A 142,110-nucleotide genomic window follows, 5' to 3' on the forward strand; every position below is an offset into this window, starting at 1 on the left:
GCGGAGTTTATCTGCAAAAACAAGCGTGCAGCTAAATCATGGAACTCACAAATCTATTTGTATCTAGGGCTGTTGCGATCGTAATTTTGATTTTTATTGCTCTATTTGATTTTTCCAAATAATTTCAATGTTCATCTAAACACAAAAAACCCTGTAGCCTTCCTTCCTCCTAAAATAAACCTCTCGCATATTGCTCATACTTCATTTAAAACAAACGTGAAATATAAAAGGCGTATCTTTTAGTGTTATTTTTGTACTTTAAAACACATCTATGTAACAAACCTTTTTTTTCATAATTCTTACTGCTATTTTCTCCACAAACATATGTATTTCACCTTCTAGTATTCTGGATCGAATATTTTCTGTTCAATTTTGGTACTTGAATTTGCCACAAAAAGGGATGCTGTACTTAGGTAGCTCTTTGGGGGAAAAAATTATTTACTTTGGTTTTTAAGTTTCTTTTCTTTCTTTGAACTTTAACACATGGCGTTTACAAACTGTATAAATACGTGCCACCAAACTGTAACCAAAAAAGAAAAAAAAATACAAAAAGTGGAATGGTTGCTGTAGAATATAGAATTAACTATAGACCAGAACTGGACAGAAGGAGCTGGATGGAAAGAAAATAGTAATTTTATTGTAAATTATTTACGTCTGAAGTTTCTAGGCAACTAGTCGAAAAAATAATGAATGAATTGAGCGCTGAGCCCTTGCTACTAACTTTTGTTCTGAATGTTTTGGATATTTGGATGTTTTGTATTTATGTGGTGAGAGTGAAATATATTATATCTATATGATGATGGAATTAGGTGTATTTTCGTCTTATATTTGTAGCACCCAAATTGCCTTCATTTATACATGCACTGTGGGGGTGTGTGTGTGCGTGTGGGGGTGTGTGTGTGACAACACACAGCTATACAGGAACCTCTAAATACACCTGCACAGCTTGTGTGCACAAATACAGATATTTATAGGTGTTTTCTGAACAGCTCTTGCTTTCATTCTCATTGGCAGCTCAGTCCTGAGGGTTTTTACTGGGTAGCCAGTGCAGGGCAGAACCCCTGGTTTCCAGAGTCCCCCCAAGTGCCCTGGGCTCCCCAGGCCAAGACACCTGGGCACCGTAGCAACCTGCTCTCCCCACACCTTTGCCCTGCCCACGGGTCCCTGGTGTGGCCACCACTGCGTCCCAGCCAGGGCAGATGCACTGCTCCAGATCAGGAGGGAAGGATGCAGTGGTGATGCTGATTTGGTTGGGTTTTTTATGAAGTGTGTAGAAATTATCTGGGGAAGGGCAACCCGGGTGAAGGAGGGGTTCACAGGTAACATTTGGAGAGGTGACATTGAAACTGATGGTCAAGACTGGAAAACTTCAAGGGGAGGGAAAAACGTTGTTAAAAAGAAAAGCGCTGAATGTGATGAAAGCCTGGAGGGAGAGGGTAGTTTTCAATTTCTGCCTTGCCTGGACTGCACAGCAGCTCCCACAGCCCCAGAAAAAGGGGAGCCCTGGCCTGGGCTGCCTTTGCCAAGGAGGGAATTATCCCCACTGAAACCCTCCCTGGGCTCCCCTGCCAAAGGTGGTGCTGAGCAGTGTGATGAATTTACCCTGTCTTGCAGGACCTTCCTGCAGTTGAGATGGAGCCACTTCAGTGCCCAAATCTGCTGTTGCATTGTGAGCCATGGGAACAGCAGCACAAATACGTTCTGAGAGAGCTCTCTTAGGTGTCCTCATCTAAAAAGAGGATTTCCCTGCTACTCTAACCAGAAACTGCAGGAGCATCCCTGTCCCCTCACACAGGTGCCATGAGGCTCTTTTTCCCTGGCTGCTGGCCTCATCTGCAGATTCAGAGTTGGAGCTGTGGTCAGTGTAAGCTCTTTGCTCCTCTTGCAAGGCAGTTTAAGCCAGCATCAGGCTAAATTGCTGACACAATAGCAGAAGTCCTTATTTTACAGCTTTGCAGCCCCCAGTATACATGTGAAGAGCTAGACATTTTTATTCTTATTACTATTATTATTAATTATTTCTAAATATTTAAAAGAAATAAAAAGAGATGTGCCTTGAAGTGTGAAGGAGTCTTGTCTAAGCATTCAGGTAAAAATGAATACTGCAGGAATTTTTTTTATTTTTTATCTCCTTCAAATTCTACCTGTCCCACACCTGTATCAGAGGCTTGTTCTGGGCTGGGGTCAGAGCAAAAGCCAGAGGCTCTCCAGTCCCATTCAGGGCTATCACAGTCCTGTTTCAGTCTCTGCTTGTGACTCAGGCCAAAAACCTTGGAGCCCCACAGGGAGGGAGGCAATTTGTCATTTCCTTTGAAATTTTCAGCATTTCAAAAGCATGGGGTTCCTGAGAGCCAAACCACCCTTCTTTCTACACAACAGACTAAAATATATTCATCTGCATTTCTGTATGAAAGGAGGGAATACCACGTGTGTCATTGCATAGGACAAGTTAAAAGTCATTCAGACACACACCTACATATACAGTGAGTCTGAACATAAAACCTGGTTTGTTTTTGGTTTGGTTGGTTTGGTGGGGGTTTGTTTGTTTGTTTGTTTGTTTTCCATCTACACCAAAGCTGTTCTGAAGCTGTGTGCTGCCCAGATACACTGCTTGCTTGTTTGCACTGAAATGCTGAGTTTCATCCTACTGGAGCGATGGACACAAACCACCTTCATGAAGCCCTTTCCTGCTGAAAGGTTTTGCTGCATTTCATGCTGTATTTTTATTCGTGGTCATCACTGGGGCATTAGAGCTCAAACAGAGAAATATTTGACTTATGCAGAGGGAGCATGTGTGAGTGTGAGGGGCAGGAATATTTAGTAGGAAAGCAAATAAACCAAGCATAAATCTATATCTGGCATGAATTTTTAAAGGAAATCACAAAAGGATTTCTGTGGCAGGCAGACTCCCCCAAACCTTCCCGTAGCAGCAGTTAGACATAGGACTTAGAGTGAGCAAGGATTTAAAAAGATGGAGTGCAGCTTGGGTTATTTAAATTGCTCATCTAAGCTCAAGGAATATTTTTGCAGGTATACATGGACAATTTCTCTCTTCCTGTGGCTCTCAGGAAAGCAGAAATCCCAAGATTAGGTCCAGAGCACCCAGGGAAAACACAAAACAATGTTAACCAGGTACACATAGGGAAAAGAGGAAGCAGTCTATTTAGAGGACTTTTTCAAAAGCATTTGCCCACCCACTTAACATAGACCCTGCTTTATTTGCTGCTCCTCCATATCCCTCATGCCAGGGATTAGTGCAGCCTCTGACCACTTTGTCTCCATTTGCAATCCTGTCATCAGCCCAAGATACATGACCCTGTGACATGTAAAAAAGCACACGAGGTCTCTGATCAACTTCAGAGTATTTAATTTCTTTTAAGGAAAGAAAAACACTTCTAAAGAATAACTCTTGAACAGAATCAAGTCACAGCCACCAGTAAGTGTTTAACAAAATTACCAGGGAAGCTAAAATGAAATCAATCGATGTGATGCTGTCTATGCAACAGTCACAATATAAACTGTGACCCTGGACCAGAGCTGTAGCCAAAGTGCTGGCTAGAAGGGGCTGACATGAAACATTTCTCACTCAGGTGTAAGAACTCTCTCTGTCGAGCACTTTACTCCCCATCTTTCTGATTCTAATAATTGCTGAGCAACTTAAGCACACTATTTATTATCTGTCTGTATGTAGTTGTTAGTGTTCATGCTGTTGTTCATCTCTGTGTAAGTGACTGATTCTAGTTTGTATATTAAGTCTTAAACTTTTCTAGTGGAGTGAGTTTTCCACAGTCAATCACACACAGAAGAAAAATTATTATGTTTTGTATGTTTTCTACTTTTTTAAACATTAATAGTCCCAAGTTCTGTCATAAGAAGAAACAGATGTTCCCACCTTATGCAACCACATCCTTTTTAATTATTTTACCATGTTACCTTTTCTTTGTCTCCTTTCTACACGAACAATCAAAATAATTTTAACTTATTTTCATACAGTTCTTGCAAACTGTATGTAATATAACTGTTTGCCAAGAGGTGCTGCATTTTTTTTCTTATTCTCAATGTGGAAAAAAATAAAGTAATAAATTCCCAGAGCTTTTTTCTCCCCTTCAGCTGTCTGCAACCCATTCTGTTTGATCTCCCTGCTGTGACCAAGAATGAAAACATCACACAAGTGTAAGGACTTGCCCAGAACACAAACCTTTACTTGGCACTTGGTGTCATTGCCAATGCAAGAAAACTGAATCACAGGCCTCATCTGATGAGACACCACAGCCTGGGCAAATAAATTGTTTTTTTATGTTTCAGCTGAAGCAGAAATCCAAGGAACCAGATGTAGCAGAGGGCAAGTAAAACAGTTCAATCCACACAAGGCAGGTCCACAAAGTTTGTCACAGAACCAGGCACATCTACCTGGTAGAAGCCACTTCTTACAGCTCTCACAAATGACTGCTTTGGCTGCTTAAATGAACACCATCAAAGGTATGGGCAAAAGCAGGGATTGATATGAATGTGTGGAAATGCACCTTGACAGAGCTTGATGGCAAGGTTCATTCTACTATTTACTACACAGGTTAAAGCATAAAAAGGAAGATCAAATTAGAAGCAATTTGAAATTATTTTTATGGAATTTGGGAATGCAAAAGCAGGTAAAGGAAAGGTGTAAGGATATGGATGCAAAGATAAAGGTGCAAAAGGGTTTAGCAGCACTTAATCATTGAATTCTTTAACATTTACAAAGTGATTCAGTAGGGCTCACTGCAATTATAACAGTGACTTAACCATAGATTTGAAATTGTAACATTTCATACCATAATCAATTCACAGGCACACAGGTAAAATCATGTGTACACCTATTTCTATGGGTGAAAAGGTACCTATCAAACCTATTCCCCTCAGGTGCAGTGAAATACTCACACCAAATCCCTTTGCATTTCCCCACAGGCCAGGGTGTCACTTTGAGGAATGTAGAGATGGGGGTGGGGGGTTGATGGGGAATCAGCCTCAGCCTTTTTGTCAGAGACAGTTCCTTGAGTATCACAAACCTGGCTTGGGAGCTTTGAGAGCTGCCCCAGTCAGAGGGAGGTGCAGGTGCAGCTGCTGCAGTCCAGGATAACTCAAAGGGTCTCACCTAGGACCACCATTTATGGGGTCACAAGATGATTGACTTTGGCCATCAGTAAATTTCCCTAACCCAAGTCAATAACTACTGGTTTTTTTTTGTAGTTTTCCAGAGTGCTGTAACAATGGTACCCTTCCACCCAGGCTACAATTCACAGTGGTGCCCCTCCACTCAGGCCACTGTTCAGGTCAGTGGTTTGCCAAGGTTACAAAGGAGAATTGCTGATCCTTTGTTTCACTTTGTTTGGGAAGCTGATGTTTCTGGTACTTTTCACCTCTACCATGCAAGAGCTCCTGGTACAACCAGGTCTTATGGCTGAATTGGTGTGATCAAGGGAGACTTCACCACTCAGCTGATTCCATCAAGGTTTATCAGGATCTTCTGAGATCACAGAGCAGGCCCAAGGATGAGGAGGATGGCAGAGGCACCACCACAACAATCCAGAAACACGTCATCAAAGGCGCATGAAAAACAGTCTGTGAGATGGTGGAAAACCACAGAGAGACTGGTTTTCAAATTTTGTCCCAAAAATAAAAAAAGATGAATGCTCACATGAATTTAACTCTTTCCTAAGGTTGGTATCCTTTACATATTAGAAGATTTTCTATTAGTCTAGCTGGACAGGGATCAATCCAGCGAAAAATTTGCTTGGGGGACCTCACGGACTTCTTGTTCTTTTAAATTCCCTTCTGCAGATTGTTTTGTTTTGTTTTGCTTTGTTTTCTCTTATTTTAGGAGACAAAAAGTAGGAAGAAACTCATTCTGGCAACCAATAAGTTGGCAAGTCATAAGCTGTGGCTCCAGGGATTCAGATTGGATATTGGGAAGACAGCCAGTGAGGACACAAAAGAGAAAAAAAGGTAACTGAGGTCACACCTGGCTACAAAAATGCTGTTAGAGAGAGAAGCAAGTGAAGGACAAGCTTGTGTGTGTACAGAAACATGGCAGGATGTCCTTGTGGTTTAATTAAAAAGCCATGAAAATTAGGAAGAAAATTAAGAAGACCAATTCTCATTTTTGCCAGAATTTGTCTGATTCTGAGAGCACTGTTAGTCATTGGTCAGTGAGTTTCTATTTATTCTTCCTCCAAAATGGGGATGCTGATGCTCATATAAACCTATTCAGAAGGAGGTATGTGTGTATACTTGTACTGAAATAAAGTTAAGGCAAAATTGTGATCAAAAATTTAACAGCCATCATAGTCGACTCCAATTCAATGTTTGCAGTTATTGCCTCTTGTTAGCCCTGGTCTTTATTTATTTATTTATTTTCTTGCCTGGTCTCTAATTTAAACCTCTGAAGGGTATATACCACTAGATGTTCATCATCTCCTTGAGGCCTTTAAATAATTTCATAAACCAAATCCTAAATGGAAATTAGAAATAGGCAGGAGAATGAAGTGTCTGTTGCCATAAAGAGCTAAGGAGGGATAAATAGGCAATCCAAGGCATCCTGAGTGCATGCTCCAAGATAATCTCTATATTTCTCTGGACACAGCATTGTGAACATCCTCAAGATCAGCTGATTACTGAGGTGAATTAGCAAATAAGAGCCCATTACATCAGGTGTTGAGGAGGACTTTAATTGTGCCCAGGCTCCAAATAGGAAACTTTATACCATGTCACAGCTGTTAATACAGCAGAGCCTTATGGAAACAGTCTTGAATTACTGGCCCCATGGAGTGAAACATTTTGAATGGAAGGGATTATGCTTATTATTTCTTAGTGAATCGTGTTTTCTTAGATATTTTTACCATCATTATTATTATTTACCTAGTTAATTGATACATATATATGCTTAACCATGTTTTCATGTATATTTAATACTTTCTTCCACTGGTGTAATTTGCATGTGGTCATAGGGAAAATAACATGAGATACATTAAATAGTTGCCCTTTGTTAAGGTTAAGATCCTAAGAAACTTGGTGAGTTTGCTTCTCGTCCTCTTGCCAAGTGTCCTGCTGCCTTTACCTGATGAAATCAGATCCTTTGTCATGTAGAGTTTAAATGGTAATTTGCGAGAAGATGATCACCATAGAGGCCTTCAGTCTTCGTATAGGCCATTTGTGTTCAGAACAAATTTTCGCTTTTATCAGAAGAGTCAAGCGGGGGAAAACCCAGAGGAACTGATTTAACTTTTATGCATGGAATTTGTCTGTTGCACAGGGAAAGCACCAGACTGGTAAGTTGCATTTCCAATTTATCTGTAAGTCTGTATTTCATTACAGATTTGAGCTCCTGAAGTTTCTAAGTAGAAATGTGTCAGCCTGACTTAGTGCTCCTCAGGGAAATGCCTCATACTCTGTGCACAGACTTCATAGAAGCAAGGGCTAAGTTCTGCATATGAAAGAAGAAATGGCCACCTAATCATGTAGTGAAGAACTCTTCTATGAAACATCTCAAGTGTCTTAGAAGTATGTTCAATGCTGAGAACAAATATGTGAAGGTTATTTGAGAAGAGTGGATAAATGGGGAAAAGATGAAAAATCAATAGTATTTATTATGAAACACAGTTATAAAAAAGGAACCATGTAAAGAAGAAATATTTTCACTCTGTTGGAAGATGTTCAAATCCAGCTGCCCAGAATATGTCTAGGAGTTTTGAGCATGTATTTTATGGTTTTTTTATGGGCTCTGTGGCCAGTAAGTATTTTCTGTGATCAGATGGTGTTACTGTCTCAAAACTTCTTCATAAGCCAAACCTTGCATCCCTCTGGATATAATTAATGTGAAACATAGTGTGTGAGCTTTATTTCTATATTTTTATCCAGTTAAGGCAATTATTTATTGCCTTAACTTGTACAGTTAAGGCAATTCTAATGTTCTAGCTAAATTTCGGCATGCTGGTTTTGGACAATCAAACACATGAATCAAAGAGGAAAAATATAATGCAAAATTCCAGAGCACCAGCTCAGCCAAAGAGGGAGGCAAAAAAAAAATTGCAGGCAAATGGTCTTTTTCTGCAAGAGTGCCCCAAGCACCAGTGATGCTACAAAAAAGAATTAACAGAAATACCAATATACTTCCTAGCACCCCTTAACTGCTCACGTTCAGAGAGGAACCTGATCCCGATGCAGGAGCCAGGTGAGCTGATTTGGGACCTCCCCTCGTCTCCACAGTGTGCCCGATGAAGGCAGAGCCTTTTTCTTTGGGCAGGGCCGAGAGCTGGGGCTTTCCCCGCGGTGCCGGGGCCGCTCAGCACCGCGGACAGCGGCGGCGGGCCGGGGATGGAGAGCCCGGCAGGGCTCGGGGAAAAGGGCTCTGGGACCCGCAGGGAATCGTTGCCATCCCTGCAGAGCAGCTCTGCCACCAGCACTGGCGTAGGAAGGAGTTTGAATGAAAAAATCTGAACGTCTCACAAAATTCGTCCGTAATTTTAAGGCAGGTCTTGGAAAAAAAAAACAAAATGACGGGTCAGGGATGAGGCGCCATGTCGTGATTTTATTTATTTTTTAATAATTATTTTTATCTATTTTTTTTTAAATCAGGAAAGAGAATTCAGGAAAAGCAAAATTGTTCCAAATGAAAGACTTTGTTGCTGCCGCTCCCTCTTGACAGCACAGTGCACATCTTCATTTGGCAGGTGTGCCTACTCCGTTCAGCCCTACAACTTTAACCACAGAGAGATCTTCTTCCTGCGATCTTTGTACGCTGAGCATGATGCCACACGGTAGGAAATACCCTGTGGGCAGCTGGGGTCCGATGTCCCAGCTGTCCCCCAGCCAGCTCACTGGTGGTGTGGGGTGAGGAGCAGAAAAGGCCTTGATTCTGTACAAGCACTGCTCAGCAGTAACAAAAACATTCCTGAACTACAAACACTGTTTGCATCACACACCCAAAACAAAGGCTCACAGCAGCTACTGTGAAGAAAACTGAGTCTACCGCAGCCAAAATCAGCACACCATGTTTCATAACCTCCATAGCATCCAAATGTACATGCAACACAATTTTGTCTTGTCAGTTGACAGGAGCAAGATCATTTCCTTGACATCACTTAAACAATGTTTCTAAGATCTAGGTGATCAGGATCCTTATTTAAAATCATTAAATGCTCTTTCCAGAGTTATGGTTGCATGTCTGGGAAACTTCTATGAGAAAATACAGCATTACAGAAATTCAGTGGGTACAGAATGTGCAGACCTTGGTTGCTAATCAGAGACCTCCGGTTCTACCACTTTGTTCATTTGCTTTCCTTTTCTGTTCTGCTCCCACTCTTATTTAGTTTATGCTGTAAGATTTGCAGGTAGAAATTCTCCCCTGCTGTGCATTTGCATAATTAGGCCAGTCAATAAGCACTTCTTTCATATGAATAACAATAATAAACAGCTTTTTCAGTTCTTAAGAATACAATAAACGGTGGAAAGTCTACAGCCACAAGTTTAAACCTTTAAAGAACTGTAATGCTAGTTTATATTAGACTCAAGATAAATGATAATTTTGTACCTGATCATTTGTTTTCACAGTTTAGAGGGCAGACATACCCCTCTCTAGATGCTAATGGGAGTACATTAGTGTTATAAAATATTCCTGCTAATACCTGTGGAACTATATATTGAAAAAAAAATTCCAGAGTTCACCTATCTGAGAGCTTCCAAGAAGTTTAATATCTGGCTGTATGTAAACACAAGTATGTTTCTACTAAAAACAACCTTTGAAACAGCCTGCACTCCATGGACAATTTATGTGGACATGCAGATAGAACAGAAAAAATTCAGTGGCAGAGAAGATTTTGCAAGCTAAAACAGCCAGTATCCAACAGAAGAGTAAGTCCAGGAAAAAAAACTTTGGTGTAAAGCTGAATCTTTTTTGTTTTGTTGCTCTGAAATTTATTGCATAATATTTAAAGGAAGAGACTAATCTAAACATCCAGATCAGGGGTTTTATGACATTTTCATAAAGAACTATCAGGTGTTTTATTGCAACTTCTTGATGTGTAAAAATCAAGAGGTGACAAGCACCAGAAAAAGAAAAACCAATTCAATTTATGTAAAATAAATATGTCTGCATCATAATAACAGGAAAAGGGACATTCATATTTTCAAGGTGTGCTTTGGTGGGTGGTAGTATTGTGGGGATTGCCCAAATGTGTATGGGTTAGTTTTGAGTCTATTAACTCTTGGTAGTCTGGGATTGGAGATGAATCAAAAATATGTTTTGCAACCATGCCAGCAGGCAACATTTTCAATCTTGATTAATTCAAGAGTTAATCTACTGGTAAACTTCTGCAGTAATTTTCTAGAACTGGTGATTTTTTGCACCACAAAACAGTGCAGGACTTGAATTCAGGTTTTTCCACAGCTAGAACCGTGTACGATTGTTAATTAATGTAACGCTACTTGGTCTGTGCTGTTATGTAAGGAATATTCATCTTTATGTACATAGTGTGCTTTGAGAGAGGGAAAGGGAGCAGCACAGGCAGTACTGTGTTCTCATGAGTTGTCTTGCAAACAGCCATGATGAAAGGACTCAACAGTAGTATTTTCTAAAATTATAGGGAAATAAGAGATGCCCTTAACTTCAAGGAAACAACTTACCAGCCTTACATGACCACCTGTGTTGTTATGGGGAGAGTAAATTTTTAAAAAGAGAAGATTCAAAATCTTTCAGTGGAGAACTTCTACCCTGTATCACAGAGATGCATTAGAGAAGGCTGAAGACAAAGCAAAGGATTTTGAAGCCTTCAAGTACAAGATACCTTTTAGTCAGTACTTAATATTGGAGCATGATTCCACAGCCCTATTTTCCACAAATTCTTGCTGACTGTATTTGGCAGCATAAGGCCTTTGGGGTCAGGGTGCTCACTTTACAGTTTTGCCCTTGGAGTCTCAGAAGTAAGGAAGCATTTCAAACCTTGAGCTTCAGAAAGAATTTAAGAAATGCACAAGAGAGCCAACTTTTAAATGAACTGGAAAGATTTTATGAGGACAGAAGATCAACAAGTGACCAGGACTCCAACTGTGAAAGAAAATGTGAGAAACAAGCACCTCTTCTAGTGTGAAATTGGTCTAATTCTTGGGGCCTTTAGAGTGGCAGTATCAAACAACTGGCCAATATTGTGTACACTTTCTGCCATCCACATGGCATCAACTCCATTACCACACTCTGTGAAGCAGTCCAATTTGCCCCAGGTTTCTTTGACCCTTTATTTCCAAGTGGAGATGGAGATTTTTTCCCCCTCACCCAGAGCTGAATGTGTCTTTCTTAATGCAACTGGAAGCCAGTCTTAGCATGTACCTCAGTGCTGCACACAAGCAACAGCAGAAAAAAACCTCATCCAGCCAGGAGCTGAATGAAGTGGGGTTGCAGGTGCACCTGCCCTTAAAAGGGGTTGAAAAGAGAGGTGAGGACAGACATTTTATTAGTGTTGGTAGAGATACAGCAAGGGGCAATTATTTTAGATATACCGAATAATTTTTTTACAATGAGAATTGTCAAACAGCAGCACAGGTTGCCCACGGGGTTGGTAGATGCCCTGTCCCTGGAAACATTCAAGGCTAGGTTAGATGAGGCTTTGAGCAACCTGGTCCAATGGAAAGTGTTCCTACTTATTCCAAGGGGTTTGGACTAGATGGCCTTTAAAGAGCCTTTCCAACCCAAACCAGTCTGTGATTCTAAGACTGTTGGTGCATTGGTGAGCAGGTAACTGCAGCTGTATCTTGAAAGAGGCACCTAGCTCAACAAAGCTCCCAGCAAGCTGCTAAGTTGCTGATCACCAATATGGGGCTCACAAAAGGGGTGAAAGTGAAGGCTGGCACACCGTTTTGGATATTTAGACATCAGATGTATTTACTGGTTTTCATTTAGAACACCTGACAATGCATTTTTGAGAGGTTTCTAGGTGTGATTAACGAAACAAATTGGAATTTTCTGAAACCCAGACGTGAATGGTGCTTCACAGATCTACGTTTTCACCCTGCCCTGCTTTGCACTATCACCTGGAGGAACAGCTGTCACTGGGTCTGCTTGCTGGATCTGCCAGTGCTCCCAGTCTGTGCTTGTGTTGTTAAGAATTCAAATAAATCTAATACTGCAAGATACCTTGATAGTGAAAAACGCAGTCTATAGAATAACTCCTCCTGGCTCCTTCTAGTGCAGCAGCTGCTTTTACTGCTTCACTGGCAGCATGCAATGGGAGCACTTTGAGGTGTGTGTGAGTGACTGTGTCTCTCTCTGGTGGGCAAGGCAGGTAACACTGCTCCTCAGTAAACAGAGACACAGATCTGTTAAATCACTTCTCTGATGCTCTTGCCCTTGCCTACCAATTCTTATCAGATCCCAGTCCATAAAGCAATATCGATCATCTTTCTAAAGGGTGGAATTTCCACAATGATATTGTTGAAGGAAGGAGGAATATTTTTTCAAGAGGGATTTCAGGGAAAATAACCCTCCAAGGAGCATTCATTTTCAAATCAGTAATGCACAAGTATGGCTAACTCACAAAACAGCAGCCAGTTATATACACAGATTTCAATGAGGCTTTTAGGAGAAACAATGGGGCTGGTTTTAAGGGTGGATGGCCTGTTGAAGTGCATTTCTCTGAACAGATACAATGCTGTAGTGCTGAATGGATTCAATAGTGCTGTCTCAAACACAGCCAGGAGTGTCTGGAAGTGGGTGGAGGTAGAAAGAGCTAGTGGGACTCTTCTTGTGGTTGACTCAGGCTGCCTCCTCCAACCCTTTCTTTGCCCTGGCAGGGGCCACAGTTTCCTTCCCCTTTCCCTCTGTGACAAGTGTCCTTCTCTGCATGAACAATCTCCATGTGGAAATAATAGAATGAAAATTTTTTAAATGTAGGCTTAAAAAATTCAGGCATAACTTTGTCTGAACAAGATGTCTGGGTTGCAGAAGACTCTCCTAAGGGAAGTGAGTAATATCTTGGTACCTTGGCTGTTTGAAACTGGGAAGGGAAAATACATACACAGATAGAATATAATGTAGGAATCAATCCTGCCTTGGCCTCTGTAAGGAAAACAAGTGACCTTAATGATCTATTCTCTCTCTAGAGCACTCACAGAGAAAGCCGTGCTCGCTCCAATTCAGCTGTGTGCCCAGCACATAACACAATGGACCTCACTCCTCGGGAAGCTCTAAGTGCCACTGAAATAAAAATAAACAAGTCCTGCACAAGATGGTGAGGGCACCAGCAGCCTACAAAAAGCAGCTCTTGGGGGCCATATGAAGGCTTGGAGTGGGGGGTTGTGCCGTAGGAGCATTTACGTAAGGAAATTCACTTCCCTTGTTGAAAGATACACTTCAATTCAAAATATATGCCTCCTTTTTTGCCATTATAAATTTCATATGCACACTCCTATACGTGTCAAAATAAGAGCACAATGACTGCAAGCTTATGGGTGACACCACTGAACAATGCCATAAACTGCAAGACATGAGGCAGAAATATATAAATAGCTGCAGGCCATGATCTGCTCTCAACTGTTTATGTGCTGCTCCATTAATACTAATAGGAGTTAAGTGTGCAGAATAAAGTGACAGCTATCTCCCCTCAGCTCTGCCAACCGTTCTCAAGGTCCAGCCAGCACTTCTTGGTGCTGTACTGCCACTGTCCATCTGCTCTAACACCATGTAGGGTGTTCATAAGATTCCTACCTCCAGTCTCACTGTGAACTGGTGTGACATGAAAGCAACAACAACAGTAATAGTACAATCTTGGTGTGCTCATACTTTTCGCAAGGTAGTAATACTTTGACAGAGCTTTGAAACTGAATATGGTGCTAAAAAACAAGTGGATTTGGGTGCTCTGAAAAATGTCCTTGAAATTTTTCAGCTGAGAAAACCTCAGACAATACAGACATAGGACTACCAAGGTAGTATCATGTCCCAGCCATCTCATGGTTTTGGGGTTTTCTGGGGGGAATGGTAATATTGTTTTTCTTTTTTGGTGACATTGTCCATTACTTCTCTGGGTTCTGAGAAGGAAATTACAAACCCTGCAGGAACAGTCTTGGGAGAGTCTGCTCCCGAGGCAGCAAAAGAAATGAAAATGATCTATTGAACTGGATATCACTCCAGGAGAGATCACTCTCTCCTCACCAAATTTCTAGAAGGCAGGCAGCTAAAATACTCCCAGTGGCATAGAGATGATGTTCAGCTAACCTCTCCTTCTAGTTACTTCTCTGTTCCTAGTCCACATTTTCCAAACAATTTTCCAATGTGTGTTGAAATAAATTTTTAAATAGGGCTCGCCTAAACTTCACTTCAGCCTCCGCTGCTGGCAGCAGGAAGTTTCTGTCAACTTCAGATGCATGGAATCAGGCCAACTGCAAGAAGTTACCACCATGTGAACCACTTGAAGCTTTTATTCCTCCTCAGGTTGAAACACATGAGAGTGTGTTCCCACATGCAGAAAAAGGTATCCTTTGCTCTGTCTGATCCACCTTAGAACAGACCACATTTGGGTATTTTGCACACTGGGGTATTCTTGCTCTGCTGCAATTAGCAATGCAAGCTCAGAGCTGAAGTAGTGTGGGATGGAGGTTGTCCTGCTGCTCACTTTGCTGGTGGTACGCTTTGCTAGCCCCAGCTCAGTCCCATACCATCACTTGCCACCTTACAGAGACTAGATTTTTATGCAAAAGCAAGCAGAAGCACTCATGGGCTTGGGACACCGTGCAGACTACCACCCTTTGAAGGGTTCTCAGGGACCTCAGAGGAGAGAGATGCTGAGACAAGGCATTTACTGCTAAGTGAATACTAAAGTCAGACCTGCAAGGTAGATTTGCTTCTAATCCACAATTTAAAGGGAGTGATTTCTCTCTCTAGACCCTACTGTGCTGCCCACTGTGCAAGCTGGGTACTTGGGCTTGGCTCTGAAAGCAGAACTCGAAGCTTACTGTGCCTTTTGAAAGAAAATATCTTAAGGCCTCTTTTATCTCTTTATTAATAGGTTTTGACTAATCCTCTATTCATTGATGTCCATTATAAGATTATACAGCTAAAATTAAGTTAGTGCGTACAGTATGTCTACAATGAATTCAATAATTGTGTGTTTCCAAGGAAAAAAAAAATTGTTCAATAATTATGGCTGAGATCAGCAACTGGCATCACAGTCTTTGTTGACTGACAAATATGCTGAAATGTGACAGCATTTCTTTGCCTGCACAAGTTAAACCCCCAGTCAAGGTGGTTGTGCTCTCTTGGAAGAAAGACTGAGAAGTGAGTAGCTTGCACCGGGTGCAAACATGCATTTTGAGGAGGGATCAAAAGCCCCAAGCTGGCACCAGTGATAAGTATGTTGTCAGGAGCTATGCCCAGAGAAGAGATGTATTAGCAGTTTTATTCAAGGTTTATTTCTATCAATAGGATTTGATAGATGGCAGTAGCTCAGGAAGGCCAAGTGGTCCAGGGTACTGCTGCTTTTTTATGAGGAAGTACATTTAGATGATGCTGAGTTAGTTACTTTAGTTTCTTTTGTGAATAAACAGGGTCCATTATCAGGCTTGGCTGATACAGAAGTCTTCCATGCTTAAGACATGAGAAGATGAAAACAGCATGCCTGGTGCATTCTTCCTGACTGATCATTCCACAGGTAGGTAAAACCTGGTTACAAGTGCTCATACGAGGAGCTTCCAGGAAAGGCAAAAGTTCAGCATAAAAAATTGGCAGCTAAGTACAAAAAGGAAGTTAATTTTTCCAAAAAAGGTCAGTGCATTATACTTCATCTAGTTGCATGCCTGTGCTGGGCAGGTAAATTTTAAGAGCTTTAAAGGACTGTTTATAACTAAAATGACTTTTTGGTTTTAAAATCTCTCCTCTGTTTTCACAAGTTTTCCAAAGGTATTCCCTGCTCCTGACTGGCTGTCCTGCTCTTTTGCTGCTTATAAAGCAAATCTCTCAGGGGTTGGTTTATCGAAACACAGGACCCCATCTGCAGCCCCTACTCAAGCAAAACTCATATTGGCTCACCCACACTTCATAGTACAAAAGTCTGCAGAACCTGGCCTTCCCTCACAGCCAGAGTAACACACCTCATTAAATGGGAATCACTGAAGGAGCTGCTCCAAAGAAGCCAACAATGAGAAGATCTATCCTTCTGTGTTTATAGGAAGTGAAACCCTGCCCTCTTCAAAGCCAGGGACATAATTGACTTTGACGTACAGAACCAGAAATTTCTCATTTTAAATAGACTTGATATGATCTCTGCAGATGCCTAGAAGAGCTGCATGACTATCACAAATGATTTCCCTCTCTGAATATGATATATTGAGCAGACTCATGCCACTCACATTATCTGTGTTTCTTCACAAATCAAATCTTCCCATTTTATGTCCCTGGTATATATATATCAGATCTGAATAGGTCTGGATTTTATTTTCTGTTCCTCCTTTTATCCTTGCATTTAGAATAGACATTGATAACTCCCAGATCAAAGGATGACTTTGGGACAGTGCTTCCAGACTTCAGGCTGGGGATTCTGATTAAACACCATCTACATTTTTCATAGTTACATTCTGCTACACAATATTTTGCTTTAATTCTGGATTTTTTTTTTATTTGTCAACACAGGGGATGCAGAGCACCACAAGCTGGCTAAAGAGCACCTTAAAGAGAGAAATTTCCCTTGGAATAGTAGGGAAGGGCATTCCTGGGGGATTCTGTCGCCTCCTAAGCCCATACAGCCTCCGAGCAGTCAGAGAGCTGCCTATAGCCCAGGGAAGAGCAAACAAGGAAGGAGAGAATGGATCAAACCAGGCAGATCACTGCTAGGGCAGGTCTGGGGTCCTGCTCTGCATGGCCTGGAGGATATTTCCTTTTCACTCAATTCCTCTGTGAGGGTGAGATCTGCCTCATCCAAAGATCAATGCTTTTCTGTGGATGGATTTTACACTTTCTGAATAAAAAAAAACAAACCAAACAAACAAAAAACAAAACCACAAAAACAAACAAACACAAACCAAACCAAACAAACAAAAACGCCCCCCCCCCCCCAGAAAACCAGAAAAACCTCCCAGAACCAACAGTAAATGATAAATTGTAAAATAAAATAAAGTTCTTTAAATAAGAACTATTTTGAGGCCTGTATTTTAGGAATATAGGGAACGAGACATTGTGTTCAGTAACAAGACTGCCTGGACTCAGCATTTAACCCCTGTCACCGTGCTGGTGCTGGCAGTGCCTTGAGACAGCCTGCCAAGGTAAGGCTGCACAATTACTGCAGCTTAACTTTTATAGCCATAAAGTGTCAGATGGTGATTTGTGCTTCCAGGATTGCTCTAAATATTCTTTATTCTTGTCCTACCGCTCCAAAATCTGGAGCAATTCAAAGCATTGCAGGTAGCTGGAGATCCTGGTTTTCTTCCTTATGATTGCACTGACTCAAAGAGATGTTGTTGCACTGTGTTTAACAGTAAAGTTGAACACTAAATCCCTTGCTACCTGCAGTATCTGCAGTGACATTCATGCAATAGCCATTCTACACAGCAGATCGACTTGAGAAAAAGAAAGGCAAATACTTCCTTTCCTATACCCATGAAGGGAAAGAGAGATAAAGTCCTTTTATTTTGTTACTGGCTATAAAACGGCCCAGCCTTCACATTAACACACAGAGACAGAGCAGAGAGGGATAAACACAAGTCATGTGTGTGTCTGTTTGTGGAAAAGGGGGAGTAACAGAAAAAACAACCAGGAAAAAATCCATTATGAAAATATTTTACATTCTGTCAGCTTTTGCCTTTGTCAGGGAAGAAGTAAAAAGGCAGGAGAGCATGATATTAAGATGCCACTACCCAATAATTTCTTGATAATTGCCCTTCAAGAGCAAATGACAATGAAATGAGTAAGGTAGAGCTTTCACCCACTCTATCCTGATTTAGGCAGTATGCTTTGGTACACACTTCCTTTGAGTAAACAGTACCTATAGTTATACAGGATCTATTCTCCCATTGATGTGCCAGGGATTTATGTAGGTGAGCCCCATTAATGTTAATGGAAGTTATGTGTGTAATTCCCCTTTTTCAGCAATGAGAGAATAGACCTTTATGTTTCTAAGGTAATTACAGCCTTAGCTCTGGCTAGGCTGTTCTCCCCACCCTCCCCCCTTTGATAACTTCCTTGCTTCCCTCCCCAGCATTGACTCTGGGAGAAAAAAAAGGGATAAATTCCTCCATTCAGAAAGGAAAATTGGAGAAATAGCTGAAAGGTGAAACAAATGTAACTAGATCCACTCATTGTGTGAAGGAAATGCAAATACAGGAAGCCAATCCACATCCGCTACCTTTGCTGTGCTTTTGGGGACAGATGTAGATTGATTTTCCTTAAATTGTGTATTCACTGGGTATTCACTCTTTTCTAGGCATGTAGGTTATTTAGAGAGCTAGGGTGGGTTTTTTGGTGCTTCATTGTTAAGCAGCTTTAGAGAAACTACACATTTTGATACCGCCAGACTTTTGCAGAAAAAGGTAAAGTGAATAAGGTAAGGTAAAGTGAGATTTTTGGAGAAGGAATTAACTGATTCACAAAACTGCTGCCATAATCTCAATCTGAGCTGGGGGATGGTGTATCCTATGTGAGAGGTTAAATATTCTGGAGTTTTGTAAGACCTCCTTTAGGAGGTTTCTTGGCCCTGGGTTCAAGGCCAGCATGTTTCAGAGTGCGTGCTGTAGGGTCAAACACCACCAACACCCCTCCAAGATTTTAAACATTATGTTCACGTTCTGCTCCTGATTGTGCAATAGATTATCTCTGAAAGCCATGTGCCAGCTTTTGTGTTAAACTTCCTCATTTCTAGAACACAGATACCAGTGTTTTCCATTTGGAATAGGACGGTAGAAGTTTATCTCGATACACCCAGAGTGTGCAGAGAACACCTGCAATATTTAATTGCTTAATCTTTCTAGGCGTATCTGACAATAAAATCATGGCAGCAGTATTCTGCATCCTTCTGAGAAGATCAGGTTAGCTTTGCAGCCCCGCTGCCTCTGTTTTGACCCCTGCCATTGCTCTCCAAAGCTGGCACAAGGCCCCTCACAGGGATGGGGGCACTGGGGGTCTCTGGTACCTGGCTGGGGCTGGGGGAGGACCCTGGGGGAGGCTCTGTGCTGGCTGATTCTCTGGCTGCTGCTCCTGGTGTGCCTTTCTTCCCCCAGCACAGCAGCTGGCATCACGCACAGCACGGCCCCTCCCTCCCAGCCTTTGCTGCTTGCTGACACTCACAAAAAGAGGAACAAGGACATTTGTTGCACCCTGGAAATGTGCTGCCCTCCCCAGCTCTATTCTGCAATGCCAGAGAGATGTTTAGAGTGAGCAGCATCCTTTGAGTGCTGATGTAAACAGGTGTGAGTACGGTCGTGATTTCCACCAAGGCCCCTCAAAAAGCCTCCGATGTAAATCCAAAAAGCAAAAACTTCAACTTTAGAAATTCCTGGAAGCTACGCAGCAGACAGCTCCAAGTTTTGTGGGTGCATTGCAAGGAATGCCACTGCATGCTCTCAGTCCTTTTTAATTTTTTTTTTCCTTTTGTTTAAATTTTTTGCTCTGTACTTTTTTCCCCAGCTGCTACACAATTCAAGGGGGACACACGGGTGCCCATCAGGATCAGGCCCTCATTTAGGAATCCTTCTATTTTACTAATCTCCTGCAAGAAAAGGATTTGTATACTCTTGTGGTTCTCTGCCACCTGGCAGGGATCACAGAAAATATCCAACAGTTTCTTACAGGCTCACCCAGAGTTTAATACCCCTCCTGCCACATCAGGAAAAGAAAGGAGGAGTGGGTGGAAACTTTTTCAAAGTATCAAATCAGTCAAAATTCTGATTTATTTTCTTAAAAGCTTGGTGGAGATTAACCCCTGTGACATTTACAACACTGGATTACAACATTAACTGGATTGAAATACCACTAGAGCTGTAAATGTGAGGGGGAGTGGAGGGAAATGACTGGAATGGGGAGAAAGAAAAGTTTGACATATTCACCATACACTCACCTCCCAAAAGAAGAAGGAGTGGTTTTCAGAGGCTGCTTCTCTCCCTGTTATTTTTTTTAAAGTGCAGGAATACTGAGGGGAAAGTGCAGATCCACACACACCAGCAGCAGATCATAAGCAAGGCTTCATCTGAAAGCTTTCTCTGAGCAGCCCAGTGAAAAACAAGAAACATTTGGTGCTCTGGAGGAGTTACTTTTCAATCCCCTTGAAAATAAATACTATTTTTTTACATTTTTAATGATCTGCTGTGGTTTCCAGAGACAGCCCTTGCTCTGAGGTAAGGTTTGTCTTCTGCTCTGACCCTGTGCAGTGCCAGGGAAGCTTGCAGAGCTGGGGGACACACAGTGGGGTTTGCAGCAGGATTTTTTGGGTTAGTTTGTCCAGTCTCTTCTGCTGCATCAGTTCAGGCAACTTCATGATTGTTCAATAATGAAGATTTACATGGATGACCCTGAAACAAGCCCTGCTCATCTTACTCATGTGAATAATCAGCTCAGTTCAGGAGACAGAGCATGATTCACCTGCAGATGACTCACAGACTGAGGTCTAGCTCTATAGAACTGATTCTGATTTTTTTCATTAAAATTCGGACATGCCATCTTTTATTCAGACATGCCACCTTTTCAACCAGCAGGTGCTCTGTGCTTGCTGGGCAGCTCCTCAAGCACATCTTAGGGGCTGCACATGGAAACGCTCACCCAAACCCTGTCTCCCTGCATCCCTTTGAGTTTTCCTGCCTTTGCTTCATTGCAAAGAAGTTATTTGAAACAGAAATAAACCCATGAAACACACAAAATTATTAAAATACAACTGTATACTTTAAAAAGACATTCTGGGAAAAGGAATGTTAACCAGCCTTTTTACTCTGCACTGAAGTTTTAACATTTCCCTTCATTTAACTTTTTAGCGTCTGAGAAAATTTCTTTTTGCTTGATCATCTACATTTTCATCCATTTTAAGGTACTTTTGTGGTCCCACGTTGTCCCTCAGATATGCCTTACCATAACATTTTTAAGCAGCTGATCCAGAAAAAGCCATGCTAGAGACAGAGTAATTTTAGCACGATGAGAGCAGTGAATCAGGCACTAAAATCAAAAAAGCACCTTGAGATAACCAAACAAGATTAAATTCTGATAGCTACACTTTCTTAATTCGACATTAAAATATACTTATATTTTTATATGAGTCTGGAAAATGCAAACAATGTTATTTGCAAGCTTTAGATGCCCAGAAGTACTTTAGGAGATGAGCAGGAGAATGCAGCACTTTTTGCTGTTCTCTCCAAATAGATACTGCACATTTCTTAGGCGCTTTGTGTTCTGGGGGTTGGTTTGTTTGTTTTACAGTAATTGTGCAAGAATCATGTCTTTGTCTTACCTCCCAACTCTAACCATGGGCCCCTGTTCTTTGAGCAGAAAATCTCTGCTGGTTAAGGAATCTAACATTTTATATGCCTTTTTTTCTCCCCCCTTGTACTGCAAAAGCTCATATTAAAGTACATCTGAGTAGTTGTTCTTTGGTGAAAGAATTGCTACTGTAGCTTCTTTTCTGTGTACATTGGTGTGCTATGGAAGCTTTTATTACCGGGTTTCTGCATTCAACACCTTGAAACACTTCCATGAAAAGAGTCTCCTAAGTGTTTTGTCCTTGCCTAGAGCAGTGTCTAATGAAAAATAATCATTATGAGCAAATTCAGGTTGAAAATATACCAAATATATCCTACTCAAAAACTTGCATTCATCAATATTATAATAATATAACTGTATATCTCTCTACTTTATCAGGCTGTGGGAGGCAAACTCCTTTGACCTATGAAGTTGATCTGTGAACTGTGTCAAAAAATTCAAAACCTCACGGTTGAGGTTTGTGCATTCTATTAGCATAATTTACCACCCAAGCTGTAAATGTACATTTTGCACAATGGCGTGCTGAACAGATAGCATTTTACAACTTTCTAAGGGAGAGTGTTTATATCTAACATTTCTTGTGTACATTTGATTATAAGTTTGCCATAATAGCTGCCTTTTTTCCCTTTTCCCTTCCTCCCCCTCTGCCCCTGCCCCTGCCCTGGTTGCTCTGTAAGTACCTAATAAAAAATGTCCTCGCTCCTTCAGGTCCTGGATGCTTATTTGTGCCACATAATGGGCCAGCAGAATCCATAGGGAAACTAACTTTGGTCTGGATTTACCCAGCTGCTCCTGAGGAGGACAGAAATAGAGATGTCAGACCCTTGGCTTGCATTTGGGTTCCTTCGGCTCTCTGAAACAGAGTTCGGGCATTGGAAACAACAAAACGGAAGAAAGATCCAAACCTGAAGCTGAAATATAAGAAGATCTTGGCCTTTTTTTTTTTTCTTTTTGGATGTGTGTGTGTAAAGGGTGTTTGTAGAGCTTACTTCATGGCTACTAAAGCTTTGTATGACCAATTCAGAATCAGCAAGATGATGTGTGCCATCCCCCCCTCTGCCGTAACCCCTCTGGCTACACCCTCCCCTCCCTTCCCCTCCCCTCGCTTTTTCTCTCTCTCTTTTTTTTTTTTTTTTTTTTAATTCCTGAAATTAAAATGTGTTGGAATGCTCAGTGCTGCTTTTCACTCTCTTTTCAATGGGCCCTTTAGTTTTTCACACCAAGGTGTCCTTTGGGGTGCCAGGTCAGGCTACCAAAACAGCTTCTAGGAGGGGATTAGGACCAATTAACATCTTTGTACACAAAAGCCACTGGCAGCTGAACAGGCGGCCTGGTGGCCTGCTCGGGAGCTGCATTTTAAATAGGGGCCTTCTGTACTTGAGCTCAAGTGGGAAGAGGCGGAGAAAGTTTTTATTTATAATTGAAAATGCTGCTCCTAGATAAAGTGTAATGAAAGGCAGAGTGGTGTTCAAAAGTATCTAACAAATACCATTTGAATATTGGCCTTTACTGTATGATTTCCATCAAGGATAGCATAACAATATAGTCATTTCTCCTACATATTGAGATGAAGTGATTTTTCTTGTAGACGAAAACAGCTTCATCCACACATAGCGTTGCCCCTTCTGGTTTTCATTTTGTGTTTTAAATTCAGCTTTACATTGAAGATGCCTGGTAGAATAGCTACTCAGGAGTGATACATTTCCATAAATCTGTTTTTGAAGGGAATTCTGCCCTTCCTTTACCTGATCCACCAAAGCTCGAGTCCATGGAAGAAAAAAAAAAAAAAGAGAAGAGAGAGAATTTAAGTATATGCATCAGGATGGAGGGGGAGGGAGTTCTACAGTGTTTCATATGAGTAAATTTGCATTTATAATCCTTGGGTTTGCGCAAAGAAGGAAAAAATAAAGAGCTCCAAGTCTGAAGTGCTGAATTCAGCTGAGTCAGACCCTTGGCAAAGGTAATGGCCTTAGCAACTTGGCCCCGGGTGCTTTGCACCTGACTTAATATCTTTACTTCTGCTCTGCTTTGTTTTCAGTGCATATCACTTCTAAATCATCACTGCCGCAATCTGATCAGGCATTAAAGCAAAGGGAAAGGGAAAGAAATATATGGTGTGAGAATTACTATGGCACGAAACCTAGCAATTTACAAGGGCTTGTAAGTGGGAGTTGCGTGAACTCGCAGCGATGCCATAGCGCTTGTAATAAAACTGATTTCTGTGTTTCGAGGATGAGCTGCTTTCAAACACAATATTTCTAATCACTGCATAAGCATTCCTCCTCCCACTTTCATAACAGTAATAACACGACAGTTTTGTGCACTTTTATCACTCGGATAGAAAAGTAATTTCTAGGAGTTTTCTAACTGTGTGTACGGTAGGGGAAAGACTCATGACAGGAAATAACAGCACAAATGTAGTAAGTTCACCAGGCAAGCAGTCACTGACATCCTGATTGAAATTATTTCAAATGAAGGAATGGTAAGGTGGAAGGATGGTGCACAGAAGCTTTAGAGAGGCTTGCAACTGTCTGGCAGAAAGTAAATCAAAGGGAGATGAGAACTTCAGTCAGCCCATGCTGGCTTGGCTGCACTGCTGCACATGAAGGATGCAGTCTGCTAGAACAGCACTGGAGTAGTCACTTGCCAGTTTTTATTCACATCTTTTTGGTAAGCAACAAAAATATGGATTTCTCTCCGTGCTGACGTGAATAGAAAACCCTAATCACGATCATTTTCAGCCTCCTGGTTTATACAAATAAAGAGAGATTCCACTTAGCGCGACGTTCTGCAGCAAACATTAATACACTCGCTATGTGTGGCTTTGCTCCTTCCTACCCCCTCTTTAGTTTCAGATACTGTATTGTATTTCTTCCGACATGTTGATTCTACCTAATGTTAAATGGTAATTGGCAGTAGTATAGGTGGGGAGAGAAACATTGTTATATTTTGTTCATTTTTCACACTTCAGCAGTTATTCCTTTCTCTCCACGGCTGTACGCTTATTAGTGTATGAAATGCAGGTGTGTGGGAAATGGCAAGCACACATTGACAGGTTATTTTGTTGGCCACTGCCTAATTAGTAGCATAGTGGATGCACCCTGCTAAGCTTTAGTGTGGTGCAGTAGAGCTGGTCTGTTCTAATTTCCTCACAGCTTTGATATTCAGCAAGAGATTGACGGTTAGCACAAAGAGCCAAAGCGCGACGGAGGCCTGCAGAAACAATGGCCCTTCTTGCTTGTAGACACCACAGATGTGAGAGAAAGCTGACTAAAAACAATTGGCCGACACTGTCTAATTGTCTCCAATGTCAGCATCATTAATGTTTTCCCATGTAAAAAGTAAAAGGCCAAGGTTGTATCCTCCCTTTATTTTGAGTCACATGATTATGTAACTTACTGAGATTCAGATTAAGTGTTAATTGTATTTGTGCAATAAAGAAACTGAAGCTACCTTGAATTTAATGAATATGTACTTAATTAATTTTGACAGCCTTTATCTTTATTACCTATTGAATAATCACAATCAGAATTAATAACATTTATAGGCAATTAAAATTACAGCCTATTTAATGATAATATATGTTTACATCTTTTGCTGAGATACAAATTATGAATACTTATTAGCAAAGAAGTTGTTTCCCTGCCAGGAGGGTTTCTTGTCTGTGTTAACAGCAACAAACAACAATAATCAGTTCAATGTGTAATAGTGCCTTTCACATCAGACAATCTCCCAAAGCACTGCACAAGGGCACATGAGAAAAGACTTCATGGAATTTAAAGGTAATCACTAAATGGCAAAAATTGTAGTGTGCCTGGAACAAATGCTTCAAAATTACATGCAATAAGGCAAGGCCATCAACGTTTGAGCAGTTTCAAAGCTTTATTTTCTCACAGAAAAAAATAATGAGAATAAAAAGGGTCCATTGAGGATGCAACATTAAACTCCTTGCTGACCCAGTAATACTAGACCAAAGATTCAGCAGCTACAAGACAGAATATCTCCATTGGTACCAGCATGGCTAGAAGCCTTTTGGCCCTGAGGTCTTACCTAGAAATCCTAATTCCCTGGTACTACAGAAGATGCACAGACACAGCTCTGATTCTACCAGTGCCCACAAGAGTAGGCAGCTTGATATGAAATAGAATAAATCATACAAATAAAGATGCTTTGGAACAGTGAGGCCTCTCTGCCACTGTCCAGGACTAGTAGGGGGTTTTTGCAAAATCCAAAGAAAATGGAAATTGACTGTCCAAAGAAGGAAGGAGGTTCAGGCCTGGTGTTTGACAGATATAACTCAAACCACCAAATGCACCAGAGAGAAGCCAAGTGGCGCATGTGCCCACAGAGGTGCTGCACACACCTGCACACACATGCTCACTGTATCAGTCTGCACAAGCCAGTTTATTCTTTGGATGTTTGTTTTCTTAACGCCTCTCCCTTGTCTTTGTCCCACCACACACCCAAGGTCCTCAGAGAGGTGCACAACTTTTCACCGCATACTGGGACTTTGCACAGCCCAGCTTGGGAGAGAACTGGGTCTGCTGCCCATGACCCATGAGAAACAAGCAGCTACCTCCCCAGGCATCAACACATGGCAATGTGATAAGTCTCTGTGAAGCCCCATGAAGGATTCAAAAGATGCCTGTCCAGACTCTCGTGCTCAGAATGAGATTTGCTTCACTTTTCCAATCTGCCACCCCTCAAATCCCAGCTTGATTTTGCAGGGAGAAGCTTCTTTCTCACTTCTGGCCCCAAATCATCAGGCACAGCCACTTGAAAAACCTGTGTCAGCAAAGTAATACTGAGTGCCTAAAATCTCAGTGCAGGAGAGAGCAGGGGGCTGGGTGACACCCATGTCTCATTCCCACTGCCCAGCACATTGGCTAGTTTACATTAATTACAAAAAAACAGACTTAACCAAAGCAAATAAAACCCCCGAAACATCAAACTGTCAAGATGCAAAATAGCCCTTTGTGTTATTTCATGTGTTTTGAAAGTTAAAGAGAAGCCCTAAAAATGCAATTATTTTTGTCTCAAGCCACAGTGTACCTAAGAAACACCAAGGGCCACCTCCAGGGTAGTGCAAATATGGCCCATCAAGATAACCTAGCCCTGAGCAGCAAGGTTATAAGCCAGGCTGAGACTTTTGACCCTGGGGACAATGATTTATTCCTGGACTTCCTTTGTTTTTCAGCATAGATTCAGCCTTTGTAACACCTTCTGAATGGTCAACCATTAGAAACCAGCACTGACTTCAAGGTAAGATTCTGCCAACACCCTTCTTGCATAGGGAGACAAATAACCAGTTACTGCTGGGCAGTGACAGAACAAGTAAACAATACATCACTTTATAATAGCTACTGCGCATGAAATCATTATGTGATATTATAAAATCAATCTCTATGCATTATGTTATTTGTTAAGCTGTGAAGTGCACAAACAATAGTTTCACAACACTGTTCGCCTGTTGCATTCTCTTTATTCCAGTGCAAGATCCACCTCTTAAAGCTCATAATTCATCAACTTTATTACACTTAAGGGCATTAATCAGGCAAAAGAAGTGAAACATTCATCCTTTATGCAGCTGTGTGCTCTTACAGCATCTTTCTTTGTAAAAAAAAAAAAAGCGTAGTTGGTTGTATTTAAGATAATTGAGAGCTCAAAGCCAGGTCCCTTCAATCTAGGGTTGAACATTAACCTTTTCTGCACTTCAAAGCAGATGCCAGGGGCTGTGCTACTCACAGGGCTACTCAGAAAGTGCAAACCAGGAGCAGATGCTGCCTGTATCAGAAAGTGACCAGCGAGTCCAGGGTGTGTTTTGACTTCTGATGGAATGACAGCCAAAGGTGGGACCACCTTGGGGATGGTTCTACAACTGATTATATTCAGGGATTTGGGGTTTTTACTCATTATAAAGGTGCTGGAGTTCAGTCCTAGCTAGGCAGTTAATTTTCAATTACTGGCTGCATGGTGCTTTTCTCTACGTACACAACAGTGTAATAATGTACTGCAGGGTGAGCGTGCCTGAAAGCAAACAGGGTGACCAGAGGAGCTGAGACCATGCCCCTGCATCTGCAAATGAACACAAGACTCCCAATAAATGGATAAGTTTGTTGTAGTTGGAGCTACAGAGATGAGAACTGGAACTTGTCATACAACTGGTCCATGTGGAGGGATGTGTCTTGCTGACCAGCCATGGGACATCCCCAGTGTTCCCTGTGCAGCACAGCAAACACGGGTTAAGCAAGGCTTGCAGCACAGATGCACTCCTTAAAGCACAGCAGTGAGCACCACCTTACTGAGGAGAGCTGCCCAGTATTACTAACCCAGACACAACATTGGTTTTTGCTGCATAAGACATTCCAATTATCCTTTTCCCAGATGCCACCTACCTCAGAAGCCAGGATTCCTTTAATTGTGGTTTACATCAAAAAAATATGAGGTATCAGCTTGGTTTTCCTCAATTCTTCTACTGGCAAAGGATAAACTCCAGGACTTTGCAACATCCAGGGCATTTTCTATTCCCTGACATGGCAGAGTAAGCAGTGTACTACTGAATGACTTGTTTGAAGTGAAATTATGCGTTTATAAACTGCCCTTGCATTCCTCAGAAACATTCAGTGGCTGTACAACACACCCTGCTATAGCCATACCTGACAACAAAATGACAGGGGGTGAGGAAAAAATGTGGTCATAAAAAATCACAGGTTTTGTCTCAAATGTACATCTACAGGGAAAAGGTGCCTTTTAGTGCAGGACATTTTGAAGAAGCAGCATCTTCACCATCTGCTTTGGGAGGCTCTGATCTCTAGATGTTGCCACAGGATACAGCGACTAGGAGCTTCTACACCAATTAAATCCTAAAGTTCTCCTTAAAAACCATTGGGGTCTTTGCGATGTACAGATTATACCACATTTCCTACCAAAAGAATAAACTTTAAGCTATGTTTCAAAACCCAGTCCTCCACAAGTACTCCCCTTACCTGTTTTCAGTGCCTATTTTATCTTTCGATTCCGTTTTCACCTGAATGCATTTTGTTTAACTTCATAAAAGGAAGTTTCAATAAATGGCCCTGTTTCATCCATTGCTATGGTACCCATCGGGGAGATCGATAAATGAAGCAAATCCTAGCAGAAATAAGGAGGACAAGGAAAAAAATGTAGATGAGTTTTGCAGTTTCATTCACTCAGATAACAGTAGTCTGCAGTAATGTATGCAAGAACAACAGTATCGACTTGTAATCCATTATGAACCAAGGTGTTAGCTTTGCTGCACGGTATTGCTTTCATTTTTTAAGATTTCCCAGTGGCTTTTAGTACTTTACATCTTCATTAAGGATTTCAAAAGCAAGGATCGTTGCTCACATTTGAAATACTTTCCTGGTGCTGTGATGAAGCACAGCCACTTGCTAATGGATTTCTGAATGCCATTTTCATTATAATTTTTTTATAAGACCCCTCTCTTCCTCTATTATTACATTTGCTTTTGTAAAATGGTTGAGACTGCTCATCATATACTTTAGATCCTTTAAATATTGTTCCTGTTTACCATCATGGGAGACAGTTGGTATTTTATTCATATAAGAATAAAGCCATATTCCAGTTTGTATTTGGCAGCTAAGTGAGTTTATGCAGAACTTACATTTATCCCTGGGATGGGTTAGGCCATCCTTCAGTATGAATCAGTAATGCAGTTAACTTTAAACTATATTCAGGTAATATTGGTGGAGTCAATGCAGTCTTCATATTTGTAAGTGTCCAGGGTTCCATAATTCCATAACAGTAAAGTTGGCTGCATGGGATAAATGGTATTTAGGACAACTGAAGTATTGAGAACCTCTCTGTGGTCTGTCTATGAGTGAAGGGAGGATGGAGCACTGCAGTGTCCCTGCCCACCTAGAGACACACCTGCTAAGAGGTGGCTCCTGCTCCTATCTGTGAGTTGCTAAGACACAGCTGTCTTAGTTAAGGCATTTCTGGGACATTCCCTGTCCCCAGGTAGGAAGATCTCCCACCCAAACATCCCTGTGGGTTTACGGACATAAAGATGCTCTTTACTTAAACAATCAGACCACAAACCTGATTCCAGTCCAGCAAGACTCCACCAGCCCAAAAGCCTCTGCTGGTGCTGTTTTGCTCCAACCCATTTAGGCAGCCCTGAAGCTCAGGGCTGGGAGCCCAAACCTCCCTGATCCACACAATGGCCAGGAGCTGTGAGCAACCCCTCCACTACTGCTGGCCCTGTTTGATTTCTTGGTGGCTCCTCCAAGGTGTCCACTAACCACTTGAAAACACAGTGTTAGATTCTCTCCTGACCGACTTCAAAACAAAGTGAGAAGGCAATTGAGTTGGTGATAATACCAGTATTTCAACAGCAGGTCCTCTGTCACTGTCCTTTACTGCACTCATCTCTCTTGATTTAATTCCATGGGAGGTACGACCTGACTTTTGTTCCTCGGATACAGTTCTCCAAGTTTATGCCAATAGAGATGCACTTTAATAAGAATAATCTAAAATGAGTCTGGCTCCCAGCTGCCCAGGACACTGAGCAAACTTATGAAGAATGACTGCTGTATATATCAGTAATGTTAAGATACAGAGGTTTATTACAGAGCTTTTGCAATATTTTTTCACAAGTGTTTTTCAGTCATTTCTGCCCCAGTATGCCAAGCTGACTTTGAGGCTCAGGATTTGCTCCAATGGGTAGAAGTCAAGGAAAGAAAAGCATTTCTTGAGATTGATGAGTGTTATATTCTGCCTTAATGCATCTTTTAGCTGACCTGTCAGAAATATTTCAGACCTATATATCCTGAAAATCTTTCAGTTCATCTGTGATATTTGTGCTGATAGCTTTCCTCTCGTGGACCAATGATAACAATGCTTTATAGAACTCCTGCATAGTTAAAAGCAGATGCTACCCTTATGAGGGTGATGAATCCCACACGTTGAATGTGCCAAAGCAAGGACAAAAGGGCCAGAGTCATGAGCTCAAGGTCTGTTGACAGGCAAAAGGAAATGGAAAAAACAGCAACAGAGGCAGTCTAATGACAGCACTGATATTGCTTCCTTTATACCAGTCTCTGCATTATCTACTGAAGCTGACTAGGTTTTTGTGGGGGATTAGGTGGAGAGGTTTAGCACATATGGAGGCTGCTAAAGTTTCTCTAGCAGGTAGGATGATGAGCACAGGGCTCAGCTAGAGTTGGTCAGGTGCTACTGCAGTGCAAACAGACTGAATACAACCCTGAGCAATTCCAGGTGTGTAATCCCATTGCTCCAAAGAGTGGAGCAATAAATTCCCTTTATGAGCAGAGGGAAACTGGAACTGAAGGGACCTGGAAAATACCTGACCAGTGCAATGTTTTCCATTGGCTGAGCAGCTGAAAGGAATGAAAAGGGCAGAAAGGCAGGGGGAGAGAAAGTACACATCACAAAGTTGATCTTCTATGCTAAATACTGCCCACCTCATTGAACTTTCATTCCCTCTGGGATTTCACCTAACCTTTTGTTTGTTTGATATTTCCCCTGCTACACCCTTTTTTATACATTTCAGTCCAACTTGCATTACTTATCATTTGCACACACCTTGAACTTGCTGATGCTCCACTGAGACAGCTGGCCTCCTCCCACACCTCAGAGATGTGAAATCAGAGAAAGCAATTGGTATTTTGAAGATATTTCCTCCTGAGCTCATGATGGGAGGATGGTTTTCTGTTGTTTGACAAAATCCAGTTGGTTCTTAACCTGGAACTCAAGTCTAAGACATATTTCAGAAGTATTACTGAGATACTAAGAGACAAGAGAAAAAGACAGTAGAAATAGCAGAGTTATAAAATTTATATTTACTGAAAGTGTGGCTGGCTTTCAGTAGCTCTGGATACACAGGAATGTGTTCTGGTGAGACTGCATAAGAGAGGAAATTGAAATTCAAACTGTTCACCTTCAGGTTGCCAACTCAGACTGGGTCAAGATTTATTTGTTGATAAAATAAATCTAGCTTCTAGGAAGAGATAGAAAGGTATTAGCATCTGTCAGCACTGGTAAAATGTATTAATGACTTGTGAGTGGAACTCACAAGTAGAGTGTTTTTTGACTGCACTCTGTTGTTCTTCAGAAGAAAGAATGGAGACTAAATCACCATTGGTGCTTGCCAAGGAGTTTATCAGATCTGGATGGGTCTGGCACTCATTACTGACTCTGACGCTTGCACCAGAGCCAGGACTGGAGATCTCATAGACCCGCAGTGCCAGCTCTCCCCAGACGGGCAGCAACTCTCACTTCTGCAAGCTGCCTTCATTTTCAGACACTTTCTACCAATGGATTTGGTCAGAGGATCATAGTTCCATAAAATAGAGCCAGATTCCTTTATAGAACTAAAATAGTTATTCATAAATGATAGGGCAGAACAGGCTGCTTAGACAAGCTTGGCAAGCTGAACTGTCTCCCACGCAAAACACAATTGCCTGTGTTTTTCACTAACCACACCAGAATGCCTTCCTTACCAGATTAATAAGCACTAGTTAAACAGACACCATTCTGAGGCACCGTAGGAAGCAAAAATGTAAAAGCACTTTTTTGCCAAGCATTTGTTCCAAAAGAAATCTGCTATTCAATACAGACTGCCTGGTTTTGGCTCTTCTGATGTCTCTGGAGTGGCTTGGAGGCCTGTGGATGTGTTTGGTGGAAGGGAGGGTGGTTTCTTCAAATGCTGCTGTGGTTGTAGGTCAGTTCATTTAGGGTGAGGACCCAGAGCCAGGTTGGAAGTGTGTTGGTGTGACATTTTTGCTACAAAGCCATTCTATACCTATTTCAACAGCTAGTCAGGAAATGTCTTGATGGTGTTGCATAAACCGTAGGGATGAATCTCGTCTCACATGAGCAGTGCTATAGACATGGAAGACTTGATTCCAATGCCAGTACAGTGAAATGGCTCAGTACCTTCCCCTCTCTGGAGGGGATGCAGCTGCTTGGACTTGTAGCTGTAATCCTGTCCTGAGACAGGAATGCATGTTACAGCAGCCTGGCCTAATAGAGGGGTTAGTGCCCCCTTCACAGCATTCCCTTTTCCTTCCTTCATCCTGCACCTGCAGCTGTAAATTCCTGCTCCAGCAAAGAATTGTCAAGATTAGAACCTTTGTTTAAGGCACACATGCCCAAATCTTTTCTTTGGAAAGTTGAGCACCTGACAGGTCATGTTCAAAAGGGTAGTTGTTTTGGATTTGTCTCATCACCTAGAGGTATTTCCTAATTTACAGCATATAAAAACCTAGGGAGGGGAGAGACAGGAGGAAGCTTCCCCTTAACATGAGTGACCATTTAGGATGAATTTTCCAGAGCCCATGTCTGGGTTGCTCTGACTCAGGTAGGGCTCTCCAGGATGCCCCTACCCCATCTCCCCCAGTGTTCTGCCTTGTCAAAACCAAACTGTGTGGCCAAGAAGTCTCCCAGTCACCACAGGGATGCCTGGCTTGGTTTTCAGAGCTGCCACAAGGTGGTGAGGTGCTACAGCTTCCCAACCAAGCAGCAATAATTTGTTTTGGCTTAGCTTTGATTATTTTTTCCCTAAGGAACCAAAAATTAGTGGCAGTGTAACCACTGAAACAAACCCAAAATTTGGTTTTACTCAGAAACTTGCCACTGAATGCTTTAGTTCACATCATTGTATCTTTGGCAACTCTATAAACAAAAGTAAACCTCATAAAGACATGTATGTGACACAGCTTCACAGTTAGTCTAACAACTTTTACAGTAGGTACAGAAGTGTTTTGATTCTCATGCATATGTATATAAATAAAAGGTCTGAATCTTTGTAGAGAGTGTCCAAAAATTAGTTTATTGGAGGTTTTGGGGTTTTTTAATTGCTCTATGGCTCTCTAATTGAGGACAGTCTTCCCTAAAGACAAGTTTACATACACCACCCATGAGCCCAATCTTTTACAGTGCCTGAAGCCTTTGGCATTATGTATGAGATCGTTCACTGAATGGTTTAAAAACTGTTTTGTGTCAGTTTTCAGTGGCACTTAGCATCAGTCCATCCCATTGGTATCAACACCTCAGGATTGAGGCCTCAAATGAAAATAACTAAGGAAAGAAACACTTTCTCTTCAGTTTCCTTATTTGAAGTGTAAAATTTTTAAGATCAAAGCCAACCTATTCTGTGTGAACTCCTCTACAGTATTCTGGCTCAGGAATGCAAAAGCAGGATTATAATTTTATTTTTTTCAAGTATCTTCGCTGGATTTCTGCACATCTCCTGCAAGTGGCTTTTACTGCAGAACAGTCTGATCTCTTCTCCGGCACCTTTTCTCTAAAGCTTCATCAAGTGCTGCCATTCACATCCTGGATTGATTCAGAACTTTGCCTGTGGAGGTGTGGGAGTGGCAGGAGAGGCATCCTCAGGGAAAGTCAGGTCTCTAGCCACCCTGGTGGCCTGTGTGACACCCAGTACACAGTGAAACACACAGGCTCAGAAATACTGCTTGGGTCACATTCTGCGTACGCATTTTCTCTAAGATAGCCTGATAAGATTTTATAAGGTAAGATCTTATCAGGAGATGCTTGGTATAGCCAATGCAAATTACATACTCATCTTCTTGCAGCAACAAAAGGAGAAAACAACAGAATCAACAGAATAAGGGATTGGGCGTTTACTTTGTCTTCTAGTGCAAAGTGTAAGTGGCTACCATAGCAATGTGAAGCAGATTTTAATATTTCTTGTCGTTTAGGAGATAATCAACAACGGCAAACACTGCTACTTCACAAGTAAGGCAGTGTGGAGAGCTGATGAAAGCAGGAGTTGGAGATACCTTAGGTGATGACAGTGGAAAAGCCTGATGTAAACATCCAGCCAGACGCTCCAAATCACTTGAGCCTTACTTAGGGAAGAGCTCCTCAGTCCCTGCAGTACAGCGATGTGGCTCAGAGGCCAGAGCTGCAAGTTTGAATGAGGAAGGAAAGTCAAAAATACCCAGCACAAATCAGACCACAAGCCTCTCATTCAGGGCTCCTCAGCTGAATGCGAGTGTCAGGGAACAACACAAGATGGCTCTGCTGAAGGCTGCAGTGGCACTGCCACGTTATCCACATGAACTGCTTGCAGAATTTCTTGTCTCTTTTCCACCTTTTATCCTTGGGAATAGTGTTCTTAATGAATCTTTTCTTTTATAAATGTTCATCATTATCTAAATTGCTTTTTGTCTTTCAGTTATCACTGCCTCTTCTTGTAGGCGGTGTTCATATGAACTTCTTCCAGGGAGAGAAAAATGATGAGTAACCCTTTGTTTGCCTTTCCATCTTCTCTTGATTTTAATAAGACATGAAAGGCAAAAATCTGAGACATCTGTTGTTTCTTTCAGCCATTTCCACAGAGACATTAGATAGCATTTCAAGCACTCAACTGACAAAACAAGTCACCTTGTGAGAACACTCTGATTTATTAGATTGTTTCATTGCACTAGTTTTGTACAATGTAGGAAATAACTTTCTTCTCTGAGACTCCCTCCATTTTTTTTTTTTTGCATAAAGGCAGTATTTTCACATAGGTTTTAGGGTATTTTATTATACTATTTGTATATTTATTATATACAAGTAATGATATTCTTGATATTTGGAATGTGAAGGAAGTCAGTTAAAAGTAATGCAATTAAGCCAGCACATAACTGACTGGTCAGACTCAGAGATGCAGCTAATGCCTGATTTGTCATCTACTTTAATTAAGAAACCTTAATGTAGAAAAATAATACAAAAAACAAAAACACTGGCAGAGTGAGAATAGAGAAGGCACACTGGAGTGTCCTGTTGACCAAAAGGCTCCGTGGGAGCAATCCCTTGTGGGTACACTGCACTCCATTTTCACTGTCTGTGATTCTTGGTTTCAAACTCTGGTAAAACTTGCAGCTTTTTCAAAGGCCATTTAATGCTGAGAAGCCATAGGGCAAACCCCAGCTCCAGCTGACCCATGGCTCAGCCTCACACAAATATAGTCCTGCATAGGCTCCAAGAGCAGGGAGTTCTCTTAAATTTTAACATTTTGGGCCAAGTTTAGTACCAGTAAAACTCCACTGCGAGCAGTTTTTTATCCTTCCTGAGCGGGCCTTTGTAAGCTTCTCAGACTTTTTAATTCAAGATTCATTAAATAATTTCTTTATCTGTTTATAGCACAGCCAGAAGCAGAGCTGTAGGAACCAGCCTGTGGCACTATAAATCAGCAAAATCAAGTGTTGCAAAGGATGTATTTCTCTGCTACCTGATGATGTGCAGTCGGGCAAGTGGCAGAAAGCCTGTGTGATATTTTTATGGAAATAAATTTGCTTACTCCTTTTGGTCCCTTTACTTTTGCATCGTTGAAGGACTTCCAGAAATTCTGGTTTAAGCTGGTGAGAATCTTTATGGCAACTTTGAGGTTTGTCCCTAAGTTCTTACAAAGAGCCCAATTTTCTGCTGATAGAGTTCCACAGCACACAATAACACCATGGTGATTTTTATCAGCAAAATACCTGGCATAATTATCTTAGTGTAGTAACTGTGGTCAAGTGGTGTAATGTAATCCAACACCAGCTAAAGAATGCATGTGACAGCTTTGTTTTGCAAGAAGGGACTAGAAAGGCCTGTTGGAAGGAGAGCCCAAATGCCTTTTAATTCAGGGAACTAGCATCTGACCCTAATTATGTGGAAAAATGGAGGTAGTACAAGCACCAAAAAAGGGACAAGTCTGCAACAGGAACAAAAGCATCAACTGCTGCTGAGCTGTATGCAAAGTTCAACTGAGAGGGAGAGAGAGACAGACAAAGTGGCTCCAGTTGCACATAAATACTAGATGGAAAGTGTGTTGAGGAAGCAGGGCAATGGGTTATTTATCATAAGCCACAAAATTGCTTAATAAAAGTGAGATGACTTGCCCTTTCTGTAGAAATTAATTATGACGGCAACTTTGCAGAGCAGCATAATAAATAGACAGTGGCAAAATAACAGTGGCATTGAATTCAAAAGCTATGCGTAATGAATGGTCTACTAAGATGCTTATGATCAGTACCAAAAGACCTTGATTGTTGTATAGCAACATATTTAAGTTCCTAACTAACAGATTTTATTATTTACTTTGACATGCTGTTAGTTGTTTATCAAAGAATAAAGTATGAAATAGCACTGCAAGCTCCAGGAGTAAGTTACCAAGGAATAAGTTTTTACATTCGGTGTCACTTCCATCAGCTTGCAGTGTGCTGTTTCCCTAAGATTTCTCCCATCATAAACATCTGTACACACCAAAATCAGATTATGTCCATGTCTCACCATGAAATTATGAGCACAGAGATATTTGATCCTATATGGCTAAGGTGTTTTTCCTTTTTCTTTTTTTTTTTTTAATAGGTCATCCCTTCCTCCTAGGGAAAACTAAAAGACTTTTTTGCTATTGTCATTTGCCATCACATAACACCTAGTTGTTTAAAGATTCTTATACAACCTCTGTTCTTTGCTCTGGCAGCCCAGTTATCCAAATTGCTGCAGAATAAAGAACCCCAGCAGAGCACATAAAAGCCACTGCAACAACAGCCTCCCCAGTGATACTGGTGAAACAGGGTCCCCTAATTCAGGAAAGGGGTCTGGAAAGTGACTCAATTTCTAACTCTCCAAAAGTGTTGTATTTATCTTTGACAGACTGGAAGCATGGGAGATCTCACTAGTGAGCTATTTGTTATCTCTAAATATGTGTCCTTGCAGGCGCTGGCAGACATTCATACCTTGGTGGGAGAAATACACAACCTGTCTGTTCTTGAAGATAAAGGAGGCAACCATTTCAACCAAAGTATATGAAGTGAGCATCCATAAAGTACAATGAACTGCTAGGAAGAGTGAGTAGATTTAATTTGCCTAGTTATATTTTACAGTTGCAAATTTAATATATCCAGTATTATCAATTATGGTACAATTACAGCATTTAAAAATGCCATGATAAATACTTCATCTTCCTCTGATTTATCCCCCAATCAGTTTGTGCCTTTTTTGCTGTGCAGAGAGACAGACATGTTTGCCATCCTAGATGGAGATGACTAGCAAAGATCATGTTAGTGTCACTAATCAAATGGTTAAAGTTTTTCAAATGAATCTGTATTATCTGAGGGTTTTTTATCTTTAATCATACTAATACTCCGGTTTGAATGTGTGCTGATTAGTTAGTTTCCATCCTAGGGAGACAAGAAGTGCTTATATTTACCCTGATATATTATGCCGGTCATTATTCAGCACTGATTGGTTTGATGGAAAAATATACATTACCTCAGCAAGACAAGCTGCTTAGTCTTATTCATCGTGTTAATTAGATGCTCAAACAGCCATTGCCATTTCTTTTTTTTTTTCAGTTTGTTGATAGTTGTTTATCTGTGCAGTGATTATGTAGTTTATTTTATCTTGTCCCCCCACTTCTCATAAAATCTGTCTGCTCTGAAAGTAGCAAACATATGGCTGTAGCCATGCCCTGAGGATATGCTCAGCCTGCAGTCACAGCTCTTTCCACCAGGTAGCTCTCCTCAACAGGAGGGTGATGAATCCTCACGAGTCAATTCAGGCTTTGCAGGGACTGATGGATTGCACTGCTTCCTAAGGGAATGCCTTTCTCTCCCAGCCAGAGGGGTCCTCTGCTCTCTTCCTTGCTCTTTGCTGTTGGAGATGCTGGGAGTTCATTTATGTAAGGTAAGGCTGCCTTGGTACCCATTAAAAGGTCTGAGTAAGTTTATCCCAAAATGAGGAATGGGACTATGCACATTATAGATTAATTAATAGATAGATAGACAGATAGATAGATAGATTGATAGACAGATAGATAGATAGATAGACAGATAGACAGATAGATAGATAGAAGATAACTACCAAATCAAATTCCTGACTATTGTACCTATTTGATAGGGTACTAAATTCTTTACTTCTGTATGCCCAGTTATGAGTGTTGTTATGCTAAATAGCTAATTAACGAGAAAAAAAAAAATCTAAGGATTTATAGATAAAGTTCACGCTTTACTGTTTCTAGGTGGTCCCAGGACAAAATTGTTCATACACATGGTAATTGTTTCAGATTTTATTATTTGAAATTTCAAAATTCAAAAATTCTAATTCTATTATTATTATTATTATTATTCAAAAATTCTATTATTCTATTAATTATTCTATTATTATTAAATTCTGTGAATTCCTACATCTTCACTCTAGATCCCGTGAATTTAGGAGTTATGTGACTAATCACTGCAACCAGTGATCCAGTTTGCCATTCTGTGATATTTTCAGCTTGCCAAGTCCATCATCTGACTACTCATCAAAGTCCTATCCAAGAGGTGAACCATGAAAAAAGTTGAAAAAATTATATGTAAGCAGGTATATATATAGCCTGAGTTATACACACACGTTGGGAACTGATCATTTGCACCAGGTTCAAGCATTGGACAGAATAACAGGAGGTGTCCCACATCTCACTAAGATCTATCCCAAAGTAAGACAAAGTTAGAACTTCCAGTACTATTTTCTTTCTTTCTTTTTTCCCCCCTGTAATTATCCTACTTTATATGATTGATGGCTACTGTGTAATTGAGAATATCAGACAGATTTCTCATCCACTGCAGCTGTGAGTTGGTGACATCTAGAAGGTATGATGAGTTTATCAGAATTTGGGCCTCCCGAAAGACTTCAGTTAGAAATAAAGTTTTCAGCTATCTCTTAACTTAGAAAAATATTAGCAACAATTGGTTATTATTATTATTATTACTACTATAATAAAAACAAATAATACTATTGCAGTGACAGCTATCCTATTCTTGCAACCAACATGATCTGAAATAAGGAGATCCTTGTTCTAAATGCCGACTTTTCAAGGCATTGTGACTGGATGTGAATGTAAGTGAATAAAAACAAAAATTATGAAGACCTAATGTAGAAACTATGAAAGTGAATTCTTTTGATGTGGACATATTACTTTAACTTGAATAAATAAATAAAATAATGGAAGAATTGACTTGCTGTCTTTGAAGATATCAAAGGGATTTTATGCTCTGCTCTGGCTGCATACAACAGACAGAACATTGTTGGGGGATGAAAATGTCCGGTGCCTTGGCACCGTGAAGGGATAAGCAACCCTACAATGACTCTTTTGCAAATCCTGCTATTACACTGCATAAAGGAAATTGGTTTGGAAATGAAAGGGAATGATATCGGCAGTGGGAAGAGGGACTTGGAATGAGACCTGTGGCTGAAGGGAAGCCAACAAGGCAGCTCAAGAAAGGACACTAAAGAGTAAAACACTGGCAAAACTGCTCTGACTTAAAGTGGGGACCATTCAACACCAAGGTCATCCCAGAACTCCAAGGACCTAAACAGGACTTCTGTGTTTCTACAAATGGAGGCATTTATTGATGTGTGGTTTTATTTGTAGCTTTTACGTTCAGTTTCTGGTTACAGACACAGATTTTAGTTGATTCTCTTCCACTAGGCTGAAAACCCCTCAAGTATTGAAATTGCCATAACCAAGTAATTTGTTTCCTTTTTGCTCAATTCAAAAGATGAAAGATTTGAGGTCTCTTGTTGCAAAGCACTCTCCTCAAACCTTATGCCTTTTTTTTTCTCTTGTGCTTTCTCTGCAAAATTTTTGTACCATTTTTTTAAGAAATGGATACAGAAAATATATTTTGGTCTTGTCAATATTATAGAAGAAACTTTTTGCTCTGCTGTCAGCATACCCCCATTCTTTTGCTGCAGCACCTTACTGACAGCACTTACATAATTACTTGCACTTTTCCTCCCACTTCCTCTACAGAGCCTTCGTTTTCCAAGGTCATTTCCCATTCTTTGCATAAGGCTAGGAGCTCGAATTCATAACTTTGCATTTGATACAGTTAAAGGTGTTTTGTGCTGACTAGTCCAAAATAAGCTGACTTGAACTTGCCTCCTTTGCCTTACATGGAGCATACCATTCTTCTGAGACATCAGCACAGCTCATGTGGTTGTTATGGCTTCTTTCCAGAATGCTACACGTATCATTAACCACCTGTAGGACAGAAAGGGCTGTAAAGCATCAATATAGAGTCTCTTCATGTTTTAGGGGTTTGCTAGGTAAAAATTGGAAAAGTAGAGAATACTGTAGGGGAGGAAGGAGGCAAGAGGACTGAGCAACTGTTTGTAGTAGGGTCTCTTTCCTTTCACGCTCTGGTATTTCTAACGAATATTGCCACATCCGTGTGTTCTGACCTGCCTGCCCCAGAGTGTTTGCCAAAGAAGGAGGGAGGGAGGGAGGTGTCTGAACTGTACCTTTGCCCATGCTAGTCCAGAGATAGCTGCTGCTCAGCTGACTGCTGCTGGAGCTCAGCAAAATGTATAAACGGAAACAAACTCTGCATTGCACTTACTCTCAGCCTTGGGGTAAACTGGGTAAGGTAACCATTTTAATACAGAGACTATCACTGGATCCCCTCCTTTTTCAGAAAGGGATGATCAGAGAAGAGCAGAGAGAAGTGTGTTCTGAGGTGAACACAGCAGGTCTCCTTCAAAGCCCTCTGCCCCAATGTTGTTCCAAAGTTTCCTTAAAGTGCTGGACACTGGCATACAACTGTTTCCCTTGGATCCTCACAAACCATAATGCAACCTTCCAGGTTTGTTTTTTTTTTTTTTTAAAAAAAATTAAACCTTTCAGCTTTCTTTGTACCAAGGCACTCAAACAGCTGTTTTATGTCCCCACCACTCCTCTGGGCAAGGGAACCTCACTGGAAAGCTGTGCTGTGCAAGCCGTACAAAAGGGTATATTAAAAATGCAGCAACACACCGGCAGCTGTGTGGGGAGTGGAACAGGAGGGCTTAATCCCAGCTCATGGGGGACCGACACTGCGGGAGACCCTGCCTGGGGTCTGCAGTGCGACCTGGACAGGCTGGATCAGTGGGCCAGGACCAAGAGCATGAGGTTCCACAAGGCCAAGTGCAGACTCGTGCACGATGGCCACACCAACCCCTGCAGCAGAACACGCTGGGGAAGAGTGGCTGGAAAGCAGCAGGGTGGAAACGGACATGGGGGTGCTGGTGAACAGCCAAGACGGCATCCTGGTCTGTATTAGGAACAGTGTGGCAGCAGGACCAGGGAAGTGATTCTTCCCTTGTACTCAGCACTGGTGAGGCCACAGCTTAAGTGCTGTGTCCAGTTCTGGGCCCCTCAAATCAGGAAGGATACTGAGGTGCTGGAGCAAGTCCAGGGAAGGGCAACAAAGGTGGTGGAGGGTCTGGAGCACATGTCCTGTGTGGAGAAGTTGAGGCAGCTGGGGCTGTTCAGCCTGGAGGATGCTGCGGGGAGATCTCCTCACTCTACTGTTCCCTGAAAACAGGCTGGAGCCACATAGGGGTCAGGTCCTGCTCCCAGGAAACCGGCAACATGACAAGGGGGCGCAGTCTTAAGGCGGGGGAGGTTTAAGCTGGACATTGGGAAGACTTTCTTCACAGAAAGGGTCATTAGACATTGGAACGGGTTGCCCAGGGATGTGGCGGAGTCACCATCCCTGACGGCGCTCACGGAAATTCTGAACATAGCACCCGGTGCCGTGGTGCGGCTGACACGGATGTGTTCGGTCACAGGTTGGGCTCGATGACCTCAGAAGTCTACTCCAGCCGGACTGACGCGCCACTCCCTTCGCATCCAGCGGGCCGTGCCCGCCGTGCCCGCCGTGCCCGCCGTGCCCGCACCCGCACATGCTCACTGGGGCGCCGCGGGAGTCTGGGCATGTGCAGAGCGGAGCGGGCCGGGCCGCTCGCCGCGCCCCGGGGCTGCGGCCGCCGCCGCCCGCCCGCTGCCAGGTGAAGCCGCGCTCGCTGGGGCGGGGCGCAGCGGGGCAGCCGCCGGCCCGTGGCGGCGGCGGCGGGTCAGGATGAACAGCTCCGACGAGGAGAAGCAGCTGGAGCTCCTCGCCAGCCTGAAGGACCAAGGTAGGGGCGGGCGGCGCCGCCTCCGGCGCTGGAGAAAGCGGCTCCCCCCGCTCCGCCGCGGGCCCGGGCTCGGCCGGCGGGAGCGCGGCCGCCGCGGGGCGAGGGCTCCGCGCCCGGCGGGGGCACGGGGCGCGGCGGGGCGGGCCAGGGCGGCTCCCGGCCGCTCCCGGCTCCGCTCCCAGGCCCCTTGCTCTGCCCGTGCAGAGGGAAATAATAAAAGCCTTAAGGAAATAAAGCAGGGGAGTGGAACGTGTCGGCTCTATCCCCGTGCGAGCGCTCGCCGCCCCGCAGGTGCCCGCTCTGGCTGCAGGTGGGCTGCAGTCGATGATCTCGGGGGTCTTTTCGAGCGCCGCTGACAGTGGCCGTGCGAGCGCGGCCGTCGCGGGGGCCGATGGCGGTGGCGGGAGGCGGTGGTGCCGCAGCACATGGGCCCGGCGTGCCTCGGCCCGCTCCGTGCTGCCCTGGCGCCTCAGCGCCCGCAGGACCGGACAGCTCCAGGCGTGGCAGGCTTCCCCTCCGAGGAGTTTAGCTTCAGTGGAGCTGAGCCAGGCTGTGCCTAACCTACCGGCGTGTCCCGTGTCCCGCTCCCTGCTGCAGGATCCGGTCCTAGCCCGGCCCATCCGACACCTGCCATGCCAGTCCCCACCAGCGAGCAGCTTCCCGCTGATAGCTCAGGGCTCGTCCTGGCGCGGTGTCGGTTTCTGTAGCACTTCAGTAGTTCCATCCTGGGCTGCTTTGGTGCCGTGTGCGAGTCACTTTCGGTGCTTTAGCAGAGAAGGCTGGAGTTTCAGAGTGCTCAGTATGTCGAGTGCATAGTCTGAGTCATAGACTCAGAAACTGGAACATTGTCATATTTAATCTTCTGCAATAAGGCGCACTGAAAAGAGTTTGGGTGCTCACAAGGCGTTTTTTATCTCCCCTGTGTTCAGTCTGTGCCTGAGCCAGGTTGATGTAGCAGATCTGCAGCCTTACTAAGGTAGGCACATTCAAACGGTTGAAGATGTTTGAATTGTGAACATCTTCCTGTGCGCCAGGCAGTCGGTGTTGCCTCCTGTGCCGCATGTGCAGGAGGTGTGAAGGGGCCATGCTGGAATTCACATCTGGTAATTCCCACAGCTGAGCTCTCCTGGTCTCCCACAGGCCAGGGAAAGGCAGTTTGGAAGGGACCTGTTGGAGAAAGTTATGTAAAAGAGTGAAATTACCAGGGTTCATCATTGCCTGTTTTTCTGTCGCTCATTGTTGTGTCCATAAATGTGCTCCATCACTTCTGCTGTACAGCAGAAGCTTGTTTTAACCAAGTTTTATTTGGATATTGATGGACTGTTTATCACCTGCTTTGTCATCTCTTTTGGGTTTTTCCTGTAAGCTGAGCTTTAGAAATTCATGATTACCATCAGCACAAGATAGATTCTGCCTTGGAAGGACTCACTAGGTGTAAAATGATAATCTTACAGCTATGTGTTTTGATAGACCAAGAAATAAGTCTCAAAATCTGGTTCTCTTGCTGACTGACTGCTTCCTTCAAGTACTGTTGCCTCCAAGAGAGAATTTATTAAAATGACAATAATCAGTTGCAAAAAGGACAAGTTTGTGTAATTCTTTAGAGAAAACTGAACCTGTTGAAACTGTTTAGAGCAGGACTTCAGTTCTGCTCTCTGAGAATCTTCTCCTCCAGTGGGCTGGGTATCCTTTAATGTCTAAGGAAATTATACTATATACATACTATATATATATAAATTAGTATTAGAGGATTTAGTTCAAGGGAAAGTTACTGTAACTTGAGGACTGGCTGTCCCAGATCCACCTGAGCTGTTGAAATAGAAGCTGTACTTGGCAGCTGTAAGTCCTGTAAGGCTTTGTTCTTGGTGGATGTTCATCCTTAAACACAGGAGTTTTAGTATGTTCCTGTTAGGCTAACATACACTTTTGTGATTATATGGCTGTTTTATGTAGGCAAAAAGTTAGCCAGTGGAAAAAAAATTAAAATACTCTTCTGTTTTATGTCTAAAACTATGCAAAAATACATGGTAGCACACATAGTTAAATCAGTAGTTGTGTTAACTGATGAGGCTGGTGCCTAGAGTGAAAAACTCCAGCAGTGGAAAGGTAATGAGATAAATGAAATTATTCTAATAGTAAAATAAAATATATTGTTACTGTAGATAAGTAAATTTGCTTGCTTTTTATATATTCTAATTTGGAACAGTGTTCCCTCCATTCTTATTGATAACAAGACTTTTTTAGATACTGCCAACTTCCCTCAAGTAATTTTACGATGGTCCGTTAAACAGTCTCTTAATTTTCTTGTTTATTTCTTCCAAATGTAGATACCAGTATTATCTGGGAAATAAATACAGTTGGTGGAAGGATCTGCTGTATCTGAATATTTGGAGTAATGGGTACACAGACTTGTCTTTTATTTTGTTCAGAGTGGTGTACAGCTTCAGGTTCTTCTAACATTTTGATGTTTTCAAATTTCTGAAAAATGCAAATGGATTTGGAGGGGTTTCAGAAAACATTCAATCAGCAGCTGTTGCCTTGATTTCTTTTTCAGGATGTGTTTTTCTAGTCGTGAGAGACTTGCCTGGCACCAGGTAAATGAACTGTCTAAGAAGTGGTGCCATAGGTAGAGGGGAAGGCAGGTAGCAGTGTCTGTCCTGACTGCTGTCACATTTCAGCTGCTGCTCATACTTCTAACCAAGGCCAGGAGATTGAACTTGAGGCAGGTGTTTTGTAGCTGCTCAATTCTCAGTGGCAGCTGTGAAGCTCTCTGGGGCTTGGGCAAATTTGCTTGGCTGTTTGGCAGAGCTCTGAGCAGCAGCAAGGACACTGAGGCCGTCTGTGTGCAAGATACTCTTATCTTTCACCCATGCTGAATTTTCCAAGTCCTGTGTGTTAGACTCAGATACCTGATACTGATCATTCTTCAGCTTGGTCCATTACCAAATTCAAGGTGAGCATCATGAAGAAACAAGATCTCTGTACTGATGATATTTTGGACTTAAAAGTGTCGATTGAGTTTTAATCCTCAGATAGTTTTCTGAAATGTCATGGTTTAATAAAGCAGCTTCACTATAAATATTACTATTGCCTAACTGTACTTTAAGAGATGCTTCCAGTGATGCACACTTCTATTAAACTAGCCTTTATATTCCTATGGGTAAGACTTAAATAAAGAAAAGCAGTTTGGCAAAACTTTGTGTCATTAATAGTTGGTTGTAGAACCTGAGGAATGGTGGCAAATTTGACTAACAGTTGAATCATAACAGTAGTTGATTACCTGCCTGGAAGATTGCCATGTTTATCTTTGGTGTTATTGGCACTACTGGTACCTTGCCCTTAAAGACAGAGTCATCTTCTGCAATAGTCTCTTTTTTGTTCAGCTGAAAACAGGAGTCAGTGATCAAAGTGTCTGGAGTTATAAACTGGGTAAAATTACACTTTAGCACTGCCACTGACATAGCCACGTTTGTGGTCTCTTTGCTAAATTACAGTGGTTAACAACTGCTGTTAACCACACATATACTAAAGGTATTTATATTGCCTGCATTTTTTTTTCTTTTTAATTTTTGAAAGGTCTAACTTTGCTCTTTGTTTGTTGGCTGGATTTGATGAAGTGTGATGATTGCCAGTCTCCAGTCCCAAGCGCTACGGCTCTGTATACTTAAAAAAAAAAAATCATTATCTGTTAGATCTCTTGAAACTTTTTCTTATAATGTCAGAACCTTTGAATAAGGGAACATCTTATATATACCTTCTTAGGAACAGACTAGACTGCCAATCTGACAGCAATATCTCAGAGCAGTGCCTTTTAAGTGTGTGCTGTTGACAAGCTCCTAATGTGGTCTGACAGATTTACTGTACTTTGTGGCAGATTGGTAATTTTTATGGCCAGAGGAATTTCTTAGGACACCTTGTTGGCTGCTGTCTTCTCCTCTGTAGTCACTGCTCTATTTTTTTCCCCAAGTACCTGTGTGTACATCTTCATACACAGGAGCCATCATTCCCCACCACAACCCATCCCCCTTGAATGTATTAAGAGTTAAAGTGTTTTTCCCACTTCAGTTTCTTGTGTTGAACTTTTTATTCCCCCCCCCCCCCCAGAAGCTTGTGAAGACAAATCTTTTGGTGTGAACTTAGTTGGTCTTTAACAGTGGTTGGTCTTTCTCTTCCCTGTGTTTTCAAGGAAGCTGTAAGACTGCAAGATGCAAATTCAGGGTTTAATTAAATTTGCTTATACATACTTTCACAGATTTGATTAAAATCAAGTCATATGGGAACACAGATGCAGAAACTGACTTACAGTAGTTGTACCTAACACTTATCTTTGTGTACTTGCACAGATGATTTTTATTTGTTTATTATTTTAACAACTGGTAGGTAATTGAGCTGTGTAGGTTTCAGTGAATGCAACTGATATGTGACCAAAAGCTTGGTTTGCCCAAGTAAGCTTTAGTCTGATTATAGATTTGAGTATTGTGAGTCAAGATTTGGAGTCATTGTAAAGTGATGAGTGTAATGCTGTTCCATACATTCCCCTTAACAGAAGGAGGTGTTAAAAATGCCACCCAGGCACTGTTTGAAAATAGTGTGCACCTGTGTGGTGCTGCTGGTGCCTTACTGCATCCTGTTGAAATACAAATTAGTTGGACTTAGCAGAAGAGATCTTTGAGCCCAAAATGGTGAACAAGGGAAAAATTGATCTCTTTTGGCTTTTTTTAAAATTTTTTTGTCCTTTTGACAGCATTTCGGTTTTGTGCATGTCGTACATTGAGGAGACCGTTGTTATTCAAGAGTTTTCACAACATTCCTGGCCTGATTCTTCCTTTTCTGTGTAAACTGGGAGGAGCAATGAGGTGGCAGCAATTCCATTAAAGCTTCTGGTGCTGACAGGGGTAATTCTTTCTCTAATGATACATCCAAAAAGCCAGGTGTTAGTTGACTTCTACCATAGCTTGTTCCATCTGGAGCGGAGGACTTCTTGCACTGTCAGCTCTTTCTCTTGCTGTACCAGTAAAGACATGCCTGGTCCATGATATGGAAACAGAGGAGTGACACTTGCTTCCTTTGACAGCTCTACTTGTTTTTGGAGTAAATAAATAGATTTGAAATCCTGAAGTGGCATTACTTACGTATTTGAAATGGCTCTCAATCGACTTGAAGGCCGCCCTGGTTTGCAATGCAAATACTAAAATGTATGCATGTAGCATTTTTAAAATTCGGGGTTTTTTTCTTTATTTTTTTTAATATGCAGCTTTAGGAAAGGGGTTGATTAATTTTTTAATAAAAAGAGTAGGAAGAGTCACCACCTCACTCTGTAAATGAAGGTGTCTTTCCTGTTCATTGTGAATTACAGTCATTATATACTTTTAGCCTTATGGCCTTGTTTTAGTAATAAGTGCTTTCAGCCACAGTAAGTAAGTACCTAATATAACAAACATCTAATTTAGATAATACTTACATTTTGTTAGCAAATTCCGTTTCAGGAGACCCAGGTTCACAACTGAAAGTCAAAAGACCAAGTTACAATTAGAGAAGCTCCTGCATAAAAAGTTATCTGCTTAATTTCATACTGATAGAAGGTGTTGATACGTTTACAGGACAGTCCCTTCTGGCCAGCTGAGCTGTGGAGGGAGTTCTTGGTGTGAGGTCACTGTTGTGAAGGAACACTCACTCATGTTGGCTGTTTTGGGGTTTTACTCTTTTACTGTAAGAAACAGCAGCTTGGCTGAGAATATGTTTTGGGTGGCTTTAGAGCGATAGCCCATTCTTTTATTTTCTCCTTCAGGGCTAGTGATTGAGAGTTCTCTGTTCATGGAGCCTGTGAAGAGAGCTGTCGAGGGTGGGGCAAATCTGTATTTACATTTTTCAGTGGTTTGTTAAGTATCGAATGGCAAGAATGACTTTGCCTTAAAGGTGAGCAAACATGAGCAGTTTCCAAGTATGGAGAAACTGGAATTGTAGCTGTTGGTGCCGTTTTCATTCCTTTTCTTGTATCTAGATGGTAGAAGTCTCTTCCCTTGTTTTCCTGAAGGGAGCAGGGAATAGCTTGGCAGTGGAACAGTGACCAAGAGGCATAGCCTTTGTGCTCCTGTGTAGGAAATGCAATTTCACCAGTGTGGTTTCTTGTTTATTCATCTACCTGTTGGTTTTTGTTTGTTTGTTTTTTTCCTGCTTCTTGGGCATGGGTGGTGGGTAGGAATTTTGGGTACATGAGGAGAAGTGGGGACAAAGCAAAGGCATGGGTGGAAGACCCTGGTTTTACTGGTGCATGGATCAGCTACTCTGCAGGTACCCATATATTGCACCAGCCATTCTTTCTAGGATTGATCTGTAACCTGAGTCAGTGTGGGTTTAAAATGGTCACTGCAAACCAGTATATTCACCTTGTAATTTTTGAACTCAATCAATAAGATTGTTTAACTCTACATTGATCAAAAATTGATTGTTTTGGGAGCTACCATCTTTCTCAGACACTTCCTAATTACTTCAATTCTAGAAGGCTACCCAGTTCATAGATATTAATAGGCTATTAATGAAGTTTATGAGCCATGCTATATAAGAAGTCTGTGTAGACAAACAGAAGAGTTTTCAGTTTAATCAAATGAAGAGCTAGTTTGGGAGGTGGTACTGCTATATTAACTTTTTTTTTTTTTCCCTTGTGTAGCTATTGGCGAATATGAAGAGCTTAGAGCAGAAAATAAGAAAACGAAAGAAGAGGTTTGTATACATCAGTTATTAATTTGATACTAAAATCCTAAATACCAGAATACCTTGTGGACTGTGGCAGATTGTTGACTGCTTTTTTGCTGTTACTTACTAATAATAATTATTACTTGTTTCTGTGTGTTTTAAGGAGCAATGAATGCAACTATCACAGCTATTCTGGCTGCCCCACTCCCAAAAAGTTCCTGTAAATATATTTTAAGTGATTGCTGCTTTACCAGGTTTGCCTGGGATTACAGTGAGAGCATAGACCAAGTCACATGTTCAGATAAAATTGTTTCTCTTTGATATAAGTCTTATTACGACTTCATTTGCACAGGGGACTTAATTACTGAAAAGAAAAAGGAGAACAACTTCCTTCAGCTTCTGAACATTCCGAATATAGGAGTATGATTTCTGAAGGTAGGGAGGAACGCAGAGGAGTCAGTGCTACAGTGTATTGTAAGCAAAATTCTCCTTTCTCCAGTATGAGTAATCCGAAGATGTAAGGAACCTGCTAGTTTTCAAATCCATGTTAGCTGCCAAGACATGTAGGTTTAATCCAGTTTCTTCTGAAATAATTTTGAAAGGGTCATTTTTAGTTACAAATGTTTCAGTTCAAGGCTGTACTGAGAAGACCTTGTCCTTAACTCTTTTAATTGTTAAAGAAAATTTGAAACTTATGTTCACTTGTGGTTCAGCAAAGATTACCTGTATTTCTACCGAGGTCAGCCTATTGTGCTTCATCCCTTCCTATCCTCTGACCTCCTTGTCCTTTTCACTTTGCTGCATTCCTGCTCTTGCTGTCCTTCACCAACGTTTTGGATATCCTGGGAAATCTGTCCTTTGCCTTTGCCGTTTGGAAGAAATGTTCAGAAGAAAATGAGAATAAAACAAGAGTTAAACCAAGATTCCATCCAGCCCACAATGCTGTCTCTGGCAGCAGAAGGGAATGCATGTAGAAGCACGTTTAATACCTGGGCAGGTTTCTCTTGCAGTCTCCAAACCATTCACAGCCTGGGAGTGATTTCAGCATCCTGCCCTGCACTGCTTTCTTCCTTTAGTTTGTCCCATGCTGGCTGTTGGCTTCTACCACATGTGGGGAGTGCCGTGCCAGGAGAGGTGTACACCCCATGAAAAACAGGCTCCCCAGCTTTGCCCTGAACCCAAGTCATATCAGCTTTGGTGTTTCTTCAGCAGAGTATTGTTTAGCTTGGGAAGGGAGGAAATGGGGACACTTCCCTGAGTTACATTTTTTTGTTTTTCTTCAAAGGGAATTTCAATGAAAAATTTTATTTCTGAAATTGAGATGGGATGAAGTGTTCTGAGGTTGTTTCTTCCATTTTGCTCTTCTTGGCTCCTTATTCCTCTCTTTCACAGGACTTCTTTCCTATAGCTACATATCTCTAGCTACTCCTGTGTGTTTCATCTGGAGGCTGCTTGGAACTTTTTCAGAATGCTTGCACAACACCTGAAAATCTTCCAAGCCCGAGCACATGGGGATTACATTCCCAGCTGAGCAAATCAGTTAAGCATGTGCTCAGGGCTGGATTTTCTGTTGTTACACAAGTTTTCTCCTTCCAGAAACCCCATCCTGTAAACTGGTGTGCTTGTGTAGGCAGTCATGGTTCATTGTTCAAATGCTTGGACTCAAGTGGTTAAGTGTGAGGCTCTAAGTGCATTTCTTCCACCAAAAAAAAAAAAAATCTTCTGATACAGAGTTCATGGTTATATTTGCTTCCAGTGCCAATACTGGAAGAAACTATTCCTTGGGTTATGGCAGGGCAAAATAATCCTGAAGGTCCTTAGCATCTCTTGCTTTATGTCTTAGTTTGTGCTTTTCAGGATCAAACCTGCTGCTGGTGAAATGTAGCATAGACTTTCTCTGCCTGTGGTTTTGGGGAAGTTGTGGGTGACTTCTGTTCCAGTTTCTGCCACTGTCTGTCACCATGAATGTCAGCAAATGGCTTCCTGTGTATCAATTATGGTCACATAATTGTGTTGACAGGAGAATGAGAAGTTAATTTTTTTAGCAGGTCACTTGCAGACTGTGTGTGGAAAGTGCCACAGAGAAATTAAATAGCACTCTTTGTGTATGTGCTTTTGGTACACTTGGAATACTTTTGGAATACTTTTCTAAGTCACTACTGTACTTTCATGGCTTTGAAAGATGAGCTATACATGCAGAAATTGTCCTAGTTTCCTACACATGGGCAGCTAACTTAAGAGACAATTTTAATTTTTGAAAATTTATGCTCTTTGTTCCATATTTTTTCTTAAAATTAGGAACCAAATTGACTTTTACATGGATTACTTTGTTCAAAGCACTGCTGCTTTAAAGGGATGCTAATAACCATGAAAATTCAGGAGCAAAATGCAAGATCTTTGATCCAAAGTGTCTCTTCCTCACTGCCTTTCAAAACTGCCAATTTAGAGGCCACTAGTGGAGTCTCTGACAACATTTCCCCAGACATTTTTTTTTAGTGTTTTTAAATACTTTTAGAAACAACAGAGCCAAAATTATATTGGCAGATTACATCTCTTAGGTCACCTTTTTTTATTGATGTAGCCAACAAAACATTCATACCAGCCCCCCGAAAATGGATAACTAATGTTCAGCTGCACACAGATGTGGGTAATTTAATATGCAGTTCTGGCATATTCAGAGTCAGATCATGAATAAATATTTGACTACTAGCTAATCAGACAGAAATGACTCTGAACACTGGTTTTGACAGTGTTTTGTCATGCTGCCAGTAAGAAAAAAAAAGCAGGACAGCTATCCAAAACAGTAGGTGTAATACTGTAGCTGATACATCATTCATGGTGTTTGCTCTGTTAAAGCACATGGATGGAGTGGATTATATGTTTTGTCTCCAAGTGGGAATGGGGAAGGGATTCTGCCTTGATAACAGGGTCATTGTTTCTCTGAGTATTGCAAATGTCATGGGATACTTTTGAGCACTGCACCAAACTCACAATTTTAGAACAAGCATTAAATCTGCATACATTTCACAGTCTGTGTAAACGGGAAAGAATTGTGTCTTGTGTTGCTTAGCAATAATTTAATTGACTATATGACTACGACGTAAACTTCTTGCATCTTAATATCTGGACTGAACAATCTCCCTGTTGTTTTTGCCCTTTGAAGGCCTTTTACTGAAGTCTGTAGGAGCTTATGTTGGCAAAATAGTTGGCAAAAAAGAAGGCTATTAGTAGAGAATAGACAAGAAACTAGAAATCCAAGTATTGCCTTGTGTATTGGGTACCTAGAAGGCTAAAATCTGAAAGGAGTGGGGTTGACAAACCTTCCGAACTTGTGTCTGCAAAGACGAAGAATATATGGAGTTATTCACAAAATTAATTTTGGCAACTGGACTGTTAATTTCTAAAAATACAGATCAATGTATTTTTACTGTTAGGAGATTATCACTGACTCCTGTAGCCAATTCAGGACTGTGATACTGTCTATTTACATTGTTGGGGTTTTTATAAGTGAGATAATGGTGGTATAAATGTTAGATTACTAATAATAGTACTAGATCTATTAAATAAAATAGAATAAATGGTGATTTTACTTTACAGAGAAGCTGGACCTCTTAATTAAGTTAAAAACAGTAAATTGACTGGCAATCCAGGAGCTACAAATGTTTTAATTTTTATTCAAGGGTACACTTCAGTTGGGAGCTATCCCTTAACACTGAAAAAGGGAAGCTTAGTAAATATGTGGAAACTGTTTCTCCTCAGCAGTTGTATGTGTTTGAATGTGGAAAGTGAACAATAGATTTTATAGCAATGTTACGCTATTTTTAATATTTAGGAATAGTGATACTTTTGTCCATTAATGATTCCATTGTGTATGCCTCATATTGCTTTTTTGAAAAGTGAGATGGTTATGAACTTTTAAGACTTCTCTGGAGCATTTTATGGGCAGCTCATACATCTAAATTTCAGTTTCTAAACTTTCCAATTTGAAAGGCAAGATCAATTTATTTTAAAGGGTGACAATATCTTTTATTATGAAACACAGTTTATAGCCTTTTTGTGTAAATTTCAAATTTGAAACAGTTTAAGTAGTTAAAGAAAATCCCAATTTTTTCTAGTTTTTAGAAGATAAGCTAGATTATTTTTTGGAAGGAGTTGTAACAGCTCTGCTTGCATGGCTCTGATTGCAAGACAGAAGGCAAAGTGCTTTCCATTGATCATTTCAGCAAGGGCAGCAATCTCCTGCTCTCCTTTTCTTCCTCCTCTTTCATTCTGAAGCACAGTAGCAGCAAAAGGAAGGTATTGAGAAAACTGCAACTGGGAGCAGGAATTGCTCTGCAGAGACCCAAGCCTAGAGACCCTGATTGTGCAGAGAAATGTCGCAGTTATGAGGAGAATAGTCAGCTTGCCGTGGTCCAAATGGAGCTCTCTCTGCAAATAGCACTCAAGGTGAAGTGGAATAGGTCATTTAACTTCTCCTTTCACTGCACAGGGAAAGCTGCTTTGCCTTACAGCCTGCTGCCTGGAGGATATTAAAAGGAGTTTTTCCTGTCGTTGAGATAAGGGAGTGTGCTATGTCCTCTACATCAACATTTCCATCAGTGGGAAAGTTGTTGGCTTCCACAAGCAACAGATGAGGTCCTTAAAATGCTAATGTTCCTGGTTTTTAAACTGAGCACTTAAAGGCGTTTGCTCACTTAACATGCAGTGGGCTGAAAGCTTGCAGTGTGCAGAAAAATCCGTGGGTGAAGTCAGTGATGTCAGTGTGGCTCCAGTGTCTTTGGAAATCTGAGGAGGCAGCAGCTCACACCAGTTCCCCTTCTGCAGCAGAGCTGTGCCCTGCAGAACAGCCAGGAACACCTTCTGCATCTTTCACTGCCTTCTGCTCTTAGACTGCACTTCTGCCACAAAGGTAACACAGATTTTTGCTGAGGAAACGGAGGGAGGGCAGCGAGCAGCAGGATTCATGCACAGATTTCCCTTCCCCACCTCTCCTCTGCAAGATCCTCCTGACAGGTTCTTTGTTAACAGGGCCCCAGGGAGCGGTGAGTCCTCATTCAGTGCTGCTTGCTCAGCACATCTCTGCTCCTTCTGCAGCTCTGCCTTGTTTCACAGTCCTTACAGCAGCTGGTGACTGACCTGTCCCCCTACTCAGCCCCTGTCCCTTGAAGCCTCAGTGCCATGAGAAGAGGGATTGCTTGTTGAGTGCAGCTCTTCTTGGTCCCACGGATCAGCTGCTCCTGAGCCAACACCAGTGGCATCCTCGCCTTGCCCAAGAGCAGATTCTTCTTTGGATCTCATCCAACATCCTCTGTAGCTGATAGAAGAGTTCTCTTGAATTTGGCTGCCTTTGAATCAGACTCTCCCCCTTCTTGTTGCTTAACAGCAGGCTCCTTTCCCAGCTAACTCAAAGTGGCTCCTCATGTGGAAAAACTGAAAATCGAGCAAAATCATTTCAGGGTTGTTTTTTTTTTGTTTTTTTTTTTTTTGTTTTTTTACCCAGTTTTGTTCCAGTGGCCAGCGTCCTTGTAATTGCAGTTGCACTGCAAAGAGCTCAGTCACACAGATCTCTTCCAGAAGTTAACTCATGGTCTTAGGTTGATTTGTGGCTGTGAACATGCCCAGCTGCATGTGAGGAAGGATGTGTGTCTAGGGCATCTTGTGTGCCAGTCATTCTTCCCCCTGGGTCATGTGTTTTTCACACTGTGGTTAATCACTCACTGTGTCTCTTGTGAATTTTACTCATTTCTTTGAGTTCTTTCATTTACTTAGAGAATGGGTTTTCTTAGAGAACTCTTATTTAACATCTGTTTTATTATTCCTTTTTGAAGAAACTGTTCCATAATAAGATCAGTAATTCCAGGCCTATTCCAGGTTAGCAATAACCACAAAATTAATAAAACTGGGGTGATGAGAGCTCCTTAAAGCATGAAAATTAGTATCTTTCTCTGTAAAATGCTGAAACTTCGCTCATGATGTAAAGAAATTAAACAGCATGTCCCTGATGATTGGCTTTGAGGTTTTCCTTGCACATGGTGAGTATAAAAATGTAGGCCTCTTCTCTGAGTCTATTTGTGTTAAAGAAACTAGACTTAAAGCCTGTTTTTGACATTCAAAGTATTGCTTCTACTGTTGGTGTAACATGGATAACTGTTTATACCAGTTTTGGATAATGTGTCTCTTTAAAATATTTTCAGAGTAGCTCTAAATCAGAATCAAAATCAAGTACAGCATGCCAGTTTGGCTAGGAAATACTCTGAGTAATGAATTTTTTATGCATAATTTCCATTGATCTTAAATAGCTGAAAGGAAAAAGAAATGCTTTGATAGACTTCTGTACATTATTGTGCTGCAGTTGATCTTGGTTGATTTTGCATGTTGTGACTGACTGCTAATTAAATAACTGGGATCAGTGTTTTATTTCAATTTTATCTTCTCTTACAGTGTGACAAAATCAAGCAGGAACGAGATGAGGCTGTCAAAAAGCTGGAGGAGTTTCAGAAAAGTAAGCTGATAATGTCAGTGGGATTTTCTTGATGTAGACCATGATGAACATAGTTCTGCACACTCTGCAGCATCGTTAAGAATGCTGAGATTCAGGTGTACTTGCTGTTTCTCCTTGAAACATGAGTTTAAGAGCTAATCCAGTGAGACTTTGCTCACAGTCAGAATAAATGCTGTTGCAGCATTTGTACTCTGGCACAGGTAGTCATTGTCAAGGTGTAAGGTGGTGAAAATACAGTGGAACAAATGTGGCTCTATCTCACCTGGATTCTGCAAGTGACTTTTGGAATGATCCATGCTTGAAGTGAGTGGCATTTGATGCTGTTGCTGAGATTCTTAGTAAAAAAAAAAAAAAAAACTAATTATGAAGGAGTAATACTACTTTAAGCATAGACACACAGGAAAGGTTTTTATGATGAACTGCTTTCCCATGGTAATTATTAGAGTAAGTTCTGTCTCATCTGGGCTGTGAGAATGTCAATATTCAGTTTTACACTTTTATGGTAATGGTTCTATTGAAACTGTATGGTGTCTGGAAGCAACAAAGCACATCTAATGGGAGTGGAAGTATCCTAGTGGAATAGCTCCTTAGAAGAGACAATTACAATGGGATCGTGGTCTGTTATGTCTGGTTTGTGCCAGTACAGTGAACTGCACGGTGAAGCATCAGATATGTGGATGAAGTTAATGCAGGAGAAGGAAATCACATGGTCTCTACTTTTGTGTGACTGTGTTAATAGAGGAATTTGCTCACTTCTGTTTTATAATAGTTTGTGTGATACAATTATGGAAAATAATCTGAAATCAACAGGAATTGTCTACTACCTTCAATGATCTTAGGTAACTGTTCTGTGAAGCAAGAATGTTCTCTAAGAAGTATAATTCCCCTGGAAAAACGGCTGCCTGTTTTGTTTTTGTTATCATATGAGGAATACTGGAGTGTGACAGAAAATGTCAAGTAGTTAAGACTTAAAATTTGAGGTAATATTTGATGTTGTAAGATTTTATAGGTTTCTTTTATCTTCCTTTCACATTTTTAAAGGACATACCTTGTAAACACAGTGATAAAATGCCAGGAATATTAGGATTTTAAAGCAATAATAGAGCCCATTATTTAAACGACAATATAAAAGGCAATTATATTGATGAAGAGCTACATTGGCTTTGTGTCTGTGAATAAACTTGGCCTGTACTCAGCTTCTATTTGTTCTCCTGGCATAAACACATATTGTGTGTGATTCCAGTTTAATGGGGCCCCGTTTGTATGCCAAGCAGCTGCATTTTAGGCCCTATTGCGTGATTTCATAGCTCTCTGAAAATTGGTTCTATTGAGCACAAGAGATAGAAGGTGGTGGTGGGGGGGAAAGCTTCAACACACAATCATTTCTTTTCAATTGGAGCCAGCAAGGTTGATGACAACATGACCATTGTGTTATAATGATAAGACCACTAAGGATCTGTACCTCTCATCAAGGCTTTCACACAACAGCAGATACAATTTAATTCACTGCTCTGTCAGCAGTGCTGATACCATTATGCCGTCTGTCTCCACAGTTATAATCACTGTCCTCTGAGAAATGCAGTTGAAATGATCTTGAGCAGTCAAAGAAACTCTCAATTAAGGCTGCCACTTCCAATGTGTCAGATTGTGTCTTACGCACTTGGTACAATTTTCACTTCCAATCCTGTTTATTTACAATGTCTACCAGTAATTATGCTTAACATGTCATTTAGTGAGGGTGCCCCTGCCAAGGAGATTGTTGGGTGCTGCAGTACCATTGAGGGGGAGTTTCTCGCAGTCAATGCCATCAGCGGCTTTTAGTCCCTGATGGGATGCAGTAGTAATGTTGATAATGCAAGTATCGTGCTCATCAAGTCATAATTAGATGCCACTCAAATGTGCCACTTGTAATAACAGTGTTGATTCATGTTTTCTCGGTGACTGCAACTACTAATTAGTTAAGTGGTTTTTGGTTGGCCTGCATTTGCTGCAGATTATTATTACCCCTGGAAAAAACTGTCAAGGTTAGAGATGTTTCAGGCCACTTAGTGCTTCTTTATGAATATTAATACTAACATAATAAGAACTTTGGACAGACTTAGGAAATAATATATTTTTTGTATTTAATTTGGAAAGACTTTTTCCCCTGAGTTAATCATAATTGCAGGTTAATTAAGTTTAAATGAACCAAGAGTAATCCCTAGTTCTGCCACGAGAGCCCGATCCTTGTTTCCTAACTTTAGCCTTGCTTGAGACCCTTAGATTCCTGTCTGTAAAATGGGAGCAGCTCTGTATCTCCTCTTCTTCCTCATCCGGCCCAAAGCATCTCACTGCTCAAAGCTCCCAGGGCTCAGTAGAATAAAACCAGAAGAGACAGGGAGATGTACTACCTGAAACTTTTCCTCTCTCAAATTAAATGTAGCAGCTGGTATGGCGCATTTGGAGCAGATAATTTCTCTATAGTCAGGAAAAGTGGAAACAAAAAGACAATCAAAGAAAGAGGTCTGGTTGCTCTGCTGGTAGAAGACAATGTGAATATAGATTTTAGACCAAGATTTACCAGTACACTGCCCTGCCTTTTCTTTTTTGTAGATTTTGTGTCTTTTGTGCAACTACGCAGCAAACCAGTGTGTTGCTAGTTTACTCTGGTAACAGCAATACTTTAATAATGAAAACTTCAGTTGATATTAAGTATAAAGCTGCATAAATAACATTTGTTAATGGCCTTCTGTTTCCTATCATGAAGTCTTTTGTAGTCATTAAGATGACCTCTGTATAGCAAAGAGGGCTTATATCTCTCTCTTCAGTCCTTGGTCAAAACTCTTGGAAGAGGGCAAGGGGGGTTTTCTACCCAGTGGTATAAAATCCCTAGGTTTTAAAGCTTATCTGGATGAAAAGGAAAGGAAATACTAGAAAAAAATCCTCTGCATTTACACTGTATTTTCCAGCCTTGTTCCTGCTCCAAAGTGTTGTTCAGCTGCAAGTAGTTCCTTTCTGTGCATTGAAATCCTGACACTGGGCTGAGAAAGAATTTGTGCCATGCAATGACTTGCAGAATTAGGGTCCAGGCTGCTGTTTAGGATTGGATGAGGGTGCCAGGAGCCAAGCAAGTCAATTGCATTAATGAACCTGAGAAATGGAAAACTGTTCTTGGGTTTTCTGCTTTGCTCCCCCATGCAACCTTAAGCCTGTCCCTTTTTGAACACTACTGAAGTACATATGTACTTCTGGAAGTTGAGTGGAATTGCAAGCCAGAATGTATCTGTACTTTAAAATTCTTTCTGATTCACACCAGTCTCCTATGTTACAAAACAAGATCTATTCCAGACCTTTTTGGTCACTCTCTTGCCTGTCTTCGAAAGAGTGATGTGTACGCACAATCGTAATAGGGATTCTCTAAATGCAGAGGACAGATGTGCCTCTTGCTCCTCCAGCTGTGACATCAGGTGTACAGCTGTGCATTCCAGCTGCAGGCAGCCCAGTCTTGGCCCTGGTCTCAGGGAAGATTTTGTGAGTGTGTTGGAATCTGTGTTGTGAGCAGTGAAGGTAAGTGAGACCGCAGTGCTCATTTCAGGGCCTGCTCAAGAACAGACTCCAAATAAGAAGCAGACCTTAAAGAGAAAAGAAACTTTTTAATACATCTGAGTTATTCTTGCTATTTGAAAAGACAGATGTTCCAGTCTTCTGAAAATGTCATGATGGCAATTTTAAGGGATTATCCTAAAGGTGTCATTCTAATTGCTCAAGTGTTAGTGAAATAAAGGTGATGAATGACGATAGTTGAGGAGGCTTCTGCTGGTCTTCTGCTTCATAAACTTATGCTCTGTTCTACAATTTCCCCTCTAATGCTGAAAAACATGGCTTGAGAGAATTGCTTAAAGAAGCAACCCAAATATTTAATTGTCAGAACAGTTCCTATCTCTGGAGATTATCTAAGTATGTACTTCCCTGTTTTTGAAATGCTTACAAATGAAAGTTAGCAAAAGAAGATACGCTATTTCTGATCATGGGAGGCATGTGTCAGTCTCAGGAAAATACTGACTAATTTTTGAACTCTTCCCTTAGTTTCTCACATGGTTATTGAGGAAGTGAACTGTATTCAGAACCATCTTGAAATTGAGAAGACATGCCGAGAAAGTGCTGAGGCTTTGGCTTCTAAGGTAAGGAGAATTATGGTGATGCTGCTTTTTCTGATCTATTTATTCACCTATTGATCTATTCATTTATTTAAAACTTGAGATTGTATGCATGACCCTTATATGTTTCTGTATAGTCTTGTGAACCTGTGAAATAGTTTGAAAGTGGCAAAACACTGATAGCCAGATGTGAGATGCAAAACACCATTCCTGCCTTTAAAGAAAAAAATACCCATTCTGTTTCTGTTTTCATGGACCATCATCCTGATCTCTAGTTTTTGTATGCATTTAGGTTAAATGGAGAATAAATCTTAGAACTTCTCTGTGTGAAAACAATAATGAGCATTTCAGTGTCTAAATCAAATGGAAAAAGTCAACCACTGCGTTACATTTCAGGTGATTGTTTATGAAAGCAAAGCAAGGGCAGGGGAAAGGTGACCTCCACTGCTCTGTTGATTGCGTCTAGTCTGATGAATTTAGCAAGTGTGTAATTTTCTATATTCCATCTCATCAGAAGTGCATTATTATTAAAGAATGTTTTTATCTCTCTTATATATTTTTGGTTGTGTAAAATGCATCTGAGCCACTTCATCAGAAAATGGATTACAGCAATTTTGAACCAAATTTCATTAGCAATGCTGACTGCCTTTTTTTCCCCTCTTTTTTTCCCATCCCTCCCTCCCCATTCCCTGCCCAAAGTACATCCTTAGATATGGTAAAAATCACACCAGCAAGAAATCACTTTAATTTAGATGCATTAGCAATGTACTTTCTGGAGGTATTTACTTAATTGTTTGCATAATGACACTATATTAGAATTCATAAGATAGACAATCAGCATATAAGTAAGAAAATGAACACATTTATGCAACTTGTCTTCTTCTCTGCACTTTCCCTGTAATGCACGTACAAGGGCAGTTCAAAGACTCGCCTTGCTCCGTGGGGCTGTTTGTCTGTGAGCTGACTGCACCATGGAGGGCTCCTCACACCACTCTCCTCGCTTGCTCACTGTCATTCTTTGGGAATGAGAGAAGCAATTCTTGAATAAATCTCCCATAGTTGAAGGGCTGAGGATAAGGTAAATCAAAGATTACTTAGGTAAAAATGCAGGGTCACATGAACTGTACAGTGTATGTTTGCTTTGAAGATACATATTGGACTTATGAAGTCCGTGTTGACTTTGGCATGTGGTGTGTCATTACTGGAAAATTAAGTCTCATTCTTAAACCTAAGCACGGGGAATACTTGGCTTGGTGGGTGGGCAGTCACCCTGACATTTACCTGAACACCACTGGGCCTATGCTGCACTCACAACTGCTGCTGTGAAGTGTCTAAATACAGGACAGTGAAAGAAATGATGAGAATTAAACATTTGCATTTGCATTAAACTGGGCCCTGTTCAGTTTTTCTTGATCAAGACAGAGATGCCTTGTAGAATCTCTTCTGTACCATCCACCAACCAGTCATGGTATCTGTGGTATCTGACTTGTGGTCTGACCCATAAAGAATTGGTGCATGAGATGGCTCTCATCTTATTTATGTTGACTCTACAGTAATAACTCAACAGAATTTTGAGATAATTCTGTTGTGACTAGGAATGTAGTAGTGGCAGTATTTGTAGTTTATAAGCAAAATAGGGCATAGGATAAAGTAAGAATTTTTATTTAACCAATAGATCCAACTTGGAAAACCAGATGAGCTTTCAAGGGCACAAACTTTTCTTCAGGTCAGTCAGTTGGGACTCCTGGTACATGTTTAAAGGTGAGGAGCTGAAGCAGCTGTCACAAAGCATGTGTAGCATTAAGTCATCTTGATAGTTGATTTGATTGATTTAAACCTGCACAGTATTTATTAAACAGAAGTACTAGAGAGGAAAAAAGGGCATGGATAAAGCATGATGTTGAATTCAGGCCTCTCAGAGGAAAAAGTGGACAAGCACCTCATCTTCAGACCATTGTAATCTTGAATGGAACTTTAATCTAATGTTACTTTCGTCTTCTTTGTTTGATAGATCTTTTAATGACAAAAAACAGTTGACTTTTTTTCTTGCCCAGCATCTTAAAGACGGACTAACTAGCTTCTTACTGTTTGTACTTCTCACCTTTCAGCTGAACAAAGAAAATAAAACCTTGAAGAGAATTAGTATGCTTTGTATGGCCAAACTGGGTCCAGAAATTATCACTGAAGAGATTAATATTGATGAGGATGAATCATCCACGGATACAGAAGCTACCTCAGGATCATGCAATTCTGTGCACTGTCAGCAGCAAATAAAAGGTGAGAGCATTGTTGCTGATCCTACACCACTATTCAAGGCAGAAGTTGTCTGAAGAGCAGCAGTGTTGGTTTGGAGCAGAGTCTGGTCGTGTTCCGAGTCGTGTTTCTGGGAGTGGTCAGAATCAAATGATTTCCAGGAATGACTAAGAACATGTTGGGCTGGTAGTGTGTAACATAAATGGTGGGGGATACAGCCTGCAGAAGAAGGTTAATGCAATAGGAAAATGAGATCTGCCCAGCTAAAAGAGTTCAATGCTACTGAATCAGTAGAAGAAATATTTCCTAAAACCCTTAACAAAATAAAAGGTAAACAGAAGGACAAGGTCACCTTCAACTGCAGTGTCATTATTTCAGAGCTTATCAGACAGAACTCTCCATTTCTGTTTCCATTATGTAGCTTTGTATGTGCAAACTTCATTCATGAAGTTCTGGAGCTCTTAACACACAAGCAGACTAAAGAATGACTTGTACTGGATGTAACAGCAAAACTGGAGAACATGGAAGTATATTCATCAGACAGAACTGTGCTTTTTTTTCCCAGAAATTTCTGGTTCTTTTTTTTTTTTTTTTGAAAGGCGGTTAATATCAGCCTTATTTCTCATCCCTGTGATGAAGTCATTGTGATTTTCTACATTGTTGTGTCATAGTATCCAAAAAATGGGAATGGTCACATTCTGGATTTTGTGACAATAGACATCAAGTGTTTAATTTCTTCAAAAAAAGGCTTTTGCTTTTGAGCAGCAAATTATGTTTAGGTACAATTTTTTTTTTTAACTGTCAGTATGACCTTGTTAATTGTTGTCTTTTTGAATGCAGCAGCCGAAGTGGTACAAAGTATCACTGAGGAAAAATTACGAGTGTTGTAAAAATGCTTGTGAAACATCCCACCAAAGAAATAAGGTGTCATAGTGCTCTTCTACAATCAGTTTTCTATCCTCCAGATGTAGGAAAAGGCAGCAAATGGTGTGATGCACACCATGCAACCCATCTGAATGGGAAATAAGGCTTTGGAATAACTCCTGCCTTTACTGGAGAAGAATACTGTGTCAAGAATACATTTAGAGAGCAAACACTGGCTGCACATCAGATGGGAGCATTGTTAGGAGGGTAGCAAGGTCCAGTCAGAGCAATATTGAGGAAAGGTTTTCACGTATCTGCTTTCTGTCATGACGAACAATTCATTAATGCATGAAAAGTGGTGTTTTGGAGATCTTCTAAGTCCTTTAGCCTTCTTACCATTCAAGAAAGTTTCAACTGTTTCTTGGAATGATTTCTTCCCTCCCACCATTTTTATGTAAGGATACATAAATGAGGATGTAAAACCTGAGGCTCTCTGTGGTATTGTGCATATGCTTTCTCCTCTGCATAGTGAGGTTAATATAAGTGTTGTAAAATCAGAAGTTTACCCAAGTCCCATAAATTTTAGTGAGACTTTTCTCCCCCATTAAGTTCTCTGGAGAGTGTAAATCCATAAATTGGCCAGTGTATATCAAGTGCAATGGATAAACTGTACAATGTGTATCAAGAATCTTCTGGGAAAACAGGTATTTTTATTTACTTTATAAAGTGTATGCTTTTAGTGTAGAGGACAGTAAATCTGAGGGTCCAGATCTGAAGGGGGGGGGGGGGGGATTCTGGTGTAGTATAGACATTTTCAAGATGTGAGACCAAACAGAATGACATCCAGCATGTCATCATCATCTGCAATTGATTAGCCACAGTTTTCTCAATTCAAGGCTAGTATTCAATGAGCAGCAATGCTGTGAAATACTGGAAGCAGGTGGGGAATGAGAGCACTTACTGGAAGGTAATATGTATCAATAAATTTTTGTTTTTGTGGTGATTCTATGTTAACCTAAACCTTGATATATTATGTATGCAAACTGATCTCCTCTTAAGAAGTGATTATAATCAAATGTTTTATTCCATTGTGAATTTAATTTATTTCATATTTTAATAATTAAGGAACAAACATTCTGAAGGGAAAATTACAAGCATTAGCTCTTCCATCAGTAAAGGTTATATTCTGACTCTGTTCTCATAAGGTTACAAAGACTATAAATTGGCAGCTGTTCAGGCCAATTTCTTCTGTGAAAACCTCCCAAGTATTAACTGCCTGTTGTTTTGTTTATTCCCTTGTGACAAGAACTCACGATCCAAAAAGAATTGAAGTGCATTAATTTGTTTAAAGGATGTTTCTTAAGGATTGCTTTCTGCTGCTTCCATACCAGAGTCTCTGTGATGTTACAGTCTCGAGAGCAGGACTGAGGACCCTCTGTGGTGGCAGGACTGGCCCTGTTACAGCAGGAAATGAATCATTCAAAATGCAAATAAAGACAGCAGGACTGAACAAGGAGCTTACCTCAACAGAGTAAATCTGAAACTGTGGCCCAGTTACAGATCTGTTACTTGACACTTATGCGAAGTTCATAAATTATTGAGGATGTTCCTTGATTACAGCTGATGCTTGATATGTAGTTCAGGTGTTTCATACTCAACTGTACTTGCATTGCTTTGACATTTCCTTTGTTGTTGTTTTTTGAATAAAATATATTCTTCATTTCCTTCCTCAAACTTAGAGCTGCGAGATCAAATCGTATCTGCTCATGAGGAAAAGAAGACCTTGGCCATTGAACTGGAAAACCTGAGGTGCAAACTTGCAGAAGTAATTGAAGAAGTATGTATTGTACCATGGAAAGTGAGACCTGTTAGCATGGAGTTGGTACTTTCTGTAGTTTATTTTGCTAAAAACACTCAGTTGTGAAGTTAATTGAATACTGTCTAATCTCAGGTCCTGCCAGTGATGGATCCTGCAAGAGACCCTCTATGTCACAGTCCAGTCTGCCACTGTAGCTGGCTCATGACTTCTCCTTACCTGTTTGATCTGTTCTAATGCCCATATTACATCTTGTCACCTCCCCTTCCTGACAGCCCCTCACCCATCACAGCCTGCAGGGGTATTTTTTGATTTCCTTAAAACCACAGATGTGTAAGAAATACTTTTGTAGGGCATGTAGTTTAATCACTGGTGCTACTTTATTCAGTATATCCTTAAGTTTAGCCATTGGCAGTGCTGTGTCATAATAATTAGACCAGCAAAATGGCTTTTCAAGCCAACAGAGTTTCGTTCCTGCTTGAAAACTGGTAAGCCATGTACTGATGCAAATCAGGACTTAGTGGCTCTTCCTGTCAATGCAACACTTGCATTCAGAAAGACACAGGTGACAGCATTTGGACAATAAATAGAGCCCAGGAAAAACAAACAAAACAAAACAGGAGTCTGACTATATTAAAATGCAAATAGTCAAGTAACTTTCCAACCAGGTGCTATGGCACCTAACCCTGAAAGGTTCCAAAGATCATATATCTGCAGCTGTGGCTGGAGCATGCCATGGGAGGTTTAGTTCATAACCCCTTTATGACATCTGTTACAACATCTGTAAGGTGGAGTAGAAAATGCTTTCCATCCCACTGGAAACAACAGCACCAAGCCAAACTTAGGAAACAGAGCTACTGACAGCAAAATACTGCTTGCATTATGTATGTGCTGCATGCCTTAGGCCATTAACTAGAGTGCTCGTTTTGACGTGTTCTTTATACTTTTCTAGGTAAATAAGTTGAAAGAAGAAAAGGTTGTTTTGACAACCGAAGTTAATAAGCAACAAAAACTGCTGGAGAAATGTAACAGAGGTGTGTAGTCTCAGCAGGTTCTCTAAGAGTTTGCTACATCCTTTGCAGCTTTTCTGCTGCACTTCAAAGAGCAGGTTACAGAACAGTGACTCCTGTCCAGATCTGACACTCGACCTTATTGCTGCAGGCACTGCATCAACTCATGCACTGTTCCAGACTCTCTACTCCAGGAAAAAGTGACAACATAAATAGCAGGTGTTACCTGAGAATAGGGAAACCTTTTCCTGTGTGGTGCAAGTGGAAAACCAGGGCAGGGGCACAGTCCTTCACAGAGATGGGGTTTGAACCTTAATCTCCTGTTCTCCTAAATCGTTACACCAGCCTTCCTTTTAGTTGGGATGCAGCTTCTAGTTTTGAATGTTGAAAGTCTTGGGAGCAACTTGTTTTATGATCAGAGGTTGATGAGAAAAAGGAATGTTGGAAATCTTATTTTTCACATTCTAAGTTATGGAAGGAAATCAGAAGTTTTCTTTTACTGGAAAGAGAAGAGAGATAAAACCAGGGCAGGGAAAGTCTAAAAAGAGGGATGGCTCAGAAAAGGAAAGCTGTTGCTTAATGAAGGTGTTTCTACATGAGTAATAGTTGATTCCAAAGAAGTTTAGAGGAGAAGAAAAAGTTTTTAGGGCCTGGGTTACTCTGCCCTTTCCTCTTGTTGCTTATTAAGCCTTAAGAAATTAAAAAAGTTTTGGTAAAAAGCCTCACTGGGTATTTTCCTGAAGTGGAAGACAATGGGTCTGGCTGAGATATAGTAGGGCATATGCTGTTAGCTTTTTCCAGGTGTCCATCTTCTACCCTCTTATCCCTTCAGTGTGTCTGCATTTCCTTAACCTATGACAGGCAGTACTTGAAGGCTCTTACAACACCAAACTTCAGAACAGTTGATTAAACACATTAGCTTGAAGCTTTTCAAGATGGGATAATATGGCAGATTGAAATTTTTTCTTTTTTCTAAGCATTATGAAAAGAAAAACCCCTAGTTTCACATTTGCCTGTGTTTCTGGAAGGAAGAGTTAAATTAAAGCAAGACGTGTTTGTGTGCATGAAATGAGCTACCAAGTATTCAATACCTCCTGTATCCTGTGCTTATGTGGCACTGTGCTGGAGCTGTGCACTCAGTGCATTCCAGTCAGAGTTGATCTTAACTCTTTCTAAGTATGTAGTTTGTTTGTTGGATATTTTTTGTGTATGTGTGGTTGTTTTTTGTTTATTTGCTTTTTTTCAAATTAGCATCACTTTGAGAGTCAGGTATCCTGGGATGTGTATCCCACTGTCTATAAATTACCACTTAGCTCATCTCCAAACCGTGTAAACAAATACGGATTCCTCAGGAATAGCATAGTCTTTGATAGATGCAGCAAAGCTCTTTAGAGGCAAAGAGAGGCAAAATATGGTTTGTGGTACTTGATGCCTGTTACTGGAGATTTTGAGTCTGAAGAGGATGAGTATTACTCTGTTCAGAAGATTAGTAATTGTGCATATATATGTGGTGAGGTTCAGGACAAATACTGCAAAGAGGGCTGTGTATGGAAATGTGAAACTAGGTCATGCTGTCAGTCAAGGATTCATGGTACTAGGGAATAGCAGCTTAACTGGGTAAATCAACTAGTACTTCTTTTGATCTGTTCCACTTTTACTTCTGATCTTGTCTTGTTCTTATAAAGTGTCTGTGCTGGCAGTAGAGGAATATGAAGAGCTTCATGAAAACTTTGAGCTGGAAAAGAACTTGCGGAAGAAAGCAGAGTCATTTGCACAAGAGGTGAGTAGTCAAGGAAAGATTAGGACATTGCAATGGGCAAGACCTTACCAGCTTAGATGACTTGATTTCAATTCCCAGCTCTCATCCAACCCCAGATACTACTTACATAACTTTTGTATTTCACCCATAACAGTTTACTGTTTCAACAAGTATTTTGTAAAGCAGTTTGGAATTATTCATGCAATCTTACCTATGCCCCCTTTCAAGACAAGACTTTAAATTTACCATGGGCTTAGTTTGCTACATCCCAGCGTGGAATATGTAGTGGTTGGAACTGGTAGGGATTAACTGTCTTTCTGGTGGTGTAATTTGAAGGATGCTTTTTTTCCTGAAGAAAATGTGGACTCCTATAAACGGTGTTGCAAAACTACAGTATCAAGTGGGAGACACATTTTGAAAGATTATATTGAAAGTACTTTTTGTAATTGCCTGACAGTCTGACAGACAACTTATGTACAATGCCAAAGAAATGCTGATTATTTGCAAACAAGTATTTCTTGGGTTTTGTCATTATTTAGTTGCGTTTTCCAGAGTATGTGCCCCTTTTGGTGCAGACTGTCAAGAGTAGCTGTTCACTTGAAGGTTTTTATTCCATAAAGTTCTCTTATCCAAAAGGGAATCACTGCAAACACACAATCACTACAAAATCACAACAGTGAACTTCAGGCCTGCATTATTCTTCCCTTTCTGTACCTGCTTGTCTTCCTGTGGTATTGTGCTGTTCAAAAAGATTTTCAGAACAGTTTTAAAATACATGGCCCTGTGACAACAAAGACATTGCTGATTCATGTTTAAGGAAGCAATATCTAAAATTACTTTAAAAACCTGCTATCACTGGCCTGGTTTCACACTGATGGTGTCCCTTGAGTGACCTGAGACATTAGGCAGGCTCTGGCCCACAAGTGCATCCACAGCAGCACAGTTTTCTGCTCGAGTGAGGCTGTGTGAGCTTCCTCTCACCAGGACCATGTCGCAAGGTCACAGCTGTGTTTGGAGAGCTGAGTTTTCTAGGATGTGCTTACAGTAGCTCTGTTTGGATTATGCTAAGGATGTTCAGGGGTTTTCTGCCTGCTTTGATTAGCCATCTCTCTCTATATATAAAATGTTGCTTTTAAACCTCAAGATTTCTGCTGGATTTTCACTTGGATTTTGCAAAAGCCGCAGTAGCTGGTTGTGATAAGCTGTGCAGTGTTTGGAGAAGGAAGAGCTCTGAGTAAAGGGTAATACTGCATATGCAGTGCTTTGTTTTTGATTTGTTTGAAGCACTTTCAGAAAGGAAAAAGGCTCCAAGTAATGTGGCTGTCACTGCAGCTGAAAAATGGCACATCTTAGTGTTCTGTATTTGTGATGTCTCAAACAGCCAAATGTGTGTTTTAACTCAGTAGAATTCAGAGCTGTGAAGGTGCCTGTGGAGGTGCCTGTTTGGTGGTGGGCATGTTGTCTGTCCAAGGGGCTGCAGCACCTTAAATGTGCCTTCATGGTGTGGTTAGCCCATGCATTCAGACTCACCCCTTTCCCTTTTTCCATGACATGGCTTCATCTTCTGTCTTTGCACTACGGCTGCCCTGGGAGAGATCAGGGAAGTGGCTGGTGGGGGCTGCTTTTCAAAGGGATGCCCTTGGCCTCCTGCCCTTCTGACAGGTGAGGAGGATTCTGCACAGAGCAGGAGCACTTGGGAGTGCAGGTGTGAGACATAACGGGCAGGTGAGCATGTGTACAGAAGCTAGCACAGGTGGGGGAGAGGAGAGACATGGAGCAAGAGAGGGAGGGAGCAGGCACATATAGGAGTCAGAGAACACTTGAAAATCAGAGCTTTTGATTAAAATAAAAAAAAACTCAATACAGCTTTAATTATAGTCATGCTGCTGGCACCACCATAATATATATTTAATTAATCAAATGTGATCCAACTTCAAACATTAGAATTCATGCTCTTTAGAGGTTCTAAAGAAACTGAGTAAATATTGTCAGCTGTGGTGTGGAGAGGGGGAAGGAAAAGGAGAGAGGTTTTGAAGTAAGTCACAATCCATTGTGAAAGGTACAGGAATCTGCATAAAAGAACTAAATAAATAGAGTGTGTAAGGGGCGGAGGCATGGAAAAATATGTGCCTACCTGAATAAAACAGGGTTGTTAACACTGGAATCTTGGCAAGCTTAACCAGAATTCTAGTGTCAGGTTTTAAGAGACACTTGAAGATCTCTCAGCTGCTTGTGGAGCAGTTTATAAGAAAACAAAGGAAGGCAGAGAGTATCTTGAAGGCCATTGCAATAATGTAGAGATAGCCCTGAAAAGCGCTCTCCCACAAAGATGAGCAAAATACAATACATGCAGCCAAAGCAAGCCAAAAGCAGAACACGATGTAAGAAGCAAATTGAAACTCTTAGCAATGTAAAAATGTTGTTAGTTTAACAAAATAATATTGTATAAGTGGTTTATTAAGCATACATCCTGCCTTGCAACAGTATTTTGTAAAATTATTTTGGGGTTTAAGCCCAGCTTGGCAACTCAGCCCCACACAGCCACTTGCTCACCTTCCCCCCATAGGATGGGGGAGAAAACTGGAAGTTAAAAATGAGATAACTCCTGGGTTGTGCTAGAGACTTTCCTAAGTAAAGCTAAAGCTGCACCCAAAAGCAAAGCAAAACAAGAAATTCACATGCAGCTTACCATGGGCAGACAGATGCTCAGCCTTCTCTGGGGAAGCCGGGCTCTGTTAGGTACAGCAGCCACTTGGGAAGACAAACGCCATCACTCTGAATGTCCCTTTCTTCCTTCTTCTTCTTCCCCCAGCTTTACATGCAGAACATGATGCTCCATGGTCTGGACTGTCCCTGTAGGCGATTTGGGTCAGCTGTTCTGGCCCTGTCCCCTCCCAGCTCCTTGTGCACTCCCAGCTCATTCAGTGTGGGATGGGGTGAGGAGCAGAAAAGGCCTTGACTCCATGTGAGCGCTGCTGAATAATAATGAAATAATGAATTAGTAATGAAAATAATAATGAATAATGAAAATATCTTTCTTTAATCAATGTTTTCAGCACAAATTCAAAACAGCTGTAGTGAAGAAATACCAGCTACTGTGAAGAAAATTACTCTTCCAGCCAAAACCAACACAAGTGAACAGTTTATTATTAGTGTATGCTGGTGGAGAGAGAATCTCTGCACCTGAAGTGCTTTGGAAACCTCATGGAGAAGAAACAATGTGCTCTCAAAGTTGACATTGAGCTGATTCTTTTCCTGCCCTCTGTATCTTGGACAAATAGAAATGAAGTGTCAAACTGCTGAGCAGTTTGTGAGGTTTCCTTTCACTTCTGAGGCTGGAACAGGCTTTTGCTCAAAATGCACAACCGGAAAAAGAAAAGAAAGGTTTCCCAAGTGTTTATGGTAACCTGTAAAACAGTTTGCAGTTGAGAAGTTGAAAGGCTGCATTCAAAGGAACTGTGCTCCAGATGAATTAATTCAGTGAATCTCTAATGTGCATCGTTCATCTTTTCATTGACTTCCCTCCACAATTCTCACACCATCCTATAGCTGTTTGTGCTTTTAAGTAACCATTTCACAATGAAGTGTGTGTATTTAACTTGTTTTCCCTCAAAATACGTGCATCCCGTACCTGGGCCAGTGCAGAGCTGACTTTACTTACTCTGCGACTGAATCTCCCCATATTGAAAGACAAAGGTGGCTGTGAACTTGGGGAAAATCATTGTCACTCAGCAGGTGACTGCAGTATCTTGATGGCATGAGCTCCCAAAGACCTCTTCCTCAGGTGCATTTGTGACCTTTTGGGTTAATTTGTGAGAACTTTTGTATTAATATATTACATCTGTGAGTGGATACTGCAAAGCCCGCACTGGAGAAGCAGCTCTGTGCTTGCAAGCTCCACGCTCTGTGCTTTACTGAGGATAGTTCAACTGCAGCTGGTGTCTGAAGATAATTAATTTGCAGTCCAGCTGACTGAACTGGATTTAATAATTAAAGAGACATAAGTAGTTAGTACTTGAATTCTCCTGAGCTTGGATGTTATCACTTTTGAAGCATGATGTAATGCTAATATGTTTCATCAAGCATTTTCCCAGGAAGAGGCTTGGGGAATGGTAACAGATGTATGCTCTAGGAAACTCTTTGGTGTCTTTCCCTCCCCGTCTCCTTTGCTCAGGCAATTTGTCCGTGGGGAGAAGAAAGTGAAGATGTTTCCTCCTTTTTCATGTGGTGTATGATCTACTTGTGAATCTATTAGGTGGTGTCTAAATGCTGTAAGGCAGTGAGCATTAGAGAATGTATCACTGTGCTTCTACCATGACAAAAAGAAAACTGCAGGAAATGAAGAAATAAATAACAATAGAGATTATTTTTCCCCTGTATTTTGTGCAGTTATGCCTTATAAGTGAAGAATAGGTGCTGTAGTTTGAGAAACGCTTTTGTACAGAACAGGCTGGTAAAATAAATAATGATCGGTTTTTAAGGAAGTCACATTGTTGATGGGAATACAGTCTGCTCACACTCAAAAGTGCATGCTCCAAGCACCTCTGTGATGAGAAGCAAATGACAAAAAATAGGCTTAATTCATCTACTCCAATTCTCCTATTCTGGCTGAATTAGACATCTTCTTTTGAGCCACAAAACTTAGCAGTGCTGCAGCTTTGTAGATCTTTAGAAACAGTCCCTTCAGAAGCCGTCTGGCAATTAGCCAGGTAACTAAAATCAACTGGATTGTTTCTTTAGTGGTCAGAAGTATTACGAATCATCTGTGAGTGTCTCTTGGCTGTCCATGTTATGTATATGTCCTTTTTCATGGTCATACTGCTCACTTAATACAACTAGATTAGAATTTGACTCCACCAAATGAGTTTTGGTTTTTTTCCTGATTAGCCATTAAACTAAAAACCATACCTGAGGTTGTTTTTTAATCCTAACTTTAGAGCCACTTAGTGCCCTGTCTAGTCATAATTAGACATGATCACTCTGTCCTCCCCATCACATAAATCCTTCAAACAGCCTGTTCTTTTAGGGAGATACAAAAGCCTTGATCCTACCTCTCTTGGGACTCATTTGAAGTCTGAACACAATCTCTAAGGCTTCAGGGTGCACACAATGCAAAGGGCATCAGCTCCTGTAAACTGTGACAAATGTGAATGGGTTACCCTTCTGTGACTCACTGATTCCTCACTAGGTTCTGGAGGGGATGGGGCAGTGCTGCTGAGGATTGAAAAAAGGACCAGCTGCTCAGTTGAGTGATCTTCTGTTTGACACTTCCCAAGTTTGACTACCTTGCTTACTTACCTTTTGTTATTCTATTTATAATAGACAGTGTGCCACTGATTTTTATTTTACTTTATGCAACCCCTGATTACCTTATTAGAACAACACCTGCTGTATTAGGATATATTTCTCCCTTTGTACTGTAACAAGACAAAAAGGTTATTGCTCACAGCAAATACCCAAAGGATGTATAGGTGGTAGTGTAGCCATACATGGATATTAAGGAATTTCCTTTGTCATTGTTTTGCCCTTGGGAGAAGGGTTGGTTGGAAAGCATCCAGTTTTATCCTGAACCTTACTTGAACGACGGTTGGTATTCCCAGGGATTTGACACTAACAGAGTTGCTTTCTAACTTTTTTAATGAGGAAGAATTCCTTTTTCAGCCCTGCTGTAAGCAGAAAACAGCTGTAGTGAACGCTCTGTCGGGTAAGGGCCTAGAGCAAGGGGCTGAGAATGAGGTATGGCATCATTGAGGTCAAGGGAAAAACTTCTGTTATTTTCGTTCTCTTCTTCCCACCTCCCCAGTTCTTGTGAGAACTCTGTTGATGGAAAGTGGCCAGCTCCCAGATTTCCTGTACTTTGCAGCTTCTCTTTGTAAACTCAGGGAGAGGAAGATCTGTAACTGGTTTGCACAACAATGAGTAATTTGAAAAATTAGACTGGTAGGTGTAAGCAAGATGTTTTTCTTTGTGATCTGCCTTCAGCTGCAGGCGTGGCTTTCAGTAGATTCCTGCACTATCGACTTGTGTTTACAGCATTGATTGGGATGCTCTGCAGATAATTGTCTAGCAGGTGGCAAAGTCGGAACTAATCCATCAATTGGTTAAATTCCACCTAGTCCAAATAATCTTGTTAGAAGCTGTTTTGCCCTTTCAGCAGTCACTTTAATTAATATTCAGGGTTGTGCAGACAGGCAGGTTTCTGCCCTGCTGAAGCAGGAATTGATTTTTTAAATTTTAAGTTGAAATTAATTTGCGAGGGTCTTCTTTGTCCTATGTCAAACAGTGCAGCCTTCCAAAAGCTTGGAATCAGTACCACCAGCTAGCTTGACACAGCTGTCCTGTCTGGTTTTTGTCCCTTGCACTTAGAACATGTTAGTACTTAGAGAAATTGTGCAAGTAACTTCAGAGATGGGTGGGACTCCCTGTGAGAATTTGGTTCACACGTGTCTGAAGCATTGCCTTATAATCAAAAATTTTTTTCTGTGATGTTTTCAAGATACTTTAATACTATGAGCAGGAACATATTTGTGGTATCATGAAAGTAATTCATAAAGCTAATTTAAAATGCAGGACTTGATGTGAAAGCTTCTGAAGGAAAAGGTTTTCATCCAGGATTCAAAAGAATTTTTATCATTTTGTTGCAGAAGAACATGAAACAAAGTGAATATGAATTTTCTACACTTGGTGAAGTATCTGCTCAAGTTGAAGAAATCAAGTTGCTCTACTTGATTTCTTCTTGTTTTGGCAGCTTTCTGCTCCCTCAGGCTGGAACAACTCTGGTTGGATTTACTGGCAGAAACTTAGTGAATAAAAACCTGGAATTGATCACTTTAAACTATTTTTCAGGTTCAAAAAAAAAAGAAAAATCCAGGTTTTCACTTTGCTTTGAAACTTCACAGTGGGTAAACTGTGATATTTGCTGAAATTAACTTCTGTAGAGAGGTTGTTTTCTGTCATGGTTAAGTAACTCCTGTGAGTGACTTAACAGGAATATGGAAAACTTTTGAGACAGTATTGAGTTGTTTTGCAGTGATTTAGAGGCCTTTCTCAAGTATAATGTTCAAAGATGCTGTTTCTTTTGAGAACATGAAGTGTTAAATGAACGAGTTGCAATGCAAAGGCAAACCTTTATGGTTTGTTGTGGGTAGCTTTGATTCTGAAATTCTCTTACCCTTGATTTGTTTTTGCCACAGCCCTACTAGTATAAAGTAACATAAGCACAAATTGGTTTGACTGGCAGAATTTGGGGACAGAGAGCTGATGTCCAGTGCACATTTGACTTTGCACTCTCAACAATTTGTTCCTGTTTGCTTTATAACAAAGTGCAGCACCAGCACCTACATTCATGATTTCCTCTCCATCAAATGCTTCCAGTCCTTTGCTGCCTGTCCCCATGGCACAGCTTTGCCCAGTGGAGTGTTCATTGCAGGTTTTATTGGTATTAGGGCTGCATCAGTTGACTCCTCCTGGCATGCAGGGTCAGACAGGCTGCGAGGGGAGGTAAAAGTTCAGCACGGTCAGTGGTTTTCTCAGTCTGTCTGCACAGCTGTGCTGGGAGCTGCTTGCTGGGAAGGCTCAGCTGAAGTGTCTGTGCAAAGAATGCTTGCCATAAGCACCAGCTCACACTTAATATCTAATTGTATTACAAGAAATAAATCACAGAGCATTGCAGTGGCACCAGAGGAGAAGAAACCAATGTTGTATCTGTAATTCTGGTTTGCAAATAAACAGGATGGGAATCTGAAAAGATGTCATGGCACTTTTGTATTTCTAATAATTTATTCTTAAATTATCTCCTTGATTTGCTGAGCTCTGCAACAGTGTTTTTGCAGTCTGAGGGAGTATCTGCATTCTCAGGCTGTTCTCTGTTCTGCTGCCAGAAGTGGCTCTGCTGACCTGTGCACACTCACGTGAAACCTCAGCATGACCCCAGTCCCTGTTTGTGCTCTAAGAACAGGCACAGCTGAGTCTGTGGAGTGGAAGCCCACGTTGCCTGGGGGCAAACCTCTACCTGAAAGAGATGTCAAGGTGTAGAATAAATTCACTAGGAATTTTTTTGTTGGGAAGCAATCTTTTTTTTTTTCCCCAAGTTCATTGGAGGAACAGATCTCTTGGGGAAACTGCATATGCTGACAGCTTCTGCACCTCTTAAGTGAAGCCTAGAGACATGTGTGATGTTTTTATCAATATCAGGTCTCTAGACCTTCTGATTTTTGCCCAGCCCCCAGAATGTATTCCTTTGCCACATAAAAATGTAACTTGGGAAGAGGAAGGAACACAAGGATCAGAGCTAAAAGGCTGAAATTATCCTAAGAAGCCTTTTCCCAGGGCAAATGCCTACACCGATTACACAGACATGGACTGAAATTTGTTTCCTGAAGAAATTAATTTCCGTCATTCATGTATCCAGCTAACACTCAAGTAAGTGGCTTTATGCCAGGCTAGCAGATGTGTTTGAGGAGATAGCCTATGAATTCATAGGCATTTTATCTTCCACCTAGAGTTCTTTTTGTCTTTCCAGAGCTCCCAGAATAGGGCTCAGATTGTTCCCATTTCCAGGAAACAGAACTGAGAGGTGTATTTAAATTCTGAATGCTGCCAAAATGTGGGTAATTGAGGTGTAACACCGGGTGGATCTGAGAAATTACCTGGTTCTTTTCAGTGTAAGTTTAGCTCTTGTGAATTTGCACTCCAACTTCCTTTCCCCTTCTTTTCCCCTTCCTTTGCCCTTCCTTCTCAGTTTCTTCCTCATTATTCCTACCACATTAACATGATGTTAATACCCCACTTTCTTTCCAATTGCCATTTTAGCATTAGACTATGCCTCTCTGACTGTTGTTTTTGTTTGGGGTGGTCTTGTTTTGTCAGATGTTTATTGAACAGAACAAGATGAAAAGGCAGAGTCAGTTGCTTCTGCAAAGTTCTGCTCCTGATCAACAGCTTTTGAAGGCTTTGGATGACAATGCTAAGCTAACCCATGCTTTAGAAGAAGAGAGGCTTCAACACCAACAAAAGGTAGAACAGAATTTCTTTTCATCTCATCCAGAAGTCTGTGAAAAGCTCCTGAATTTAAGGAGTGCTGTGTCTTAATTACATTCAGAATTACTTGAGATCATATCCCCTGTAAGAGCAGCCAGTTTAAGAATTAAATTTCAGAGAAGGTTGTGTTTCCCTTCTTTTGAGTCACTGTTCAGATACGAGTACAGAACTAAAGAGCCTGAAGGCTCTGGTTTAGGTAAATACTTTGTTCTGGGTGCCAGTAAAGTGCAGTTACAGGTAATGAGTCAGGTTCCATTAAGTGAAGAGATGACAAGAGAATATTTTGGACATTGAGTAATACAAAGGGTGTCTTGGGGATATAAGGAAAGACCACAAGGTGAGAGGGAGGCAGTGCACATTAGTGGTCTGGGTTTTGCTGAACAAATGGATGGGGGAAAGCCAGACATACTGGAGTGGGGAAGTGTAAGGTGAATTTGCAAAGTGGTATGAGAGGATCTAAACTGATAGAATATAAACATATATTCTCTAAAACTGGAGTAGATCAACCTCTTTACTGGGAGAAATCACTGTTGCTTTCCCAGGAAGGCCTGAAAATGAGCTTTGCTTTAGCCCTGAGGCCTGTTCCTAAAACTCTTGTTAGTTGAGTAACACTAGGGATTGGTAAACAATTCCTGTCCTTCCATCAGTGCAGCAGTACTATCACTATGCAATTTCAAATGCTCTGAATGAGTATTTTGGAAGAATAATTGCCACTTCATAGAAAACCTCTGCATCTTTGGCTACTTCGAAGTCTAGAGCAAAATGTATATATTCAGGAAGCTGTGAAGTTACTGCTGCTCTGCATCTGAATGCTGCCTCTGAATCAGATATTCCATAATTCCCCCTGTATGAGGCATCTGCATGTGTTGAGACAAGGGAGTTTAAATAATGAGCTTGTCAGTGGAAGCAGTAAGAGAACAAAAATGTCAATGTTCTCGTGCTTCAAATGAGGAAATGTTCTGAAATTAAATTCTAAATATGTGATTAAAAACTCTATAAAAAGAAAAGGGAACAATGTAAAGCTTAAGTACTTTGGAGCTGAAAACATATTTTAAAGAAGAGATGAAGCAAGTTGAGGTCATAACAGAAAATTCTGACATCTCTCAGAAGTCTTTTAAGCTCTCATTCAAAAATGTCCCTTTTTCTGGGACTTGTGCTTTACTCCTGTACTAAATCATGATGTTTTCAGGCATAACTGTGCCTAGTGGGTTGTTTGTCAAAGGGATAACAGAAAATGCCTTTTATTGTGGTGAATGCTCTTGTTTACCAACTGCAGATTAAAGAATTAGAAGAGCAGCTAGAGAATCAGTCACTGCATAAGGAGATTAGTCGCCTTAAACAGCAACTAGAACTTTTGGAAGAAGATAAAAAAGAACTGGAGCTGAAGTGTCAGCATGCAGAAGAAAAAGTTAGAGACCTAAAGCATTCAGGTAAAATTGTGTAATGACCTTCATTTTAGGGTTAAAATGTACGTGTGTGGGATGGTTGGTGCACATCTCTATTTGAGACCCCAGAAGCTTTTGTGTAGCTGGGATCCAGACCTTTGCTTCACTAGACAAAGTACAGCAGCTGCCTTCAGCTGCAGAACAGCTGTGTCCAAAATGTGTGTGAAGGAATAACCTTGTGAAACCTGTAAGGAGCAAAAATCCTGTTGTTAGGTTGCCCTGAGTCTTACAGATGGATAAATATATGGGAATGGGTGTCTGTGTGAAAGACACAAAAGATGATAGCTGGACTTTTAAGTCACTCTGTTGATTTTTAATTTGTTTGCCTTTTAGAATTTAAAAGCAAGTTTAAAGTACTGTAATTTTAATTTGAATCCATCATTGCAAGAACAAAGAACCATATCCATTTTGGAAATCATATTCTTACTTCTGCCATAACCTACTGTACACAGAACAATTGCTAAGGATTTCTGCAACTAAAAGAAATTCAAGACTTTTTTTTCTCCTGTTTCTACCCTTCCCCAGTTAATTATATTTGACAGCATTTCAAGTGCAGAAAAGTAATTTCCACATTTTAAGTTTGACATGAAAACAAGAGAAAAAAATCCATTCTGCCATGACCCAATTTCGACCATTTTTCTGGGGAAAGCCCACACCATAAGCAAGTCAGAGATAAGTCTGGAGGTTGAAATTGTCTATTTCTTTCATCTCTTGTTAGTTCATTCTCAAATACAACCTCAGATAGACAGTTCCAGAAATGGCATCAAGTTTTCCCTGCTCTATCATTTTATATTAGGAATCCTGTGTGAGGGAGAGTTCTAGTTTCAGTAGTAACTCAGGTTGGAGGCAGCTGTTTTAATGGGAATCCTGTGCATTGTTCTTGGTAGAAAATGTCAAAAAATGGGCTTCTGGCAACTGTGTGGTTTAGTTCTTGTTTGTTCTTTAGTTAATTAATAGAGGTTTTTTTTCTTAAACCATCAGAGTTGTGTTTTATAGGAGATGAGAGGACCCAAGAGCTCACTGTGGTTTGTTTTCTTGCTCCTGTGCAGTTGATGAACTTCAGAAGCGAATCCAGCAGTCTGAAAATCCTGCCCCGCCGCCTCCACCGCCTCCACCCCCACCTCTCCCTCCTCCTCCTCCTCCCAACCCCATCCGGTGAGTGCTCACACCCAGGGCACAGCAGTGCTGCTCTGCAGAAGCAGAATTCCTTACATCAGCTGGCATCCAAGCAGGAAAAGTGTCTTTAAAAGAAAAAACATTTTCTCCACCTGTCAGGGGCTCCTGAGCAGCAGGACATGCTCAGTGCCCCACCTGCCCCCAGCCTTAACCCCTGACCAATTCTGAACAGCCTGACAAAGTGTCTAGATTGTGACTCTGGAGAAGGAGGGATACCTGTCTCCTCTTAAGTTTAGGAGATTATTTTTTTTTTCTGTTCACCTGATAGCAGTAATTATAGACTTGTGAAATGCTTTCTATTGCCAAGAAAACTCCTTTGAACCAAAGGATATGTTAGATTATTGTGTGTCCCTTCATGTCAGATACCGATGATGAAAATGCAGACTCCATTGAGTTCCCACAATTACTTTCATAAGTTAAAAAGGAGGGGGAAAAAAGAAAATCACCACCCAGTCATCAAGCAGTTTTGGGCAAAATTACCAAAATTTGGCTTGATTTCTGCAAAGGACTATAAAAGAGGATGACCAGTCTGTGCTGATGTATTAGGCATTACACCAAAATGAATTAACTAAACACTGAAGGATGCTTAGTTAATTTAAAAAACTCAGCTAATCTTCATGTTGTCTGCTTGGTTTAAAAATAAATAGACTTTGGTGGCAGTTTGTAACCTTCTGTAATAGAAATTACATCCAGTCTTGTTAACTGCTGTGCTAAACATATGAATAGATGTGATTATTGGGGGAGAATTCATCCCTTTGTGCACCTTGCATTGTTTTTAGAAACTAAACCTGTTCAGAAAGATTGTGTTTGCCCTTTGCTTCTTTCATGTCCATTAACTCATTTAACCTGCTTGCTCCTTTCTCACTGATGAATAGCATAAATTAACTGTTCAGGGGTGTTGTGGGATTTTTTGTTTAAATTTGTGCCCTTTACTGTTTGGAATAGGTGAAACTATTAACTTTAAGCCCTGTAGTAGCAAACGCAGATTACTTCCTCATGCACTGTGATGTGCATGTGGATCGAAGTTGTTTTAGAGCATAGGCACTGGATGTTGCAGTTTTCTGTTTTGACCTTTTAGGCAGGGTTGTCACTGTGCTGTGTCAGGAATGAGGTTCAGTAGGGAGTGACTGGCCTTACTGACACGTCAAATGTGCACAGGAGCTTGTTCTTGAAGATAAATCATTTTCTGGTGTGGACTTTTTCATTGTGAATATAGTGAGGGGATAATTACTTGACACTGTAAGAAGATTACAAACTTGGAAATGGTGAGCAGATACTGATCACCATGTTTAAGTGTTCTCTGGAGAACAATACTTCAACATCTACAGCTCTTCTTTCTGTTTATTATGCTGGAACAGCTTCTGTTTGTCATGTATCACAATGAGACACTGGCTTTTAATATTCAAATCTGGAGTGTTTTGATTTGTGCCTAATGCTTGTTAAAAAGAAATAAATTTCTCTGGTGCATTTTGATGGGAAGCATTGTGGGGGGTAATTCAGTGCATCTGCATTCAAGAACCATTAAGGGAGTCTTTTATAAGAGGCTGTATAATCAGGTATCAGCAGGCTGGTGGTGTCAGGCTCTGACAGTGGGTGACCCAGGACAGAATGACAATCTGCAGTTTCATTTCCCCCCAAGGTCTCTCATGTCAATGATTCGCAAGAGATCTCACTCCAACACCAATGTGAGCAAGAAGGAGAAACCTCCTCAGCAGGAGTCAGGTATGGCTCATCCCTTCTCCAGCCGTGTGGGTTATCCCCTGCTACTGCAGGAGAAGCTTCTGGAAAGGAGCTGGGGGTGAAGATGGTGGTTCAGATGTCAGCATTAACTGCAGCTCTCCGTGTCCCAGCACATTCCACTGCCTTGCAGTCCAGAAATGGGATTGCAGCCCAGGAATATGTGCACCGAGATGAGAAGTGGGATCTTTGGTACTATAGCTTTGGTACTTCTATGATGGGTGGCTGAGGACTCTGGGCTTGTCTGGTTCAGTGAAAAGGAGGCTGAGGAGTGACTTTACTGCTCTTTGCAGCTCCTGAGGAAGGGATAGGGAAAGGGAGGTGCTCAGCTCTTCTTCCTGGAATCCAGTGACAGAACACATGGGAGTGTTCAAAACTGCATCAAGGAATGCTTAAACTGGACATAAGAAAGAATTAATTTATGGTGAGAATGGCCAGACGCTAGAACAGACTTCCCAGAGAGGTGTTTGCAACTTTTTGAGGCCCTTAAGAGCATGGTCTAACTTTTGGTCAGCCCTGAAGTGGTCAGGCTATCAGACCAGATGGTCACTGCAGGGCCCTTGCAACTGAAACATTCTCTTGTATTCTACTGCAAACTTCCTTGAGACCCCAAGTAATTTTGTGTGGCCCTCATAGCCATCCATCTCTGCCTCCACAACTGAACTGGTCATCAGCATCCAATTTACTTTTTCCCAGAGGATTTGAGTACGAACAGTCTTTGAGGCTGCAGGTTAAAAACCTCAAGGGAAGACCTAGGACTTGCTGTAACTGGAGGAAAGTTCTAATCTTCCTGCTTGAGCTGCAGCATGTGCAGGGCTTTGTGCTTTCCACAGGTTACCAGGAAGAGGCAGAAGACCAAACCTACAAGCATTAAATAGAGGGCAGGTTATATTCAGCACAATACAGGGAAATTTCTGAATTTCCACACAACAATTTCTTCTGTCCAGAGCCTCTCCATAGAGCTTGTTTGTAAAATACTTTAGTTTTCATCCCTCAATTCATATCTTGTGAAATTACCACTAAAAGCTGACTGTAATTCTAATCCTTTAATAACACTGAAAACCTAAAACAAAACAGTCTTGCACTAAGGTGGCTCTGCATGCAAAGTAACAGCTGAAATTGCATTTTATTGTTGTTAATGGAAGCTGGAAACTTAGTAGGTTGAGAACAGGAGTTAAGTACAGATTTACAAATGACTGTGAGTGCCTGAAGAGTCAGAGCTAGTTGGATAGGCATTGCCAGTTAAATAACCAAGGGTTTTCTTGCTGTTTCTCTCTTCCTTCTGAAACAGCAGGAGTTTGTTTGTAGTGAATTGCTTAACTCATTTGCTGCCACTTAAACAAAGAAGGGAACCTGGCTGAAATTACAGGATATAACTGTTAAAAAAACCCCTGCTGTTAGCAGACTAATGGTATGCAAGTCAGGCTGGATTGTTGCATGGAACCAACAGGCAGGAACTAAAGTATTACTCCTCCCTTTTTCAGGTGAACTGAGGAATGGAGTGACTTGGGCAGGTCCCTGGGGGAATTTCTGGGAACTGGTTACCAGTCTGAGAGAAACAAGGCTGTTGGTGTGGATAGAACAGTTAGAGAGATGACCTGGTACTGAGATCTCTGATGAAGAGTCAATCTTGCCTTTCAGTAGGAGCCCAATTATGGTGCCTTGATGTGTCAGGATTCCTTACCTTGAAGTGTCCTAGATGTTTTGATTACACCGTTTTGTTGGGATTGTCAGTGATTGCAGGAAATACTATGAAATTCACTCTAAGTTCTCTACTCCCCCATTCTTTCATTATTTTTTAGTAAACTAGCAGTTCTGACCTTTCTTCAATTACATGTGAACTGCTTTTCCTCTTAATAGTTGAGATGTTCTTAAAATAAAAATTTTAGAAAAGGAGAAAGTTCTTTCTTGATCTAGTTATTATATCAAACTTGAGACTTGTTTTGACCCCTTTTAAGGACTTAGAATGAGTGGTTTCTATCCCATACCACCAATTAAGCTTTTATATTTGAAACAGTCTGTTTGTGAAATTAAAGCCTGACATTAAATCGGCTTAGAATACAGAAACCACATTTCTATGAATCATCAATAGCACCCTGACAAGTGAGGGAACAGAAGTCTTTTTTAAATTCCTGTTACATAAGGTACAAGGTTGCAGCTTTGAATAGCATCAACCCTATTTCTCCAAGTATTTGCTTAAAGTGTTCTTCCCCCCTCCCCTTTCTGGTATGTTAAGGGTCTTTTCTTTTGTAATCCAGAATGCTGATAAGTTAACAGGTATTATTTAGGTTCATCACTGAGCTTCCCATGTCATCGGAATATTTTGCAGTCCTGATACCAAATCTCTTGAAAAAATGCAGCCATTTCCTTTCATGGTATTTCAGTTTTTCCCTTTAACTTGATGCAGTGTTTTGGAAGGGGTGGGTTTAGTTCAGGCTGAGGTGTTGGTGTGCTGTTCCAGCCAGGTCCCCAAACCCGTGTGACATGGGAGACATGTTTGGGAGTCACAGTCATGGGGCATTGTCAACTTCTCCTGTGTCAGTGGAGCTGTGGAAATTTCTGCTGAGCCACAGTGGAAGCAGAGCTGTGTTCTTTCAGTCCCTGGTTCTTCAGCCTAGAGCACTGAGCTTTTGCCATTCCCAAACAGCTGAGGAGCTTTGCATTTTTCAGGATGTGTGCCCTGCTTCTGTCCAAACTTCTGCAGTTGGGCATTTGCAAAGTCGGGATCCTCAGTGCAGAATGGCATTTTATCCTTGGGACAGCTGAGCTGATAGCAAAGCTTCCTGTATCCAGAACAAGAACATGTTTTTTACTTTGTACCATTTCTCTGCGGTTCCTGTCTGAAATGTGATCTGCTCTTTGACTTCTGTAGCAGGTGAAGAAGTTACAGATCTGAAGAGGCAAGCTGTGGAAGAAATGATGGACAGGATTAAAAAAGGAGTTCACCTGAGACCAGTCAACCAATCAAGCAGGCCTAAAATAAAGGTTTGGAATAAGTAGCAGACCAATAATTTTAGCTAAGTACAGAAATTTACACTGAAAATAAACTTCTGTGTTAAATATTCAGAAGAATACATTTTTTCCCCCTCATTTACTTTGCTTGATTTTGGATAAAATTCATTAGAGCAGCATATACCTGAAGAACAGAAAAAAAAAAAAAAGAAGACTGAAGGCAGCAGTAAATAAGTAAAGACTAGTTTCTTTGACACAGAAAGGAAGCTTGTAAACAAACAGCTGCTAAGAAACAAAAAGCACAGAGAGAATGCCTGAAGTGGTTAAACAGGGTAATCAACAAGTAGACTGCATTAGCTTTTTTTTTTTTCTTTTATGCCACACTTAGACCTCATACCTGAATGTAGCTACTGTAGAGCATTGCCTACCTCCTTCACAAATGTGTAGTAGATGTATAGTCTGTGATTCACAGTGCTGAGAGCTGAGGCTCTTCTCTTCATCTGAGTAAGGGAACAGATGAAATGTTGGCCCTGTGCCCACGGGAGGAGGTGACACACACCCACAGGCCTGGGCAGCAGCCCCTGTGTGAGGTCTGTCTGCAGGTACAGAGTTTATCCTGGGCTGTTTCTTGTGGCTTTTAACATTTGTGTGTTGTGTTTGTTTACAGCCAGAAACACCAAAGCCCTCTGAAAGTGCAATGAAAGAACTAAAAGGGATTCTGGTAAGAGAAAGTTCATATTTCATTTTCTTCTCATTAAGCTGACAGGGGCTTCTGGGAAAGTTCTGCATTTTGGTTTGAAGCCATAGAGCAGTTTTGGAGAAAATCCCTCAATTCTACCTTTGACATTGGTTTTGGTCTTACTAGGAGAATTTGTTTTTGCACTGTGCTCTGGGTTTGTGTGCTCCTGCCACTAGAGGGGATTTTGTGGTCTGTGTCTGCCATAGATTCTTTGGAAACTTTCCAAATACTCACAGTGGGGATGCTTGGGGATGGAGAGGCAGCTGGGTATCTGTATCTAGTCCAAGGTAAGGCCCCTAAGAGTAAATGTTACATAAGAGTAGATGCCATCAACTGGTCTCTTTCCTGTGGCACCAGATTTCTTGTTAGTGTAGGTGAAGTTTAAATAAAGCAATGGTCTGGTCTCTGGTCTGTCTGCATTTATATGTAAAAAAATGGATTCTGAATAGCTGTCCACATAACCCTTTATCACAAAATAAAAACATTAGACATGTTTGGTCCAGCTGAGAGCAATGTGCAAGGTTTGCTCCTGTTGTGTCCTTTACTCATGTGTTGCATTGTTTGTTTTTAACTCTTTGCTTCTTTTGCACAAGAGCTAAAATTGAATCCGTGAGAAGGAGCTGTAGTTCTTGCTCTCTGACTTCTGTAACCCTGAAGCTTTTCAAGTGCCACTTTGGTATGTCAGGTGAAATTCTGCCAGTGTTGAAGCAAAATACTTCACTTCCACTCTGCAGAAGGTGAAGCTAATCATTCTCATCATCCTGTGGTTAAACAGTCCTTACAGAAAAGAGTTCAGTGGTGTTTTGGGGGATGCAGGACAGTCCAGCAGAGTGTAGCCACAGCCTCTGTTGTGATTTAAAATCAGCAGAGGGGCACCAGTGATGTGTTAAAGTTGTTCTCCAGTCATGTGAAAGCAGGGGAAAAAGGGAAGAAATGGTCTAGAGAGTCACCAGACCCTAATACCCTAATTAGAGGGACACATAATTAAATATGGTGGTAAATAGGAAAGGAAGAAAATGCAACACTGAGACTGTGCTTTAAGCAGAATTCCATAATTACAGGAGTAGTGGGATGTGGTGTGCTGTTTGGACCAGGGAGGGTTGGACAGAGCTATCCTGCCCAGGGTCCTTTCGTTCTCTAATAGCTGTTTTATTTCTCCAGCACTGTGTCACTGACATCAGGGGACATTGATTGTGCACTTCAGAGGGAGCAGGGAGAAACCTGCAGGCACTGCACTTCTGTGTCAGGCTCGTTGCTTTTGAGCCTTTCAGGGCATTTGCAGTACAAGACAAACTGTATAAAATGCAGCTCCAGTCTGTTCTTGAGAGCAGTGATTATGCACAGTCAGACAACAAACATGGGGGTGGAATGTGATGGAGTAAACATTTGTTGTTACTATGCTAATTATGCATTTTGTGTGGACCCCCATATAATTGTTACAAACAAAACACATTTATGTTGTGCAAATTCCAGAGTTTGAGTGACTCCCTTTTTTGAGTTGCTTTTGTACATGTACATTTGTACAGATCTGGAACATACTACAAATAAATAACCTGCTCAGTTAAATTTCAAACAGTTTTGAAGGAAATTTTTTTAAACTTCTAGTCAGAAGTGAAGAATTAAGAGCTTCTTTGCAGGGCTCCTGAAAACAGCACAGTTTTTGCAACTTGCAGTGCTGTTTGCTTTTGTCCTTGGCTATTTCTACTCAAAAGTTATGTGCTCATCAACAGAAGATGTCAACAGAATGTTATGTACGGTCTGGAAAAATGTTGTATGAGTCTTGCAGCTTCACTGATACCACATGCTAGCCTTGATATAAGGCAGTAATAGTATTTATTTATGTTCAATATGTATAAAAAAACTGTTTCAGTTTGAGATCTAACTCTGTGCAAAGAAAGAAGCCTTGAAGTATATGGATATAGGGTGAGGTTTATGGCAGATCAGCTACATTATAGGTTATAATATGCTGCAGTTTTAGCTGATAGATACTGACTTCTGCAGATACCTGTATACACCAAGATGCAGCAGCACAGGACCATGCTAAAGGATAAGACCCACTAGAGCAATAAAAGATGGATCTGTGGCTTTTTGCTAACAGAGGTTAATTATGTGCATGATAACTCTCGAGCAGTTTCTTAAGATCCTTTAAATGTTAAGAGGGAGGAAGTTGGCAGATTCCTGCAAACATCAGAATTCTTTCATCAGTGGCAGGGCCAAGGCATCTCTCTTAAGCCTGATCTCAACCTCCTAGTGTGTATTGAGTGTGGTTTATCCCTACATCATTGATCCAAGTCATGGTAGGGATGGTGAGCAGGTCCCAGATGCTCCTGCTGTACCGATGGAAGAGCCTGGCACGCTGCTCTAGAACTGCAGTGTGAAAGGTTCTGAAGATTCTGTGCACATGAGCTGCTTGGCAAGGTATAATCTGTCCTTAGGGAGTTTCTCATGACTTTTTCTTGCTGTAGGAAACACTGAATAAATCCACCAGTTCCCGAAGCTTGAAGTCCCTTGAAACAGACAGTGGTGAAACAGAGCTGGAACGAGTGCTGCGACGCCGGAAAGTGACCACTGACCAGGACAGTGGCAGTAAGTGCTGGATTTCAAAGGAGTCCTCCTCCTCTCCCTGCATTAAATGACTCTTGAATCTCTGCATTCTCTTCCAGACCACTGCCATTGCAGCCATTGTGGAGAACTTCACCTTCTTCTAGAGTGACTCCCTTCCCTGTCTCACCTGTTGCTTTTCATCCCATTTTCTCCAAGAGATGCTTCTGTCAGAATTTTCTGCACACACAGACACACACTCGGATTCCTCTTTCCAGCCTGGAGCTCAGATGTCATTGCTGGAGTTATTGCTTGAACCTGCTGTGAAAATACTCTTGAAAGTAATGCTAGCCAGAGAAATGATATTTCAGGCTGGTGATTTGAATTAACCTCCTCTGCAGACCAGGGGTCTGCAGCTTTTAAGCTGTGCTTTGATATTTTGATATTCTTTTGCGCTGGGCACTGTTCATTAAAATTCCATTTTGATTTCTGCAGTTAGCTTGAGTTCTGCTCTGCTCTTGTGCTGTTTCTAGACCAGTCTGGATAACAGAATCATTAAACTGTATTTGGGTTTTAGGTCCCACTGGAATCTTGGCTACATCAGAATCAAAGTCTCTGCCTGTGCTGGGTTCAGGACTCAGTGCCCCCCAGGCAGCATTGAACAAGAAAGATGTGGAGACAGAATTCACTTCCAAAGTACCCAACTCAGGTCCTGTCCCCAACCAGCCTAAGGGTGCTACAGGCTCCAGGCCTACTTTACAGTAAGTAGAATATGGATTTCTAGATACATTTTAGTACAAGATGTGTTTAGCTGGTGTGTTTGGAAACTGATTGAATATCAGTTTTGGTTAACAAGATAGATCTACAGTCTGCAGCTGTTTACCACTGACTCCCCAAATCATTTGCAGTCTCATGTGAAAGGAGAAATTAAATTCTCTGTAATAAAGTTCTTTCCCTCTAAAACCTGTGAACATTCTTCAAAAAATGTTCATCTTGTCTGTCAAAAAAACTCCCTCAAGAGATTTTGAGGAATAACAAGGTTGAGGGCTTTTTCCCTCAGAAGAAGGAAAGTAGTTATATTAACTCCTTCCCAAGAAGAGGGATGGTAGTTATATTAACTCTTGATTAAAAGTAGTTCTGGGAAGTATTTTAAAAAATGCAGTCATGTGAGTCATCTTGGTCTATATGCTGGTGTTCAGGGCAGTTTCTGTTGGACCAAAATGAATCCTGATTATTACTCTTAAAAATTTGTTGGTAAAAATCGTTAATTACCTTGAAATCTCAAGTTTAAAAAAAAGAAAAAGGTGCTGTGTTTGCACAGATGAGCTGCAGAATCTTTCATCACAGCAAATTGAAACCAGAATCAATGTTAAACATACTCCAGCAGTATTTATTTCAGATTCCCTGGCAGATTGGTTTGTTCTCCAGCAATACCAGGTTCCTTTTGGAATTAGGCTGTGCACTTGCTTTGGTTGCCTTGCCAGTTTGTCATTTCAAGAGAAGGAAAGTGATAAGACAAATCAGATTGGCAAAATATTGTAGTTACGGTGAATTAAACTTCTGATTTCCTGTTCTGTCAGTTAGAAAATACCACCAGTACCAATTCTAGCAGGTCTCCATTGCTTTGTTCAAAGGAAGAAATCATGACAAATGAGCTGAATATTCAGTTTGCTTCTATTTTTATGAACTGATACTTTACTCTTATGCAGGTACTTTCATAATTTATTTTTGAGTGGATAAAGGGCCCAATTTCCTTTTGTGCTCTACAGTTGTATTAATTCCCACAGAAAATTAAAAGCAGGATGGCTTTTCAATCATATGTATTTTCCCCTTTTATTTCATCTAAGTATCCTTAAGAATAAAAATGATCTTCATTTTAATTTAATCAGAAAGATCAAGATATTTTCAACAGTTGTTTTGACACAATAATGAATAATGCCATTGCATTTTCTTGAATTCCTACCCTTGACAGAAAGGTGAGGTTGTTCCTGAAAATTGTGTTTGTAGTTTGTGGATTTCTACAATTTTGAACAAACCAGAAAATACAAGCAACTCCTGCCACCTTTTGTGTACCTTTATTCCACCGAACTAAGTGGAAATTGCATTTACAAGAAAAGAAATGAAATAATTGCAGGCCCCAAGGTCTCGCAGAATGCGTGGTGAATTGACAGTGAAAAGGATCTTGCTTTGACAGTCACAGTTGTTATATGTTATAAAAGCATATGTGAGGCTCAATTTATTTCTCAGCTTGCCTATTCAGTGACATCCCAAACACACATTTCACTTTAATTTATCTGTTTAAAGCATTAAAACAAATGTGGTGGGCTGGAGTCCTTAGTGCTGCAGGGCTTCCTTTCACTGAGTCACTGGTGTAAACCTGCTTAATTGGGAACACTCATCCTTAGGGATGGATTTCCAGCGAGAGAGAAGCTGCTGGGGCTCTCCTACTCCTGTGTGTCCAGGCTGGCAGGAGCAGCAGGGATAACCAGGGATAACCAGGCCCCACACCACCTTACAGGGCAATTGCTTTTCTTTTCTCTCCTGGGTCCTGTTTGCAGCAGAGGTTGGTAGAAGCAGCCTCCAGACTCCAAGGTGTGAAAGCACTGTTGGAAACAGGGCTCCTTGGAAGCAGGCAGCAGAGGGGAGTTCATCTGGCCAGCAGCTCTGACATCTTGGCTCTGTAATTAGGCAGTTTTCTGGGCTTCCCTGGAAGCAGCTCAGTTCAGATCAGCAGAGCACTTCTGAAGCAAGTCTCGCTGTTGTCTACGTTTGCTATGCTTTGCTTTGTGTTCTGGAGTGCCCTTGGTGCATCCCTGCATTCATTGTGTGAGTGAAGCTAAACCAGGGCATGTGATCCAGCCTTTTTGGATGTCCTGGGGGGCCCACACGAGAGCTGGTTCAGTGAATCACCCTGAACTGTGTGCTCTGCAGCAGGGGCTGCTTCCCTCCACGCTCTGCTCCTGTTGTACCACTCCGTTCCCTACAGGAGCCTGTGCTAACTGAGCCAGCAGTGCCCTGCTGGACTGGATACCCTGCATGAGAAATCCTCCTGATTCCCTCCCACCTGAGGTTAAAAGATGCAGCTCTCTCATCATTTGCAATTCCTTGAAATCTAACCAGGGTTCGATTTCTTAATCTGTTTGCAGCATCTGAGCAAACCTTTCACATCACAGGGGAGGACTGCATGTCTCATAATTTCCAGGTGTCTCTTGCCTCGTCGTCTTTTTTCTTCACCTAGATTTTAATGTAGGGCTTGCTATAGAAAACCTGAGTTTTCACCCTAGGTGAGGTGTTACTTCAGTGGGAGAGGTTCTTGTGTGTCTGAAACCATTAAGGAGATGGTTTGGAATGTGTGAAATTTTGCTGAGGTGGTGCTTACAGGGGAGACATCAGTAATGTGTGTCCTGTAGAGAAACTGGGGCTTTACCTCAGTGTGCAGGTAACTTCCTCTGCAAATCTCTTCCCCAGTGTTTAACCCAGCAGGAGTGTAATTCTGGGACAGCTGACTGGAAGAGGGGACAGTTCATTTTCTTTGGGAGCAAAGAGAGTTCCTGTGACCTCCTGCAGTGTGTAGGCACAGAAGGGAAAAGCGTGTCTGGCTCTGCCCCCAGGATTTTGGTTGTTTGATGGGGCTTTCTTCAGCACTTGGTAAACATTGTGTTTCTGGGGTGCAGAGTCTTCTGCTGACAGAGTGCACTACAGAGAGGGTTAGTCTTAATCTGATGATTTTGTACAATTAAAGGATTTGTCCTCCCTCTCTCGGCTGTAATCTTAGTACCCCAAATCATCTACCAGCTCTGCAGGGAGCAGCTCAGCCTCAGCTGGAATGAGCTGCGAAGGTTTTCCAGTGCAGCCTGAGCATGGGCAATTTAGTTTAAACAACGCATGAAGAAAACAGTGGGATGTTCTGGAAGTTGGAGGTCTCCTCAGTTTTAACTGTTTTAAAAGCTACTGAGACGTTTTTGTTAGCTTGTACTCTTTGTGTGCCATCTCAGTGCAGGCAGAAGCTCTCCAATATTAAGTAAATTTTCTGATCTTTTTTTAGCTTTTTCAAAAGAAGTACCTGCAGTTCTGTTCTGCTGGCTGCTATGCTGACCACCTTTGTGTTCAGCTGGGTTTAGCAGGGGTGTTCTGAAATGGAGAAGGTTTCTTTCACTTCTTCACAGATGTCTGGTGTTGCAGGTAGCACTGGTACTATCAGTAGGGAACAGAGGGCTAATTCACCAGTGTCACTGTTCATATTCCCTGTAATCACTGTTGGACAAATACTGGTAGTACTCTGATGGAATTCTTTGTTCATATCAGACTTTCATACCTTGCAATTGGTGTATGTTTTACTGTTGCTCAGTATTAGCCTGTGGTCTTCTCTGGTTTATTCTCCTGCCTTGTAAAGAATTCTGAAATAATAGACACATCTGCAGTTTTTGCTTTTATTCTCCATGAGCACTGACGTAAAATTCTGTTTTCTAATGGATACCTATTACAATGATTTTGCAATGATTTCATGAATAGAACACTGACCCAGGTTAAATAATGCCAAGGTTCTGATATTACCAGAGGAAACAAAGAAAATCCAAGTCTCAGTTGACAATCTGATCATTAGTTTCTCCTTTTGTGCTCCTACTGGAAATTTTATGCAAAGGTCACAGCAGTGCTACTTCACAGGCTTTAGTAACCCTTTAGTATTTACACTTTATGTAGATTCTGTAACTATATAAACAGAACAGATCATTCCTGATACTCCTACATAACAAAGCATGGAATATTGCATATCCCATAGTATTAATCTCAAATGCATTTATCATCTAAATCTATTTTTCACAGTGCAGATTTGATGTGTTTAGTCATAAAAAAATACATGCAGACTTGTGAATAACTGTGTGTGAAAGAGTACAATAGAACTAGGGTCTCAATTTAAACATACAGTTGGACAAATAACAAGAATATTGATAACAGAATTAACAATCTCAGTGAGGGAAGAGCTTTGCACAGAACTAAGTGCAAATACCTTGGCTGGACAAAACTGAGTTCTTCAGAGCTGTGGCAGACTCTTGCCTTTACTCATTGCTTTTCCCAGCTTTATTTGTACGAGTGGATGCTCTTTTTTGAAAAAGAGCACCAAAATTATGTTCATTCTTCACACTGAAACATTCTGCTCTTGACAAACTGTTGAAAGTAAGCTGTGAATAACTGATAAACAGGGTTAATAATTTTTAACAATGCCTCAGCTGTAACAGCAGCATTGTCAGGCTGGTGCTGCACCAGTGTGAAGGATTTGGAGAAGGCAATACTGGTATAACAAAGTCGGATAGTAATTCTTATTTTTATGCTGCAAACACTGATTTAATCACCGGCTTTCTCCATTAAACTACTTTATATCGACATCTTTCATTTTTCTGTCCTTTGAAGGTGGTAAATATGATTGCCATTTTATCCATTTTTGTTATAAATGAAACAGACTTCAGAGCGTTTGGCTGTGCATCAGTTGTTGGAATGCTGCCATACCCTAATGCAGACTCCCCACTGTGAGCCCAGTGAAGAATTATACTTTGATTCACCAGATTGTATTAAATAGTCCAGCTGTTGGGATTTGAAAGATAGTTACCTCCAAAGTGAAATAAAAATGAACTTGGCATTTATGGCTTTGACCATTTTTATAGTGTTGGGCAATCAGCTTTTCAAAAGTAGCACTTTTAAAAATAACCCTCTTCTGGTTACACTGCTTTAAAAAGTTTAATTTGCTGTAACATTCAAAAATACCCCACCTTGTATTTTTCTGGAATGATTGACAACTTTTGCATAAAATAAGCATTATTTTCCTTTTGAAATCACTAGCTTCTGATGATAATCAAATGAGTCTGAAACTGTATCTATTAGTGCCAATTTCTGCATTAATTAACTTATACCAAAATTCTAATGTTAGAGACAATTCTTGTAATTAAAGCTTGAACATGGAATTTCATTTGCTCTATCCAGCACTGTAGCAGCAAGCTGAGTAAATTCTTTCTGAAATGGAAAGTGCAGCAGCTATTGTTTCTGTGATTATTTTTTGTTTTTAACCTGTTCATTTACTCTCTCCCCATCATGTGGGAGCTGGTGCAGTCTCCACCCAGTGTTCTAACTATTGAGTGGGGTGATCTCTTTCTTCTGTCACAATAAAGGGCAGCTCATGGCAGATGGATTGTGTAGCTGAATTTCTTTCTCAGGCCTCCAGTTGATTCTACCTTTTCCTCTCGAGGGTGTTACCTTACCAGTATGGACGACTGTTCCTTATAAATAAGCATGAAAATCCAGGGGAAAAAAAAAAAAAAAAGGAAAAGGTGCTGGGGGAAAAGGCTCTGGGTAAGCCTACAGTGCATGTAGGACATTCCAGCTTGAGGGATTTCAGCACCTACCCACTTTGGGCTCCGTGGGTATGGGCTGTGCATCCATAGTGGCATGTAAGGCCGTGCCTGAGGATGGGACACCACGGTGTGGCTGCCATCCTGAGCCTGCCTGGCTCCAAGCCCAGGCACTGGGCTGATGGCTCTGGGGTCTCAGGCTTTGGGGGCTCAGGCTCTGGAGGGCTCAGGCTTTGGGGGCTCAGGCTCTGGGGGGTTCAGGCTCTGGAATGCAAGGTGCAGGAGGCACAAGGCTGTGTTCTCAGGCTCTCTGGCCACCCAGCAGGGTTAAGGTGGCAGTGGGAACGGCCCAGTCTCCCACTTACTCAGGTTGAGCAGTCCCAGTGTTTGCCATGTTTTCTGCTGGCGCATGCATTCCAGCTAATCTAAGGATTTGCCTGTATGTGTTCAACATCAGTACAAAGCTTCTGAATACAGACAAGTGCTTTTAGTGTTCACAGGCTGATGCCAGCTTTAACAAATAACCCAGGTGTCTCTGACCTTTCCTTCCTCCTGCTCAGAGACTTTTTCATCCACACAAATCCCTGCACTGCAAACAATGGTGGTGTAACCCCATTTCTGCAGCACAGAGCGTGGGTCAAACGCCCTTGACAGTTCAGCAAAGCCAGAAATTCTGGTGCATTTCCAGAAATCCTTAGTGCTTGCTCCCAGTGAGACCAGCAGCAGCCAAGGGAACACCTGGTTATGCTGTGCCTGAACCATGCAGTGCAGCCCCCAAGCAGGTGGCTCTGGGATGAGATGGGATGAGATGTGGAGAAGCTTTTTTCAATTCCTTGCGAGTTCATTTTTCATCTTCCATGCCTGGCTTAACAAATGATCCAGGAGGGAGAATGTGACTTGCATTTTGTGCACTGCTATCTGTACATAACAGCTGGTAAATCCATAAATCTATTTATTAGCTTAGCAGACCTGTCTTGGCCATATGTGCTATAATAGAAATGCTTTTCTGTGTTTTTGTGCTCTTCTGAATATGTGAACTGTCATTTGTATTTATATATTTATTCTTTTCCCTCTAGATCAACCAGTCACACAGAACTGACAAGAAAAGCTTCTAGCAGCGAAAAAGAGACAGAATCCGTGGTAGTTTTAGATCCTGTGTCCACCAGTGGGGATCAAATACCTGAAAACGCCCTGGACCAGAACAAAGTGAAAGAGGAAAAAAGCAAGCCACTGCAAAAAGAAACTAACGTTGGGAAAATAAAAGAAACAGATAGTTCTAGCTGTTAATTGTTTCTCTGCAAGGCTGTACCTTTTGGGAATCATTATCTGGACATGTGAATTGCTTAGGTGTGTTACTAGGGGCCATGGTCTGTACTCCAGACAGAAATAATACAGATTGAAATGGTCTTTTGTATGCAGTTTTTGTTACATGCACTGAAGTGTTAAATAACTGTGTGTCACTCAAAATCCCTTTCCCATTTTAATTTTGCAGGTAAAGTTATTAATTTCTTAGATAGTGTCAGATACCTTTAAAAATGGATTTGAAGAGGCTTTTTAAACTCTTCTTTTATTGAGAAGATGCCTTGCTAAAAGTCTGTTCCAAGGCTTAACAGAAGCCCCTTGCATCCCTCTTGAGCTGGATAGGTTTGGGTTAGACCCTGTAAGTGATTACACCCTCATCAGCTTCAGTATAGGGGGTGTTGCTAATTATTAATAAAAATGTGTTTGCACACATTGCTCCAGAAATGTTTTGATATCCACTAAAACCAAGATCTTGCTGGTTCCCTGTCAGCTGTCACCACACAGGGAGGAAATGAAAAGCACAAGCACAACCCTTCTGTCTCAGATTGTCAGGGGACAGAGACTGAAATGCAGAGGCAGTGCAGCATCTCATTGTAGTACCAAGATTTTTGGCAGTGATGGCCAGAGTCAGGGGTTTGTGGGCTGGGACTGGTGTTCTCACTTGGGTTAAAAGCTTTGCAGAGGACTTGCTCCTGGGTTTTGTTTCAGTGTTACACAGCAGCTTTTGGCACTGCTGCAGCTGGAGTCTCTTTTTTACTGCTGCACAAAAATAATTTGCCTTAGGCTCTGGCGAGTATGGGCTGCATTTGAGATTCATTCTAGGACTGCAAGTTATTGAGAATCATCAACATTCTGAGAACTCCCAGCTGAAAACTCACAGTGCTAACAAATGAGCCCTTGCTTTGAACCTGGCACACACTGGTGGCATTAATTTCTTTATTAGGTGACACTTCAGGTGTCTGTATTTGATAACACAAATCCCAGTTTCCCTCAGCCCTTATTTCCTATGACAACAGTGAGATGGGAGCATCATTGATTTGCTCCACTGCCAATTCACATTCCATTGTAGTCTCTCTAAATTCAACACAGTATCTCATTCTTTTATAATGAACAAATGGAATCAGGGATTTAAAGATTGGTGTAAGTGAAATTGGGTAGGCACAATACTTGAATGCACTTGGATTCTTTTTTATTTAATTATTTGAAACAGTGATAGTATTGAAGGATGAATGTTCTGAGTTTGTTGGTTTGGCTCTGCATGCAACTGTCTGGTGCTTTTCCTAAAAATAAAATTATAGTAATGAGTGTGGTGGCTTCACATCTATTTTGGTGGGTTTTGCATGTTTGCTACGAAAATCTTGGACTTGATCTAATTACAGAATTACACACAGTTCATAAACTTGAGGAAATTTGTCTCTCATTGATATTTTCATTTCTTGGGGGCAGTTGCTTTTGGTTGTTAATTTTTCTCTTAGTTGTCTGTTACACTGAACTTAAAATGCAGAATTTCATATATGTATTTTTTCCTCGAATTATTGCTGCTGTATGTTCAGATTTTGAAATTATACAAAACCCAAGAGTTTTTAAACAAGTATTTCTTTTACTTAAACTGTTTTGTTACCTAGAACATAAATTTTTTTCTTTAACTTTTCATTGTTGCTTATTAAAAAGACTCCTGACAAGTTTCCCAGACCTTGTGGAATTGACTTGTTACTCAGTGCTGCTGACTGGAGCAGGCTTCCTACTGATGCCAGTCACAGCTCTGTGCCCAACATTTGGGGTTTGCACTGATAACATTTGTCTTGAGGGCTACAACTGGAGCAAAATCTCCTTTGCTGGCTGGATCTCAGAGCAGCAATGAGGGGGTGTGGGGGGATGGAGCAGCATAACAGTCAAGGCCTTTGTTTTTTTGTAGAATGTGGTGTTCTGTTTGTGTTTGTTTGTTTGGTTTTTTTTACTGTTTGTCAATGGCTTGCTCTTTGTATGGAGATTCTGATTTTTTCAAAACAAACATTTAGTTTTGGACTTAACACAGCAGTATTTGTTCTGACAATTTGGAAATTGTCAGAAATGCAGCACAAAATTTTGTGGTATTTTCAGTCACTGCTCAGTTAATTTGGTTTCAGCTGAAGGCAATGGTCCCTAGGAAAAGAGAATTCTAAGAGAATTTCTAAGAAATCTCTTAGAGATATTTAGCTCAACTGCATGAAAATAAGTGGATTTAGGAACAGTTAATAGATGAGTTCCCTAGTAAAATGTTTTTTCTTAGAAATTTATCCCAAAGTTAATGTGGATAGCCTAGGTTAGTGTGCTGTTCTCTGGGAGATGAGCAAGCAGGCTGTGAATCTGCAGGGCTGGCTGAGAGCTGTGGAGGCAGCTAATCCTGCTCTGGGGCACGAAGCACATCAGGATGTTCTGGCAGTGATTCTTCAGCAAAAACAACAAATTCAAGTTTTGCTTCACCTGAAATAGGAGGAAAAAAAAGAAAAAAGAAACAGGTCATGTTTGCTGTAATGAGATTTGTTGTAATGTTCTCTGGTGCACACAGATGTTTTGAAAATGCCACATGACGCTTGCAAGACTTGGCACCTTTAAAAGTCTGGTTCTTCCTTAGAAAGGAAGGAACACTGATTACAGGATCAGGACGTGGTGCACAACAGCCTGAGCTGGATATTTATTGCAGTTCTTTCTTCACTGATCATCTCACCTTGCTGCCTTACTGTTTTCCCCCTTCCCTGGTGTTCTTGCCAGAGTTCCATCAGCTGACTGCCTCATCCCTACCTCAAAAAGCCCTGTCCCAGTGCTGATCCCATAACTATCAGTTCGCTGTTACTGCCACCAGCAGTTTCCCTGGTTTTTTCGCAGCTCTGTGACTCCTTCTCCCCCCTTGTCCCCAGCAGCAGCTCCCGTTTTGCCCCGCACACGCTGCCCAGCGCCCGGAGCGCCCCAGCCCGCTGTCCCTGCTGTGCTGGGGCTGGGGCTGGAGCTGGGGCTGGGGCTGGAGCTGGGGCTGGGGCTGGGGCTGGAGCTGGAGATGGGGATGGGGCTGGGGCTGGGGCTGGAGATGGGGATGGGGCTGGGGCTGGAGATGGGGATGGGGCTGGGGCTGGGGCTGGAGCTGGGGCTGGGGCTGGAGATGGGGATGGGGCTGGGGCTGGGGCTGGAGCTGGGGCTGGGGCTGGAGATGGGGATGGGGCTGGGGCTGGGGCTGGAGCTGGGGCTGGAGCTGGGGCTGGGGCTGGAGCTGGGGCTGGAGATGGAGCTGGGGCTGGGGCTGGAGCTGGGGCTGGGGCTGGAGCTGGGGCTGGGGCTGGAGCTGGAGCTGGAGCTGGAGCTGGGGCTGGAGCTGGGGCTGGAGCTGGGGCTCCACCTGGAGCTGGAGCGGGTCACACCGCGCAGGAGGAGCAGGCCTGGCAAACCTCGCAGCGGGCGCTGCCCAGGGGCAGGGGCAGGGGCAGGGGCAGGCAGTGGCACAGCTCGCCCTGGATGCTCCTGAGCCCGGCGCTGGCCCCTCGGGCGCTCCGGATGGCCCAGGGTCACCTGCAGCCCTGACCCCGCAGTGCTCGGGCTCTCCGGGCTATTCCCAGCTCTAGCCCAGCCAAACGAGGAGCTTGGCACGCAGCTCAGACCTGCTCTCACTATTGCCCTGCTGCTGGTTTAGCCGCTGCATCTTATTTCTGCCAAATGATTAACGGTGTCAGGGATTGTTGCTGTTTCACTTCATCAGATATAGGTCTAAATATTTGTCAGACTCGAGAGCCTTTGTTTAGACTATACTGTTTGAGGAGGGAATATATTAATACTGCTGAGACAGTTAAAATTCATAGTTGTATAATTATCTGTCTTATTTTTGAAAAATGCGTTCTGCAAAACTATTAGCAAAAAAATATAATTCTATGTTTCTGTTTTTTACAATGGTTATTTATAAAGCTTAGAATATTTTCAATTAAAAAAAATTAAACTACAATCTCTGTTCTATAGTGTGCATGTCAAGCGCTGCTACCCTATGTGTAGAACATTGGAAATTATTACAAACAAGAGGGTAAAATGACTTAATTCTGGTTCGTGTTTCCTTTTCTTAGGCATAATACAATTCTTGCAAATCCTTTCCTTCCTTTCTTCCTCTCCTTGTCCCTCTGTCTCCCCTTCAGACTGCATGTCTTTATTCTGGCTTGATTGATACCTGAGCAAGTGAGAAGTGGCTCTAATGAACTGTTAAGCATTTAACTGTGCCTTGGTACAGTATAAAAAGAAGATGCAGATCCTGAAACAGGCAGGCAGATGCATACAAGTGGCAAAGGCTGAATGTGCATCGTCAGCTTGGGGTTTTCTTGGGTTTTATTTAAGACTTACCCACGCAATTGTAGCTTTCCAAACACATTTTGCTGGAAATGTAACATACAAAAGAAGGCTGTGAAATGAAGTTTTGTTAGCAATATATGTTTCGGGCCTCGAGGGAGGTGGGGTATTTGGCCTAAAATTCCATTTTGGCAGCTTTTCGACACATTATATGCATGGTTTTTTGTTTTGCTCCTTTTGCACCGTGGGCTTCAAGACTCCAACCAATTAATTCTGGGAAAAAAAAGCTTAATGTAGGCTACTCCTCAAGAAGGGGTCTATTTTAACATTCAGTAAACAGATAATCCATTAGGACAACAATATACATTGTGGCAAGTGCTATCCTAGTTTTTTTTTGTCAGCCCTTATTCATAGCCTTTTGATTCCGCTTCCCTCCTGGGGTGCAGTTTCAATCATTCTCCCTCCAATCTTTGTGCCCGTATTCATGGCAGGCTGAAAACAAAGTAAGAAAGAAGCTCGTACGCAGCGCTCCATTCGCGGCCAGCTCCTCCTCTATAGCCAGCAGCCGGTTGTATTTGGCCACCCTTTCTCCTCGGGACAGACCTCCCAACTTGAGGAACCTGGCACCCAGGCCCACAGCCTGCAACGAGAGAGGGGCCCGTGGTAAAACTCCTCACTTGGGCAAGCCAAGTCGTTCCCAATAATTCAACACGGTATCCTAAGCCTTATTTAACACCCTCATCTCTCCGCAGAGAAAAACGGGGAAATAAAACCTCTCAGTGAAAGATCTGCCCGATGCAAACAGTAATTTTCACTGGTATGTGAAACGACATTTTATTTGCGAAAGATTAAGCGTAGTAGTGTTAAGGATATTTGCTTAAAATGTTGTTACTACGCAGGAATGTTTTAAGTAACTCTCAGTTTTTTATAAACTCATGCAAGCAAATGGATCATACACACTTTTGAATATACTCCCTGCTTTGGCAAATTTCCTGTGTGCTCTCTTTAAATTCAAAAGAATAACCACTCTCTGTGGGGGGCAAAAAAAAAAAAACAACCCTCTAGAAAAAGCCCATTTTGTAAAATGTTGTTTCTTTCTCAAGCACAAAAAGGCTTTCTCTCTAAAACCAGTACATGTTAAAAGCAGTATTTTTGCAATTCTGCAATTGAACAGCTTTCAATACTTACCAGATCCACGAGGCTCTCATCTGAAGATTCTCCATCTGGACTTCCCAATATGGTAATATGTCTTTGACCTATATATAACAGGAGGGAACACCTTCATTAGAGTGTATTTTAAATATTTCAGACAGAAAATTGTTTGGACTTCTCATTATTTTTTACCCTTGGGCTAAATATAAACAGGATAAAAATGCAAACTGTACTAGTTTGCTACATTACCATTCTGTTTTATTTTCAGATGGATAAGGGAACTTTTAACATCCTGTCCAGGTCTCTGTCTCTCACTGATTTGTCTGATCAGGCTGTGCTATTTATTTTAAATGTGTTCCTCACTATAGTAATGATTTTTCTTCTCTTCAAAAAAGAATTTACCATCGTGACTGAATGAAATCTTTTAGTTGCTATTTACTCGCTTTGATACAGAGATTCTGGGTGTTTTTAAGGAACAAAAGTAAAATGAAGCTATATTAAATTTGTCCATCTATTCCTTGGGTATAAAAATGAATAAAGAAAATGTGATACAGAGAGAAATCTTACATACAAAGCTGCACAGGCTCTTAATACTTACCACAAAGGCTCAATAATACGTAGTCAATAATCTATCTAAATGCAATTTTAAACAGTTTGTACGTGTCTGAATTTTAAAATTATTAATGCTAAAATTATTCAAAATCCAGATGAATTGAACACATCTCTTTAATTTTCTTTAATTCTGATATCTAGCTGCATGACACTTAGCTGCAGTGTCAAGGGGCACCCATGTCCAAAACATTCACGGTGTATTAACTGACAATAGTTGAATCCTTGACTGCTGTTTTAAGCCCCTTGATGGGGATTTGTGAATCAAAACTTAAATTTCAGTTTCTTCTGACAAGTGCTTCCTAAATCAGAAGTGTCAATAACTGAATAAAAAAGTGAAATATTTGCAGGTGTGGCTCGTAGGGTTTGGTTTCAGCCTTTCCCCCTTGTACTCACCATCCAGAATTCCAGTAAGTTCTATGAGGTCTGACACCTTGGTTTGGTTAATGTATTTTAGGACAACACCACTGCACGTTGCTATGTTTATGTTTTGGTCAGTTTTGAGTTTGGAAATTTGTGTGGCACCATCTTCAGCAATCAGGTAGCATTTGGAACCAAGGGCACAACAGATGCTGCTCCACTGTTCTCTGTCCTGCATAAACAAATTGAGCAAACAGTTGGAGTTTTAAAAGCTAAACTGAACGAAAACTCTAATTGAGGAGATAAAAATTAAGGAATAATTTGGGTTTAATCCTAAATATGTCCTTCATATAAACATATTGCATTTTATACTGTATTTTAAATCTGTTTCCCTAAGGAAAACATACCACTTGTATTTTCCTTGGTTTTAAGACTTTGCTAGGAAACATAAATTTTAATCTGAAATTAATCAATACTATTTTCACAAAATATAGTTTAAATATTTTAATTAAATTAAGTGTAGGGGTCTGTTATATTGATTTCCCTTCTGAAATTTATTTCATTTTGATGGAACATAAAATAATTTTTATTGTTTTATCCAAATTACTCATTTTTGTGTTAATATTTCAAGTGTCATAGTTGTTGGAACATGAAATAATGAACAGGAGACATAGACTCAATGGCAGGACCCATAGGGAACAGCAGAATACAATGCTTTCTTTTCTAGCAAAGCTCCATTTTTCAGGGTCTTTGTCTCTTTATTTTAATGCATTGTCCACATGGTACATGGCCCAGGCTAAATAAAGGACAAGGATATGTAAAGAATTTGAAAGAAGAAATTTACTAATTAATTTGCTTGCTTTGTGTCCACAGAATGCAAAGTTCTCACATTAAAAAAAAATAAAAATCTCGACTTCATAATTCTGCCGGTGGTTATTCCTGGTCTGTGGATCAGATTTTTGTACTTATGTACTTTGCAATCAACATCAGGGCCACTCCTGTATGGATTTCAAGCCTGTGCATAAGAGAAAATGAAGTTTTTGACACCTGAACCAATGTTAAAATTTAATCACCAAAGTGGTCTGGTGTCTGGCAATGAATTATTGAATTGGTACCAGAACTAATCCTCAAGGATCTAATTATCAGAGGCAAAGATGTGGCATGGGCAAACCTTGGGAGATTTGGGAGGAGGAGGAGAAGGAGGAGGAGGAGGAGGAGGAGGAGGAGGAGGAGGAGGAGGAGGAGGAGAGGAGGAGAGGCATTTCCCTTAACTCTGTACTCTATTCCCAACTGCACTTCACTGCTTGCTGTAATTCACCTGCTGATTCTCATCTTGCAAATATTTTTCTTCCTAAGAATTCTCAAGGAAGTTGCAGCCCTGGCAGGAGTGGGGAATAACCTGGTGTTTTGGAACATGGTAATTCAGAGATTCAGACTGCAACAACACAGGGAGGCAAGGCTAACCAGAGTGAGGTAATACTCGGTGCAGTTATTCAAAAAAATGAACTTTTAAAGTTCCAGCTAAGGACAAAATCAGATGCATTTTGCAGTCCATCAGTTTTAGAATTATTGATTCAGGCACTGGGCAGATTCACAGAGCCAACATCACTTTGCTTCTCCCTTCAATCACAGTCTTTGTGTTCTCTTCATGGAAATGAAGTCCCTGTATTTATTTTTAAGAAGATAAAAGTGAAATTTGACATCAAGAACAAATTTTTATTAAGTTGTGCAACTGCAGAATCTTGGCCTACAATTGTCAGTTCTGCAGCAATTAAGTTTTTATTATTTTTTTAACACATGGAAATTCAACTTTATGTATAAATGTGTCTATATAAGGTCATAAAATCTCTTTTATCCATCTACAGTTTGATAACATGCTTAATATTATTGTGCTTTATTGTTGTAGTTTATTGGCCACACTAATTAACTCCTCTAACTTTGTTCACAGAGGTAAAATACAGGGGGTCTGACCCCCACTTGAATAATTCTGCCAAGCAATGACAGTGACAGGACTTTGGTTATAAATATCCATCACAAAGAACTACAGCAGAAATATATTCTGGTGATTTTTTGGCTCAATATACAACAATGTTCATATTTTTCCCTCTCTGGCTTAAGATAAGATAAGATAAGACAATGCATTACACATCAATTTTTGTAATACACTTGGATTTTACAACTTCACCTTATAATTTGAATAGTGTACATAAAGAAAAAAATATAACAGTGGTTTAGCAAGTAGAATCAGGTAAAAAAGCAAATTCTTGTAATTCTTTAAGGTATGTGTACTGACTATTATGTTCTTGCCAGGTTTTCCATCAGAAATTATGTCAAAAGTACTGAAAAATTTGGATATTGCCAATAAAATACATTTAAAGAAATTCTTAGATGCATTTTCTAGTGATATTTTTGTGCTTAAAAACTTGAAAATCAGAAGCTTTGTATTTTACATGTTTTGTAAAAATGAGAAAAGGTCAATGACATGCCACTGAACACTACCATCAGTTTTTAAATGACTGCACTGTGGTATCTTACCTCTTTTCTTAAGGGATCTATTAATGCAATAATAAAAGGAAAATTATCAATCATTTCCACATACATGGCAACCATTTCATCAGGACTTTTGAATGTTCCAGTGAGTATTTCATATTTTCCTTTTTCCTAGAAAGTAAAGTAAAAAGCATAAAAGATAAAGAAAGTAGGACCCTGAAAAGTAGTGTACACATCTCTGTTAAGGCAGTGGGCTGTGTGTGCTTCAGTCAGGAGGCATTCACTCATCTGCTTCACTCTGAGTTGTCAGCACACTGTTACAGAAAACTCTGCCTAAAAGGTTCCAGTGGGTTCATGTCGAAGTCTCTGGACAATGCCACTGCCAAAGGAATAGAGATCTATTTCAGCATTTTCTAGGCAATGCTGCCAGTTTGACACAATTATAGTAATAGCATAAAGTTAGCAATATTTGACATTGTCATTGAATCTTGTGTGAGAAAAATCTCATTTTTCTCTTCCCCCAAAAAAGGTGACTTTCCCCCTCATTTTCATAAGGAAAATATCGCCGGGGCAAGGAGTGCACCCTCAGTGCTCAAAACCAGGACAGTGCCTTTCCCTGCCTCTTTCCCCTTCCCAAAAAAAAAAAAAAAAAAAAAAAGGGAGTAGTTTAAAACCAGTCTCATTCTGGGAAGCAGAAGACTGCAGTTTGGGAGGAATTTTTAGGGCACCCTGTGAAACTGTGCCAGGATATCCACTGCTTCAGTGGCTTTAACAGTTCAAGAACAGAAAGTTACAGAACTACTGGTAATTCAATGGTTAAGATTTTGCACATTCTGGTATAGGACACAGATGTCACAGCCAGGAGAGCAACTGCTTTCAAAAAAGATATTGGTAATGGAAGCTTTGGCACTACAGAACACCCAAACACACAAAAGCTCATGAGGTACTAAATGGAATGGGAAGTTTCTTTTTCTGCTTAGAGAAAAATCTGATTTATCTTGGAATAAGGAGCAAGAACTCTAAGACTTTGTCAGGAGATAAATAGATTTTGTCAAATAAAAACATCAAAAACCTGAAATTAAAAAAATTAACGTTGATGCAATGAGATGGGCAGTAAACATGTATATAAACATACCATAGTAAAAATACATGCAAATGTTAGGATAGTTTGAAGAAAACAAGAGATGTAGCTTAATATAATGGACAAACAAACAGATTCAGGCAGAATTTATAAATGCAAAGATAATTCTGTTTGCTTGATCGCTACCTTAAAAAAATGGAGTTAGAAGTTTGTAGGTGAGTTTGCAACATAATAATAAATGTTAAAAAACAGCCACATGTATTTTAAAACATAAGAAAATCAAAATTGAGAAATAACTTACATAATCCATTAATTCATGAGCAGCACAATTTATTGCTAAGTACAAGTCTGTTCCTAGCTCCAGACCTATATTGTTGCAAGCTGTTTCCATCTGGAGTAGCAGTTGTTCTAGGCTATCATATCCTATCGTCAGGCAGCCTAAGTGTGATATTTTTAAGTTTGGTGGCTGAAAGCAAAACAAAAAGAATCACTTTATTTACACACATATATATTATACATATTTATGAGCTTTTTTCATTTGTCATTTCAGTCTGCATTTAGCCATCAAATTATAAATTTGTTCTCAGAAATCTCCTTGGCAGATTTAAGGACAATTCTCTAGGAAAGAGGGATTATCAAGTGCTAATGAGTAGCTAGCAATAGTCCTTGGAAATAGGTGTAGTCATGCAGATCTCAGCATTGTATGGCTAGTACTGGCTTAAAAAATTATTTTGAAGGCGCTCTCAACAACCGCTGCGTTGCCATAACTGCTCTGGTGCTAAGGACCTTTGCCACAAAAACATATCCTCCACTTTTAAACAGGCAGCACTCATCAATCCTCAACTACAACATTGATATTGACTCTGGGGACTGTTTAAGAAACCTCAAGAATCATCCAAGACTTCTAGAAGGAACAAATTTCACGGAGGGGAAATACCTCCAGCCTAGCAGCATGCAGCTCTGTGCTTCAGGGACAGTATTGTTGGACATCAGCCACAAGCAGAGCTGTATTGAGCAAATATTTCACATATTTCCTTCTGTTGTCAGTTTTTCTGTAGGTTTTCCAAACACTGATTTTTAACTGTAAAGTCTGGGAATTTTGGATTATAAAGATGCAGCAACAGACAGCAAAAAGTGTTGCAGTCTTCCTGCACTTCAGATAGAGGTTAAATCTGCAGTTTCATGTGGTTTTCAAGATGTCCATATGCTGTGCCTTGTTACATGCTATTAAAAGCATTGTTTATCTGTATAAAAACATTTTTCTCTGTCTAGTTTTTACTTCCTTAACCTAGATAAGTTCTTTTTCACTGCCTACTTTGTAATTTCTCCTTTTCCCTCATTCACAAAAAAGTTCAAACTAACACAGTGCTTTTATCAGTTTCAAATTCAGTTTCACTATTGTCTCCTTTTAGTTTCCTTCTACTGAAATAAATGGAATTTTTTTCACAGAATCTAATGCATTGTTTCCTTGTGTATATCTTACAGAAATATTCTACCTTATGATTGCAGTACATATTGAGGTACTAATATGGAAACTACCCACCAGGAAAACATTGGCCAGCATCTTAATGATGATAACTTTCTTGCTTTTTAAGCAACAATAAAATAGGAAAGCTTTTGTTCATCCTTTTTTTTTGTACTTCACAACAGTAGAGATTCTCTCACCTGATAATATTTGAATCATCTCAGAATGAAGAGCAAAACCTGCATGGCATTTCCATCCCACTATTTGGAAAACTCATCAACAAACTACCAGTTTTGAAGGGATAGAAAAGATCATTTGAGCCATACAAAATAATGTCCTGTGCAGTATTGTGAGTGCTGCCCTTTAGCTACTGGTTTGTGTCTGCCATTATCTGTAACCTCCAACTGGACCTGGGCTGAATGCAGCAGGATAAAGAGGGGAGTTGTGCTCCTAGGGTCATGAAACAGCACAATCCACAAGTCTTACAGGTAACAGTTTGATGGTCTACATGATCAAAAGTTCTCTGCTGGTGCTACACGCCTGCAAAATGCTCATTTGGATAAATTACCAGGATTTCTATGAGAGAAGAATTACCAGATCCTAGAAATTTCCCCCTATTTCCTCTACTATCCCCCAGGAAGGGAAGGTAAGAGTCAGAAGAATCTAAATTATTATGTAAAATATGAGCATTTGGAATATTTAAGTCTTGCCTTGACCTTTCCAAAATGGCAATGTAGATTAATGCTTCCTTTCCTAAGAACATTTTAAGTCCCCTGCTGTTGTTAATACCTTGTTGAAGGCTTAGAGTTAAAATCTCTTTTCTTACCGGAGATTTTTGTGCTTTTCCTTTCTTACTGTCTGCTTGTGAACCAGGCTGTTGGAGTGAAAGAAGATAGAAATCAATTCCATGGAAAAATACAAAGATGACAAAAGAAAAAACAAAGGAAAATAAAAGAGAAAAGATTGAATGAATTTTAGTAAAAAGATATTGTAAATATTTCAGTTAGGAGATAGCTTTATTTAATAGTTTAATTTTTTGGTGGTTACTAATTTAAAATGTTTATTTCTATATGGACATCTGTCCAACCATCATTTGTTTTTCAAGACATTCTCATTCTCACCCAGCCCATCAAAAATACAGGGGATCTCAGAAATGAGAATATTACTGAATTATGACTCTCTACTTGGAGAAACACAACAACATTGCTTTCCAAAAAGCACATGCACACACCAAGACTGATTTACTGCTACAGTAGTAGCACCTGGAATAAAATATACTGAGTGTGAGAGGTGTAGCAAGGTCAGAATATATATTGTATATTCCCTCTGATACCATTCACTCCCAGTATATTTCTTCAGGTAAACAGGAAGTCATATGCTTAGAACAATGTTTTGTTCTAAATTTTCTAATTTAGTATCACCAGATGGCCAATGTTTTATTAATCTGTCAGAGAAACACATCCTCTGTTCTGTGTCATGGCCCTGTAACAGGCTAAGTGTCCCATGTGGATGTTTAAAAAGACAATGGTAGTAAACATATCAAATGAAGTACATCTCACTGTAAGAACACATTTTTTATTGTACCTTTTTGCCTGAAGACTCCAACAGTCTTGTAATTTCTTTCTGAATATCCAGAACTCTTTTTATCCCCTGTAATTAAACAACAGTAATCTTCAAAAGAAAGTTATATTAATTCATTTTAGCAGCTTAAATCAGAAGAGGGACAACACTTATTCTAAATGAAAATTACAGACTCCTCAACACAATCTCTCCATCCACAAAATGCAGTCGTGTCCAGCCATAAAGGGTTAGTAGCAGTGGAATGAGCAGGAATATTTGATTATGGGATGTCAAGGAAAGCAGTTTCCTCCCCAGAAGCAGCCCTTCAGATATCTAACAAGTAAAAAATATCTGGGTCTGCACATGTAATGGGAAATGGAAAGGTGGTAATACCTACTCCCAATTGTGACTGCCTAAGATTTCCTAAACTCTGACAAGACGGAACGCATTTACCTTCAAAATACTTCCAAGAAGCAGTGGGGGGGGGGGGGGGGAAACATCACTGTCATGATTTTATACATTGATTTTATACATTGGGGAACACTCCGATTAAATGAATTCATTGCTTTTAATACAAGGCTCTTTTTCCTTGTCAGCTGAGCTAGTAAATGTTGAGTGCAAACTTGGTAAAGGACATTTCGGATTTTCTCAAACTGTGCCAGTGAAAGAATACTGAAGGGGGCAGAAGTCAGTCACAGCTGGCAACAACACAGGACAAACAGCTTGGTGCTCTGCACTGCAGCAAACCCCTTCCTCTTCTCCCGTGGGCACTGGGAGGCATCCTGGCTTTGAATGGGGCAGAATAAGTGACCTTGTTAACAGCTCTGGGGGACAATCCAGAAAAGTTAAGAGAAAAGCAAAAAGAAAGAGAATCGAGCTCAGTTATTTGTTCAGGTCACCAGCACACAAAGTAGAAATCACAGCCCTAATGGAGGCATCTTGTGCAGATACATTCTTTAATGCAACACATGGCTAAACAAAAAGAGAAAGGGGTGATCCCATGTGTCTCACCCATCCTTCTTGCTCTTTGTATTCCCTTCCAGTGTTACAATCTCATTTTAAAGCAACTTATTCCCAAATATGTTATGCTTTCCAGTGATTTTGTTATGGGTTTTGTTGTTTCGTACGCTATATTAAACAACTGGTAATATTTATAATCTACTAGTGCAAAATCTATTATTGTCTAATGCACTTCCTTGACATTGCCTTCAATGCACTAATTTTTTCCTCTATACGAACATCCATTTTTAACTGAAATCTTCATTTCCTCTTTTAAATCAACTTTTTACTTAATGTTATTACTGTTAGAATTCTGCATTAACATCTGTTAAAACTTTGGTCTTGTTAGCTAACAAAAAATGAAAAATATAGTTTGTAAGGACTATATTGAAAAGACCTATATACTTATGTACATGTGTAGTTAGTATGAAGTCTATAGAATACATTTATAAAGAAAGGAAACAGTACCTGTTTGAGTGATAACTCCACTGGTGGTATAACCATAACTTCTTTGACTAATTTCAGTTTTGTACGTGAATTTTTTTCACAGTTCAACAGAGTAACCATTGGGAGTGGTAGAGTCATTTCTTTAGGTGACTCCTGTAATGGGGAATGCCAGGTGAAAATAAAAATGTAAAAATCAGAATAATTTCTTGTGTATTTTCGTTATGGTACAGAGCTCAAAAACTGCAAACAGGCAATAGTGTTAAGGGTTTGTTCTATGAGGCAAATTTAATAACACTGTCACAACTGGCTGCAATAATTATGATAGCTGGAACAAAATAAAATTACAAAAGCCACATGTACCTGATGGTGTTTCAGCAGTGCAGTATATAAGTACAATGGGACATGGCTAATGGTGGCCCCAGCCTTTGCTATGGCAAGTGATGTTCCCCCAATGGCCAAGCTGCCCCACAGCACTGATTCAGCAGGTTCTGCAGGTGGGATGAGTTTCACTTCCACTGACACCTTCTTTGCTACAACACAGAGAGGTAGTAGCTAAATATTTTCTTGGTTCTAAATATATGGTTGTGGATCAGAGTTATGTGAGTAAATTATCATTTCAATGTGTACTCAGTGTACTAAAAACCAGTAATTTCTTTTTAAACTTAATTTTGTCAGCTGTTTTACATGGAACGACCTTACAAGTAAGCAGAGAATCTGTCCTCACTCTGGTTTCAAATGCATTTCAAGTTTGTTTCTTTTGGAGATCTTTCAGCCATAAATACTGAAATATGTATTTTAATTTATCTGTGTTTGAATCCAATAACATTATAAATTTTTTTTCAGGTTCCTTTCAGAAGCATGTTTTCACTCCTCTTTATTGTGCTCTTTAAATGCTCAGATTTTACATTAAAAAATGGAAGATTACATTATAAGCTGATTGGGAGTACAAATACTTGATTTCTTCTAATAATGACTGTGAAAAAAAATTCCACGGGCCTATTACAACTGGAATTCCCAAAGAGAAAACAGGTCTTTTAAATATTACACATTAAATTTCCAAAAGAATTTATTTCCCTTTTAGATACAATAACTTTGTCCAAATGCTTTAAACCAAGCTGTTCCCACTACCATATTTATTGCCTATAGTGCTTACATGAACACTTACAGGGAGCACCTGCTGAAGCTGCAATAAGTGATCTGATTCCCAAGAACCATTTCACTGGGGACTGTTTGATATTGGCTCCAAATAGTCAGGCACTGAGACTAACTAATAATGTTACAGCCAATGTCACAATTAGTAAAAACACATAAGAGATATATCAGCAGAAGCTTGACTGAAGTATCAAATACACCATGATGATATCTATCTGGATGGACCTGACAACTGCAGAAATTAAATTTCAGGTCAAAGATGAATTTACTGTGCACACATCCATGAAGTAGGAGGATTTTTACTCACAGTATATGATAGTTGCAACTAAACTGGTAAGAAATAATAATTTGCCAAAATTTTCTGTCCTTCCAACAAATGACAACAACCCTTTTTTGTCTGAGTTTAATCTGTAGATGGAGATAACATAGGGGTACTTTTCCTTTGGCTTGTTTGGTTTTGGCCATGTACTCTTACCTTATTTTTCTAGTCTCACACCCTTTTTTCCTTTTTCCTCCAGTAGGATGTTTGCTTACTTCCTTTTACTCTATACTACCCTTCACTCCTGTCTCACCCTCTTATTCCTTTTTCTTTTGCTTTTCTCTGTATTTCTTCTTTTCTCAGTGTTAGAAGGAAACTTTCCTTCCTCTTTCAGTTGTTTGCAGCTTCTATCTTAATTCTATTTCCTTTTTACCACTCAGTTCTGTGATTTCCTTTTCTTTCCTTATCATTTTCATTTTCATTCTTCATTTGCATCCTCCTCCATTCTTATTCCTCACTCTGAAGCATAATAACCTCCTGTCTAAACCAATTGTAAAACAAAGGCAGAAACTGTTCAACCAATGCATGTGAATGATGAGGAAACCGTATTTTCCCCTCCCTCATTTTGCTGCAGAAACTGCTGTGATCAAAAAGGTCAGGAGAGAGTAACCAAACCCTTTGAACATGAGACAGGGTGTCTTTTAGGACCTTTATCAATATCTGCATTGCAGAAAATATTAAAATTAAATAAAGTAAAACCTGGTTTTCCTCCCTTTTTTTGCTTAGGTGTTGAGGCCGGAGGGCACAAAGAAGGGGCAGGACTGGCTTTTGCTGCTTCTTCTTCCTCTTTTTCTTTCTCTTGCCTTTCAATTTCCTTTTTTTCTTCTACCTTGTTTGCAAAGTATTCACTGAGGGAAGAGGCATAAAAACTGCTGGGTCAAAATATTGCTAGACATGTGGCAAGTAGACAGATGTGATGCAGGCTAAAGGACATGCTAGGAGGTAGATTAAGCACTTGTATTTGAGCTTCTGCCATAGATGCCCTGTGTGAAGCTGGAGAATTTATAATAAATTTATAAATTAATTTAATAAAATATTATATAAAATAATACATATATATTTAATATATTTTATATAAATAAAATTTATACATAAATCTATCATATCTTTCTCTTTTGGTAGTCATCTGCAGCACTGATGAAACAAAAAGGACCACAAGCAAGTATTGCAAACCTTAGTACATGCTTTGTAAATCACTCTGGTTTGAAAGTCAGCTCTGAGCAGACAGTCTGAGCATGAAGGATTTATTTCTTTTGCATGGGTAGTAACAGATCCTGTCATAACTTCATGACTTCCATCAGCCTGGCCTAGGTTAAGACAGTAGGTGAGTTGTACACTGGTTATTGTGTGGCTGCAGACTCGGAGGTGGCTGAATTTCAATTACATGCATGAAGTGAAATCTTCACCCATGGGTCAAAGAAAGCCAATTCAGGCAAACTGAGTTTGTGAGATACACAAAGTAGTGTAAACAATGCATTAAAATCTTATTTAGACTCACTTTCCAACGGAGTCCTATTCCCTTTATCAAGGTTTTCCCAAATCTAGTCCACATGGAAGGCAATTAGGTCTATTTGCTACAGCCTGTGTTCAGTGCTGCAGCTCCAACCAGCATGCTTTTTATATCATAATTATGAAAAGCAGGCAATAATGTAGTGAAATGGGTCTGAGACAGACATTATATCCTAAAAATATCTTTTTAAAAAGTAGAAAACATTGAATAGTCTACATGTCTTTCATTACAATATAAATTAATGGTGAATATTTCAAATATTCAAATGCAATAACTTTCATAATATGCAAGACCTACCCAAGCATCTTATCAGCTTGACACTGGTCAGTAGGATCCAAGCACCTTAACATTGTGTTCAGTGATTCATTGACCCATTCCACAGCAGTATGAACAGAGTCATTTCTTTCTTTCTCATCAGCTTCACTTGTTTCAGGCAAAGCATTTTCAGGTATTTGAGAATGAGTAGCCATTACAGTGGAACAAATCCTCTGCAAAAGAAAAACAAACAAACCAAAACCAAAACAACGTAAAAGGTTTAAAACACTATTTAATTTCTAACTTGGAAATGTCATTTGAAAGACTGAGAAGTATATCTTTACCAACTCTACAAGTACACATCTCCAAATCTACTTGCTCCACTTGTCTTTTCTCATCCAGCACCTTCTTTTTAGGCTCTTATACTTTGGTAATTGCAGACATTATTCAATTTTTTTGGCCTAGAATTACCACTACATAGGCAAAACCCCTCTGACAGATCTGCCTTATACATACATTATGCTATCAGAATAAATGGAGTTATTTTAAGGACCATATAATCATTAGGACACCTTTCACTGCAGCTGTTGGTAGCCTGTTGCACCACAGTTCATCAGCATTCCTGCTTAGTGCCATCCCTCATGAACAGTTACTTTTGTCTTAGATAATTCAAACCTATCTTTCTCTAATGACAAAGAACAAATGATATTAAGAAAATTCACTTAACAAAGTGAAATTTACAAATTTACAAATTTCCCACAGTTGCCTGGACTAACAGTATTAACTTCACAACCTGTGAATATCTGTGAGGTTACATGTAATTCCAGAATTAAGTGAACCAGAGTTTAACCGAGGGAGTAGAAATAATTACTGCACAATGGCTAGAGCTGCAAAGCTGTAACTTGAACATTTCAGGTTGGGGAAGAGATGAGCTGTCAATTCTGCACTGCAGGTATATGGGTATGTTTGACTTTACTGTCACCCACATCAACCTATTAGTTCAGTGCAAAAGAAGTGCCTCCATCTATACTCTTTTTCAGCTGTACTGTATATTTCTGAAAGTGTCACACAAAGAGAAATATAAAGATCTGAAAATTAAAGAAAAAGGTGAAATGAAAGTGAATGTGTAAGATCAGTATGGGGTGTAAGCAAAATCTACATGATCAGTAAGAAAGAAAAAAAAATAAAGTAACATACAAAGATACACTATCAGATTCCACTCAAAAAATATTGTCTAATTCCTCAAAAATAATGTTTTCATAGCTGCTGCCACTGTATCTGTTCACAGTATCTTTTTTTTTTCCCCAAGTTACAACACTCAACTGTTGAGTCACAGGGATTTATATCTTGTCATAAAGATGGAAAATAAAATGTTCCTTGGGATGTGAGAAGAATAGTACCTCCCCCAGATATTGTCCTAGTAAAATAAATAAAACAAGAAGAAGCAGCTCATACCTTCTCATAGTTTCTAACTGTACAGTATATTTCCACTTCTAATGTTGGCTGACCAACTCCATCAAAAAGTTTTCTTCCAACTAATTTGCATATTACTGGAGCTTTTGAAAATTTAGAAAAGTAGTTAGCCTTAAATGAAAGAGAAAGAACTCAATTAAAAGTCAATTTCCAGGCAATGAGGCTTTTATTCCATGATTACAATCAAATCCACCACTGAACAAATCCATTATGGCTCTCTTCCAACTCAGCATATTCTATCATTCTATGATTTATACGTTCCAGCAAGCCTTGAGCCCTGTGAGAAAGGTGGAAACCATGATTTCTGGTAGGCAGAGTCCTCATTCTTCTTCCAACACGGTCTTTAACGGGACTGAAAAACTATCATAATTCAATACATTTGTGTCTGTGTTCATAGTTAATGAACACCAATGTTGGTTTAGAAAAAGGACTATTATTTTACCTGGGGCTTCTGCATACTTCCTTACTAGTTTCATTATTTCATCTGCTTTTGGAGAGTACTGAACCACAGTTTACCAAATGGGAAAACTACCAAACACTTAGGGCTACAAAGAAGAGGAACATGCCAAGTACCAAGCAAAGCAAGGAAAGGCGTTACCAGTTCCAGTCCCTTCCACTGATGATGGCAAAACACTTGGAGATTGGAGACAGTACAAGATGGAATGAAATATTTCAATTCCACATCCACTCTCCCATCAAAGACCATACCAGAATAATTTTTTTTGGGGGGGAGCTGCTCACTATTCTAGTATCGGCAATTCCGGTACCGCCACTAATTGAGGTTTTATTATGACTACTGTCAATAATACTTTGCCAAGTGGGAACAGATAAAATCGGTCTGATTCTCGACCCTTCCACTGGGGTCCATTTGCCTTTCATGAGCAGCTGCAGTGCGAACAGCACCCAGTCTCTTGTCACCGCTGGCCCGGGAGTCACCACTGCTGAGCAGCAGTTTTGTTGGGACAAACAGCGATGGACATCAGTGTACCACTTTGTTGGTGACGGACATCAGCGTACTACTTTGTTTTTGTGTCGAGACAAGCAACCAGCACAAGCCAAGAAGCCCGGCTGCTGCGGACATGTACTCAGCGCAGCACCCACAAACACAGAACCATCGCAGCCCTTGCCCGGGCCAGGGGTCACCGAACTGTCCCCACGGAGACGCCACCTCCTCGCTGAGGGTAAGGGCTGGCAGCGGGCACGGGCACCCACAGGGCCCCTCCGCGCCGGGAGAGGCCGCTCCGGCCCCGCCAGGCCGCGTCCCCGCCCCGCGCTACCAGCTCCCCGTAGAGATCCTCGGGGCGCTGCAGGAACAGCTCGTTCAGCGCCTCCTCCATCCGCTCGGGCACACGGAGCCCTCGGTAGTACTCAGCCGCCTCCCGCCGCAGCCGCCACCGCCGCTCTCCCGCCTCCATCGCGGGGCCGCTGCCGCTGCCGCTGCCGCTGCCGGGTAACGCGGGCCGGGAGCGCCCGCCCCTTCCCCCGCTGGCCGCCAGCCCCGGGCCGGGACAGCGACACCTCAGGGCGCTCTGCCCCTCGTTCCCGGGGCTCTGTCCCTCGTTCCCGGGGCTCTGCTCCCCGAGAGCCGCCCGGGAACACGCCGGGTTGGCAGCGGAGGTGGTTCGGGGTGGCCCGGTTTGGTTCCTCCGTGCCCTCAGAGCCCGGCCGTGGCCTCCCAAGTCAGGACGGCCCGGCCAAGAGCACCTCGCTTTTAAAAGTTTCCGAGCGACAAAACTGTGCAAGATTATGGTCCTGAGAGAGGGACAGGCTGTGTGTTTGGGAAATGTCTGCTGCAAAACGCCCGCAGTAACTCCTACGTTTGAAAGCCCTCCACTTCCAATGAAAAGAAACATTTCGCGACCTAAATGGTCACTTCTAGCCCGCAATTTCCTACAAAAACTTTCACTTTCTTGCACTGTTCGCTGGTAATTTTGTTGAAGTAACTGAAAATGGAGATACTTAAAAGCTATTGGGCGCACACTTCCCCAGTTTTAAAATCAATATGTGTGGACCTTTGCTCATTGTGTGCTCACTTCTCCAGGTGGGGTGATAATGAAGAAAAATCCCTAAGGAATCGTTTTCGTTTCATATGCTTTAGAAACACTATGGTACCTCTCCAGAGATTTAAACCCTTTTTTTAAAAAGCTCTTTCCTCTGAAAAAAGTTTCTAAACTGACACTCCCTGTTCCTTGAGGATAGTGGGTAGCAAATGCCTCATTAGATTTTCTTATTTCAGGAGGAGTTGATGTGGTGGGTGGCTGCTCTTTGGGCACATAACTAACTGCTTCAGGAGGGGCTTGTGCAGTCAGAGGCCTGGGTGGCAGTGGTCAAATAGCGCCAGGTAATTTGTCACATGCACAGGCTTGCCCCGGAAAGCTCCAGTTTAATTAAGTGTTCCTGGAAGAACACCCTTCTGGAGGTAAATGGTGTTGGTGTGAAGGAAGATGGTGGAGACAAAAGGGAGACAAGGGGAAAAGTCAGAGTTCTCTGGGAGGAAGTGGGAAAACTGATTGCCTAGGGTTATGAGGAAGGCTGGTATACTCAGTGACTATTGTGCCTCTGTTCACTGGCAAGTGCTGCAGCTACACCACCCAAGTCATGAAAGGAAAAGTCAAGCACTGAGATAGCAAAGGGGTAACTGTTGGGACATGAGGGAAGAGTAACTGATGTCATCTGCCTGTACTTGTGCAATGCATTTGACACTGCCAGCACAACATCCTTTTCTCTAAACTGGAGAAATGGATTTGATGGAAAGACCACTTGGTATATAAGGAATTGCCTGGATGGTCACATGGAAAGGGTTGTGGTCAACGGCTCAATGTTCAAGGGAGGAGCAGTGACAAGAGGCATCCTTGGGGGTTAGTTCTGGGACTAACCCAGTGCTGTTACCCAACTTTGTCAGTGACACTGACAGTTGGACTGAGGCACCCTCAGCAAATTTGCCAGTGACCCTGAGCTGACCCAGTCAATGTGCTGGAGGGAAGGGATGTCCTCCAGAGGGACATCCCTGGACACGCATGAAAAGTGGACCCATGTCAAGTTCATGAAGTTCCAAAAGGCAAATGCAGGGTCCTGCATCTGGTTTGGGGCAATCCCAAGCACAAACAAAGGCTGGACAGGGAATGTGTTACGATCAGATTAGGGAGAGATGCTGCCTCAATGAAGGTGCAAATGAGACCATGTGATGACAACATACAGATTTGATTTAACATGGATTTTATTTAACTAAAAATGTGGGAGAGAGAGATAGAAATAGGAAAGAGGCCTTGAGAGAGAGGAAAAAAAGCAGAAGAGAATCTGTTGGAACTAGATGATCTCTGAGGTCCTTCCCAAACTAAACCATTCTGTGATGCTAGAGGATGTGTGGGTGTGTTTTTAACTTGGTATTATTGTAACAATAATAATAAAATAATAATTTGCCACTACTACTATTTAATCTTCATCTTGTACTTATTATTTTTATACCTATTCTTCTTCTTCTTGTTCTTCTTAGCATTTACTTCTACTACTATTTCTTCTTCTTCTACACAATTTATTCTTATGTCTATTCTGTTTTCTTTTTATCTTTTCGTATTGTTATCCTTATTCTCATTCTTATTATTTGTTTTCTTTTTTTTCTTATTCTTGTTTAAATTCTTATTCTTATGACATTTCCTATTCATTTTCTTTATTCTTGTTCTTGTTCTTATTCTTGTTCTTGTTCTCTCATTCTTGGTGAGTGCAAGCTTCCCCATGGGACAAGTCCCGGTACCTACCGGCTCCTTCTAGGGACAGCTCCTGCTCTGTTGAGGCTTCCCCTTGGGGCCCTTCCTGGTATTTGTTGATTTCTCCTTGGGACAGCTCTGTGTGTTCCTCATCTTCACACTGAGAACTCTCAAGCTCCCCAGCCAAGGCTGCCTCCTCAGTCTCTTGCTCTGCCAGGACTGATCCCCTGTCTGCCTTCTCCTGCTCCTCACTGGGGGCTTGGGCTCCCAGTGGGCTGGGCAGGGGGCTGGGGGGGTGGCAGGGGCTGTGCGGGGCAGAGATCGGGAGCTCTGTCCCTGCTGATGGCACCTCCTCATTGCAGGCAGGAGAACCTGGTGCCTTTTCCACCCCGGGGGCCAGAGGTTTGAGGGGCTCCTCCTCAGCAGCTCCAGCTGGAGCAGCAGCAGCTGCCAGCTCATCCTCCCTGGCACTCCCCAGGGCAGGAGAGGTGCTGGGCAGCTCACAGGCTGCCTGTCCTGCCACCTGCGTGCCCACACTGCTGGGAGAGCCAGGCCCCTGCTGGGCACAAGTCTGGGCATCCTCGTCCTTCTCTGGGTGCACGGGTTTGTCCCATATCTTGTGACTGCTGCCTTCTGCCCAGGGGTTCAGCCCCTGGCTGCTGACACTTCCTTCCCATTGGGGCAGCTTTTGCTCACTCCTTCCACTCCACTGGGGCAGCTCCCAGACCTTGTAGTCTTTTCCTTTTGATAGCTCCTTGTCCCTGTTGTTTCCCATTTGAGACAACTCTGGGGGTCTCTCATCTCCTTCCTGTTGGAACATATTCAGATGGCCTTGCACTTCTTCCAAAAGAGACAGTTCCTGGTGTGCCTCCCCTTCCCACAGGGACAGCTCTTGGTATATCTCATCCTCTTGGAATGTCACACTTTCTTCCCAGTGGCACAGCTCTTGATGTGTGCCATGTCCCCACTGGACTCTCACACCTACCTCCCTCTGATGCCACTCTTGGTGCCTCACCACTCCCCATGGGGAAACTTGCTGGTTTGTCTCTTCTTGTTGTGAGGGTGTGGATGGAAGAGAAGCTCAGCGAGAGCTGGCAATCCATGCTGCTGGCCCAGAAAGGCACCCATGGGCTGGGCTGCATGGAAAGGAGTGAGGAGCAGCAGGCCAAGGGAGGTGATTGTGGCCCTCTAGTCCATAGTGCTCCCACCTGGAGCACGACATCCGTGTCCAGCATAAGAAAGACGTGGGCCTGTTAGAATGAGTTCAGAGGAGAGCAACTGAGATCCTCAGAGGGTTGGAGAAGCTCTGCTGTGAAGACAGGCTGAGAGTGTTGGCATTGTTTAGCCTAGAGAAGAGAAGACTCCAGAGAAACTTCAGAGCCCTGCCAGTACCTAAAAGAGCCTCCTACAAGAATGATGGAGAATTTTTAAAGGGTATGCAGCAATAGAAGACAGGGCAATGGCCTTAAACTGAAACAGATACAGATTAAATATTTGGAAGAAATTGTTTACTGTGAGGCTGGTGAGGCATTGGCATAGCTTTCCCAGAGACACTGTGGATGCCCCCTCCCTGGAAAAGAAGAAATCTGTTACGTTTGCCTTAAGTGAAGCAATGAGACGAAGTAGAATGATACTCATTTAATAACCCTGCACTCTTGTTTTTAATAAACTGTTGGAAATACTAGTAGGGAGTCCCCTCAAGTATTCATATTTTTTGTTTCCTGATCAAGTGAATGTTATATGAATTATCTCTATGGCCATGTAATTTCCATTAACAGTAATTGTAAGCATGTAGAAAGAGGGTGGCTTATCCTGTGATCCTCCCTATTACAAAGTAGTTAACTGATTAAGGTTAGGATACCACAAGCCACTTCATACCATCCGTGAACTCTCTGCAACCCCATTATCTTCATTAAGCTTGTGTGGGTGTAATTAATTGGTGTTTAGTTACCAGTTGTGTTGAATGAAAAGAATTTAGTTCTATTTCTCTTAGTTTTATTGGCCCCATGGTGCTAACAGACTAAAGTGTGATTAAAAACTCAAAATATATGTAGCAAGAGCCAAGGAACAAACCCAGTGAGGAAAAGCCTGTGATTGGTGTAACTCTGGCCTTTGAAAAATGACTGAATAGAAATTACGCCCTGCAATAGTTCTTTTGTTTTTAAACTGTGAAGATGCTTCACTTACATCAACATGTACATTAAAACCCCATCTGTATAATTGCAATCATGCCATTCCTAGGGGCTTACATCATATTTTGATGTCTTCTCAACAGATTTTGCCCCAAATCTTCTAGGTGCTTTTTATTTTTGCTTTCAGAGGGGAATGGGTCATGTTTCTTTTGAGAGCCACTGTACAGAGTTTTTTGTCACCTCAGGCCTTTATTATAACTCTTGTGCCAGGAAACAAATTATGATCAGCTTTTCCTCATTTATAATACTGTGTTGTGTGTGTTTCCTGTTTCACATGCATCTCCTTTGGGTACAAATACGTGTTGCTAATCAGGCATGCTCTAAACCCGAGTATAATACTGCATACTTGAGGGTGGCATGAAAGATTTGCCTTTTGCTGTTCTAAAATGCTTCTTTAAAGATATAAACTTTACCCTTAAATCAATTAAGATCATCATCTCACTGCCATCTGTATTCTTGTAGGATTTCACAGAGGAGTAATGTGTGCTCATTCCACTGACGGGGGCTTTTTTGAAGTCAGCTCTCAGTACGTAAAAACTGTATGACATTTCCAATAGAATCAGGATTGTCTTTTTAGCTTGGTGATACAAATTCTCTTCCACAGATATTTACTGTTTTTGAGGCACTTTAATTTTTTTTTTAAAAAGGCTTTTTAATGATTTTTCTTTTTTATACTTAAAATACTTCTGTAGTGTTTCTTTTAATTCTTAATATTCTATATCCTCTAAAGAAAAAACTCCAGTATCAAACTTAAATATAATTTTATGTATGAGATTAAACAAAAGATTCTGTCCTTGGACATGGCTGAACACAACATTTAGATTAGACTTTTAGTCTAGATAAAAACTTGCAAGAACCTGAGTAATATATATACACCACATGTTTGGAAATTTCTAATAAATATTTAAGACTTCCCCCAGCTCCCCCAGCACTATTATTTTAATTTCCCAAGTACTCATACAAGAGTTCATTTGCCTTGAGTAATCATTCTCCGCTCCAGTGGTTACTTCAAGCTGAGTGGGCTTTAGTACTAATTTCTTCCTAAACTTTGAGGATCCTTCCTGTGGGTCTGTGCAGCTCCTGCTGTGCAAGGGTGAGCCTGGCCTTGTCCAAAGGAGCCTGCTGAACTGCAGGGTGAGATCTCACAGGCTTTGATTTCTCATTCTAACTCCAAAGGTGATTTGGAACACGTGGTATTTAAAGACAAGCTTTTGAGCTGAGTTTTGGCTTTACAGAAGCCTTGTGTGATATAGATGGGTTTTGTAGCGTGCAGGTTTTTAATGTAATGCACAGGTTATTGATGACTGTGAGGTTTAGTCTTGGATATCAGGGGGTTGCTACAGGATTTCTTCAGGTGTGCATTTTTGAAGTAACTTGTGAGCTTTAGGGCATTACTAAATCCTATGTAGTTCAAGGACCTTGATATGATCGATTACAGGGATTTTTGTCTGCGCTGTCAATATGCTACTCTGAAATGTTATCAGGCTTTGTGAAATTCATGTTCAGTATTTTCCTTCACATGAAAACGTGTGCTAATACATCAGTTACTGCATATGAGGTATTGACTTAATTTCAAAGAGGATGCAGCAACATGGCTGGAATACATTTATAGTACATAATACAATTTATACAAATGTGCAATCAACCTCAGAGATAAACAGACAGTTAGAAAATGGCAGACAGAAAATTTATTGCAATGGAATTACTCTTTTCTGCCTATTTGTTGAAAGAAGAGACCTTCCTGAAAAGAATTGCTTCATACCTTCTCAAAGGTTCTGAGCACTAAAGTACCTTTCTTTTTGGTAATAGTTTCCATTCATTACTCTCAGTATGAAGAATTTTGAAGATTTTTTTTTTTATTGAAATGCTTTATCTTCACCTTTCAGGTTTTGTATTGTCTTCTTTTTATATTGAATTAGAAATCTAAATTTGCTCAAGTAATGGAGAAGTGGCACTTGAAGTTGCAAATTCAGAAATTTTTGGGATGGTGGGAAGCAATTTGTAGGTTATGTTACTGATCAGCAGAGCCAAGATTTACATGACTGAGAAGTGAAGCCTGAGTAGTGCAGATGAAGTGGTGATCTGTGGGGTACATGAAAAATAAAGTTTGAAATCTGAGTTACTTACAAGTATATAATAGCTGAAAAGAATATCACAATGAGTGAGGAAGTGTTAACTGAGTTCTCAAGTCCTGTAACTTGTGGACAGATTTTAAGAGAAGCCTTTATGTTTCTTTCATGGTAAAATGAAGCTGGTAGGAGAATGGTTTAAGAAGTTCAAATAAAAAGATAATTTGTACATTACTGTAGGGAATAGTGGTATTCCTGCATCCTGTTATTTTTTTGTTGTTTCGGTGGGTTTGGGATTTTTTTGTTTGTTTGTTTTAATTATTATTTGTTGTCTTTTTTTTTTTTTTCCCCTTAAACGCATTTTGTTGGGGGAACAAATTGAGTATGGAAGAAAAGTAACAGTGGCATTTTTTTCCCCATGGTATATCTCCTGATTTTTACAACCTTAATCACTTGGGGCATGTCTTGAACTTTTAACCTTCTTTCCCCAGCACTGATGCAGTGAATAATGGACTCTCCTGCTTGACACATAACTAGATTGCAGTTCAAAGTGGATGCCACAAGCACTATTGCACCATCTGGAGCAAAAGCTTGACTATCATTTTGTGATAAGTCCATAAGATCATACGGATTTATAACTGACTTCATTTCTTCCGTTTCACTAATTTAGGTTTCTTTAATTCAAAAATATATTGTTGTTTTTTTTTCCTCCAAAAAACTTACCTCCTGTTGTATTCTTACACAACTCTGCAAAATTTTCAAACTTTTTATGAAACTAATATGACATTTATAACCATTTTTGTCCCTTTTTTGCTGCAAACAAGTTTTAAATAATTCCGTTAGGGAAATGCTGTGTGAGCTGCAGAGGCAAAATTCCCTATGATCCCCTATTTCTGTTGTTATCTTTAGTTGCTTTCCTCACTTCAAGACTCATTTATTTAATTAAAAAAAAAAAGAAGAAGAAAAGGAAATAATGTTCTGACATAATCTATGCACATTTTTGAAGCGAGATGTGATTGTAAACTGAAAAGCTTTTCAAAGTCTGACTTCTGAAGAATACATAATATTAACAATTCCATGTAAGACACTCAGACATAGTTTGAATGACATCCATCTTATGCAATGAAATATACCTTATTTTGTAGGAAAAGAATCTGTTGACTGGCATTAGTGCTTGAGGGTGTACTCATCCATGAAATACTGTTTTTATAAATTTTTTGAACTGAGAGAATCCCATTAGAAGCTCGTTGTGTGGCTGGTCTCAAAGCAGAAGATTTTGAGTGAGCCTGTGCACCTTTGACTTCCATTGAAAATCGATGACACTTGTAAATGCATAGCATTTCTGACAGGAAGGCTGGAAATTAAAGAGTTCCATGACCATGAGGTCAGTCTGGTGGGTTTGTAGTGTTTTGGAAGAGAAGGGATTAGTTCAGATTTCAAATATCTGTTTTCTAAAATTAAGCAGTGGCTGATACAAACATAGAGATAGTGAATGTTTCTAATACAAAACCTGCCTTCATTATCTTCAGACACTGATAAAAATACTTCAAAATTCAGACACATATGGATCAATGTAGAAACATTCTACTTCTGAATGCGGCTTGGTTTTGGAAAATATTTTTGGTTCAACTGAACAATTGAAAACTCTATGAAATAAATAGAGATGATTTTTATAAGAAAATGCTGTTTAATGTTAACACAGCATTTCAGATTCCTAGAACACAAGGGTACAGTTTTCAAATTAATGTTCACAAAACTTGATCTTTCTTTCCTGAACCTGTCGTGTGATATAAATTGCAGACTCACAATCATTTAGGTTGGAAGAGTCCTTTTGAGATCATCTACTCCATCTCACCTGCTCAGCCGGGGTCCACTCAAGCAGCTTGCCCAGCACCACGTGCAGTCAGGTTTGGAATGTCCCCAGAGGGAGACTCCCCATAAGCACTCTGGGCCACCTACTCCAGTGTTTGACTGCACCTCATGACAAAAATTATGTTCTTGTCTTACACTGAATGTGCTAGTTTTAAATTTGTGCCTATTACTTCTTGTTTTGCCAGTAGGATCTACTGAGAACAATCTGGCTTTCTCCTCTTCATTCCCTGCCATCAAGTATTTATACACATTGATGAGATCCCCCTGAGCCTTCTCTTTCCCCCACTGAAGAGTTCCAGCTGTCTCAGCTTCTCCCATCATGAAAAACACTGCAGCCCTTTAATCATCTTTGTGCACTGCACAGGACTCACTCCAGCAAGTCCTTCTCTTTCTTGCATTAATTGCACTGATGGAATTGCACAGCCCTGTTTGCTTAGGTGTATTGATAGGGTGTATTTCATTATATTAGTGTAAGAAATCTATGCTTCAATGGAGCGTAACTGGAACTGTGCTGAAGAATAGAATTCAGTGTCAGATTTCTGTCAGGATGTATTATTTAATAGAAAATGTGCTTGTTATCTACTGAAAATATTATCTACTCGCTGTCTGATAGGAATGTACCTTTAGCTTCATACAGATCTGCTGCTTTCTAATCTCCATTTCTTACAAAGAGCTAATGAAACAACATGAGGGGAGGAATGAGAAAATGAGGTTTTTGACAGAAGACTCTGTAGAACAGGAAGAAGATAGTCAATTTGCATTTATATGTTTTGTGAAATGTACCTAAAGCAATGAGAAGGACTGTGTATAAAACTCATCAGGCTTCAATCAGAAAACACTGATATCATTACACCTAATGTGACCAAATATCCATTATAAAATTCATCACATTCCTCAGCAAAGAAAGAGGATTTTTTTTTTATAATTGCTGATGTTCAGTGATTAAGCCAAGAGTAGTACTAAATGTACACCGTTGTCTTTGCCAGATTGTAAAACCTTCATGTTTTTTGACTCTGCTGGTTTGTTAATTCTGTTACTTGCTCCAGGCATGGGGAGAGACAGTCCATCACACACAGACTAGAACATTCTGTATACAAGTAGGTGATACTATGAAATTATTTTGAGAAGTGCTTCCTATTGCTCAGTTTTAAAAGTTAAATGGTATCCTGGCTTAAATCCACAAAGGGTTATTGGATCACCTACTCCTCAGCTCATGTGTATATCAAGCATGTGATCTACATGTTGAAAGGCTTTTAGGTCTAAATCTGAGATGGATTACTGCCTGCTTGCAGAGAAACATCTTAATATTAACAGCATGACTATCAATTTTGTTTTAATTCTACCCATATTCTGTGATGATAAGAATCAAGAAAAAGAGCACAGGAACATCTTAAATTCCCTGGCTCCTTGTCAGAAGATAGCAGAGCTTTTCGTTTGTGTTTCCTGCTTATAAAGGAACATTTTTTTCAGGACTGTCATGAAGTGTTTGTGAAGCTCCTGCACTGGTCTGCCCTATAATGGGAGTTCATTCAAAGGCCAAGTTGTTTCAGGACAAGCATCAGTAGCAATTACCACTTCCAGCTTTTCTCCAGAAGTGTGAGTTTTTGTCAAGGGTTGCAGAGTCAGACTGCTAGCCTAAGCTTCAGACACAAAGACAGATCAGTTACTCTGTTTCCTGTGTGACAGTTCTTCATGTTGAAGTTTTAGGCAGAAATTCAGCTTTAATTTTGACAAACAAGTTATAGCACTGCTTTAAAAAAAAAAATTGTGCCTCTTGCAATGATTAAGTTTTCTAACTATATTCATGAAAAGAATAAGAGGAAATTACATTTCATATGTCTACAGAATCCTATTACTTTACTGCTAGAAAAACTTATCACCCAGCAAAAGCCTCTAAATAATTCAGAATAAGTTATAAAATGGACATCAGAAATCAGTGCTTAGTTTAATTAGATACCCACACTATGATTAATTCTGATTTTTGAGGAGCAAGTCCTATTGCATGTAGCTTTATATAGTAAAACATAGCCATGAAATTAGCTCTAAAAGACTGTTCAGTTTCTGAAACATCCAATATATAAAGAAGTTGTGCATCTTGGTTAACTACATAGTTAAACTAGTGTTAGTTTGGTTGAATAATATTGCAGGACAGAGGCCTGTATCTCTCCAGATATCACTGGGTGCTGTAATCCTGTGATGCTACAAAAAACATCTGTCATATAGTTGCCTGTGCTGGAGTTCCTCTCCAAAGAATAAGGAATTTCCCTATGTTGGTTCCTCAGCAGCTCAGCATATGAATAGCCTTTAATGATCCAGCTGCTGATTCAGCTCTGTACTCTTTTCACAGAACTCTAAGAAGCTTTCAAAAGCTATTTATTCTTTATGAAATTCACAGTAAAAAAAAAAAAAAAAGATGACTATGGCTATGTGAGGGTGTATTATTGTTGACAGTGCATATGCAGTATAGGAAAAATAGGAAATGGAAAAGGATAATGAATGAGGTTTTGTGCAGTTTTTTCAATTGTGCTCTGAGTAAATTTTTGCGTGTGTTTCTTTTCTTGCTTATTTGCCCTGTCAGTCAAATAAATGGAGATCTTGATGTCATACAAAATCTCTAGAGCCTGTATACTTTAGTGATAAAAAGCATTATGTCTGTGGGTGTGCTCTTGAATTGTTCATCAGAGCATAGCATCACGTGGTTTTTGGCAGCGGCAGTGTGTTCCAGGTGAAGGAGTGAATTAATAGTGGCTCAAACTATTGGTATTTTAATTGTACTTACATTTGGAGTGCAATATTTAAATTATCTTCTCTTGGTATGTCGCTTTTCTATCAGCTGTCATTTCACCTCAGGAACGTTTGTGTGAATACAATATTTTAAGATTAAAAAGAAATTGCATCAGTTTGGTCTCTAGAAATTGATTAGAAATTGGGGGAAATGCAAACCAGGCAATTCTACAAGATTGTCTTCAAAAGCTTCGGTAAATGTGAGAAATACTTGGTGTGTATGTTTACATTGTTTAGGTTGTTGTAAAAGTAATGAAAATATAAAGTATGCTTAAGATGTTGCTTATAAAGTAAGCTGGCCTGGAGAGCTGGCCACTGCAAACTTGCTAAATATACACAGGTAGGTGCCTGTAGAGGAGCTGCCTCTTCTTTGCCTCCTCGTTCTTGAACTTCACTAAGAGCTTTCAATTGCTCTGACATTTTCAGCAAAGGAAGTAATAGTTGTTGCTGAGCGGTATTCTACAGGCAATTATCTTATCTGATTGTTGGAGCAATCCCCACTAGAAAGCAACCAATGCGATCAAGTTAAATCATTACAGAAAGGCAAGAGAAGCAGGGGGGAACAAATGGAGGGAAAAGGGGCTCATCTCATTAACGGGTGCCTGTGCTGCAGGGTTCAGAACAGCAGACAATGAAGTTAGCCTGTAAGACAAAGCTGTGCAGTTGCCTCCTGTAGCTGTTGACAGGTCTGAATCCTCTCTTCCAGAGCCTATTGTGGCTATAGTGCAGGGCACCTGCAGAAAATGTGCCAAAACTAGGCAGGGAGCACTGGCTTTTCAATAAGCTGTCACCTCTCTCTCCCTTCACCCACCCCTCGAGTTCCCAGCAGGAGAGCAGAAGCCATACTGAAGAACTAGACTGGAAAATAGACATGTGATGGGAAAAAGGGTCACATACAGACTGCTCACAGTTACCAACTTTCCAACTTTCTGAGCCTTGTATGATTCTGCTTTTTGGGCAATTCCCAAGAATTTTCTCTTTCTCTCCCTTTTTTTTTTTTTTTTTCTGATACTATTTTCAAGCTAAAAATCTGCATCATCGGGATAGACAAGTCACCAGATGAGTATCATTAGCAAATAAATTTTCAAAATATCTATCTTGTCTCATTTCTGCTCTAGAAAGAAAGATGTGGATTTTGTTTTTGTTAATTCTCTGGTAAAAATTATTTCAATGCTGCCAAAATTACCTGCTCACTTGCTGTCAGCAGCTGAGTCAAAAGATCAAGCCAGGCTTCTTACATGGGTTTCTAAACTTAGTATTGTGCTTTAAAAATGTATATCTAGAATTCCATGTTGTTTCAAAGGCTACACACACTTGTTTAAAAAGAGAATGCAAACATAGATACACACACAAAGAAAGAATTTACATGACATAATCCATAGATGCCAGAGCATTTACAAAAGAGAACCAAGTGACAGACAATGCACTTGCTCGCCTTCCACTGACCCATACCCAGCCCATCCTCCTGCAGTGACCAGTGGCTCCTGGCCAGCTCCCTCCAGTTGTTTGGTATGGAATATCCCTTTGGCAAGTTGGGGTCATATCCTGGCTGTGCTTCCTCACTTCTTGATCACCTCCTCACTGGCAGAGCATGGGAAACTGAAAGCCCTTGACTTAGAGTAAACACTACTTAGCAACAACTAAACACATCTGTATATTAGCAGCATTATTCTCATGCTAAATCCAAAACACAGCACTGTAGTAGCTACTAGGAAGACAATGAGCTCTATCCCAACCAGGAGAGATGCATAGCCAAGTTTTGTTTTGTTTTTTCCCTGATATAGCATGTACATGACTTGGAAACAGTCAGGGACTAAAATCTCTGGGTAAGTCAACGTGTGATAAAATGATAATATTTCATTTTAAAAAATGTGGTTCTAAGAAAAAGGATAAACTTCCATGAGCTTCAGATCAAGACTGATGACTTGGGGTTTTGAACCAGTATCTTCAGTACCTGAGTCCCAGATTGCAGGAGATCTATTTTAATGTCTTCTTACATTTGTAATTTATTTAGAAAGCATAAGTGAGAGGCCATGTAGATAGAATGTACATAGAATGTAATGGAAAGTACATGGGATGTAATGGAACGATTTCCTAACAAATGAAAACATATTTTCTTTGGTGGAAAAAACGTGTTGCTGCTAACATATGGCTGCAATAGACTGAGGGAGAAAATTCCAAAATCTGGGGTAATCAGGTCTATATCTGGCCTAAGGAATCAGCCCTAGTGCTGAATTTTGTAGTTTCCATTGAAGGAATAATGGGTTCAAAGAAAGTAAGTTACCTGGACTGGGGGATGTTCACAGGAAGCAGACATAAAATATCACAGGGTGGTACACATTTCCAAGTCCTGTCCAGTTCCTTATTAGAAAGTATATTTGTAATAATTTAATTTTCACGTGTCTCTTATTTCCAAAATATGTTGCAGGATTTGGGGCAGGTATTGATAAATTATGGAAACTCTTCAGTTAAATCACCTGGGGAAAAAATGGAGTACTAATAAACTGCCTCAAGGCTGCAAATTATTCTGTATGAATAACTTCTCACAGATAAACTGCTGCTAGTGGGGACTTAATTAAGGTAGGTTGCTAATATGCTTGAGTGGTATTTTTTTGGTAATCTTCTGTCAAAGGTAATGTGCAATGAATAAAGAAATTACAAAGAAAGAGGAGGACAGTATATTCTTAGATGTTCATTCTTTTTACACTGCTGTAGTATTTGATAGCTGTGGCAAAGGGTTGCAGGTTTACTGGATTAGGCATTTATTCTTGGATGTAACAGAAGAGAACAGGAACACAATGAATACCCTTAGAACAATCAGATGAACGTGTGATTTTGTATCTCTGTGCTGGGGTGTGGGTTATGGCTGCTTTCCCTTTCAGACATCCCCTTAGGCATGTTGCAGGTAGGATTGCATTCAGCCGTTTGCTCCCTCCCCAACATGCTTCCCAAAAGGCAAGAATTAAGATTGAGATTAAGACCTTGCTTCTGCTTTGAACATGTCTTGTTCCCTTTGAAAAACAGTCTCTACCTCCCCATCCCCCTTTAGAGAAAACAAGTGAACTATTCATGCAAAAAAGTGTGTGTGTGGTTGGGAGAGTGGGGGGGCGTGCAATGCCACCGACAAACCCTATTGAAATGCATTGGCTGTTCATTTACATTCACACTTTTTTTAATAAAAATGTTAACTAATGATGTTAAATGCTTTGCCAAAGGTCCTGGCGGGTCAGTTGCCGAAGTGCCATTTCTGCCTAATTAGGGCTCTTGTGGCAGCGCAGGGGCCTCCTGATGCAGTGGGTGACAAGCCGGGAGCTGACAGCTTCAATCGGCTCCTACAGGAAGGTTGGGCTGGTCATGTTTTCTAACTCAGCCAGGTGTTAGCTGAATGTAGGGGGGGTCTTGGCCAGACCTGAGCATTCGTTTGATCTTCCTTTCTTACATTTGCTCTATTTTGAGCTCTTCCCTTTGCCTGTCCCATCTTGTGTCAAGGTCAAGAATGAGCTTGACTAAATCAGCAATTTCATTTATCTCTGGGAGATCATTAGCAGCCTTTCTCCCTGCCCTCCTCAAATAAACCTTAGGCACTGGTGCAGAAACAGCACAGGTTCCAGAAGCCAGGCACTGGGCAGTCCAGATGTGGAAAGGGAATAAATGTAGATCCTTGCATAAATATTATTCCTCCTACTTCTTTGTTGCAAACCTATTCCTAATTATTAATGTATATTAAATAAACACACTGATTAAAACATAAAATGTCTTAAAAACATAAAATGCTTCTGCAGTCACAATCAAAAGCCTAGAAGACGTGTAAAATTTTATTTCATCACTACTGTAGAAAAAATGGTTTATTTAAAATACAAGAAAAATGGAATAAATAAAGTTTTCCTTTGACGCTTAGTAGCGCACTGACTGACTTCATATATGGCAAGTGCTTCAGAAGAGTTGGCCTGTTTTAGGAGTCTTGAAAATTGGATCACAACCTTATTGGAGAATTGGCTTTTAAAAACATAAATCTTCCCTTAGTTAGTCAATAGCACTTTGACTTCAGCTGAGTTATTCTAGTTTATGTTAACTGAGAAAACAGCCCTTGAAACACAAACACATTGCTGACCATTGCAAAAGTAAGTCAAGATTTTCAAACTGGTTTACCCAGAAATGGCACAAAGCGTTAGACTGATGAAGTGTGAAATAATTTACTGGATTTCTTTAATGTAAGGTGAATATAATTTCCAGAAAGTGTCTGGTTTGTAGAACTTGCAACCAAGACTTGTTACTCCTAAATTTAAGCTGATTAATTTAACCATTCACCATTTACATAAAAGTCACTATGTGCAGGAATTGCTTTGGCCTCTATGGAATGAAACCACTGCTGCAGTAAAAGGCAGCAGCTGGATAATAACAGACAACTGGCTAATAATACTCAACAATATTGAAGGTAGGAAACAATAAAGGAAATGATATCACTTGATAGCCGTAGCCATATTGTAAGGATAGGGTGTGTAGGGTTTTTTTAAACAGGAAGACTAAAATGGGAAACAGTTGCATCCCTTCTTATTAATGATATTAAACACTTCCTTTTTTAATATGTATTTATTTATTTTATTTGCCCTTATCTCTGATCCAAGAGACAACTCAAAAAACATTCCACTCTGGAGACAACAAATATTCTGTTGCATTCAGCAAAATTGAATAAGAAAGTGAAGAAATTGATGAAAAGACACGGATGGGCCGGAAGAATTCTGCTCTTGTGCAGAAATCTGCTGCGCTCAGAGCAGTTGCTCTCGCTGCAGTGAGGTAGATCTGAGTGTTGTTCAGAACTGGCACTTCAGACTGGAGCTGTGTGTTAGGTGCCGTGGTGACCTTGGGGATGCAGTGTGTGCCAGCAGTCCTTCCTGCTCTCTCCCACTCAGAGGAAGGTAGTGCCAGTCACCTTCTTAATAGAGTCTCTTTAATTCTTTTGCAGTTTAGGGAACAAGCTCTGAGGCCTGACCAATGACCCATGAATCCAGTGAAGATTCACCCACTGACCTGCACTTAGCAGTGAATCAGGGCTTTAATGATTCTATATTTTCCGCTCTTTTCATGTTTTCAATCTTTTATTTCTATTTTCATATCAGATCAGTAGAATCCATCTGTTAAAGCTAAATACAGTGACATGAGGTCTGAAAAGGTCAGAAGCAGAACAGATTTCTTTCCTCCAGATGGAAGCTTTAAAACAACAGGGAATAATTACATATAAATGCAAGAATGGTCAGGTAACTGATCGGATTTTATCTGCCTGATCCTTGCATGATGCGAATAGAAGATCGACCTGTCCCTGAACTCTCTTGGCAGCTCCACGGAATGACTTAAACGAGATCAGCTAAAACGATTATACTGGATGGGTTTTAATGATTAGTCAAACCAATTTATCAGCTTGTTTCTCATTGGTACTTTCATTCCACCACGATACACTGGCTGACTATACAGAGTGGCTGCATCTTGTTGACAAAACAGTTTAGAATCTTGAAGGTACAACTATTGAGTTTAATTGATAGTCACTTGGTAAAATACCTGTACATGTGATGTTCATGTTGTGATAGAGCAGCAGGCAGTCATTGAGTTAAGCTGATGAAATTCTTGCCTTCTTAAGAATGATTTTTTTTGGCAGTGTTAGGTTAAAAGGTTAGAACACTAACATCAAAACAGGCTGAAGACTTTCAAACTCACAAAAACATCCACTGTAATAAGGACAGAGTTAAATAGGGAAAATCTTTAATAAAAATAATCAGTCTAAATATTCAACCCTGATCTTGAGTATCTGGAAAGATGAAAATTAAAAACCCATAGTGGTTTATTGTGTTCATCTAAACTTTAGGGGGTCTGTTGAGGAAAGAGGATATTCCAGCTGAACATAATAGAGCAAATTCCAGAATGATTAGAGACTGTGATGTCTAATTAATTAGCTTTTGTGGTAGTTAATTAAGTGGTCAAGAGTAGTATATAAGGCAATAAAATCTGCTTCTAGCATTTAACAGAGCCAATGATTATTTTTAGGATACTGATAGTGATGTAATTCTATTGTACTGCAAAACTTGCATAGAAACATGTTCATTAATATGGCTTAATATTTGAAATATTTTTAATAACGAGAATAACAATTAAGCCCATGGAAAAATCTCATAGTGAATACTTGTGCAAATTAACATCTATGGACATATGTTCTAAATTATTCTCACAGATATTGATCCTTGGGATGTAAAAGTATATTTCCCATCGATAAAATGAGCAGGAAGAAAAAAATTGCTTAATAAGGACAAAGATGGAAATTTTCTGCTATTTTTGGTAGCTTCATGGTTTTTTATATCTATCTATCTATAGATAGATGGAACCAGGCTTATCTCTAGGATTACTTCTGGGATTTCTGAATCTAAACTTCTGAGGTTTTTCTGGTGATTCTCTGATGTTTAACATTGTGAAGGCAATAAGGCTTGTGAATATAAAACTACATAGTAACTCCAGGACATTTATAGGATTGCTTGGGATATCACTGTCAAATCCTTGACATAATTTTTAAATTTCTTGCAAATATCCAGTAAGCTGAAAACAGTGGATGTTACTGAAATATGACTGAAAGCTATTTAGATATTCCTGAAAGCAACTTAAATGTCTCTCTTGACTACTCAGTATTGATTAGTCATCTCAGTTTTTATTTTTGTGTAATATCATGAAAACTGCATAAATTCTTGCAAGTGCCGCCTTACCTGACATCATGACTGGGTACAGATAAAGAGTTCTGGCATCCAAATTCAGTCTCCTGAAGAGTAAATGGAAAGAAGATTTTGACTTAAGTGTTCTTCATCCTTAAACTTCTTGGGGACGGCCAGGTCAGATACCCAAGGCCCCCTGCTCTCTCCAGAAGGATTTCTTCATGCAGAACAGCAGATTTCAGCAGTGTTTAGTGTCTTCATGTTTGAAACCATGTGAAGTGTGATACCAATCCTTACCTTTTCCATACAAACACTTTCCCAAATTTGTATGGTTTTTCCAGTTCTCTGTCCAATTCAGAAACCCCACAATGTTCCCTTTTCACTTATCTTTTAATTGAGACCTTCTGCAGCCTGTGGTAATAAATTTATTTTTCTTCTTTTTCTATTATTCACACCTAAAGACTCATACTGTATCTCCAAACCATTCTGATAGATTCCATAGAGAAGAAAATGGTTCAGGGGAGAAATCTTTGAATGCATTTTTTGAAAAATATTAGTACTAAAGCTGCCTTAAAACTCCCTGCAGGTTTAATGAGAGTGCCTGTTAAATTTTCTGGGTATAGAAGAGTAATTTGCTAAACAAAATCCCTGCAATCATACCTTAGTTGTTTGTCTTTTTTGTCTTTTAAACTTCAGAATAAATGAAAAAATCGATCTGTGTGGTCACCAAAACATTAAATTGTCTTATCTGTCACTTGTTCAACATCAGCTTCTTAAAAGGGAAAACAACAATCACAATCAGTAGTTTCTCAGTGCCTAGAAGAAAATAGAAGCTATAAATGGACAGATGAATTATGTGCTTCCAGTGGTTTTCAAGGGAAGCATTTACTGAGGGAGAAAATTGTTTTAATCTTATAACAACTAAGGAGTGTAGAGTTTGTAAAAACATAGAACACCTACACATAAACTTAATTTTTGTTGCATAGGAACAAATACAAAGTAGCTTTCAACAGAAATGGTTGAGGAAACAAGCTCTTTCATTGTTTGGTGTGTGCTATTTTATATCTTTAACAAATCTCTGTGAAGCACTCAGGGAAACCTAAACACAGTGGGTTAGTTGAGTGTTCAGCCTTTATAATATCTTAAAAATTAAAAAAAAGGGGGCTCAAATCTTCTTTTAACTGGAAATAAATATAAAATAATGGGGTGTGTATCTTTTCTTTCTTTATTTTCAAAGATTGGAGGAAATTAATAGGAGTAGAGTAGTAGAGTCAATCCCAAACACAGAGCACCTTCTGCATTATTTTCATTTCCTTGTCCTGTGTTTATTTCTATATTTTACTAATGATCCACTGAAGCAAAATACAGAGTTGTAAACCTGCCAGTTGGAAACATTATTCTCATCTTTCTTTGATTAATTAATCCTGGCCATTAGAGCACTCTTTCCATCCTTGTTTTTTCTTGTACATATGTTTTATGTTCAGTAACAGAATTCAACAAAAACAAAATTGGAGAGTGAAAATTCAGAAAGCTTTCAGGAATTAAACTGTTTATTCTCCAGTAAAATAAGTAAATAAAGCACTGGACCTCCAGAATAACATAGATTATCAGTTAATTAAAGACAGAAATGTAATATCTGAATCTTACATAATAATGAGAAGGTAGCAAGAGTCATCTTATCCTTAAAAATAAGCTGGTTTTTGACTGAAATCTAGAAGCCAGGTAAGGCTAAATAGAGATGCCCCTTTTATCACCATTGTAATGTACTGTACAGTGTAATAATGAGATTTGTTTGCAAGCTGCCCTTTGTGCAAGTGAGGAAGAACTGGTTAACTCACTGTGAATGCTGGGGGTAGAAGGGAGGAAGGGGGAGAGGTCACTGAGGACTGAGAAGTGAGGCTGTTCCTTTGGGCTTGGTTCCCATGTGTGCAGTGCGGGGAACACGAAGGCAGCCAGATATTTAAAACTTTGACTTTTGCACAAAGTGGCTGGTCTGCCAAACCCTTACAATAACATTTTCCTTTATAAGTGGAGGTATGGGGATGAATTACTCAAAGCTGAGTAATGCACAGGAAATGTAGATCACATTTTTTCTTCCACTGGTGTTAAAGTAAATGTGTAAGATCAAGTATTGTTCGAACTGCAAGCAAAATTAAGGAAGAAGAAATGAACTGGTGGGAATGTTTTTTAGAAGGGGTGCTTGGCTCTGGTGAATTTAAGATTTCTTGAGATCTTCTTGCGTGCAGGTTACAACTTTACACACGGAAAAAATGCCCAGCAAGTTCCCATCTGCTTCTGCTTTATTTTACTGAAGCCACATTGAGGGAGGTGCCGCAGACTCCACCCTTACAATGACTTCGAAGACAGAATTAACTTTCCCTAGGGTTAGTGAATAACAAACCCACTTGTAGCTGGTGGTAGCACATGGAAAGGCAGCAAGTGGAATATAATGGGTATAATATGGCAAATAAAGATATGGGAACAAGAAGGCTCAAGTTCCTGGGTGGAACCCGACAATGGAGGATTTAGATCTTGTGTGGAATTCTGATTGCTGATTTTCCTCCTGAATATCTGGATTTATTTGACCGTAGGAAAAAGGAGGGTGAAGGATATCTGCAGGGGCTAATATTTATTTCACTTTGATCAGAAACAGCAGTCAACAGCAGTAGCTGAAAATGCTACAACTAGAGAGGAAAATGCTTAGAGAAAGCAGATACACATTAAGTTCTGCAAAATAGTATTGTGGACAGACTGCTATTGAAGGTTAATGACTCCTCTGAGCACAGATCCAGCTTTCTTACACACTGAGGGAGTTATTAATACACCTGTCTTTGAAACATACTCTAAATTCTTTGAAGTATTTTACAGCGTTTTTCTATCTTTTCTATGCTGCTTTGCCACTGCTTATTACCTTATAAGATGGATAGCAAACTTGCACATTCCATTTCAAAATTTTTTTCACCATGAATTACTATTTTAAAGTTTTGAACAGATTGTCTGCTTGGGATTTATCCACTGTCCCATACAAAATAACATTATTTCAATTGGATTTGGTCATTTGGGATAGGGTGGCCTGTTTATTGTTTCTTACAATATACGGTATTGTTTCTTAGGCCTTTTTTTTGTGTTTGCACTTCTAGATGAAATGAAATTTTTAAAATGCACTAAGATTTTCCAGCCTCACAGATGTTTAGAGTTTTGTGCCTAAAAATGAATGCAACTGCATATTACTAATTGAGACTCAGGAAATGTAGTAGAAATTATTACTGTTTAAGAACAGAAGTTCTCCTTACATGTGGTTTTCATGTACAGTGAAGGACTTAATGTCTTAAAGAACAGATATCTATTTGTTGTTCCAACAAATATGATGCCCTAAACAAAACGTGGTGTCAGTGGAGATTCTGTCAAAAGGGAGTTCTTTAGACAAATAAACCGTAAGATTCTAATTAATGTAAAAGCACGGCCTAATATTTTCCTCAGTTTTATTTTACTGGATTTTGGGGCTACATTTGTGAGGAAAATTGTTAAATTCTGCTGATCTATTATGCTTCTGTTCAGACAGTGCTATTCCTATTTTTATGGAAATACCACAGTGGGTCATGTGCTTCAGTAAAATCCTGTTGCATCCATCAGTGTTGAATAAATGGTACACAAGACCAAATGGAAGTTTTCTGCATGAAGATATTTCCCAGTTCTCGGTCTTCCTTGCCAAAGTACTGAAAGTGATAAAAAACTAGGCCAGAAAAAAAGAATTGTTAGGAATAAATAAAATTATTGTAAAAATGCCAGTCAGTGGAATACAGTGGGAAGGTTTATGGTGAGGAGCAGAATTAAACATGTGAAAGAATCTAGAAAATCAAAGTTTGTAAATAACTACAGCCTTGAGGCTTTTGATATGTCAGTCACTGGCCTCCTCTACTGAGGGCAGCTAAAATGTTAACAGCTCTTTTTTGGGGTGGATGACATTTAAAATATCAGGAACAAAAAACTTGCCTTTTTCATTTTAAGTAACTGTATACAAATATATATTTATGAAATGTAATTTTTATTGCCACCAAGAGAGACTCAGAAGTAGGCATAAATCAGCCCCCAACCGTTACTTTCACCATAAGTACTTCTTTATTGCCTTTTTATTCTGTAAATTAAAAAAAAATATCAAAATTCAGGTTGTTGTTTCTGTACCTCCAATAGCTGATCAGTAATAGCACAAGGTAAAGGTAAGGTTAACAAAAGGTTTCTTGTGGAAATACCAGTCAGATCTCTGAGGTCTCATCATGTCCCTTGCAGAAATTCCATGGGAAAGCTAAGCCTATGAAAGAAACCTCTTAAGTCTCTGGTGTTCACATATGAGATTCCATGTGCTGGGGCACAGATTCCAGCACAAGGTTCGGTGATAAACATCTGTCCAGTCATTAAAGAGCTGAGTCCTGCAGCACACAGCCTGAGAGGGGAGCACACCTTCTAGCAGGGCTCCTGTCAGCACTGGGTCCTGCTAAAGAGCACATTCCCCAGCTGCAGTGCCAGGACTGTGACCTTTCTTCTGCTCCTTGACCCTCACATCAGATGCAGCTGGTCAGATAATCACAGAGCACACTGACCACCTGCATCCGAAGTGTGGGATCCAAAAGTGGGAGAGAAGCCGTGGTACTGCCGTGTAGAAATGTGCAGTGTGGTACAAAAGAGTTCTTCAGTGCATGAGACTTGACAGGTCTGCTTTAGAGCACAGCTGGGGATTCACCAGATCCCACAGCATGGGGAGTGGGAAGGGAAGTGCTCTGGGTGCTGCCAATTCCCCCTCTTGGCAGAGCAATCCTTAGAAGTCTGTTTCTGCGTGCACAACTGACCAGCCCATCTAATGAGACTTGCACCACGGACACCACAGCTGAGGCTGTCTTGTACATAGTGTGGAAAGCAGTTTAGCCTAAGTCAACATGATTTTTAGCCTCTTCCCCATTTATTGCATAGAGAGCTCTTGTTAAGCGTTCAGGTTTTGAGTCAATGTTATCAAAGCTACATGTTTTGACAGGTTCTCTCCTGTGTGTGTGTGTAGATGGAAAGGTTCTTCATGCACGTCCTAAGTTAAGAGATATAATTTGAACAGAGAAAATTATGGCTCATAAAGTGCTCTTGTTAGGTGACATGGCTATGCTTAGTCCACTGCAGGACAGCCTCCAGAGAGAAATGCATATTTCCATACAAATTACAGTATACTGCAGCCAAGATATCAATTAGAATGTCTGCGACCAAGAACTCCCAAGTGTCTCCATTCACTCTGCCATTCAAACAAGACAGAAATGCGTTCAATTGGTGTAAAGAATTTGAACTCTTTCAGGAAATGTGCAGAGACTGCCGCAAAGTGGCATTCTCTGCGGGGTGGGACTTGCAGATTCTGTGAGATCCAGCAGGGAATTTTAAGGGTTCTGTAACCTAACATTTTGTCTCCTGTTGAGAGAAAAATTGCAGAACCTGCTGAATATTGTGGAAAGAATGAAGATTTTTCATTGGTCAGATATCACAGATTGTGCCACATCTCTGATGTGTTACAGTGGTCAGATTGACCATCTTAAATCCACACTACATTTCATTTGAAAGGAACTCAGAGTGTTTTGCAAGCTGCTCTGCAGACACAAAACCAGAATGTGAGGTGTTGAAATGCAGGTCTTGTGGAATGAAACATCACAGAAATAAAAGGTCGTAACTGTTTAACTATGTATCATAGCAGTTCATAGGTCAAGACAGGAAACTGAAGTTTAAAAGACCTTGAAAAAGTAAAAGTGCATATTTTCAGGGCAGCGAGCATGACATTTTCTAGTCTTTTGATAAGTGCCTCAAGATACTAATTTTAACAAAATTATCAAAAACTATGCTTAGGAATTCAAAGTACAACTTTCATCAAGATGAACTAAGTTCCCTCCCTCTGACTGGAACTGTAATATTCAGTTCTTACTCAAATCCCTGGAAAAGCTGCCATTGACTTCAGTAATACAACAACAGAATGTATTAGAAGACATGAAAGCTATCCTAACTTTCATTTAATAAAAATCCTTACCAAATCAAATCATTGAAAAGTAATAGAATTTAAACTTTTTTAAAAAAGGCTCCTGCCAGCTGTTAGTGAAGCTTTTTTTTACTAATCTAGCTTTTCCTATTTAAAAATATACTTTTACTGTAAGAAAGATGATAAACTTAAAGAGAACTTTTATTCAAAGGCAGGATTTCTTTCATTCATGATTCTTAAGGGTTTCCAAAGGCATAGGATTCATGAAGTAAATCTCATAAATTGTTGGGGAGGGCAGAGTGTGCAGGTATTTCCTTTGTAATTCAGAGATCCAAATTCTCTGATAAGCTTTTTATGTTGATTCCTGTCCCAAAATTTCATAATATTTTACAGGAAATATTCTGAGTTGGAAGCAATCCACAAGGATCATCAAGCCCAACTCCTAAGTGAGTGGTCCCTACAGGGATTGAACCCACAACCTTGGTGTTATCAGCACCATGCTCCGACCACCTGAGCTCGTCTTTGGGATGTCCCTTCTGCTATCTGTTTACAAAAGAGATCTTTTTAATGATTGTACGACCTGCTGAGTGTCCAATTTTGAACAGTCTTTTCATAAAGGGATATGGGAGCTCTTTGCTGGTAGGACCTGGCTGAGGTTCAATATTAAATCCATGTTTTCAGCGAGTTCAGCCTAAAATTCTGAGAAGCCATTGGTGTTCAGCAGCTCGGACAACTGACTAGGTTAAATCTTCACCTTTCACTGCAGACTTCCCACGCGACAAGACTTCCTGAAATCCAAGGGTCGTTGTGTGATGATTTGCTTGGAGAAGTCCAAGGAGGAGCAAGGAAGGGAAACGCTGGGAGTGCAGGCGGTCGGGGGGCTCCAGATGCCGGGGAGCGCAGGGATGCGGGAGAGCATCCCCCAGAGCCCGGGGACCAGCGAGCGCTCGGTGCGCCCAGGAGGGCAGAACGCACTGTCCTGGCTTCCCGCACTCACCCGCCTCCCCTCACACCGGTGTGCTGCTCGAGCTGCCCATTTTGGGCCGTTCACCCTGGGGAAGCCTTCGCCCGGGGCCGGGCTGGGCACTTTCCAAAGCCGCAGGACGCCCTCCTCTGGATCGCTGTGTCCAGCGGCACACACTCCCTGCGCACACCGGGAGCAGACATCCAAACTGCGCAGCTGGGAGGCCGAGCGTCCAGGAAAGATTTCTTTGTAAACTCTGTTTTCTGGAACAGAACGGAAAATGATGTCGTACAGTGTATGGCATCACGTACTGAACAACCTGTGGGATGTTCCAGTGTGTATCTGTCCTCCCAGTACCACAGCTAAGGGCTACACTATAAAAAAAAAAAAAAAAAAAAAACAAACTGAATAGATAAAGGTAATGTAAATGTGTATGTTTATATATACATTTCAGCATGTACATAAATGAGTTTTGCAAGTTTGAATAGAGAAGTGCCCGAAGGAAAGCAAATTTGATGTTTTATTGATTTTAGCTCAGAAAAGTATTCGTTAATACATCCCAGGATGTCATGTAATCGTGGTAGTGACTGAGTCAGGAACATCTTTTTTTCCATGGACATGTGATAACAGACACCTGCTATGAGATTTGAATGCGTTCTTCTCCAAGCAAGCTGCTTGATAGTAACAACTGAGTGTCCCTTGGAGGTACTGCTGCAATCCTTGTGAATAAAAATAAAGCCAGCCTTTTCAAGTGAGCTGTTGCTTGTTCAGTGTGCAGTAATAGCTGAGAGGCAACTGGTGACAGCCTTCCCTGTCAAAAGTAAAATTCCAAAAAAATACCATACCAGAATATCATCAGTGTTCCTCAGAGCTCAATTTTAGGGCTGGTTCTGTTTAATATGTGTATCAACAATCTGGATGTAAGAGTAGAATGCACCATGAGCACATTTGATACCAAACTGGGAGGTGCTGTTGTCCCTCTTGAGGGACAAGATACCCTGCAGGGGGATCTCAATAAATTGGAGCATTGGGCAATGATCCCAAATGCTGGATTCTGCACCTAGGATGTAGCAAAACCAGGCACGAATATAAATTGGGAGAGGAGTGGCAAGTTATTATTAAAAAACTGATCCAAATTGACTGAGGGAATGACTAAAGCCATTTGTTCTTTCTCAGTTTAGAGAAACAACTGAACAGATCGCTAAAGTTCTCTGTGTGAAGACACGTACATAAAAAAGTAACTATTTAACCTACAAATTTTGGATCAGTGGAAGGAAATAGAAGAATGGCAATGGTATGCGTTAGAAACAGCCCATTATTAAAGTAAAGCAAACAAAATACTGTTCATTTTGAGTAATGTTATTGAACATTTTTGCCTCTTTTAGCCTGAAGAGGGAATAACATCAATTAATTCATCTAAAAAAAACCTTTCAATAAATACCCTGAAAGTATAAAGCTGGTGCATTATTAGCATAATAGAAATAAAACCTAGGAAAGCTGTGGTGAAAACATCCCGGTGTTCCACCAATTGCCGGTGGCAGCCTGAACCACACGATGGCAGTGTGCTGTTGGCTAAAGACAAGGACTGCTAAACTGGGCTGAGCACCAACTCTGCTGCTGCATTTTTAAATGTCCTTTTACCTAGGGCTACTGAAACTTTTGTCTTTTAGGCTCATCAAATCCTAATTTTAGCACTAGGAGGATTTCCCCAAGGATCTGGTTAAATACATCCACAAGGAAGCTCTTGGAAAAACATCAGAATCTTCTTTCCAATAAACTCTAGAGCATGAGAGTAAGTTCAAGAAGTGGCAGCTTCTTCTGGGTTCAGACTCCATGACCTTGTGAACACTGGATCATCTCTGGATGCCAAAAATAACTCCATGTTTCCACTCCTGCTGGAGCCAATATTAAAGCTGTTGTGCAGTTTAGTGAGAATTAGATTAGCCTTAATAATTA

At 40.6% G+C, this 142,110-nt stretch overlaps 2 protein-coding genes across 2 annotated transcripts; one reads left to right on the forward strand and one right to left on the reverse strand.

The window, feature by feature from the left end:
- The first annotated feature begins 49,081 nt into the window (after nt 1–49,081).
- SHTN1 (shootin 1) lies at nt 49,082–94,696 on the forward strand. Its single transcript, XM_062496519.1, has 16 exons — nt 49,082–49,126; nt 55,541–55,601; nt 59,667–59,761; nt 61,846–62,014; nt 64,594–64,691; nt 65,623–65,704; nt 67,366–67,460; nt 76,308–76,454; nt 77,755–77,908; nt 78,973–79,078; nt 80,739–80,821; nt 83,712–83,821; nt 84,456–84,509; nt 86,993–87,113; nt 87,646–87,829; nt 94,486–94,696. Exons 3-16 carry the CDS (start codon nt 59,675–59,677, stop codon nt 94,694–94,696), a joined length of 1,701 nt encoding a protein of 566 aa, XP_062352503.1. The 5' UTR covers nt 49,082–49,126; nt 55,541–55,601; nt 59,667–59,674.
- A 2,392-nt stretch (nt 94,697–97,088) lies between these two features.
- On the reverse strand, nt 97,089–115,297 carry ENO4 (enolase 4). Its single transcript, XM_062496593.1, has 14 exons — nt 115,160–115,297; nt 113,865–113,993; nt 112,452–112,642; nt 111,344–111,492; nt 109,534–109,703; nt 109,195–109,326; nt 107,752–107,817; nt 106,994–107,041; nt 105,004–105,168; nt 103,667–103,792; nt 101,168–101,363; nt 100,199–100,266; nt 99,533–99,650; nt 97,089–97,174 (listed from the first exon to the last, which is right to left on the reverse strand). Exons 1-14 carry the CDS (start codon nt 115,295–115,297, stop codon nt 97,089–97,091), a joined length of 1,782 nt encoding a protein of 593 aa, XP_062352577.1.
- Between the last annotated feature and the right edge of the window lie 26,813 nt (nt 115,298–142,110).

Source organism: Cinclus cinclus, chromosome 7 (genome assembly GCF_963662255.1).
Source record: "Cinclus cinclus chromosome 7, bCinCin1.1, whole genome shotgun sequence".
Classification (NCBI taxonomy): domain Eukaryota; kingdom Metazoa; phylum Chordata; class Aves; order Passeriformes; family Cinclidae; genus Cinclus; species Cinclus cinclus.

What these genes read in the sequence shown, in the direction of transcription:
- ENO4 (XM_062496593.1), bottom strand. Translation starts at nt 115,297, where the DNA reads ATGGAGGCGGGAGAGCGGCGGTGGCGGCTGCGGCGGGAGGCGGCTGAG. An exon ending in CAGTTAGAAACTATGAGAAG is followed by an intron (nt 112,643 to 113,864) that starts GTATGAGCTGCT and finishes TTTCTTTTGCAG; the next exon opens with AGGATTTGTTCCACTGTAAT. An exon ending in CAAGCTGATAAGATGCTTGG is followed by an intron (nt 111,493 to 112,451) that starts GTAGGTCTTGCA and finishes CTCTTCCCTCAG; the next exon opens with TGAATACTTTGCAAACAAGG.
- SHTN1 (XM_062496519.1), top strand. Translation starts at nt 59,675, where the DNA reads ATGGTTATTGAGGAAGTGAACTGTATTCAGAACCATCTTGAAATTGAG. An exon ending in TTGCAGAAGTAATTGAAGAA is followed by an intron (nt 64,692 to 65,622) that starts GTATGTATTGTA and finishes ATACTTTTCTAG; the next exon opens with GTAAATAAGTTGAAAGAAGA. An exon ending in GGCTCCAGGCCTACTTTACA is followed by an intron (nt 87,830 to 94,485) that starts GTAAGTAGAATA and finishes TTTTCCCTCTAG; the next exon opens with ATCAACCAGTCACACAGAAC.